This window comes from Silurus aristotelis (genome assembly GCF_946808225.1).
Source record: "Silurus aristotelis genome assembly, chromosome: 8".
NCBI lineage: Eukaryota > Metazoa > Chordata > Actinopteri > Siluriformes > Siluridae > Silurus > Silurus aristotelis.
The window spans coordinates 9,963,036-10,107,214 of record NC_139581.1 but is presented as its reverse complement, the minus strand read 5'-3'; the positions used below and the strand labels follow the sequence as shown (position 1 = coordinate 10,107,214).

The 144,179-nt window shown below is 36.7% G+C and overlaps 7 protein-coding genes and 1 long non-coding RNA gene across 15 annotated transcripts in view; 6 read left to right on the top strand and 2 right to left on the bottom strand.

The window, feature by feature from the left end:
• The window catches only part of bag6 (BCL2 associated athanogene 6), a 12,385-nt gene extending 3,447 nt beyond the window's left edge, over positions 1-8,938 (top strand). The window contains exons 5-25 of one of the 5 annotated variants that reach the window (XM_083548223.1): positions 1-14; positions 104-226; positions 400-581; positions 1,104-1,233; positions 2,058-2,261; positions 2,411-2,531; positions 2,758-2,817; positions 2,958-3,457; positions 3,598-3,682; positions 3,780-4,147; positions 4,337-4,619; positions 4,919-5,088; positions 5,179-5,232; positions 5,342-5,444; positions 6,115-6,239; positions 6,341-6,475; positions 6,578-6,625; positions 6,739-6,909; positions 7,006-7,113; positions 7,316-7,462; positions 7,641-8,938. The exon at positions 1-14 is cut by the window's left edge and continues 58 nt beyond it. In XM_083548223.1, coding sequence (XP_083404349.1) covers positions 1-14; positions 104-226; positions 400-581; positions 1,104-1,233; positions 2,058-2,261; positions 2,411-2,531; positions 2,758-2,817; positions 2,958-3,457; positions 3,598-3,682; positions 3,780-4,147; positions 4,337-4,619; positions 4,919-5,088; positions 5,179-5,232; positions 5,342-5,444; positions 6,115-6,239; positions 6,341-6,475; positions 6,578-6,625; positions 6,739-6,909; positions 7,006-7,113; positions 7,316-7,462; positions 7,641-7,736 — 3,227 coding nt within the window. In that variant the 3' untranslated portion in view covers positions 7,737-8,938. Of the gene's footprint in view, positions 15-103; positions 227-399; positions 582-1,103; positions 1,234-2,057; positions 2,262-2,410; positions 2,631-2,757; positions 2,818-2,957; positions 3,458-3,597; positions 3,683-3,779; positions 4,148-4,336; positions 4,620-4,918; positions 5,089-5,178; positions 5,233-5,341; positions 5,445-6,114; positions 6,240-6,340; positions 6,476-6,577; positions 6,626-6,738; positions 6,910-7,005; positions 7,114-7,312; positions 7,463-7,640 lie in introns of all 5 variants that reach the window. The other 4 variants (XM_083548222.1, XM_083548224.1, XM_083548221.1 and 1 more) reach the window with 4 other exon arrangements.
• Positions 8,939-9,583: 645 nt separating this feature from the next.
• On the bottom strand, positions 9,584-13,694 carry tspan13a (tetraspanin 13a). Of its 3 annotated transcripts, none has more exons than XM_083548295.1 (6): positions 13,539-13,694; positions 12,802-12,969; positions 12,559-12,639; positions 12,347-12,460; positions 11,089-11,199; positions 9,584-10,782 (listed from the first exon to the last, which is right to left on the bottom strand). In XM_083548295.1, exons 1-6 carry the CDS (start codon positions 13,599-13,601, stop codon positions 10,708-10,710), a joined length of 612 nt encoding a protein of 203 aa, XP_083404421.1. In that variant the 5' UTR covers positions 13,602-13,694; the 3' UTR covers positions 9,584-10,707. The 3 variants fall into 3 exon arrangements, with proteins under 3 accessions (XP_083404421.1, XP_083404423.1, XP_083404422.1); XM_083548297.1 differs by having other exon boundaries at positions 10,236-10,782; positions 12,374-12,460; XM_083548296.1 differs by having other exon boundaries at positions 10,236-10,782; positions 12,347-12,445.
• An 816-nt stretch (positions 13,695-14,510) lies between these two features.
• Positions 14,511-22,018, top strand: ankmy2a (ankyrin repeat and MYND domain containing 2a). Its single transcript, XM_083548274.1, has 10 exons — positions 14,511-14,736; positions 15,225-15,289; positions 16,237-16,375; positions 16,485-16,583; positions 17,798-17,958; positions 18,141-18,355; positions 18,772-18,907; positions 19,153-19,281; positions 20,047-20,176; positions 20,357-22,018. Exons 1-10 carry the CDS (start codon positions 14,670-14,672, stop codon positions 20,494-20,496), a joined length of 1,281 nt encoding a protein of 426 aa, XP_083404400.1. The 5' UTR covers positions 14,511-14,669; the 3' UTR covers positions 20,497-22,018.
• Positions 22,019-31,251: 9,233 nt separating this feature from the next.
• On the top strand, positions 31,252-34,658 carry sostdc1a (sclerostin domain containing 1a). Its single transcript, XM_083548292.1, has 2 exons — positions 31,252-31,755; positions 33,632-34,658. Exons 1-2 carry the CDS (start codon positions 31,548-31,550, stop codon positions 34,063-34,065), a joined length of 642 nt encoding a protein of 213 aa, XP_083404418.1. The 5' UTR covers positions 31,252-31,547; the 3' UTR covers positions 34,066-34,658.
• A 258-nt stretch (positions 34,659-34,916) lies between these two features.
• Positions 34,917-65,632, top strand: crppa (CDP-L-ribitol pyrophosphorylase A). Of its 2 annotated transcripts, none has more exons than XM_083548276.1 (10): positions 34,917-35,989; positions 38,261-38,537; positions 40,842-40,991; positions 44,791-44,895; positions 45,031-45,076; positions 45,983-46,080; positions 49,018-49,110; positions 49,263-49,355; positions 51,483-51,614; positions 65,136-65,632. In XM_083548276.1, exons 1-10 carry the CDS (start codon positions 35,844-35,846, stop codon positions 65,238-65,240), a joined length of 1,245 nt encoding a protein of 414 aa, XP_083404402.1. In that variant the 5' UTR covers positions 34,917-35,843; the 3' UTR covers positions 65,241-65,632. The 2 variants fall into 2 exon arrangements, with proteins under 2 accessions (XP_083404402.1, XP_083404403.1); XM_083548277.1 differs by having other exon boundaries at positions 34,925-35,989; positions 49,018-49,092.
• Positions 65,633-80,677: 15,045 nt separating this feature from the next.
• On the bottom strand, positions 80,678-86,760 carry LOC310729454. The gene is made up of 2 exons (XR_014534564.1): positions 86,633-86,760; positions 80,678-82,335 (listed from the first exon to the last, which is right to left on the bottom strand). It is a non-coding gene; the product is annotated as an uncharacterized lncRNA (long non-coding RNA).
• Positions 86,761-89,582: 2,822 nt separating this feature from the next.
• Positions 89,583-97,998, top strand: meox2a (mesenchyme homeobox 2a). Its single transcript, XM_083547680.1, has 3 exons — positions 89,583-90,416; positions 94,922-95,094; positions 97,050-97,998. Exons 1-3 carry the CDS (start codon positions 89,909-89,911, stop codon positions 97,266-97,268), a joined length of 900 nt encoding a protein of 299 aa, XP_083403806.1. The 5' UTR covers positions 89,583-89,908; the 3' UTR covers positions 97,269-97,998.
• Positions 97,999-99,775: 1,777 nt separating this feature from the next.
• agmo (alkylglycerol monooxygenase) lies at positions 99,776-137,482 on the top strand. Its single transcript, XM_083548273.1, has 13 exons — positions 99,776-99,995; positions 106,333-106,463; positions 106,901-107,052; positions 118,348-118,451; positions 119,229-119,324; positions 120,905-120,971; positions 121,117-121,182; positions 121,695-121,774; positions 123,094-123,228; positions 126,989-127,105; positions 129,110-129,192; positions 130,039-130,144; positions 137,199-137,482. Exons 1-13 carry the CDS (start codon positions 99,864-99,866, stop codon positions 137,274-137,276), a joined length of 1,347 nt encoding a protein of 448 aa, XP_083404399.1. The 5' UTR covers positions 99,776-99,863; the 3' UTR covers positions 137,277-137,482.
• Positions 137,483-144,179: the final 6,697 nt, after the last annotated feature.

The window sequence follows — 144,179 nt, the reverse complement described above, 5'->3', positions numbered from 1 at the left end:
GCAGCAGTAATGGGGTACAAGCGTCATTTTAGACATTTAAATTTTTTTTGAAGTCTCTGTTCAATATATTAGACATAATGGTATGTGTATATTTCATTACTAGAATAATGGCTCAGTCAATGTGAACATTGATATGGATCAGACCCTGCAGAGTGAGCCCAGGCTGCGGCTGCTCCTGGCTGAAAATTTGTTGCGAGACACCATTGCCCTGATTCAGAGACTGGAGGTAATGAGGATCTCTTAAGCATATTTTGCATCACACCTTCGGATAAAATAACTCATTTTGTATTATGGACTATTGATACATTAATGTTGTTGAACAAATCCTGAAGCTTTGCAAATTTGAGAATTGCTGATGTCTTGTTTCACACTCAGTATTCGACTTTTCTGTGTTCATAGGGTCAGCCCATGGATGGTTCCTCAGCTCAGGATTCTGCACCTCCTCCTGCCTCTTCCACCTCAACACCTTCACCTTCTGTCCAGCCCATGGACACATCCCCTCCTCCACCGAGATCACCTCCATCATCCTCTAGCTCATCTCAAACTAATAATGCACCCCCTCCTCCTCCTTCAGGACCCAAGTAAGGACACATAAAAACTGAAACTTAAACGGTCATAACTTGAAAAATGAAATGATTTCTTGGAAACTTGTTTCACTTACTCATGTCTGTTGCACAAATAGTCCTCTAAATCCTGGTAATAGTTCTTAGTGTTACTGTGAGTAAAAGGTAGTATATACATTATGCATTTCTTCCCAGTTGTATTGAATTTCTATGTTTATTATACATATTATTATTCCAAAGAAGATCTATAAAATCTCATCTAGAAACCTCCAGTGGTTGCTTCCATGATTTGACCAAAAATTATTAAAATAAGCTTTCACTGCTGATTAATATGTAGATGAAGGGGGAAAAAAAGCCAAACCTATTGAATTAAAGGTCTTTATGAACTTTAAAATTTAAGGATGTGCAATATGACACAAATATTATGATATTTGATGTTTATATGATTTAAAACCTTTTATTTACCTAAAGTCTATTACATTTATTTAATGATAGAAATGCATTTTTGTTATTTGAATTGTGGATTCATGTTCCTTTTAGCCACCCCAGCCCTGCAGAAATGGTCGAGATGTTAGGAGAGCTAAGAAGAGTAGAGGAAAGGCTCCAGCCATTCATCCAAAGAGCTCACTCTATCCTGGAGGCAGCTACCACTGCTGATTACAACAATAACGTATGCAAGGGACCCTCATGACTATCCCATTTACGACCATGTTGTCGGCCTGAAGTTTGAAGCTGTTGGTTTATGAACGAGGCTCCTCTGCTTCATCTGTCTTGTACAGTCTCCTCCAGAGCTGATTGTTAGACTGATTGTTAGAGTTCTCTCCAGGGATCGGAGGCTTAGTTTGATACCATGCGATCCTATTGATTGTAGCCAATTTCATTTTCAACGTGTTAAGCTTTCTGGCACTACACGGGGTGATTCTGCCCGATTGGGGGGAGAAAAAAAAAGAGTCAAATTTGCGAGGAAAAGAAATGCAGAATTAGGCAAACTTTATATTCAAAGTGGCGGAAATGGGCCTCCATATAAATCTTTTTCTCACTGTTTTCTCCCCGTTCCTCTATTTGTTATTCTGCAGCATCTTCTGTGTTCCCTGTCCAAAGCTCTCCAATGTTTAGTGTGTGGTGCGTGAGTAATAATGGTCCGTGGGAAACGCAGTGCTCTGTGTGTAGTTAAATGGACTTGAAGAATCGTTACAGCCCAAATATGATTAGATCGATAGTTCATATTAAGGCTCTTCACACTATAGGTATAGTTATGAAAACCCACAGTACATGCTGGTTGAGCAGTATTACAGCAGCATTAAAAGTTTGAGTCAAATTATACACATTCTTTATCGCTTTCTAATTATGGTTATAATTATTATTATTTTTATCAGGTTAGTGATGTGCTAAAGGAATATTTTTTTTTCTTTGTCAGTACCTATCAACATATACACATATAATAATACTGTTTATAAGTGTGATTTATTAGAAGAGAGAGACTGTTTTCTGCAGACACAAGAGAGAGAGGAGGACCAGCATGTCCTTAACCTGGTGGGAGAAGCACTTCGGCTCTTGGGAAATGCTCTGGTAGCCCTGAGTGATTTGCGCTGTAATTTGTCCAGTGCACCTCCCCGTCACCTGCATGTGATCCGGCCCATGTCTCACTACACGTCCTCCATTCTGCCACCAGGTGGACTGCATCAAATGCCCATACAGGTAAGGCCAAATGTGTGCACATATTTTGCAAACTAGAGCCAAAGCTTTTTAAGGATTCTAATAGTCCTTGGCTATTAACCTGTCTGTGTTTTACATGAAAGCATCTTATATATTTGATTATAATTTGCCATTTTATTGATTTTTTTTAGGTAAATTTGGGGACCACAGTGACAATGTCAACTAATGGCAGACCACCAGCTGAGAGTCACCCTCAACTTGCTGAACAATCAGGGCAGCAAGGGCAAGGACCAACGCCCACGCCACAGCCAGGTATGGCCAATCAGCAGACTGGACAGCCAGGGCCCAGAGTGATACGCATAAGCCATCAAACCATGGAGCCAGTGGTGATGATGCAGATTAACATTGATGGTGGGTTTTTGGTGTGAGTGGGCATGTAGGTCTACGTATGTACATGCACAAAACATGCCTGCACAGACATAAAAAAGACACGTATGCAAGTGCAAATTTAAAATATACATCTAATTTTGTGTTTCAGATAATGGAAGCAATGCCCAAGGGCCTGGACCACAGAATGCTGCTGGTACCGCACAGCCTGGTAAGAGAGAAACATTGTTCTCACCCCTGCACGTGTTTTTTATTTTTTTTAATTTTTTTATTAGCATTTAGTCACGATGAGGGTTTGTTTTCAAACAGCTTTACGATGTTTGTGTCCTAATTATGCATTTTATATCCCAGGAACCACTCCTATGCAGATACCTGGTTTACCTCCAGAATTCATGCAAGCTATTGTGAATCAAGTTACTCAACAAGCTATGGCCATGGCAACTGCTGCTGGCCAACATGGACAACAAGCTGCAAGCACTGCCACAGGCCCCACCCCTGCGGGTACAGGCCCCACCCCTGCGGGTACAGGCCCCACCCCTGCGGGTACAGGCCCCACCCCTGCGGGTACAGGCCCCACCCCTGCGGGTACAGGCCCCACCCCTGCGGGTACAGGCCCAATCCCTGCGGGTACAGGCCCAATCCCTGCGGGTACAGGCCCAATCCCTACGGGTACAGGCCCAATCCCTACGGGTACAGGCCCTATTCCCCCTCCCTTTTCCCCTCACCCACATCAAGCTAGGTTTGTATTTACCTTGCCACCCTTTACTCACCGCATGGCAAGTCCTTCCTTCACTACCAGAGGAGCCACCTTCAATCTGCGAAATCCTATGATGGGCCAGCATCCAGGCCAGGTTGGCACCTTAATTCAGTTTATAGTAGAGAACATCATCAAAGAGGCTCTAAAATATAGAATATTTCTAACTATTGTATGTTTATAGTTATTTTTAAGTTTAAGTTACCTTCTTTGTGCATATATATTTCTGTTTTGCAGGCTACACCCATGAATCCAGCTGCTATTAATCAGATGATTAGTGGAATGATGGGACAGCTCTTTACAGGTGTTTCAGGCCAGACAGGTATGCTAACCACATATACAGCTCCCAGCTTATAAAAATAAAATGAATATAGACAACTTGAATAAATCTATATATATATTTATTTTATTTTTTACAGCCGGTGAAGCAACTTCCTCCTCCTCTTCTTCCTCCTCATCCTCTCACACATTCACATTTTCCACCTCATCTTCCAACTCATCTTCCTCCTCATCCTCTTCTTCATCCTCAGCTTTCCCCCCAGCGTCTGCCACCAGTGCCTCAGGACCCACACACTCCACAAGCACCACTGCAAACACTGCTCCCCAGCCAGGACCACCCCCTGCACCTGCTCAGGGGCCTCCCATAATGGGCAACTTGGACCAGCTTCTAGGCTCTGTCTTTGGAGAGGGGGCTGCTGCTGGCCAAGCTCCAGGAGCAAATCCTTCTGTTACTGTGACAATGCCAGGAATACCTGCCTTTCTTCAGGGAGTCACTGACTTCATACAGGTCAGTTTAATAGTAAACATGGTTAAAATATAATATATAAATAAACCACTATATGATGTAACCTAGCGATCGAGCTCCCACAGTTTCTGTGAAACTTTATGCCATATTTTTTTTATTATGGACCAAATGATGAATGTGAATTAAAATGTGTATTCAGGCTTCTGTATAATTTGTGTACCTGTTTGTTAGGCCTCACAACAGAGCAATGCTCAGCCCCCCTCAGATCAACAGTCAGGCCCCACACCTACACCTACTCCTCCAACTGCTGAACCACAATCTGAACCGGTAGGAGGTGCCGCTGGTGAAGAAGTCCTAAATACAGAGCTCTTCACTGGGATAGTGCAGGGGGTCCTATCCACTATGATGGGCTCCCTAGGGGCTCCACACAACAACACTGAGAGTATTGCTCAATTTATTCAGAGACTCTCCCAGACCAGCAACATTTTCACCCCCAGCACAGGAGAAGCCATGGGTAAGTGTGTGTGTGTGAAGCAAACAGTCTCCCTCTCACAGTGCGCAGGTGTTAATGTAGTTGCTGTTATACCAAGATATGTACAGCTACATCATTTCCACATGAGCACAAAATCCTTCCCTCTATTTTTAAGCAGACGGATCTACAGATTTCAATCTTACTAATGACAAAAACTTTAAAGCATGCTATAAAAAAGTATTTTCATAAAATCCTTTACTGACTTCCTAACAGTTAAATATATTTTAAGTCAATATGTTTTACATTCACACAGTTCACCTCATTTATCCACCTGTGTGTAGGGTTTTTTGGCGACCTGTTGACTCTTGTGTGCCAGAATTTCTCCATGGTGGACATGGTGCTGCTGCTCCATGGTCAGTCTCAGCCACTAAGTCGTATCCAGCCCCAGCTAGCCCAGTTCTTCCAAGAACACTATCTGCAGGGCAGAGAGCCCACTGAGGCCAACATAGCAGTATGTCATTTCCTCAGTACACCTTTCATTTACACCTATCATAATGATTTCTGCCTGTACCCTTATTTCTTGTCTTTTTCTCAACCAAAGGCAGCTGCTGATAATCTAATTGGTGAACTAGATGAATATATCACAGAGAGTTTTGTAAGTGAATCAAGCCAGTTCTGAATTTTACTGCATGTTAAATGGAAAATTATATTTTTTTTATTGTGCATGCCTTTTGTTCTTATCTATCTATCACTCTATCTCTCAGTCATCAGTCACAGTACAGGATGGCGTGGACATCACTCAGACAAACCGGTCATTTTTAAGACAGCAGCTTACTGCCATTGCCACACACATTCTTCAATGCACAGGTATGTCCACAAACATTCATGTATATTGTTTATACTCCACTTCTGGACGCTTGGATGTCTGGAACATGACAATTCAAATAAAAGTCTTAAAACTGCAGGAAAAAAAAATCTTCAGCTGTCAAGGATTAAGTTAAAGCGTTTAAAGTTCTGCTTTCCTTCTACCCAAGTCATCCCAGAACTTCTGCATTGAAAACGAGCATTTGTTTTACATAGGATTTTTTATTTATTTATTTAATAAAAGCCTAAGATATGCTTTAGGATAAGTGAGAATGCAGAGAGATCTCAAAGACTGGAACACCGAGAATGGACTTTTAAAACTCCTATTTCCATTTATACAGAAAAATCAGGAATGCTGCTGCTTGATATCACTAAAGCCTGCGTCCACTACCATTATATTAAATGTATTAGTGTATTCATTGGGGATTCTCCTTTCGTACAAATTAATCTGTAAAGCAGAATATAATCTAACTGGAAAACAGAGCAGTCGAGGGTTAAGCATTCACTTGAGGCCTAACAAATACTCTATTTTGATTATTAAGTATAAAGAAAAAAATACACCAGCATAAAGTTCTAGATTCAACCATAACGGTTATAATCAGAAACATATTTTAAATACTTTACATTCAAAATGCATATCTTTGCTGTGATTGTATATTTACTTTCTTTTCAGATAATACGTTTGGACCACATTTGCTGCAGTTGTGTAACCGTGCTCTATTTGAGTGTTTGGCTCTCAATCTGTTCTGCCTGAGAGGAGAGCAGGCTGCCCTTACTGCAGTCATAAACAACCGTATCGTCAGTACTCTACCTATAAGTCTTTCACGAACAGTATATTTCCCTCAGTTTTATTACAAGCACATTTGTATTCAACTTTATCTAACTTTATTCCCCTCCAGAGGACCATGTCAGCAGAGGTAAACCCTAGTGTGGTAAACTGGTTGACCAGTATGATGACTATGAGACTCCAAGTCATTCTGGAGCACATACCAGTCACAGAGGAACAAATCTTGCACTATGTTGTCTACACTCAGGTTAGATTGTCTTATTACACTCACAGTTTTACTTGTACAATATCATGTTAAAGATTAATAATAAGTCTACAATTGATGTTTTATTTTGAAATTTCACATTAGGGTGAAGAAGCGAGAGAGGCACAGGAGTCCGAAAGTCATCCAATGGACGTAAGTATAATTATACAGTTGAATAAAATGTTTGTCTAGAATTACTTAGATGTGTCTATGCACAATACTGTACTTGTTCAAAATCTAAGCTGTAACCTCTGTGTCCTCATCAGATGGATGACACTCTGTCTCCTACTCCAGCTACCACAGCTGAGGAGGCCATGGTAAGCTCCCAGGAAGAAGGGGCAGTTGGAGGTTCAGGTGGAGAGACGGGGGAAGCAGCAGCAGCTGGAGGAGAGGAGCCTGGAGAAGAGGCTGAGGCTTGGGCAGCTGCTTTACCTCCTGTAAGCCCTCGGTTTTCCTCCTTATTCATAATGTAAAGAATCCAAAGTGATTTTGTGGTAAATTGCTTAAGAAAACACATCCTCGTTCTCTTGTAGGACTGGGTGCCTATCATCAGGCAGGATATAAACAGCCAGAGGAAGATTAAAACACAGCCTTCTCTATCTGATGCATATCTACAAGGCATGCCAGCAAAGCGCAGAAAGGTAAACTGTTTCTCCCCACTCTGATTTCACAACCAGACCAAGAAAAGCTTACTGATGTTTAAATAAACAAGGTCCTGATGATCTCACCCTTTTCACACCACGTTAGCAAAATTTTTTTTTTTATGTCCTTGCTTTAAAAAAATTATATTCAAAGGTTTTCAGTGATTCTCCCAAACGTAGTGCGTTTTTCTGTTTTCAGCAGACAGCACAGAGTGACAGTCCCCGACTCACACTCTCTGAGGCAGTGAGCCAAGCAGCGAGAACAGTCGGCGTCACACCAGTCACATCGCCCAGTGCCTTACAGGAAGACCTGGAGAGACCAGAACTGCAGGAGGCATACGCACAACAGGTACAGTGCACAGTAAGGCGGAGTAGCAGGGTCTTCCCTCTCAACTTACAGCACAAAATTATTTTGATAAAGAATTTCCCCTAATAACTGTTTTGTTTTTAGTGTTATTAGACCAATAGTGTAGCATTTTGACTGAAAGGGAATGAACTGTTTAATCACTTATTCTTTACGTTCTTAGATGAAAAATGACATCAAACAACGAGTAAGAGAGGACCCAAATTTCAGCTGTAGAAGGTTTCCCAACACGCACACGGTCTTCTCCCCAGACTCATAACCTGGGGTTTTTTTTTTTTTTCCCTGTCTGCTTCATGGTCCTCTTTCATCTGCTGCATGTGTATGCTCTTTCTTGTTTTTCTTTAACTGAGTTTAAACAAGATCCTTCATTTTGAAACTAGATTTTATGCCGTCTTATTGCTTATGACTCTAGTACTAAATTATTAGACAAGACTGCATTGTGGATTGTCCATGAGCAGGTCTATGACCGCTTTGCTCCTGTTCGTGAAAGCTGGAAGTTGAAAAGGAAACAAGGAAAAATAATGTCAAATGTGTAAAAAAGCACCATGTATATCCTGCCTTGCATCACGAGTCACAGCTGTCATGATCAGTGCATTTCATTTTATTCTGTCATGGCAAAGATCATTAAAATGACTACTTCTTTGTCCACACATTAACTGAACAAGTCCTTACCATCTGCTTCCGCCAAGATCATGATCACCATCACTTAATATACTAAGTATACATTTTGCGGATATTTAAGCGCACTATTCTTTCATTAAAGCGTTAAAAATGACATTGGTACAAAGATAATTCCATGCAAATGATCACCTTGGAGTTGAGCACACAAATTATATACAGCAGTAAGGTCTAAAATTACCAGTTCTGTTTAAAGGAATATGTCCATTAAAGAATGAAAAATAGAAAGCCTATTCAATATTTAACTTATTTTGTCTATTTAATATCCTAAATAAGGCTGAGGTTCAATTCAGGCTGAACAATATTTATATTCTTTATATTTCATATTCTTTTGTTTGATTCCGTTAATCTGCATCCATCATCAGATCTGTCAACTGTGAAAGGCTAAAGGAGGCCTGTCCCGTTTATAGCACATACTTTACTTTAGTCACATGTACAGTATATATCAGATAAACACAATAATTATAGCCTTAAAAATGTGTTAAAGTCTTTTTTAATATAAGAGCAGTTTTCCTGCAGGAGTCTTTAATATTGTGTTTGTTAAATGTATAGCATCAACAAAACTCGCCTTGAAAACTGCTTTATAGCTTTAAGACCAATATTCAGAAGTAGGATTTGCATTCACTGTTCACAACATGTACATTTTCACTGATATGGTCAATAGCAGTTCAGTATCAGTCAAATATGTAATGCTGAAATTGTTCTGAAATTGTCCGCTCTATTTTAGTTGTTGGCTTGCCTGCTGTGTAATTCAGAGAAAATAAAAGGGATTCATTTGGAAAATTTTATTTTGATATAATGAATGGAGAAAACCTAATCAGCTTTACATTTTTAAGTTAAAAGTAAAGCTGTTCTGTTTAATTTGTGGTTTCTAAAACTAATTACAAGAAAATTTGTGTAGGACACTCGGTTAGCACAACCATATATTCCTGTTAAAAATCACCAGATTTGGTCCCTCTGTTGCTGTTACAATAACCTCCACTCTTCTGGGAAGGCTTTCCAGTAAAACTTGGATTGTGGTTGTGGGAATTTCGGATCATTCAGCGAGGGGGGTTGGGCTCTGATTTTGCATTAGAAGGCCCTGGGGTTAAGATCAGAGCTCTGTAGGACACTCACATTCTTCTACATTAAACTTCTCAAATGATGTCTGTATAAACCTCACTTTGTGCTTCTTAGTTGCAGTAAAAGTAAAAATCTTCAATTCTACAGCATACAGATATGTTCAACACAATGGTGTAGGTTTTAGGCAACTGTTTGCATAAGAACGAGGTATGGGTGTGACTCAGGTGTCCAAATATTTTTGGCTAAACATTGTTAAATGATATACAGTAATTCAAGCAATTAATTATTTACCGAATGATATCTGGAGAGAAGAAACTTGTCACTAAAATTTAATTCAGGATATATACAAATAAACAGTCAGAAAAGTCTGTTTAGAATAAGTTTAATTCACAAGTGACAGATATACACAATGCAATTGAATACATTTTTATAACTTGTTAGGCTTTCTGTACAGAGTGGCCACTACATTCAGTAGAATACAAAGTCTTTAAAAACATTACTGTACAGAGCAACACTGCAGCAATGTGTGAAACCTGTTATTTATTACAGTAAGTTAATGTATTTTAAACAGCAGTGGTGACCAGATTCCAGTATTACAGCTCATTATAAACTGAGGGATTTTTTTTTTTCTCTCCCAACAACCTATTAAGCATATAGTTCTACCTACCCAAGTCCCTCCTTCATCATGGTTATAAACATTACTTCATATGAAGCACTGTAGACAGGTTCATTAATCATGTGTTCATGGTTGGGTAAGATCTCTGTGCTGTGGCTCATCCATATCCAAATAAATGATGCAGCAGTTCCTGCTTATGTCCTGTTCAGAGTGCAACCACGTGGCCAGTGATTGTATACCTCTAAGGTAAAGTCAAATACCTGTGTGCTAATGTGGCCAATGAAAACGTGAAGCTTGAAGGTGAGACGTTAATGAGCAGTTTCTACTTTCAGTTTATACAAAAGAAGAAATTCCCTGCACAAGAACTTTCCATTAGGGTTGAATTTACAAAACAAGGTGTTAAACTTTAAACTTTGCAAAGCCCAGGTATTTATTTATTAATATACATTCATTATTAGTTTATTTATATATATATATATATATATATATATATATATATATATATATATAAATAAATAATAGTTTGATGTTTCACTGGTTTGTCAAGTCACTTAAATTCACATCAACACCTCCCTTTACATTTCATGTTCTCTTCACAACACTGTTTGTTTAATTTTCTATTAACGCTGACAGTTCCAGCTTTGTATTTTGCATTGTTTTCAGCTCATTTAAAATGCGTAACGACTATTTAAAACAAAATTTTAACTAAACAAATGGGCTAACATTGCCAACACAATAATGAAACCATAGTTATGCAATTAATAAGGGGATTTACCATGTAAAAATACAACCATAGGAGTCATTCTCTATAAAATGATTTGCTCTGTGATGATAAATATTGAAATCTAAACTAAAACACAATCTGAAAAGTTTCTCAAAGGAACGCTCGAGGATTTAAACGAGAGTCTTTTAGATTCCTATATCTGTATGTTAGCCAAACACCCAGAATCTGAAACGAGAAAATTTGACATGGTAGAAATAAAGCACAAAATATAAATAGGTTAGAAGATTTTCATGAACAAAGAGGCAATATATGTGGGGTTTTTTTTTTTTTTTTTTTTGCAAATAATTTCCACTTACAATACAACAGTTCGATTAAATTTTTTTTTACGTTTCTTTCTATTTTAATATAGCTCTCCATTAAATTCACACATGACTGATCAAAAAGGGCTGTTTAGTATTATTAAGCATGTAAACTTAACCCTATTACTTGTAAAGCCACAACAAAGAATAGCTGAGAAATGCAGTGACTCACCTCGGTGAAACTGAAAAACAAACTCGTTCCTCCCACAAAGTGCAGCACATCATCAGCGTACTCCAGCATTTTATCTGAACAAGGTTGACAACTATGTGTTCCTACACATGACTGTAGGCAAAGGAAGGCAAATAACACTAAAGCACTATAATAAGAAAAGCATTTTGTGTGTGTGTGTGTGTGTGTGTGTGTGTGTGTTTTCTAATTAAGCAGCATACAAAAAATTATACAAAATTATTTATTTGCGTTATATATAAAGAGCAAATAAAAGGTATTACACCACAGTGCAGCTGAATCTTCAATAATGATTGGTAAGAAGGTTGATTCATTTTCTCCAACAATAGTTCCAGCTGCAGAGTCTAATACAGTATCATTTCCTTTGTAACAGATGTGTATGCCAGATGGGCAATAGATTTTTTAAATGTGTGTGATCGCTGATATAATCAGGTTTGTGTGTAAAATTTTAGGACAGCTTCCAGTATCAGCATTTTCGTACACTTACTGATTGAAATCAATTCAATTGTATTTATATAGTGCTTTAAACTATGGACATTGTCCCAAATCAGCTTTACAAAAACAAATAGATTACAAATATACATTTTTAATTCATGAAGCAGTCTGCAAGTTTATCCCTAATGAGCGAGCTGATAAATTGCAAGTGATGCATTTGACTTTCAGTTGCACTGGAGGTCTTCAAGGTCTTTTAGTAAAGTTTTTCTCATTACTTATGTTACTTTTTCTTTTTTCTCTTAGAGGGAGAAAAATAGAGATTGTAATGAGAATGCTGCTGTAATGTTAAGTGTAACATTCACAATATTGAACCTAACCAAACATACTGTTTTATCTGTTAATAATAAAAATATTGGCATACTGCTGTAGGATAAGAGGGGGAAAGTGAAAATACTTGTTAATGAAAATATTTTCACATTATTAACTATTTTCCTGTTTTATACCTTATTGAATCGTTTGATACGATGGGTGTTGATGTCAACGTATGGTCTACAACAGGGGTGCACACACTTTTTCAGCACTTAGAAAATGACCAAGTCAAAATGATCTACATACTATAAAAATGCATAAATAAATATTGATTTTTTTTATAGATCATGATCGACGTATTGGGCACCCCTGGTCTACGATAAGCAGATTAATTTAAATTAATGTTAGGTACAAATACCCAAAAATGTAAATATTTACAAACTGTAAAAGCAACTCGATGTTCATTAATTCAGGCTAACTGTGTAAATAAAACACTCACAGCCTTGCATGTTCCATTGAAGCTGACCTCTGAGAAATAACAGCAGTTCAGTGATCTCTCCAAATCGTACTGCAGGACCGCAGACTTATTCCAACCGATCTCCAGGAGCAATTTCTGGAGGAGAAGAAGTATAGACGGTAGATCGCTATTCCACTAGCCGAACAAAGAAACGTATAGTTACGAGACTGCTTCCAGTAGTGCCATCTGATTACCTGCTGTTCCTTATTGATCACCAGGCTTGCGCAGGACACAGAGAACTGCACGATGAACACCACGAGAAGGATGAGCATGTACTGTCAGGAAGTTAAAGTTATTCACACGTAGGAAAGCCAGACTAATGAAGGAAATACCAGACATTAAAGCAGCGAATGATTCGATATCGAGTTTATCGAAAGGTGTATATAGGAAAATATAGAATAAGGTTGAGTAGGAAATGAACAAACTCTGAAGGATACAAAGAACAAGAGGCCTTGGTGATGCTTCATTGCTGCACACAGACCCAACATCGCCACAAAGAAGAGAAAGATGCCCACGATGATGATGGCAGCGACCACACGAAAGCTGGAGACCAGATCCACCCATTTGCCCCAGGCTGCCCCTGTTATTAATAGCAAACTCACCAACTGTACAGGGTTACAGAGACACATAAACATTTTCTCTCCATCATCTTATTATTATTAATATTATTTTAGGTAATGGTCGGGTCAAGGTTGGGTCAAGGTTTATCATTTGTACATAAGGTCAAGAAAAATATACATAGAAATGCTTTTAGTGAGACTCAAGTTAATAACGTTACAGTATATGGCTATTAAATACTATTTAATTAAAAATAAAAGGAAATTAGATTTTAAAAGTATAAATTAATCAATTAAAAAATAGGAAATAAGGTGAAGTGTTGTCCTGTATTGAGGTATGACAGAAACCTACTTTAACCTTCTTAAACGTTCTTTTCACAAGCAATAACATTACTATTTATAAGCTATTTAACATCCATAAATTTACACGAATACATGTGCTAGTGTAAATAATATTATTAATGCATACAATAAACATATACTGGAAGGTTAAAGATCAATCACACACGTATGAAGTCTATTTTCAAGCACGTCATTTACACCTAGACAGCTTCCAAATTCAATAGAGAAACACACTTTATAAACAAACAACACTTTTTAGCTAATTTAATACTTACCATATAAAGAATGTTTAAGGCGCAGAGAGTATATCTCGAACAAACAAATCCTCCACACGCCATTTTAACAGTTTATTCCCGAGCTCGCGCTTCTCCCACAGGTAAAAGACTGAAGACTAAAGTGAAAGGTAAGTTCCCCGCCTTTTCCCAGTGGCGTACCTGCGCAGGAGCCTCGCTATGATTGGTCAGATCTTTAACGTTATGCAAATGAAGGATCAAAGTACAGAAGGTGCAGAACTGATAGGCGGGGCCTCCTGTCACTCAGTGTTAATGACGTCATTCATAAAACAGGTTCATTGTTTATATATTAGATTCAGATAATAAAATAATGCTGATATACGTCGATTATTTAACGTAGAAAAGACGTATATAAGCGGCTTACAATCAGCTTTAATAAATAACCCTAATCATTAAATATTTAATTGAAAATTATTTTTTACTAAAAAGTTAGTCTAGATTTCAACCAAGGTTGCCAGGTTGTGTCACACAAATTGTGATAGACATAATTGTATTGCTTAGGCAGTAAAAACAATTTGTAATCTTAATTTGTAAATGTTATGATGTTTGTAGTCTTGAAACACTCTTATCATAGCAGGCAACTTGATTTGCCTAGTTTTTATAAGAGGATGTACTAAACTTTTTTTATTTTCTAATTTCTGTGTAAATTTTCCACATGCAATTCATTTAAGCAGTGCCCTTATTCTCCCAATGATCAAATAATATGTTTATAAAGTTAAAAGCTTGTCTGGTGGTAAATCTGGAGTCTGGGATGAATCTTCTAGACTTCTGTGGCCTAAACCACTACAACACACCTATTTCAAACTATTTATAATTTCACTTTCTATAATTTATATGGAGCAACCGCGTTATATTACAAGTAACCATTTTATGTTAATGAACTTGTAAGCAAAATCTGACACCACATTTAGTAATTTATAGTATAACGTTTGATGGTACACCCCCATTAAGTGTACACATGGTACAATCTACTTGACAGCTTGGGGAGAAACTGCACGTTGCAGCTGCACTACATATCCACTGTTTGTGTCTGACTGTAGTCTGCTAACGCCACTGCAGTACACTTATTATTTTAGATTTTATTTATATTAAAAAGTCCTATTTAGCTTTATTATGTCAGTCATAAAGAAGGGAGATTTAACCGACTCTGAAAAGGATCTCCTTCTGGTTATTGCTGCAGGTATTAGCTAGCTAACGGTTAGCATGCTAGCCAGCTAACTTAGTTTTAATTGATTGGATGCTAGTAACATTGTAGGCCAGATATATTACACATGTATATGATGCTAGTTTGCTTTATTTGAGGCGAATTGTATTAAAACGTGCTCCGGTTTATAAGTATTGCTGTTTTATATTAAATGCTTTAATATTTAGCCAAATAACAAAGTCTGAGAAAATTAGCCAGTTTGGTGGCAACCTGTTGTTCACACGTTCAGATAAAATCCGTGATCTATTATTAGTTTAATGAATTAAAAGGATCCCCATTATTGAAATAATGGCGTGTTTAACTTGTCAGTTGTGGCGATATTGGATGTAAATTATTGATAGATAGATAGATAGATAGATAGATAGATAGATAGATAGATAGATAGATAGATAGATAGATAGATAGATAGATAGATAGATAGACCACTGTCATGTGAAGTAACAATCTGTCTGAACTGTGTGTAGGAAATGTACAGGAAGCTTCAAGGCTGCTTGGATCAAAAGATGTCCGAGTGAACTGCCTGGATGAGGTGAGTGCACTGAGTAAACTCTTTTACACGTGTTTTTGTGGTGTAATAATAACAATTAAGATCCAGATGAAACCAACTAGTATGGCATTGTCCTGATATATGATCAAACCTATGGGGTCAGTAGAAAACAGAGGTGGATCACTGCATTGTCCACTGGTGACCTGCCAAAATCAGATGCCACACACTTTTTACTTACCGGCTGTGCTTCTAAATAATTGCATGAATTGCTTTGTTTTTGTTTGTGGCAGTTCCTTGTTTAAAAGGTTTTTAGGCATTACACGATTTTACTTTAATTTCACATCTTTAATCATCCTATTAATACATTTTTTTGCATCTCTTCATGGTCAAAATTCAAGCAAAAGGAACCATTACTTCAGAAGAACAACATGCAGAAGAGACTTGCTAGATCACTGAAAAACTGTCCTTTGGTCTGATGAGTGCAAATTAAATAATTTTGGTTACAAGCGCTGTGTCTTTTTTTTTTTTTTTTTAGACGATAGTATACAGACGGCTCCTGAATCTGTGGTTCCCACTGTGAAGCATAGGGGAGGACATAATTACATCATAAGTACAAATCCCAGCCACACAAAGCTGCCACTCCTGGGCCAATGGACAAGGTCCTTAAGCCCATATCAGCTCAGTTGTATGAATGAGATAAATGTGAGTCGCTCTTGAAAAGGTCGTCTGCTAAATGCCTTAAATGTAAATGCGATTTAGTCAAAATCGAGGGCACTCTTGTCTAGCATGGCAACCACAGCATTTTGCAGTGACCTTCCATCACATCTGGTTTGCACACCATAAGTAGTACCTGTCTAGTTAGAGGGACCAGAGATACTTCAATACCTCTCCTGCATTTTTTTCTTTGATGAGTCCATATCTTTTGAAATCATTTAAATCAAACTTGCTCTTTTTCCCTTTTTTTTTTTTTTTGTGTAATTTGTCCTCAGTATGGCATGACTCCTCTCATGCATGCTGCATATAAGGGCAAGGCAGACATGTGTAAGCTGCTATTGCAACATGGTGCAGATGTCAACTGCAACGAGCACGAGCACGGCTACACTGCTCTCATGTTTGCAGGACTCTCAGGTATGTTTCAGGAAACATTGGGATATTCAGTAATTTGTGAACAGCATGTTAATCCATAAATCAAGGTTATATAATGAAGTCAGTCATTTTCTGCTTTATTGTGTTTCAGGGAAGACAGATATCACCTGGATGATGTTGGATGCTGGAGCAGAGACTGATGTGGTGAACTCGGTAGGCAGGACAGCAGCACAAATGGCTGCTTTTGTAGGTGAGCACACAAAGCCATAACACTGCTAACAGCTGATAGCTCAGTACTCAGAGACACCGCTGGAAAAGCTGGTGCTGCCTCGGGAGGTACTAAAAAAATAATTCGGCCGACTTAAGATTTAAATAATTTTCTTAATTTGCAGCAAAAAAAAACACTTCACACACATTTTGCAAATCCTTAAACACATAAGTAAGCCTTTAGCTAAATCTTACAGTATCTGTACAAGCACAGACATTTTCTGAGACAACAGCATGCAATTCTTTACTGTTTATAAATGTATCTTCACTTTGAGACTAATCATTATTACATAACTGTAATTTATTGGTGTTTAATTGGAACCTTGTCTGATTGGTCCTTAATTGAAACCTTGTCTGATGTTAGCGCTTGTATTCTGTAATGATCTGATATTTATATTCTATTTTGTAAGCTTTTAAACCGTATAATTTTGAGGTAGTATCTCTGGAAAGCTACACAATTCGGTCAGTTTCTCATGGAAAAAAAAAATACATGAATATTTACATGAAAACAAAAAACAATAAATGAATGGAAATTTTTTATTATCATAAATAAAATAAATTTATAATGATTGGTGTGGCATCATTCTTATTGCTATATATATAGTTATGAAGCATAATCGCACCCCCTCCCCCCTTCTAGTTTTGAATAATTTTGATGTAATTTTGACCAGAAGCTGTATCTTGGAAACTGGTGCCAATTAAAACTCAGGACTTAATTTTCCATTATTCGTAACCCAATTTTCTGGTAAAAATGTGGCTACTTTCATTTCTAAGGCTTTCTCCTTATAGACCAGTGTAGACCCATTCATTAAATTCATACTGGGTTGTTCTTTTTTTAATTCATTTAATAATAAGTATGTGATGTTTCACCTTCATTTAGGACACATTTGTTCCTTTTTACTCCAATGAAGTTTTTGGATATTTTCAACAGCTTTCTCAGTGTGTTTCTGTTTCTCTCCCTCTTTTCTTTAAGTAAGAGGTAATTCGATGTCTGATGTCTGCTCTGGCATCTTATCTGCAAAAATCCGTATTAAACTGCTTTTGTACAGAAACCCATATAACAAACGTATATACTGTTGAGTTATAAGGATAATGAAGAAATGCTCTTTTGCTGTGTACTCACTCACTCACTCACTCTCTCGCTCTCTCTCTCTCGCTCTCTCACTCTCTCTCTCTCTCTCTCTCTCTCTCTCTCAGGGCAGCATGACTGTGTGACTGTTATCAATAACTTCTTCTCCCGGAAGAGGCTTGATTATTATACAAAACCCCAAGGCTTAGAAAAGGAACCAAAACTACCTCTTAAACTGGCTGGACCTTTACACAAAATCATCATGAGCACAAATCTTAACCCTGTGAAGGTATCGGATTATAAAATCTACACTCTGATTTGCATGCCGTAAATTCTATATCTCTATTTGATCCTATTTAGAACATTTTATTTTTAATACTGGTCAACTATTATTGATAGAAAGTGCAGCTTTTTTATCGCTTATTTGTTCGGAGCGACTGACTCGGACTAAACCATGCTCTCCTGCTTCAGATGGTGATGCTGGTGAAGGAAAATCCTCTACTCATGGACGCAGAAGCTCTTGAGAAGTGCCGTAAAGTGATGGAGCTGATCAGCGAGAAGTGTGTAAAGCAGCAGGACATGAACGAGGTGCTGGCCATGAAGATGCACTACATCAGTTGTGTTCTGCAGAAATGTTGTTCCTTCCTCAAAGACCGGGAGGATAAACTAGACGGCCTCATCAAGAGGTACATTTTAGTTGCTTTAGCTTTAAAAATAAATCTTTGATCTCTGATCATTTCCTGGAAAACTCAGTTTCATGTTCAGAGTTCAGATCTGTAGCAGTTATTGTAGCTTAACAATGATTTGATACTCATTCTACATTTGGTGCAGGTTGCAGATGTTTTGCTGGTGCAACATTTACATCTTTCAGGATCAATTCACATTTTAAATATGGCTGCTATCCTTTTTTTTTTTGTTATTGTTTTTTTACAATAATTATAAAAACACACAGCAATGTTTAAACCTCTGATTCTCTAATGCGGGTCTTGTGTTGCTCGAGTTGCCTCGGTGACAAACTTGATGCTCACCAGAACCGAACTGCACCTTGCCAATGGAAAAGCTTTCATAAACCCCCCTTTTAAACAAATCCTTTTCGTTTCAGTCTACTAAAAGGACGAGACAGTGACTGTTTCCCAGTGTTCCAGGAAAAATTTATTCGAGAGTGCATCCGGAAATTTCCTTACTGCGATGCGACGCTACTCCAGCAGCTTGTTAGAAGTATAGCTCCTGTGGAAATAGTGAGTAATCCTCGAGTCTGCTTCTAAATATCAATTTGAGTTTAACTGTATATTTTTAATGCAGTCTGTTATTCCAGTTTAGCATTTTGTATGTTCCTTTATTAAGCAGGCAGAACTATGACAATGTTTGTGTGTATGAAATATCTTTCTGTGAAATAAAGTCCTTCCTTCAAAGGCCAGACAGTTAAAAGTGTATGCAACACTACATTTGTTTAAAAAAATAATTTTGTGTGTATTCCGACCAGGGTAATGACCCCACAGCTTTGTCAGTGCTCACCCAAGCCATCACAGGGCAAGTAGGCTTCATGGATGCCGAGTTCTGCACCACCTGTGGGGAGAAGGGTGCAGAGAAGAGGTGCTCTATCTGCAAAATGGTAACGTTTATTGTCCCTTTTTATGATCATTTTATATCTGGTATTTGTGCACTAAGCCAATAATGTAAAACAAATTAAATTCTCCAAGAAATACACCGATCAGGCATCTCTGCATCACGGCACCTGTTAGTGGGTGGGAGGGATATTATTAGGCAGCAAGTGAACATTTTGTTCTCAAAGTTGACGTGTTAAAAGCAGGAAAAATGGGCGAGCGTAAGCTTTGAGTGAGTTTGACAAGGGCCAAGTTGTGATCGGAGGTCGGAGCATCTCCAAAACTGCAGCTCTTGTTGGATGTTGCTGGTCTGCAGTGGTCAGTATCTATCAAAAGTGCTCCAAGGAAGGAACAGTGGTGAACCAGCGACAGGGTGACGGGCGGCTAAGGATTGTTGATGCACAGGGAGCAAAGGCTGGTCCGTGTGGTCCGATCCAACAGACGAGCTCCTGTAGCTCAAATTGCTGAAGAAGTAAATGCTGTAAATGCTCAATGGGTCAGGACTGGTTTGGCAGCAAAAGGGGGACCAGCATAATATTAGACAGGTGGTCATAATGTTGTGCCTGATCAGTGAATATTACTGTTATACTAGTCTATCAATAAGATGAACATTCACAAAGCATGTTAGTATTTGTTGGATTTAAAAAAAATAATTGAGTAATTACATTTAAAAATAAATAAATAAAGGATCTTGGTAGCCTAAATAATGATCAAACCACATGAAGTAAACAAGCTGTGGAAGTAACATTCTCATTTTATCATATTTTTTTCAGGTAATTTACTGTAACCAAGACTGCCAGAAGCTGCACTGGTTCACCCACAAGAAGATGTGCAAGAAACTCCAGGAGCAGAGGAAGAAGCATGAGGCTGAATCAGCCAAGCGACAAGAGAAACAGGCCAAAGGTATTCTCCGCCTGTGGCTTTTAATATGTTCCTTTGATTTGAACCACTTCACAACAGAGCTCTGCCAGTGCTTTCTTGTGCTGTCATGTTACACAAAAAAAAAATATATGAAAAGCACATGACTTCATTAAAAGCGCCAGCAATTATTATGATGTTGACCCGAGCTTCGATTCTCTCCAGAATCCGAGGAGAAGAAAGCGCTGGAAGAGGCGAGCAGCAGCATGGAAAATCTTTCTGTTGAGCAGAGTGAAGTTACCAGCATGTCAGATGTTCAAATAGAAACCGAGAGCACCGTCCCCATTCAGATAACTTCAGACTGAGTCATGCGGGTTAAACAGAGATGACGTTAGCCTGAGTCATTTCCCATAATCGCTGTCAAGCCCTGCCTCAGCCAGAACACTGATATCCATGTCGTCCAAAATCTGGAGACCTTCTGAAGGTTGCTGTCAGAGGAGAGTTTTTGGAAAATGAAATCTGAAGGAAAACTTAGAAAAGCTTTCAACACAGGCTTCCGATCAACACGAGACACATTTTACTGCACTGTTTGTTCTCTTATAGCTAGCGTTATGTATGTGATCGGAATATCAGAAATAGATTTAGTATAGAAGATATATTTATGACCGTAGGTCTTAAGTTAAAACTCATGTCGCTGTAATACTGGTACAGAGGATAAAGACGTTGAAGCATATGCCTTAAACCATGTTGGCAAGTCTGCAGTGGTGACTGGGGATGAAAATCATAATACGCTCTACAGAGGACTTATAAACACCACGTTAGGCAAGAATATTTTACAGGTTGAGCTGATGCAAGCTGATTTTTTGAGGATCTCATGAAATTTTTTTTGGAATGGAGTTGCATATTTGAATATAATAGTTAGGGTGACAGCGTCTCATAAGTAGGAGATTTTGATTATTATTATTATTATTATTATTATTATTATTATTATTATTATTATTATTATTTTGCACTTGATGTTAAAGAAAACTCTTCAACATTTCAAGTCGGCGTCTGACAGTAATGATTTTGCCTGCAGTTGAACCCTGCTCCTCCAGAGGGTGCTCCTGAGCTCCTCCCATGCTGTTCCATTCTATTGTAGAGAACTGTATGATGGATCTCAGCATGGCCCTGAGATCAATGAGGTTCTCAGTTTTATCAAATGGGCATCTGAAAATGGCGCACAATACACTATGTTTTTCATCACTTATTCGAAAACCCACCCTTATTAGCATGTGATATATATGCTGCATCTGTACATAAAGAAAGCGATGTTGCAGCGCTTTAGTACTTTATTTTGTTCAGCTCTATTGCCTCATTTGTCAACTCTACTCAAACAGAACATTTTCTAATGCTTCATTCTCACCATTTTGTAGATCATCAAATAGCCAAGATTAGCCTCTGCTGCAACTTACCTCGATTGAATTCTTCAACTTTTGTTACCTTTCCATTGGATTTTCCATTAATATGTTAATATCAATAATTATTATATAGTCATTAATAATGCTACTAAAATATAGTAAGCTCTACTGCTTCTCTTTTTAGAAGCCAACAACAAAATCTAACTTTTATCCATTATGCCTGAGAACAGTAAGAAAAAAAAAAAATCAACAATGTTCCCTTGTGACATCAGATCAGTGCTATGAACCTTTACCAGGAAGAATAAAAATACAGCAGCAACCAACAAATAAACACCAGTATTTCAACTTGTATCTCTCGTCACAGACAATCATACAGTATATAAAATAAATGTTTCATATCTGTAGAATTAGAATTTTCTCCATTATATTCCTATATGAGGCAGACACAATCTGTACTTTTTTACTATAATAAACATTTCAACAAAAACACATTTACAGTCTTGTTTATAATCTCAGGAACATGTTGAATTATGGGACTGGTGCGAGTTTATGGCAGTGTTTCAGCAACTAAGATGGCTTTCCCACTGATATAACACTTGTGCATTTAAATCTTAGGTATTTTTTAACACAGGTGGTGATTCCTATCATCTTTCACATCAATATATGTCCATATTTTATAAATAACTTAATTTTATTTTATTTAAAACTAAACTAAAACACCCCCCCCCCCCCCCCCCATTTCTATGCTAACAAATGCAACCCTGTTACTTATTTACCAGAAAAAAAAGTACTTGCATGTCCGGCATAACAGCACCCACCAACTATTCCTATTTTTTCTGAGTCAGTACTTGTGGTGAATCGTCCTGATCACATCCCACAATGATGCTACCAATGGGGTTCCAAAAAAACTGAACTTGACTACAGACATGCAAAGTCACAGTCACACTTTGTATACATATTGTAAGTGCTTTAGTACAGTTTTACAGTTTTTCTCAGATGCTTTGGAGCAATTTCCAGATCAGAAATAAAATTCTCAAAACTACTTGTTCAGCCTCCACATCATTTAGTCACTTGTGCACATCATTAAAGCATTTTTTGTTGCTTTGATCAAATTGCGAATGCTTTTGTACATTCATTTAATTGATTGTGTACAAGTGTCTGCTGTTTCCTACAGTATCGTTGTTTGTCATGTTGATCAAAATATATTATACTGGTTTCACCTGAATAGTCTAAACCCCCAAAACACCTGGGCATCAGTTTATTGCATAAGTCACGGAATGCAAAATGGTTAAACCAGTTGTCATCATCTGTCAAGCTTAAATTTTGATTAAACTTTTCTTTGTAAATGTGTCTTGAATCGCATGAACCTTCACTTGGCGACAGACAGAGCAAAACACAGAATTACAATTTCTGAAAATGGATGAACCACCAGAAAATGAACAGTACAGTAAAAGTGTGAATCCTATCTGGTCTCTTTACATCAGGGAATACTGAAACTGTTCCCTGCTATACTGATATAGTATAATTCTATACAATTCTATGCTTTGTTGCAACCAGTGGTGGTATGTCAGGGCCAGCAAAGCGTTCTCTGCTGGCCTAAACACTATCAGAAGCACTGACCTACATTTACGACCTAAATTCTGATATTTTTTTCCTGAAATTGTATTAATTTATTCCCAACAGTTTATTCTCTTCATTTCGTAGCATTTCTTTTGGCTGCACTGCTTCCAATACGTGTATGTGGATGTTAGATTTTTTTGTCCAATCAGATTTCAGCCTTTATGTGTTGCCATGTCAATCTAGTCTGCCCAGAGCCTTCAAAGTCAATACTGCTGGCCCTTTTACCATTGAGAATATCACCAACGGGTCTGTTTCTTTAACCAATCAAATATCATATTTGCCTCACAGGGCAGCTAGCTAGCCCAGAATACCGGCAGCAATTTTCAGTCTTCTGATTGGTTGGTTAGAGGGAAACCGGTACAGCCAAGTTCGACTGGCAAAACACGTCTGTAGCGCTGCACACATTATTACATCTAAGTTAGACTTTTTTATGCCTACTGAGGAAGAGAAATTGATTTGATCTTGTACATACTTAGAAAATCGATTTCCAAAGAAAAGCTAGACATTGTGAGGAGAGATCGACCAAACCCGGATCTAGCTAGGAAAGGGTTTGTTCACCACTTCCAGACCAGTGAATACAAGCGGTACCACTGGCTTAGAGCCTCTAAGGAGCGGTGCAAATTATGCATCTATGGTGAGTAGGTTGGATTTTATTTACATTTGTAATGTTTTTGTCATGTTAATAGACAAATATTGGTTCTGAACTGCTCCAGATGATGTAGGTGCACAGTTGTGGTTGTAGTGTAGAGGTTTGGAGTTTTCTTAACTGGGTTTCTTGCTTTAGTAAAATGTTTTTCACCCTCCATATGTAAAATGGCTCTCTCTCTCTCTGTGTACTGCACGTGTTGTTATATAGTATTTATGTATATTTTGTATAGTATGGATAGTTTCTATAATTACGACGTGATAGTGGTGGTATTAAGAGGTGGATTAAGTCGGGTAAATCCTCACTGAAGGCCCAGGTACCAAATGCACGGCCCGCCACTGGTTGCAACACTTAGAGAAGAAGCACAAATGCATGTGAGGGTCAGGTGTCCATATATTTTGGTCATATAGATAGCTCTACATTCACGACTGTTCAAAAGTCAATGCTCATTCACCTTTTCTGTCTAATAATTGAGCAGATGATAAGTTATGGACCATGTATTCCCATGTAAACATATATCTCAAGTGGTTGCATACATTATTTATATGTCAGATAGAGATCCATCCACAACACACACATTCTCACACTCATTTACAACTTAGGGCAATTTAGCCTATGCAATTCACATACTGCCCTGTTCTCAAGAGGAAAGCAAAGACCCCCAGACTAAACCCACACTGAGAATATTATGAGTTCAGGATTGAACCAGGGACCCTGGAGGTGTAAGGAAGTAATTTACCTGCTCCACCACTGTGCTGCCTCAAGGCTTTAGCCTACAATATTACCTTTCTGACAAGTATATAAATAAGTGACATGTTAACTTTCTGACAAGTCGCTACTTGGATCAGTTTTATGGGGAGTTAAAGGGAACTCACTGAGTGTTTGGAGGTTCTACATGTTTCTCAGCTCAGCTATGGTTTCATCCAGGCTCAGTAAGTGGTTATTGTGAAGCAGCAGCACTCGGAGACACCTCAGGTAACTTAGAGCTCCTGATTGATTGATAGAATTTTCTACATTTATGCTAGCTGCTAGTTCTTCAGGTACATTTTATATACTCAATAATCATGCTCAGTGACTCAAGCCAAAACTCATAGAATCTAGCCAGTGTCAATCCCTCTTTACTCATTCCTTAAGTAGATAAATAAGTCCCATTGAACCACCACTGACCAGATTATACTGTATATATGGGTGGTGATTCATTCTCATAACATCAGTAAACCAGACATTGCAAAATGTGAGGAAACACAAATATCTGGTTAGCAGAAGTGTGCTAGTGTTCAGAAATGAACAGATTAGATACCACAGGTTTTGGTGAGGGAATAATCAATAACAGTTCTGCTAAAACAGCAGTGAAATACAGAAAACATCAATGTACCTAATCTGGGAGGACAAAAATTTGATCTAAAATCCATGCAAGAAAAAAAAAAAAAACATTATACCAAAGAGTGTGTTGTGTGAACCTCACCCTGTTATTATTAGGCCAGATGCATCTCAGTTGCGTGAAACTGGACAAATCCGGAACATCTGTGAACAGTTTTAAGAGGAATACAATAATATTACTAAGTTTATCCTATTATTTCACTGGTGTTCAATGTAAAACCTGCTCATGACTTTAGAAATATGTGTTTCTCTCTGGCTGACATTTCTGCTTAGAGTCGTTTATACACGTAATTGTAATATTTACCACATGCTAGACTGCAAAACCATTTAAAAACACTGTATACAATCAAGGTTTTTGCAAAACACAAAAGTATCACTTTCTTGCAAAATAAAAATCCTGACACGGACACGTTTTAAGATGTGCAAAAGATCACGGTTTTACTGCAGAATATTACACAAAATGTGAAATTAAAATGAAATTGAAAACACTTTGACCAAATAAGAAAAGGTTTTTTAAAGAATCGAGAACTACTGTGCTGCATGACTTTATGTCTCACAACACTAACCTGTTGCCCAGACACACACCATGTGCCTGGTAATAAAGTTGATTGTGTTCACATTAAGACTTTCTGGAGTGAGGAACTTGAGTATTAAGGCTGAGACCAGATGTATTTAGGGTAAGTGGATGATTCAAATCAGAGTGGGACCTAAATAAGAACAAAGGTACTGTATTGTGACTAATTTTTTCAATCTGTAAGTGTCTCTGTATCTGCTTGAGATTCCCAGACCGTGTCTGTATTGGTCAGTGGTAAGCAGCAGTGTTCAAGTATAATATTAAGAAAATTTGACTTTTAACTAATGCGTATCACTACGTTTCAGAAAAATGTGCCGTTCCTTTCCATTCTGAACACATAAAACAGTGTTGTAACCTGTTGTAAGACCACAACTGTACCCCTGCGGTTCTTGTGAAGAGTTTGACTGAATGCCAGTTCTCTCAGTGGGTGCATGTAGTAATGGAAATTTAAAAGGTAAAAAAGGCAGAAAAATGAAAAAATAGAACATTATATAGCTTCAATTATTACAATAAAGTTCTCATAGATCAGTAATAGATTGGATTATTAGTCCACCTCTTTTTCATTGATTTATTTTTAAATGAATGAATTGATTTTAACATAAGGTGAGTGTAGTGTAGTCGAGAGAGAGAGAGAGAGAGAGAGAAAGAGAGAGAGAGAGAGAGAAAGAGAGAGAGAGAGAAGTGTTATATCCTCCAGGGAACACTGGAAAACACTGAGAAAAAGAAAACAGAAGCATCAACTTGGTGTGTGAATTCTGGTTCTAAGCCACAGGTCCTAAGCCTCAGCTGCATTACTTAAATCCATAATTGCTCTCAAGTAAAACTGTGTACAAAACTTATCCCCCCCCCCCCCATCCTATTTTCCCAGATTGCATTATTGTTCGCACCTGCCTGTGGTATTTTTGAACAAAATTAAGTTGGTTTTATTTTTAAATTATAGGCAAACTAGCAGCCAAATAATAAGCCACAGTAATTCATTACCAGAAAGAACAATGAATAAAAGCTCAATGTTCATGGTTATTAACTCACTGGCATCCACATCAGAGTAAAAACCTCCTGTTCACATAGTTCGTGTTGTTTGGTGAACCTTTTTGGTAAGCTTTCTAAATAAAGTGCATCTCCTATTGGTATACTTGTTTAGAACATATTATTTGTTAAATATAAATAATGCATTCCTTTTCAGTTCACAGAAAACTACTGCAGTTTCTTTTGGTAGTACTCAGGGGTTCATTCTCTTCTTCTTCTTCTTCTTCTTCTTCTTCTTCTTCTTCTTCTTCTTCTTTTTCTTCTTTCAGCTGCTCTCATTGGGGTCACCACAGCAGATCATCCGTCTCCATACCCCCCTGTCCTCTACATCTGCCTTTTTCAAACCAACTACCTGCATGTCTTCCCTCACCACATCCATAAACCTCCTCCTTGGTCTTTCTCTTTTCCTCCTTCCTGGCAGCTCCATCCTAAGTATTCTCCTACTGATATACACCATGTCCCTCCTCTGAACATGTCCAAACCATCTCAATCAGGCCTCTCACTTTGTCTCTAAAACGTCCTACATGCGCTGTTGTTCATTCCCAATGAAGTCTTATTGCCACCAGATGGCGCACATTTCCCTCAAATATCAATTAATGGTCCCCACACTTTACACGATGATATACAATGTGTGCTGGTATTTTGATAAATACAGATGCAGCAATGTTTCTGTATTCATTCCCTCCATCCTATTATACTCTAATAGCCAACTGTTTTAATATTAATGTGCTATTGTCTGCATTTCCCTGATTGTATAGTGAATCACTATTACACACAAAAAAAAAAAAAATGCACACAATCATACATCATATATTAAAATAATAAATTCAGCTAAATTTGACTCAGATGCACCCTTACTGTCAAATGGGTTTAACATGTTCTTGTGAGAAGTTCGCCCTGTAAAATGTTCTCCAAGGAAATAAATCCATGCTGGACCGCACACATTGTTTTTTTTTTTTTCACTCATTTTGTCCTTTGGGAAAATCAAAACAAATGCAAAGCAGTCACAGTGTGTTCTTCACGAGACGCCAACCAAGCCACACTGCACTGAATGTACACTCCTTGCTGATTTTATAAACCAATGATTGGGCTGCTAATACTATAGGATTATTAGATTGGTCATGCTGCGTGTACAGAGGAACACACAAACTGAAAGGGCATCTATTAAGCCTGTTTCTATTCACTTGTCCCTTTTTCCCCTGCAGAATGTCTCTGACAGCCCAGCTGTTAGTCATTCGTTGAAAATCTGGTCTCAAGGAAGTTTACCTCTTAATCTCAGACATCTTTCTGTTTTAGCCTCCTATTGCCATGGATTTTGTATTTTCTCCTTCTTTAAGTCAAAGTGGCTTTGGACACTGGAAAAGGCCTCGGCCTGTCTAAGATGTCAGACATTTATCAGTGGAATATTCGCCACTTTTGAGGAGCTCCAGGAAAGTTTTCAGCTTCCCTCTATCTTGTGTTACTTTTATATTAGACTATTAGACTTTATTGCTCAGACCTGAAGAGTATGTCTGAATTCCTCTTCTTGCTCTTGAAGTGTCTTGTTAAATGAAGCAATTACAAACTTTAGTAAAAACCAAGTTTTCTTCTGAGCCTTTACGGTCACTCTGGGAAAATTCTCTGAATATGGCATTACAAGAGAATGTACTGGACTCTGTTATAAGGTTGGGTATGAATCAAATTAGGAGTTCAAATGTTATCCGATTGATCTCCAATGTACATTGCAGATAGGCAAGTGGTTTCTAAACACCTGGAGATGGTTTCTAATGGAATGAGTTATAAATGAATACTTCCATTTTTTACATTTTAGGATATTGTGTAAATGCGTAGACAGTGCAAACCATTGTCTTTGTTCACTTGCAGCTGTTACTTTGCTTTTCTGATACAGAAGTTTAGATGTTGCCATGGATTGTTTTAACCGTAAATGCTAGAATTAAATTTTAAATCAAAATTAGCAGCGATTATTGCTTCACTTTTCAAGGCATCGCTTGTATTACTATGGTCGCATAGGGCAAAAAATATTAAACAAAACTTAAATCTTTGTGCTTTCAGGACATAATAACCTCTAGGATCCTATCGAGACTCCAAATATGTGCTCCATTAAAGGAATGGTAGATTCATTAATCTACTACTCCGATTTTATCAGACAGCATTTTACAGGAGCCTTTTTTATTTCAAGAAAATCATCATATTAGTATCAAAATATTTTTAGTATTGAATATTATATCGCTCCCCAATGTATCACATGTAGATTTGTGTTGTTTTTGATGGCTATCTAATCTTGTGCCTCTCTCAGTTCACCATACAAACTCAATCCAATGAAGATTCAGATCACATCATAAAAACACAGAGATTTTTCATGTTTATTAAATACAAAGGATTTCCACACTAGTGCACTGAGCAATGTAGCTTTCCTGCTTTTTATTCTCAGAACCCTACTAATCCTAAAGCACTTGTAGAACTACAGACTCCTTTAAAAGCATCTAGAGGACAACTGTAAATTGTCCTGGATACAGGTAACCGTGCTGTGCTGCTGCCTTTACAGGGCCCAGTTTTTAACAGTTTTCCTGAACTGTATAATGTACATATTTCCCCTAATCCCATAATAGTGCTTCCTGGTGCATCATAAGCTGACATTCTTTAAGTAATCCACCTAGATGTATTTGCTCTCAGGTCACATTTAGCCAGGAGGCTTGTTTTTTTGCACTGGAAGTCATACCGGCAGTGGGTGGGTGAGCTTCTGCATTCTCTTTCACTTGAAAAGGCAAAGTTCACACTGAGGGGAGCTTCTGAAAGTTTCAATAAGGTGTACAATTTGTTCAAAGTCTATTTAAAGAAGTTGGCGCAGTTCCACGATCTACAGCCTTTTTCTCCTGCATACCCACTTATTAAAAAAAAAAAAAAAAAAAAAAATGCTTCTCTTAGTATTATTATAGAATTGTGATGTACTGACAGCCCATGCTGGTTGTATTCCTGCCTCAGGCCCAATGTTTCCGGATGGGCTCCGGATACACCTCAACCCTGACCAGGATAAAGTACTTACTGATAATGGCTGAATGAATGAGTGAAGCTTTACACACATAATAATAATAATTGCTGTTTTCAAAAAAAAGGAAGGAAAATGCACTGAATAAATAAACTCAATTTTATACAAATTAAATGCAATCAACCTGCACACTGATCTACATGTTAAGACAAAAGTGCTTGCTTGTCACTAGGGATACTTTTTAGTAATTATCAGATCTTTTGAAAGCAAAGTTTTGCACCCCACCCACAAATATTTCACAAACCTTTCCACATTATACATACTGTATATTGCTGGAACCTGGAATTAAAATGGACTTAATTGACTTTTTTAGCCTTTGATTTTAAGAACAGTTGAGAATGCAAAATATTTCCATTCTGACATAACGATTACATATTAGAGGTTTAGGAAAAGTAACAGGTTGATTAGTAAGATGCTAACTTCTGATCAGAAGGTTGGGATTTTATTGCTCGCCCGTTGAGCAGCACACTTAACTGTCAATAGCTTAGTATAGTACAAATGCTAAGCTCCAGATAAGGGCATGCATGTAAATATATATATATATAATCAAGACAAGGTGCTAAAAAGGTCAGGACACACAGGGGTGTGTGTGTGTGTATATATATATATATATATATATATATATATATATATATATATATATATATATATATATATATATATATATATATATATACACACACACACACCCCTGTGTGTCCTGACCTTTTTAGCACCTTGTCTTTTCCAAGAAGTAACCAAACTAATCGATTGTATAAGGAAATAAAGAAAAGGGTTTTTTTACATGTACATTACAGCGAAATTATTTCTTTTCATACCCCGGCAATGTTAGGAAGATGTGGTCAGAGTGCAGGTTTAGCTATAGTGCAGCACCCCTGGATCACAAAGGGGTTAAGGGCCTAAGAGGGGCACCTTGGTGATACCAGGGCATGAACCCCTAACCTTCTGATCAGTAACCCAGAGCCTTAACCACTGAACCACCACTACCGGCATCTTGTGTCGTGGTTTTACCTATTCTTCAGCTGCAGTTCATTCGATAGTCTACTGGGATACAACTCTATTAGCTGTGCACATCTGGATCCTGATAATTACAAGGTACTTGTACACTACATCCACTTTCCCTGGGAAGAAAATGACAATAAAACACAAAAGAGGCCTTCAGGGTGCCACCCAGGAGACAAGCAGTAGGGTTCAGTAGTTTATTAGCTCAGTAGGTATAATAATACAGTACCATTTGGGAAGTGAGTTAGAATTACCCCTGGATATGCTGAATATCATGTTCATGCGAAGTGATTTAATTCTGCCTCACTATTTTCTGCTTCCAAAAAATGACCTGTCTTTTCTTTTTCTTTTTTTTTAAACAATGACATCAAATAACTCAAGTCACAGCAGGCCAGATGTTAGAGACGCGTCCCAAACCGCACACGGTATCCAGTGGTGGTGTTTTGTTTAGACGCTCTCGGGTATTTCGGATTTTAGGGCGTGGCCTGGATTCAACTCAAAGCATGGAGAAGTGGGCGTGGCCACGTGCGCAATACGTCGCAGCGTTATTCACCTGAGCCGCCGCGTATATAAAGTCCAAGACCTCACGAGGAAACGCTAAAGTCGAGTCGAGACTGCAGCCTCATCATCATCATCATCATCATCGTCATCCTTAATCAACTTCCTCATCGTCCTTATCATCATCATCATCATCATCTGGTCCGAGTCCTTCTCCCAGAGCCATGCGCGTGCACAAGGAGGAATCGCGCAGCCTGGTGTTTTTGGTGTGCTTTCTGATGAAGACCAGCGCTGCTATAAAGAACGACGCCACGGAGATTGTGTACCCGCGCATGGCGGAGGATCCCGCTGAAGAACCGGCGGATGAGTCGGACCTGAATCGTGCGCGTGGCGGAGGTACCTGGTCCGAGAGCGCGGCGCGGGATCGAGCCGGTGAGTGCGCGCGCGTGTCGTCGGTGCGCTCTTTACGCGCCCTTCAGGCTGGAATTTTTATATAGTATTGTTTTATTGTATAAAGAAATTCTATCTTACATAAAGTTCTTATATTTAGGGGTTTAAGCTCCAAAGTCAGCTCAGACCTAATGTCTTCTATCACCAAAGTCAGCTCAGACCTGATATCTTCTACCATCAAAGTCAGCTCAGACCTGATATCTTCTACCATCAAAGTCAGCTCAGACCTGATATCTTCTACCATCAAAGTCAGCTCAGACCTGATATCTTCTAGCACCAAAGTCAGTTTAAACCTGATATCTTCCATCACCACAGTCAGCTCAGACCTGATATCTTCTATCAGATGCATTTCAGTAATAGAAAGCTCTCTGATTCTAAAATATTCAAGAAACAAATCCATACTGAAGAAGTCACTAGAAGTATTTTACATTTAAATGGTTCCCTGATTAGGAAAAACTGTTTACAACCATGTGGTACACAGTAAAAAAAAAAAAGAGAAAAGATCTATAATGTATAATGTACAACTTGACCTTTACAGTGACAATTTATACTTCAACAAGTGCAACAATAAAAGAAAAACGTAAACAAGATTCATTTATATATGATATGATTTTGGAAACCACATTTTTGATGCAGTGTAACTGGGTTATGAGGGCTCCAATAAGTACATATAATCATCCATATTTGTTTGTGGGTCTGAACAGTTACATAATGGTAATAAAATAAATCTCTGCAGAGATTTTAATAAATCAAAACGGATCCAAAGACTGTTTTCTATTATATTTTTTGGAAGGCATCAATGGTTACAGAGTTTGTAAAGCTCTGCTGTAGAGTGCTGTAGAGTTGTGAAATATGGATACAGGTGGGAAGAACGTTGGAAGGAAAAAATGGAAGAAAAAGGATAGAATGAGAAAAAAAAATAGATTAATCTAATCAGGAAAACACGTTTCTAATACAGGTCCCTCTCAGACAGTAAGGAGAAAGAAGGAGTTTCTTTAAAAGAATTAATTTTAATACATATTTGCTTTATGTCAGTTATTAATACCAGTTATTATGAGCTAAAATATAAATCTCCAGCTTGAACACTTCACACATCCAACCACAAAAATCCATTTGTCCTAAAGTGTTTAGTTTGTCCATGTTGCCAGGTATAAAGTGTCTCAGTGAGGTTCTCAGAGCGAATAGGTGTTTAAGGATGACGCACTCGTTTGGCACGCAACAATGTTGACTGGCAAAGATGAGAGAAATCAGAGCACAATACTTGCTGACTGAATCCTGTCAGGCAGTGTGAATGGCGCCGCATCTCAGTTGCTCACACGGTCTCCGGTCAGCACCATGTGCGTCTTGAATCCCTGCTACCTGAAGCAGAGCGAAAGAAAGGCCTCTCCGGTCTCCATTCATCAAACGCTGTCATAGAGAAGGGGGCTCATTGTTGCTGAGGTGTGTGTGTGGTGAAAGCAGCTTGGCTTGGGTTTCACTGTCAGGTTGTGTAGCTTGAGGGTAGAGGAATGTTCATAGAATCAGACAGCAACGCTGATCCAACAATGGATTCGACTTTTAGACAACATACTTCTCTGTGTTAAACCATTTCCTCTTCTGCTATAGGTGGAACGTGGTGAAAAGGGTAATTGTATAGTACAGACTTAAAAGAAAAAAGAAAAAAAAAAGATGCATGATTCCTTTGCAATTTTGAATAGCTATTGGTGTCTCATCACTGGTTGGTCATTACCTATACATTAAATAAAAAAGCATATGTTTGGACCTGCTTGTTGTCAAATATATAATTACCTAGTATTGCATTACAATTAACACTTTATTTATCATACAAAATCTTCCTCTAAAACAATTCCTTCTCTAGTTCCAGATCCAGGTCCGATGGGCTGCCGAGAACTGCGCTCCACGAAGTACATCTCGGATGGCCAGTGCACCAGCATCAACCCCATTAAAGAACTGGTGTGTGCTGGAGAGTGCCTCGCTGCCCAGATGCTCCCTAACTGGATAGCGGGATATGGTAAAAAGCCGAGGAGCCGCCGGGGCAGCCAGGACTGGCGCTGTGTCAATGACAAGACCCGAACCGAACGCATTCAGCTGCAGTGCCAGGATGGCAGCACCAGGACCTACAAGATCACAGTGGTGACTGGCTGCAAGTGTAAGCGTTACCTGAAACAGCACAACGAATCAGCGAACAAGTCTGAGGGCATCACGCAACGCCAGCAGGTCCACAAGCCCAAAAGCAAGAGGAAGCACCGGAATAGCAAGGTGAACGGGAACTGGCACGAGTCGGAGTCCTGAGGCACCGAAAGTAATGTAAAAAAAAAAAAAAAAGACTTTGGACTACCTGTGAAAGAAGGACTACAGAGCTAAAGAGCTCAGAAGCAGTGTGCATTGAATATAAGGATAAAAAAGTTGAATGGAAATTGATGCCTATTTCAGATGAAGTGGCTTCAGGCTCTGCCTCCAGCAAAGTGCCACACAACCACTGCTCATGCTTCCTATACACTCCATAATGACTGTCAGTTTGGCATTTCACTATATTAAAATGATCACCTGACCATGATCCTGTCTCTCTGCGAGAAATCATATCGTATCACTGGCTGTAATATGCATTGAAAGTCAGAAAACCCTGAATATCTCATGTTTGAGAACAGCTGTGTAAATAAATAATGTCCCTGTGTGTAATGTGTGTAAATACAAAGCATTTTCATATGTAACTGCAAGATATTTACTTCTTGTTAGCAAGTATACGTTGATGTAATATATTCATGTGGTTCATCTAATCTTTCATATACGTGTTGTAATTTTATGCAGGCATTATATTGCACTATTTCATACGATGGCGATTTCGCTGTTTCGGCATAAAAAGTATTAAATGGTCATACATTTTATACGTCTCTTTTCCTTTAAATGTCTTAAGCAGCATCTATGCATTAACGGTGTCACAGTACATAGCCTAAATCATGATTATACACACTTTGCTTGTTGGACATTGGTATGGTGTACACCACGACTCATCAGCTCTGATACAAAACTGGACCACAATATGGCAAGTCACATTTTCTTTTCCAGCTTTTTGGAAAGGGGCAACAGGGGGGGGGGCACCATCTGATCATTATCCTTCTCATATGCTGGCTTCGTAGTTGCTCTATAATTCCTGATACTTCACAAGATTTCAGTTCAAATGAATTTTATTTGTGTAGTGCTTTTAGCAATGGACATTGTTTCTTTACAGAGACAAATAGTATAAAAGATATGAATTTCTAAATCTGCCTATAAATTGATCCCATATAAGTTCATCCCTAATAATCGAGCCTGTGGAAAATGTGGCAAAAAAAACCTCCCTGGTATGAGGAAGAAACTTTGAGAAGATCCAAGACTCAAAATAAAACCCATTCTCATCTGGGTGGCACCAAATGTCTATTCATTAGAGTTTCATCATGTCTGAGGTGTACTGTAGTGCTGTTCATAAAAATTGAGATCCTTCCTCATAGCTTTTGAGATTCTCATCACTACAATATCATTTATTTATATAATTTAACCGGAGTCCTGGATTTCTGGGGTGGCAAGATGCCAATCTGTGCCACCCACGTAGCCACGCCCCTATATAGTCTAAACAGGATCGACTTCTTGACTTGACATGGCACAAATTTTTCTATATAACACAAGGATTTGAGCAAGAATACAGGAAATTCGTAAAAATAATATATTTCACTGAGATGGAATGCTGAGGAGTTTTGCTCCCCGATGTGTGTATGTGCAGATACTCTGCTAAAGCGAAAGTACCGCAGGCTGAATCCCAAATAGCTTCCTATAATCTTTATAGTGCACTATGTAGGCTGAAGAAGCCACTATTTCCACCCCCTCTAAAGTGAACAAGTATAGAAAGGGATTTGGTATTTGGAAGTTAGTTTCTGAGGCATCAGTTCGGGTTTAGAGTCGTGATTGCAGGCGGTATTTGTTAGCTAGCGGACTGATTTGTTAGCTAGCGGACTAGCCTCGCAGCAAGGGAAGAGCACCGGCCTGGCGACCCGGGGCTTTTCCTGATATTTTAACCCCACCACGGCGAAGGCAGTATGGGGCGCGACGACGTTGATTTCCCGGTAGCTGTGGTTCTTCCGGCTGCTGGCACCGGGGAGAGGACAGGACTTCAGACCCCCAAGCAGTTCTGCACCTTCCTCAGCAGACCACTCATCAGCTTCACCATCGAAACCTTTGAAAGGTACAGTATCTGCACCGCGATCAGACTCTCTTAGAGAAAGCTGAAGACCTGCACATCTCCAGTAAACGTTCCGAGTGTGAAACCGGTGATTTATGCAGCTGGATGATAAATCACTACCGCCGTTGTATCCAATCAGCCTAAACGCGTGTGTCTACAAATCGCAAAGCTCCGGCGTGTGTTTATAAGTCGATATAAGCGCGCTGCATTGTGGGTCATGCAGTTTTTAAAGTCTAGAGGTCCATAAGAAGGAATCACTATCACTAAGCAACCCGATGATGGATGGATGGATAGATAGGCGGGTGGGTGGGTAGTTAGGTCGCTTGTTTGTTTGTCTGTTTGTCTGTTTGTTTGTTTGTTAAGGCACTGGACTTTAGATTGAGAGGTCATGAGTTCAAATCCCATCCCTCTGAGTGAGGCTCTTAATCCTACAGCAGATTACCTTTTTGGCATCTGCCGAATGCCAGAAATGTGATGTATATGTACATAAATAGATACATAAAGATTGATTGATTGATAGATGAGTTGATTATTGGTTGGCAGATAAATATATTGTGGATTTAGAGAAAGCGTACGACAGGGTGCCGAGAGAGGAGTTGTGGTACTGTATGAGAAAGTCAGGTGTGTCAGAGAAGTATGTGAGGGTGGTACAGGACAGTGTGACAGCAGTGAAGTGTGCAATAGGAACAATAGACTGGTTCAAGGTGGAGATTGAACTGCATCAAGATTCGGCTCTGAGCCCTTTCCTGTTTGCAGTGGTGATGGACAGGTTGACGGACGAGGTCAGACAGGAGTCTCCATGGACTATGATGTTTGCGGATAATATTGTTATTTGTGGTGAGAGTAGGGAGCAGGTTGAGAAGAGCCTGGAGAAGTGGAGGTACACACTGGAGGGAAGGGGAATAAAAGTCAGTAGGAGTAAGACAGAGTACATGTGTGTGAATGAGAGGGAGGGCAGTGGAGTGGTTCGGTTGCAGAGAGAAGAGGTGTAGAAGGTGGATGAGTTCAGGTACCTGGGGTCAACAGTTTAAAGTAATGGAAGTGTGTTAGAGAAGTGAAGAAAAGAGTGCAGGCAGGGTGGAGTGGGTGGAGAAGAGTGATAGCAGGAGTGATTTGTGGTTTGTAGAAGAGTATCTGCGAGAGTAAAAGAGAAGGTTTATAGGAGGTGAGACTGCGATGTTGTATGGTTTAGAGACAGTGGCATTGAGTAAAAAGCAGGAGGTGGAGCTGAGGGAGCAGAGGTAGCAGAGCTGAAGATGTTGAGGTTTTCGTTGGGAGTGACGACGATGGACAGGATTAGAAATGAGTTCATTAGAGGGACATCGCATGTAGGACGTTTTGGAGACAAGGTGAGGGAGGTGAGATTGAGATGGGTTGGACATGTGCAGAGGAGGGACATGGGGTATATCAGTAGGAGAATGCTGAGGATGCAGCCGCCAGGAAGGAGGAAAAGAGGAAGGCAAAAGAGGAGGTTTATGGATGTGGTGAGGGAAGACATGCATGTCGTTGGTTTGAAAGAGGCAGATGTAGAGAACAAGGGGGTATGGAGACGGATGATCCGCTGTAGCGACCACTAATGGGAGAAGCGGAAAGAAGAAGAAGATAAATAGATTGATTGATTTTCAAATGTTTTATGGTAGAATTGAAAGAAAGCCCAGGAGCACAGTAATGTTTATTAGAAAAATCGAATGGTATGAATACACAAAGCTGAGGCTGATCTCTTTCTAGCACAGATTGTAGATTCATATCTTTTTTTTTCACTTTATAATTTAGATTATTTTGTTGTATGATGTATATGACAGATTTCTGTACATATGACAATACATACATGTACTTATGACTCTCCTCAATCTCTAGACTCAGATGTCAGGTGACTGATTGAGTACCATGTCTCTTTATTACTGATTTTGTAATTTAAAAAATTCCTATTGGGATGAATAAAAAAAAATCTATCTATCTTTTTTTTAGCACTTAACAAAAGCACATAGGGGTGGTGATGCATACCTCTAAAAGCCCCCCCTTTTACAGTGAATATCATCATCATCTCTGCACTGCTACTAAACCGTCTATATATTTTCTATTTATCTGAATCGTAAAGTTTTTTGTTTCTGTATACTTCATGGTATTATTGTCGGCATATATAGTTTGTACTTGCTATTGTCTTTTGGTCTTTATCGCTTCCTTTTATACATTGAACAGTAGTTTCACGAAGAAACTGCGTTTTGTTTTTAAATCGCATTAAACATGACATTTTTACTTCTTCTCTTCTACCAGAATCTCATGGATCAACTGCATTGTTGTTGTAGTTGCTAAGGAGAGCCATGACCTGATGCTGCACATCGTACAACAGTTTCATCATACAAAGGTAAAAGTGGTTAAAGGGGGAACCACGAGACATAGATCCATCTTCAACGGTCTTCAGGTGTTCAGCGAGAGCGCAGAGGGTCCCGTGATTCCCAGACCAAAGGTGGTCATCATCCACGATGCCGTGCGTCCGTTTGTAGAGGAGGACTTTCTACTCAAGATCACCCTGGCAGCCAAAGAGCAAGGGGTCAGAGCATTCAGCATGCACAAATGTTCCACTGTGTGGCTCCTCATCTACTGTTACTCAGCTACTTTTATAGGAACATTCGAACTACTGTGTATTCAGGCACTCTTTCAATCTGCCAATCATTTGCATATGATTATGCAGAATCAGGGCACGTTATACATTAGTCTTTTCAGGCATGGTTGTTGGGATGAGATGGTTGGTATAAAAAGGGCATTGGGGATTTTCCGAGTTATTAAACAGAAGAAGACTTAGACTGCCAGCAGTTCTGTGGGCAGAAGCACATATCTGATATAAAAGGGCAGAAGAGAATTATCAGCCATGTTGAACAGAAAAGCATTTCACAACTGCTCAAATGAGCATATTTACAGGTGTCCTATTCAAAAAGGTCACTGAATGTAGGCAGCAAATCAGATTTAATATAACCAGCTCCTACCAGTGTTCATTCTTATGAATGGAAGTGCTCACTTCAGCATTATTAACCATAAACTCCATCTAATGACTCTATAGTTGATACGCAATTACCCAAATACATACAAGGCTTGGGGCATTTTTTGAGTTGTGTCAGTTAATGTAAAAAAAAAAACCATTTATATAAATAAATAAATACATAAAAATATATGTTATATATGGAATTATATTCAGAAATTGCCTTTCAAAAGGTGTTAAACTCTCCAAATATACTATTCTCTCACTCACCTGGTCATCAGTACACTAATCACATTAATGCTTCACTGTACTAATGGTTACGCATCACAGTCAATTGCAATTTTAACATTAATTGAATCTTATCAAAGGGATAAAACATATAGGAGCTCATTTATTCATGTAAAATTTATATCCTTATTCTATTTCTGTAAAGCTGGTTTGCGACGATGATTATAGTTAAAAGCGCTATCCAGAAAAATCTGTATTAAAGTCAAACAGTATTATACCTGAGACAAATCTTTTTTTGAATTTTGTCTAATCGTTTATCAGTTTTTAACAGTATAACCATAGAACATTTTGAAAATCAACAATTTGGCTTTTAAAGTGAGAAAAATTAGGATCAAACCCCCAAATAATGTCAAACACTGGAGTAGCTTTCCTGTGGTTTTAGGCTGAAAAAGTTTATGTTGCACTTCTTTTACCAATGAAAAAAAATTTAATTATGAAAGCATCCGATCTGCGTTTCACATAACAGTTTTTTGGCTGCCACAACAGCTGCCCACAGGCTTCCATTATAAACAGGTTTAATGTTCTTTTTTCTCAGATTAGAGAAGTGTGTCGAAATAATTGTCCATGGTAATCGCGTATACACTTCAGATGTGGCTGATGGTCATTAGGTCATAAAGCAATAGAGTATTTCTTTTCAGATTTTTTTTTCAGTTCTTTTGCGTCTTATGCTAAATCATTCAGAGACCACACGTGAAGTAAAAGAAAAAAAAAAGTTTGTCGTATTTGAGTAAGGAATGTATGTCTGGACTTCGAATGACATCTTCAAAACGATTGAAGAGAACTGGAAGTAATATGATCAACTATTTTTGCCATATTATGGACCCCAGTTTACAGCATAACGTTTCGAAAATGGTAAAAGCATGCTGGCCTTTTGGTCCTGGTTTCTCTCAAATCCAAAACAGTAATACATGAACACGCACATTGAGATTAATGTTTCGGCTGACTTTCTGAAACAAACCACGGCCCCATCGGTGTTGTGTCATTTTTATGAGGTGAGCGAGAACGGACCAAAACGATCTCAGAAAGAAGAGTAATTACTGCAGGTCACAACGCTATCTGAGGTGCTGAGTGTGTGCTTTATAGCATGAAGTGCTGGTAAGGCTGTCACTTGTCTGATTTAAGTTGTCTGTTTTTTCTTCCTTAGGCTGTTGCCAGATGGCCTTCATTATCTCTTCATTAGTCCTGATTATAAAGGAATGTCAGAATGAGTACATCCATGAAAGCCTGTGCCATCTTAAACAGCATTACATTACACAAAACATACTACTTACCCACTACTTAATGGTGATCATGTACAATGGGGCGAACTGTAAGGATGTAAGGCTGTAAGGCTCAGCATGCTTCCTTTTTGGCTTAGGGGTGCCATTATTTACAGACAGGCGATGTGCTTATGCTTAAACTTTTAATTGTACATTTCTAAATTGCCCCTCAAAAGCTGCTTCCTAAGAGAATCTCCTGTAAAAAGGAGCAAATGGTAATTCAAGTGCAGTTTCATGTTTAAATAGCCATTGTGATTTCTAGTGAGTTGTGTTTATTTTAATGGGTTAGTATTTGTATAATTAATATAAAGAAGTGCTGCTTTTCCAACAGGCTTCTGGAGCTATCCGTCCTTTGGTGTCCACGGTGATCGCCACCACTTCTAAAGGCTTTCTGGACCACTCACTGGAGCGAACGAAGTACAGGGCCAGTGAAATGCCCCAAGGATTTCTCTATGATATCATCTATCAGGCCTACCAGCGGGTAAGAAAACGTCTCTCTCAAATCACATTTTAGAACTTTTGTTGATATTTCAGCTTTCCCATAATGCACAAGTACCAGGAAGAGACCCGTATTATCATTACATCAGACACAAAACATTTGTTGTGTGATTTGTAGAGTTTACTGATAAATATATTTGTATAGAAAATCTAGGATAAACCAATGAAAAGTTGGCAAAAATGGCATCATAGACTAGACTACTCAGTGTCAACCTGTGATTAGGGCAATTGTAGTCCACTTTTTCACCCAACAGATGTTTAGATAAGAGTTTGCTGTCTCCATTCTGATATTTTACCATCTGTTCCAAATAATTCTGCAAGTATTCTTCACGATTTAGGTCCAGTATTTCTTGCAGTAAAGTCAGTGTTCTGGTGTTTCATCATTCCTGTTGAATTATTCGCTCTTATATTTGGCTTTACGCACTGTACTGTTGTCATCCTGGAGCATGGGAGTGTCAGAGTTGTGTTCGGCTTGGACATGACGTCAAGTTGGCCACTTTGGAGAACAGCCTATTGACAATGTAAATTACGACGCTGTTGTTGGTGCCTTACTCTTTCTCTAGTGGGCACATTTGAACACAGCTACTGATTTAATGCAGGGCTTGTATTATAGTTTACAAGATCAGTGCCATTTTACTTATATAACACACATTTCAGGAAAGTCTTGAGATGCCATGTTTGGTCAATTTCCTCTCATGATTCTTTTTTCCTTATGAAATATACAGTAAGCAGGAGATACGTGAACGCCACAATCATCTATGTCTCAAAAATATATTGACATGAGATGTTATTGAGAAGACAAATATACAATTTAAACAAATTTCTATTGTAACGACAAATAATACACTATATGGACAAATATTTGTGGACTCCCGATCATGAGTTTCACGTGTTGTTTTTTTTTTAAACATTCCATTCCACATTCCCATTTGTTGTTATAATAACCATTATTCTTCTGGGAAGATCTTTCACTAGACTTTGGAATGTAGTTGTGGAGATTTGTGCTAATTCAGCACTAGAATAATCAGGTACTGGTGTAGGGTAAGGAGGCCTGAAGAGCAGTCAGCATTCCAACTCATCCCAAATGTGTTTAATAGGGGTGAAGTCAAATCTCTATAGGAGGTGACTCAATATCTTCCACTCCAACCCATGTAAACTGTTCATGGAGCTTGCTTTGTGCACAGGAGCTTTGTTATGCAGGAAGATGTTTACGTGCAAATGGAAAAAAAAAATGTTATGCTACTGCACCCAAATGCATCCTATACAGTTGTGTGCCTCCAAGTAAAAACCTGCACGGGGCGGATTTTTCAGTCCTGCTCCCGCACTCACTGCTTCTTCTTGCTCTCTGCCATTTAGTTTTACTCGCTGCACTATTAAATATGAATGAAAAAGAAATGGAAAATTAACAAACATTTTGTTTTATTTGAGTTGAATTTTTTGTGTCAAACGACGAACATGGACATGAACAAGGAACTTTTCAACAGCTGAAACGATATTTAATATTTAAAAAAAAAAGGCCTCAGTTTTGTTGAGTTGTTTGTTTCTTAAATAATGAAATAATATCTGTAGCACTCGTAGTTACCGCACATGAACCACGTGAGATTTCGCTTCCGACCATGTGCCTGTACATCGTTTTATTTAATTTTAGTTGCTATTGTTGATTTTCTACGCAAGTGCATTGCATTCACAAAGAGCAAAAAAAAAAAAATCACAGAAATGATCTCATAATTATGACTTAGTATCTTATAATTATAACTTACTATCTCATAATTATGACTTAGTATCTCATAATTATGAGATCCTGTTCTCATAATTGACTTAGTATCTCATAATTGTGACTTAGTATCTCATAATTATGAGATAAGTCATAACTATGACTTAACTCATAATTATGAGATATGTCGTATTATGAGATCAAGTTATAATTATGAGATCCTTTCTGTGATTTTTTTTTTCTCTGTGAATGCAATGCGCTTCCATACTATTCTGCAGTAGATACACAAGTTTGTGTTTTTAGTAATTTATAAAAAAAAATTGAGACCATTTTGCGTTTGTTCCGCAAATTATTTTATTCTCTCGCAACCCGCACACATGAGTATTTTAAATCCCATTAAATCTTGTCCTATGCGTCAGGGGTCCGGCGGGAGTGCGGGTCTCTACCTTTAAATTTGTGCTAACAGTTTGAGGAAGAACCACCTATGCCTGCAAAAAAGCAGGTGTCCCAATGCTTTTTAGTGTAAAACCACTGCAGTATTGTATTGTAAGATGATTGTTGTAGAAACCGAAGTGTTTTGCTTAATTATTACGAACTAAGACTTATAAACGAGTTGTTAAACAAGTCCGTTTTGTTCGTAGGTCCAACAAAGTGAGGTTTATACGCCTTTGACAATAATATACACTAATGTAATGCAAAGAAAATTACTGTAAAAAAACAAATACTGTAAATAAAATCTTTAGAATGCTTTAGTACCTTATAATAGCAGTACAGTACAACTGCTGGCATACAGTAAGCATACAGTAAGTCGGGAACATTATACACTGGATGACTATGCTAAGAATCTGCTGTGAATTGTGTACAGTGTGAAAAATAAGATATCCACACGATTTAGTACAGAAAATTCTCAAAGGTTGTAGAATAAACAGCATCAAAGAGCAAGTCATGTCACCAGTTTTTCAATTGAAACATATTAGATTTTTTTATACGTTATATTGTTCATAAGAAACATGGAGGAAGTAGGTTTTTCTTGAGTACTGATTGTCATATTGCTTCATAAATGAGAATGAAAGTCCCAGGATGCCTTACATAGTGAAGAGGTATAGTCAGGCTATTGAGGTATGTACATGGCTGATATAATGCTGACATATGATCGCTGTTGGGACGTTTTTTTTTTTGCGCATTAATCCCCAACAGTGAAAGGTGAATGTATAGCTTTTTTCTTTTAAAACTAAAGGTTATATATCTTCATGCTCATGACATGAAGTAGTCCAGGCTTGCTTTTTTTTAAACTTAGTTTTCTGTATCTTTTGCTACTCAAGGTTACTGCAGTTTGTCTTTGAAATGAAAAAAAAAAAAGAGTCAGTGACAGATTTTTAAAATGTGGCCAAGGGCCATGTGTCAAAGCCCTTACAGTGCTCCTTTCTGCTTGAATGATGTATTCACTGTGTGACATCCTTTGAGAATGATGGAGCCATTATAGAGCCAAAAGAGACACCCAAGCCTCAGTATGTTATACTTATAGAAGCCCAAAATGCTATGGGTTAAATGACTGCAGGACCTGGTGGCTGTTTTGTGAGATCACTGATCTCTTTTTCTCTCTATACACACACACACACATGGACAAGGATAAAATATGGCCTTGCATATTGCCTTTTTAAGATCTCAGGTAGCCCTGATATATCTGTGATCTTAGAGCTGTGAACAAAATTTGTAGGAGTTTGTCTGGTGTCCCAGTTGGCCTTAAAAAAAAAAAAGAAAAGAAAAAAAGGCTTTGGGTGAGTTGATTTTAATAAAAATCCCATTACATGTGGTCAAAAGGCAGCAAAACAAAACTCTGTGATTGACACAGAATGGTTTAGCATGTTACATGTTTGTGGTAACTCTGGCCTTGAGTTTATCCTTCCATGTTTTCCATTTTGTTTTGAACAGATTCTTAATCCGAATGCATGTTTACCTTCTTTCTCTTCTGGGTCTTTCTCGGTCATCCGTGGTAAATAAGTAAATAATTTCACTATTTTCTAAACACAAACACATGGAGCTGTTGTTGCTTTGTCTCTCTTCTCAGTGCAGCGAGTCTGACTTTGAGTTTGGCACCGAGTGTCTGCATTTGGCCCTGCAGTACAGCGGCACCAGTGCCAAGCTTATTGAGGGACCACCGACACTGTGGAAAGTAAGAGACGAGGCCTTCAGTTTACTGGAATTTAATGCACATCACATTTATTCAGCCGGTCAACGTTTAGTGGATTTTGCGCATTCTTTTCATTTTTATAAATGTTTTTTGTAAATTGGTTTTGCTCCTTTTCAGGTGACGTACAAAAGAGATTTGGCTGCAGCAGAGTCAATTATTAAAGGTATTTGTTTTTTGTGATCGCTCCAACAATCAAGCCACGACCAAAATCAGTGTGTTTAGACTACTGTAGTTTATTTCTCAGCAAGCCAGAATCATGTCTCTGGAAAATGTCAGTAACACGTTCGACCTCAGGTTTAGAAGGTGCTGTGTTTTATCACTTTTCTGTGATAGTTTGATTTGTGTGCATATTTACGTGATGGCGTTGGATCAATGCTTTAAGGGAAATTTCCATGCTGTCAGCCTGCCCCTCTGGCTCTTCTGCTCAGGCATTACTCTGTGCTTGGAGGGCAGCCTTGTAACTTAATGCCAAAATAGGTTTAGAGTGGAAAAATAACAGAAAAATGCTTTAAGACCCTTCCCCAGAGAGCTTCACTTTCAGCTCTCAGTTTAACTGCTTTCTCAGGTCAGCCTTCATGATGTTGGATCTGAGACTGCATTTGAATTTTTTAAAGATTAAAAACGATTACGTTACGGCATATAAAATCTGCATGCGATTACATTACGTTTGCGTTGACGTGAAAGATTGAAATAGTCGGTGGCGCTTAAGTCCTTCCGAATCCTGTGTCTGATTATTTACAGACTAAACTCTGACCCTTTGATATGTGGGCGGTATTTCGACCACAAGTATTGCTTGCTGGCTTTTATTACTTGACCCTCTAAACGTTTATTTGCGGCATAATCCTTGATTGCTTGCTTTATACAGTTCAATCAATGCAGTTAATTCACTGGTATTTTTGAATAAAATGATTAAAGTATTTAACATTAGCAATGGTTCAATGGATTGACAAAACAGAAATAGACATTTCGGTAAAATTTCGCTTTTTCACAGGTGCATCAATTTTGAGTGAAGCACTTTTCTGTTTTGTATTATTCCAGCTTAACATTTGTGCCGTTTCCCGATTTCCAGAGACTCTCTCGCTGTCAGCATGCCTCATCTCAGGAGCCATGGCAGAAGCTGTCGAGCTTTCCAGCAGGCTCCAGAAAAGCCTGGAATTGCACCATATGGTAATGAGAATGATTTTGTAATACGTCAGGGTACAGTGATTTTGATCATAATGTCTATATGACCTCATCTCCCTGCTCAGCAAAAGTAGCATCTGCCTGGGTGGCCTTGGTGTGTCAGATGTTCCAAGGCTAATGTATAATGCATGGAATCCCCCTCCCCAAAACACCCACACACCCAAAACACACGTTCAGAACTCCGGTCTCATTCCCACAGTCTCGCTACAAATCCACACCGGTATACACAAAGCCGTAATTGCATCACCTGAAACGGATACACTGACATGTTAGTCAATCAACACCCCCTCCTATTTGTTGGGCTTTAATCCTGGAGCCATCCGAGGTGCTCAACATTGTACTACAAGCTGTGCTTTTCACAGACTTCCTGCGAAATCCATCTGCTCTAGGCGACCTGAAATTAAAACATTTTTTTCCCACCCTGTTTGTTCATAATGTACACCAGTCATTCAAAGCGATTGTATTTCCGTAATCTTCCATTCACCTGCAATTGAATCTGAGCATTTTTTTTCCACCATAGTGCGTGGTTATGTGGTGAAAAATCATGTGTCATTCTGACAGTCGGACTTCAATATCCAACAAAAATGTGCTAATTAACTTCACTAGTCTTGAAGCAAAGATCATTATGTAGATAAGCAGGTGATTTTATTTAAAGGTGGCTGGAGGCTATAAAGATAAAGGGCATAGTTTGCATGGTTGTACTTATTATTATTATTATTATTATTATTGTATTCTACATGCCTGGGCAGAAGAAATGGGCCAAGCCCAAAATGGTAAAGTATGAGATCATTTTTGCGTTGTTGCTTTTAATGTTGATGAGTTTCAGAAAGTCGATGAACTGTTGCAACAATTTTGGGAAGAATTATAGGAACATTGGGCATGTGTTCAACAAATATTAAGATGAATTGTTCATCAATCATTTAATTCATTATAAAGATTTGAGCATTTGTTTCATTTTTGTTCATTTCCTGACCAATGATTTGTTCTTCAGAGAGGGTAATTATTTTGGGTTACTGTTTGCCCAGGAAAGAATTATGTAAATAATGAAATTAGATGCAAATGTACTAAATGTTCAACAGTTGCCTTGATTGATTATACATTCACGCTAGAACACTGCTTTGCAAATAAGATATGATAGAATGATAAAAGATTATTTTTTACTTCAGGAAAGCTTGTAATTTTCAGATCTTCATGCAGAGGTGCTCTCAGGCTGCCACACAAATAATATTAACCAAATAATTCAAGGTTATTTTCACATCCTGAGTATAAACAATTCTCCTGTTTCACGGTCTGGGCAAAGAGTGTGTTATGATTTGTTTAACTTTGCCTTTAACAGCAGATGCTTACAAGGCAAGGAAAAATCTGGGCATCATCAGCATGGCTCCATACCTTCAAGTTATATGAAAGTCAATCCTCCTTTGGAATCATCCCAAGTTCGAAATCATTAGAACCTAGTGCACATCCTCCTTTTCGTGACAGTGCATACAGCACAGATCTTGGTGTCTAATAACGGCTTGGCAGCAGAACCGGGTCACTCCTCAGGTGGTGGTTTGGAGTTTCGTGTCCTCGGTGTCCCCGGGTTCCTTAATGTGGTCCACAGGACTCCAAGCAGATAAAAGCAGTGGCGGAAATGGTGGAAAAGGAAGTGGATTTCTCTTAAAAGCCAGCCGCAATTTTAATCCACATTACGTGATAGTGTTTGTTTAGAACAAAATGTTCATGAAAGGATCCGGTTCTCCAAGGGCAGGTGGTGCAGCTTGGCTCTGGGATTAATTTGCTTTGCCAATATGAGTTTTGCAATAAAGGACAGGAAAGAGATGCGGTCATAGTATCATATTAGCAAGCTATGTAAGGAATTACACAGGACAGGATATGCCAGTATAAGAGAACAATCAACAACGGACTGTTGTGGCACGATAGAAAAAGCCACGTAACTCTTAGCACACTGTATTTGATTAATTAATTATATATATATATATATATATATATATATATATATATATATATATATATATATATATATATATATATATATATATATATATATATAAATGATTCCTTTTATACTACAGCAATTTGCCAATGATGTCAACTTTCTATTATTTATCAGTGACACTTCTTACTAATAAACCATTTATAGATCCATCGCATGCTTAATTGCTTTTGGAAGAACATTATATAGAATTATTATTTTAAATGTTACCATCTGCTCTTAGACTTTTATTATAAGTGAGCTTCTCTGTCAGTGGGTCTTCTTTTCTTTTCCAAATACAGTGTAGTATGTCAAAATAATAGTCAATGAACGTCTGTGATATGGTACAGATGTGGTAGATGGTAGAGATTGAGTGATTAAACAGTGGCATATTCTTTTAAATTCATTTACAATCCAAGATTTTTTTTATCAGAGCTAGCAGATGTTTTCCCTAACATGCTATTGTATTCAGCCTTCAGTCAGAAACCAATCAGTCAGAAATGTATCCTGATAAGACTTCAATACTCTCAATGCATGCATTATCTAGGGAAGGTTAAATAGCATTCCTACCATACATTCTTCACATGTTTGTGGTGTAAGTGCTATGGTGTAACAGCCCGTGACCAATCCATAATTAAGGAGGATTGCATGTCTAACATGGTTTAGATCAAGTCAGCACATCGAAACACACGAGGCAGATCGAGATGCTTTTCTGCTTCAAACTGTAATTAGTTATATTTCAAGTGTGTATAAGTGCCCACATGTGTTTTTCATAAGCGTTTCATATCTAACATTTTTTCTCCTTGTCACCGTTACAACTTAGAGTTATTTATTTAATCTCTGTGTGTTTCTATTGAGATACAATGTAAGAAATGTGTTGTGTTCACGTGTTTGGGACATCCAGGTAAGGGTTAATGCTAATTGAATGCTTATCCTTTTGTGTTTTGCAGGCAGTGGATGTTATTTCATGCACAAAGAAAAATAATGAACTGCTGCGAAAGACCAGGAACTTCATCCAGATAGCTGTACTGAATTATTGCATTGTATTGTTCGGAAGACAAACTTTCATTATATATTTGACATACAGCAACTAAACCTGCTGTTTAAGTAAATTAATCATAATGGGGCTTATTTTAATATAAATTCATCTATTTTTCTTTTTTTTTTTTTTTTTTTTTTTTTTTTTTTTTCCCAGACCAGCAGTGCAAGTTTATCTGAAATTGAGGAGATGGTGACGGGTTTTGAGGAGACACAACATGCCCTTTTGTATCCTGTTGTTATTGTATGTGTAAGTATCTATAAACTCAGTCGGTGGTATTTAATAGATGCTGAAGGTTTTGAGGTATTTATTTATACCTCATATATTTTATTAATGTAGAATTAAGACATGCAGAATTATGACGTGTAGTATTTTGATTATTGGATTTAACTCCTTATAACTAAACCATATGGAAAAAGTATGTGGACACCTGACCATAACATTTGTCTGCTTTCAAAAATTAATTTTTTATTTGCTATTACCTTTACTCATCTCAGAAGATGTTCCACTAGATTTTGGAGTGTGCTTGTGGAGATTGTGCTCATTCAGCCACAAGGTTGTTGGTACAGTCAGATACTGATGAAAGGTGAGGTTCATTAGTTGTTCATTAGGGTTGAGGTCAGAGCTTTATAACAGGCCAGTCAAGATCTTCCACTATAACCCATGTGAACAATGTTTTCCTAGAACTGGCTTTGTGCACAGGGGCAGTGTCATTGGTTTGAAGGGAAAATTTAAAGCTACCACCTACACAGAGATCCTATACAATGGTGTGTCTCCAAGTTTGTGGTTATAATAGAACCACATATGGCTGGAAATGTCAGGTGTCCTAAAATGTTTGCCAACATAGTGTATGTACTAAAGTTATGGTGTGTCATTGTATTAAATGAAGTCGAATGGCATCAATTGAATTCTCAATGCTTTAAATCGTGTTCCAGATCGTTTGTTGGATTTTTTGCCAGAAGCATAATGTAGAAGAACAGGAGGTCAGGGTAACTTCTTCTCAAGTTATTTTTTTGTCACCTTTGTAGCCAGATGGCAGAAACAGGAGCTGGAAAAAAAACCCTGGCCAGTTTGCAGCCTGGTCCTTTTCCAGCACGTCTACCTCAAAACAAATCTGTCTCAATCTTTGGAAACGTCATCTCCTTGAAACGTAATTAAATCCCCGCTGTGATTTGTGAAAGGCCCGTTAAACGTGTCTTGAAAACACACCAACCATTTGAATGTGACTGTGAGGCACAATGCCAGTAGATCTAAGGTTTAGGGAATGTGTGTGTGTGTGTGTGTGTGTGTGTGTGTGTGTGTGTGTGTGTGTGTGTGTGTGTGTGTGTGTGTGTGTGTGTGTGTGTGTGTGTGTGTGTGTGTGTGTGTGTGTACAACAACTCTTTAGACTATTTGCACAGGGATCGCACCTGCTTGTCACGAGTAGAGCTTTTTAAAAGGTTTCATTTCAAACATAGGTCATATGACTGTTGGCAATTTGACCAGCCAATTGACCTTTGAAACCCTGACTGGAGGAAATGTATGACAGGACACTGGGAAAGTTTTTGTACCCTTTACTGTGACTTGTGGGATTGTAATATCCTGTTTTCTCAATATTTAATTTGAATTGCAATCCTAGTTCGTCTGTAATCCACCTAGAAGATAAATAGCTTTAGTCACGGTGGTGATCCAACATTGTTTGTGGATTGTTGCATAGCGATTGCTGTTAGGACATGATAACTTTTTTTTTTTTTTTGCAAAGCCAAAGGGCATGAATGTGAAATGGTTTCATGGTAGTTATAAAAAACTACTCTAGTAAACAACCATATTTCTTTGCCTGTAGTGTCATTCGGGGTTTCTCGGTTACTCATTGCTCATGAGATTGAATGCAGATGATTTCTAGTTCTTCATAAAATCTGACGTTTTACGAAGAGAATCCAGATTTTTTAAGAGACACGGCGAACAATGAAGCGAGACCATGGAAAATACAACAGAAGTTTAGTCCCAGTATGCAGAGTCCCGTGTCAACGGCGCACTTTTAGTTCGCAAATGGGTGCAGTGGAAACTTTACTGAGCATTTTAATTGCCGTCTTTGAAGTGGTTCTGCTGTTTACACGAGCACCCGGGTTTCTGAAAAGGAGGAGGATACTGCTGTACATGCTGAAATGGCTTCTCTTGGAAGATGGATTATGGTCTAGACACAGCAACCACGTATTTGTGTTCTGCGTTGGTGGCAATGCGCATTAACACATGTTTGTTTTCCATTTCGCATTGTTCAATCACGAGATACTGAGTGTGTTTAAATAATGTTGGTTTTGGTGCTTGTTATTCTAGAAAAATTAAATATGCGTGGCATCGTAACCCTGCTTTTAAGGCTTATCTGCTCTGTGTTTGTAGGTTAATTTATGTATGTCAAATAAGGCATCGGATATCCAAAAGAATGATGAAACGGTGCCCATCATGGATCTCTCGATGAATGCCAAAGAGAGGAATATTTTACTCTACTGTGTGCAAATTATTTACTCCAAGGTAGGCCGAATTTTATGAATTGCTTGTTGTTTAAAAATGTGCTCAAGTTATTCACAAGTAAAATAATCCCTTGATTATAAACATGAATAATGAATCATGGTGTTTAATCATTTAAACAGTGCTTTGGATTCTTGAATTTAAAGGTGTTTGTGCTGGCTGAAAGGCAAACCTCAGGTTATGTTAATGTATTGATTCTACCACATTATAGATTCCGTATTACATACAGAACAAAAACATGTTAAAACATGTTGATTTGCTGAAGTTTCTGAGGAGAATTTTTCAGAGGAAGTCTCCACTGTCAGTGCTTTGTAACAGCTGTAACATTACATTTTATGACAAACATTTTGATGACACGACAAAATGCATGTTTTGTAGCATGTATTTCCAGGGAAAAGAAAATTAGAGAGGCTGTTGAGGGACCTACTTTTTATAGCTGCTGTAATACAAGTGATGACCAGAACAAACTGTTTTGTGGGCATTCTGTGATATATTGTTGTTCTTTAATGCACAATAAAGTTGGGAAATTGCTGTGGTATAAGAGGAATGAGCTTTTTTGAAAGCAATTAACTTTGGATAACTGTAACTCAGGCAGCTGAAGTATTACAGCTGGAATGCTTCATTTCAGGCCACATAACTCCCCTTCATAGTTAAATACTTCTATGAACTGCTTTCTGTGTCACATTTATAGTCTCTGCACATGAAATCAGCTTAAGAATGAGCTCTAATGCTATCAGGATGTTTGTTGGGTATGATTCAATTGCCCTGTTGCGTATGGGGAAGGCCGTATCACTTCGCCCTGGCTCTGGAAGCAGTAAGGAGCTGTTCATGATTAGTTAGGTGTTAGGAAAGCGAGCTGACCAGGATGTAAGGCCGTGGAAGACGGAGTGCTCACTACATGTGACGTCAAGGTGTGGCGCAATTAAAAAAAAAAGCTCCACCCTCCATTTGTCATAGGGAGCCTTGAGCGATGTTCTTCCCAATGCGAGTACCTCTCCTTTGGAGCACTATCGCATTTTCCTGCATCCAGCTGCGATCTCGAATAAGGGAGTGGACAAAGATGACGTGCGCTCGGCCCGATGGAACACTCATCATCGCATGCTAACCGTGGAAGTGTAAATCCTTCATGCGGGGCCTGTAATAATGAGCGTGATGATTCCCAGATGCTTCTCAATCATAGTTTCGTGCCTCTCTATCCTGTTTGTATTTTTTTTGTGCCACTTTCTATTTGCAAACTGGTGTCTGCGTTTTATAAACCGTGCTACGAAGCGATCACTAGAAGGATGAGAAGTATAACATGGCATGCAGGGAAACAGTCGAGTAATATTTCTTGAGAACTGCTACAAAAGACTCTACAGTGTTCCCCCCCCCCCCCCCCCCCCCCCCAGAATGTTTACGTAGGATGCTCGCCAGTTTGCTAGATGCCCCTCTGTGTTTCATATATATGCATTTAATAAAAGTATTTACCAGAAATATTTGAACAATCTTTGTTTTATTAGTGACAGCTTTTTTATTGTTTTCTTGCTTCCTTGTTTTATTTTCTTAGTTCCGTATAATATATTCAAAGCTTTAGTCATCTATCATTTTTTCCTAGGTAGGTATTTGTTGTATTTTCTAAATGATGGAGTGTTTAATTATTTCCATGCTTCATTAACATGATTTCCTCAGCAAGGTTCATACAGATGCTTGAAAGTCCACAAGTAAAAATGCTTTAAAACATGCTGGATTATTGATAAATAAATAGATCGTCGCTTTATAATTGGATGTTTGGTAAAAAAAGAAAATCATTAATAGTTTGATATTTTTTGATGTAATTTATTGATGGTGTATGTTGACCTCAGTGTTTCAACCTTTAAATATTTTATATTGACTTAGCAGTGGATATGAAGCATGTCCTCAGATATTAGCTACAATTATGCTATTACAACTGGCTGGCAATTAAACTGGCTCCTGAAAAAAAAAAAAAAAAAAAAAGAAAAGAAAGAAAAAGAAAAGTACAGGTCATGTTCAGAGCAAGAGCACAAAAATATTTCCAGAAGCACATTGGAAGGCATCTTGACATTTACAGCTTAAAAATGTGTTATTTCATGTCTGAGTATTGAAAAGAAAATATGGTAACTTAGCTGTTTTTGCTTTCTTGAAATTTTCTCATGACTTGGGAGTCTGTTAAGCTTCGGCATTTATCTAAATTATATTGGAAAAAACTGCTGAATGTCTACCATAAAAGTGCTTGAGTTTCATGAGAAATTATTTACAAATCTTGTCTGTGACTTAGTTTGCTGGCAACTTCAATGTCAGATGTTTGATTCCTGTATATTTTTAGAACTTTATGCCTACACTAATATGCGTGTAGTGTTTAGCAAATCGCAGGACTGTCATGGAACTAGAAAAAAAGCTTTGAATGAAACTATTAACCCTCAATTATTTGGCTTCTGTTCTCTTTTTTTTGGTCTTTATCTTCAATCATTTACCCTCGATAAGCCAGTGCCTTCTGTAAATGTATTTAAGATCTATAAAATCTACTTACCACAAGCTATAGCCATTCATGCAGGCCACTATGCATCGTGCTATCGTGCATCCAACAAATGCACGATAGCACATCCAGTGCTACAAATTCACAGCACCTGATCAGAGAGTTTGATGATTTCTTTTTTTTTTCCCACCTAATCAATGATTCCAGTGGTGACAGAAAACGTCACCAGATCCTTATAGCTCTTATAGCTCAGGGTCCTGGTGACTCTTTACTCGCTGAAAAGGGTTGTCACGATGATATATGGGCACTCTAATCCCCTTACTGAGAGCTCTGGTGTTTACTCTGCCTCCTTCTCCTCAAAGGGCACAGTGGAGGAATCCTGAACCTGAGAGGAGATTAGCCACCAGTCCTTTAAAAAAAAAATGAGCGAGTGAATAAGGGGGGTAAGCAGGGGGGGGGGGGGGGTGACTTGAAAATGCCGTTCTTTTAGAGTTTCTGATTCACCAGTAAGTGGCAGGTTGTGAAATTGGACACTTGGAAAGTGGGGTGTTTTCTCAGGAATGTGATGTATTTTGTGTTTGCCAGTGTATTCTCACGGGTATGCTTACACAGTCTACTGTACACATATGTACATCTCTAAGACATCCGAAGTAGACACCATCTTGTCAGTCTATGGGACATTTTACAAATGCTTCAGATATATTAACTACAGTACAACATACAGTACATATAAAAAAAAAGGTATTGTCAGTTTTGTTCTATTTACAAAAACGTGACAAATTGAAGGAAAATCCACCTTGAACATTGTGCATAATTATCATCATAACATGGATTAAAAAAAAGATTTTTATTTATTAAAATGCTGTTATATTTCCCTTTTATAACCCCTTTCCTACATTACCCACAATTCCATTTAACTTCCTGTTCAAACATATATGGTTCCAAACCTTCAATGTTCTAGTCATTCTAGTCACTAATGTTACACTTATCAACTTGTAGATCACTAACTAGACAAACCCAATCTCTGCTCTAAGTCTGGAGATGTATCACAGAGCAGCATTGCATTCTGGAACCTTGAGTTCAACATTAGCTGTTCTGCTATATTAGTGTTGGATTTAGAGTTTTTTTTTTTTTTTTTTTATCACATTCAACATCGCTAGAAATGGGAGAGTGAAACAAAACTATTTTGCATTTTAGGAGCTGAGATCCAAACCTAACCATCATTCCTTTTGTCTGGTCAATCCTATTAAATCATACATGGTTATAACATTTATAAGGATCACTGAATTATTTGATGTAAATGGTATAAATCATATTGTATGTTTTATCTAAATCTCAGTGGAAGTAAACATCCGTAGAAGATTTTGGAGCGCTCTCCATCATCATCAAAACACTAATTGAGAGAATAACTTTCAGAAAGCTGCTCTGGTGGCTTCTGTTGGATCCACATATTACTAAAATGCTCTATGATGTCTACTGTATAAACACAAATAAAATAAAATTACATTGAACAAGTTTCCAGAACAAGTTTTGTAAAGGGAATGACAAATGAGGGAGAATACAGTCTAAGCAAAAAGCTAAATTCAAGTTATTAGCCAACAGTGACCATTCTCAAAAACTGTTTAATCAAAAACTTTCCATGTTTTTTTTTATTTTTTTTATATAATTTGAACAAAACATTATTCAGTAACTACAATGAAATTCAGAGTGGGGGTGTTGTGTAGTATTCCAGACCCACCAGTGAGCTTTGGGTTTAAATATAAATCCGTATTTTCTTTTAAAAAGAGAACCAAAATAAAGAACGGCTCATTTAGAAAACAATCAAAAGCATACAACAGGCTAATTTGTGTTTTTCTCTTTATAGTTTCAGATGAAGCATTGCCTCTAACTTTCAAATTTGCTGTAATATTTGGTTTAAGTCCCAGTGGATATCCTTTATTCCCCAGCATATTCCTACTTTTGTATTCGTGCCTACTTGTTGAACATTTGTTTTCCATCAGTTGGAAAAGCTAGATAAACCTCCTTGTTTGCCGTGTTTGAGGTTGATATATCCATGCTGACAGTCCCAAAATCAGCCTCCCATTCCCTGATGTGTTAACCTGGTGTTAAAGGAAAAAAAGCCACAGGAGGTCACAGAAATCCGTGGCAACTCATGCTGCATGTTGCGCGTGATCTTTTTTTTTTTTTTTTTTTTTATGCCTGCAGAGCTCCAGATGTGCACTGGCATGTGCAAATGTGAGTCTGTGGGGAAAAATGTTACTCACTGAGCTGCTGTTTACCCAGCTTTGATTTGAAAGATTACACAAAAACCATTGATGCTCATCAAGCAACTTTCATGAATACTTGTGCTGAGACTCAACATGAGACAAGATTCTGACAAACAAATGGTGTGTTATTATGGAAGACAGGTCCGGGTCCTCCCAATTGATTTGTAAACAGTAAATCGGTAAAAAGAACTGATTGTGATGTGTTTGGTCCATAAGCCTGTGCTCAGGGAACACTTGGTTTGAATTTGTAGGGACCACCCAGTCGGATGCTTTGCGTGTCCACTACTTGGTCAGCATTGAATTAAGAGTTTCAGCATTTTAATGCGACACGTACATTTAGATCTTCTGAAGGGATTTTTGCTTTCACTCCAGACTGACACTTAAATGACAAAAGGTCAGGAGAGAGCAGAGAGAGTCCGCAAATCCACCAGGATTCACATAAAGCCAAAAAGAGAAAGATATAATAAGGACATGTCCCAAAATATGTTATTTCCCTTATCAAATATGATATTTTTTTTATTTATTAAAGAATGACATTGATTTTTTTCTCAGTTAGTTGTTAGTGATCATCTATGATCACTTCCTATTTAGCAGTTTAAAATAATAATTTTTCTCTTCAGTTTTGTCAGGTTATAGAGAAATGGGACAGTTCTTGCAGAAAACTTCATATCACACCATTCACAACCCTCCATATATTATGTATCTTTTTTTGCAGTCACTGTGAATTAAACTTTACAGCAATAAATAAATTAAAGTTAATGCTTTCTGGTATAATGCTATGAAAAAACGAATATTAAAACATTCAGAGAAAACTCATTGAAAAAGTCTAGTGCTTGATGGCTCAGTTTTTTATAACAGTTTTTATTTTCAAAAACCTACATAGGGAGTTATTTAATGGACAGAATCTTTGGTAAATGTTTATTTAACATCTTTGGAAGGAGTCTACAGTGTTGGCACCGTTAAACAGTCTTTAACAGTCAGTCAGTAAAGCTTTACCAGCAAAGTGTCAATAATACGACAAGGTGCTTTGCTTCTGAACTTCAAGAAAGAGAAATAAACAAAGACTAACATGGTGAGCACATGACTGTAGCTGCTATGATGTAAGTGATAATTGTAACGAACATGATTTTCAGATGTTACATACAATTAAATGTAACTCCAACTATAAGTAAATAAAAAGTATATTGTTTTGGATGTTGGACTTCTAAAGTTGTGAGTTCTTTAATACTGAACAGCTTCTTAACATAATGAGTTCTTAGCCTATTAGTTCACCCTGTATGAAGAATTACATTGGCCACGTGTAACATATCTCTCTGTTTTTGACTCTCGCACATTACAGAAAGTAATTCCCATCGGACATCCTCTTTTTTTACCCTCTGACCTCTGCTTGTCTGTTCATCCCAGTTGTTGAGTCTGCATTGCAGGCTTGTTTTGACATCCATGTAAAAGCATGAACTGTATACTTTTCAGAGGTGTGGGTGCTCCTGTTTTGTTGTTACATGCCATACCGTACGAAATGGTCTTTTCGGCACTTACTGAAAAGTTTTGTCACTTATGGAAATGATATAGGTGACCCTGTTGACCCCTAATGTGATATTTATAGCCCGTGGCCCATTGAGATTCTGAGCTGCGGAAGTTTTGTATTTCTATGTGGGCTTGGGGATGTCATAACACATATTTCCTCCGTTCCTTCAGACCTGCGAATGTAAGAGAGCATTGTAGTCATTATTGTTTGCAGGTGTGTCTGTCGCCAAGCCACGTACAAACACAGTAATCACTCACTTGTTCAAATAGAAATGCATTCACTCGTAATGCAACCAAAGCTTCCTGTATTTTCTTTGCTCCGGTGCAATGCGTGTGTCCGATTATGAATATGGTGCTCTTTAGAAGAAAGAAGAGGATATAGACCCAGACAGCACAGACAGAGCTTTGTGGAATCGTGTTTAGTTAGACGGCGAAAAACTCTATAGATAACCAAGTTCTTTTCAAACTCAAAGCGGAAACTTGCTTTATCGTTGTTGTTTTTTATCTTAAACCTTAGTTTATCTGAGCTACTTTTAAATCAACATTGTGCAGCTCAGTGCTTCAATAGAAATGCTGGCAAGATTGAGGAGAAGCACTCAAAAGGAAGAAATGTGCAGTCAAACAAAACAGGATCCCTCTCTATGAGGTGAGTGGGATTAGGCATGACAGGGTCCCCATAAGTTATTTGGCGTAGGTCCATACATTTTCCTTTTTACAGAAAGGCAGAAAAAAAGGTTTTCGTAGGGAGGAAATTAAATATGTGCAAATTGAAGTGAGTAAAGTGTCGAGTGAGACAAGTTATTCAATCTTTAAGTTTCCTAAGCAGTGTCCCGAGGCTAGATTCTAACTTGGAAGGTGGTGTTAAAATAAAAAAATAAAAAAATATATAATTTATGAAGTTAGATTAATCAAAATCATTATGACAACGCAGCTTTTTTTTGTTCCATGGCAAAAGGCTCTAGTTTCAGTTTTATGACAAAAAATATATTCCCTAGCGGCTGGAATCGATCAAACACATTTTTGACAAAAAAACTTGATTTAAGATTCATTGCCATCTACCATTCACCAACACATCAGATATGACCTGCAACCGTGCGTGACCCTGCTGTGCGCCTGATTTGAGCTCATCCATAATGAAAACAGCCACCTTCACATGAGAGGACACTTCACCGAGGACGACGCCGGGATTTGGGCCCGTATCAAATCTCTAGAGCTGGAGATTTCTGTGATGGTCTTCCCCTCCAGCTACTGTCCACTGAATGGAGGCTGGAGATGGAAAGGGGGGTCAGTCTGGACCCAGAGCTATCATAATACTCGAAAAGAAATGCACTGTCAGAGCAAGAAACGCAATACTGCTCAGGCAACGACAGGACTGCTTTTAAGTCTTTTGTGTTCCCTTTCCTTCTCATGACATAGCTCAGGAGTATGAATCGGAATATGGCTTTACGATGAGTTTTTTTTTGCAGATCTCTTACTACTTGGAATGATCAAGCTTGCACATTTGTAATCATCTGTACAACTTAATTAGTATTTTGTAATACACTTTGTGACATACAATTTATTACTTGATTTCATTCACAATAGATTATGCTAATGCCAATTCCAAGCATTTCCACGCAAAGGAATGACTTTCAAATGTTTCCTTGTCTCTTTCAAGTTGGCACACGTTTTTTTTTTCTTTCATGAGCTCCAGTTTACTAGTGTTTTCATTCACTAACATTATCTGACTCCTGTGAAGTTCAGATTCAATTTTGCAATCTTGGAATTTCCCAAGACATTTGTTTGGAAATCATGAATCATCATCTGATCATTCTCAAATGTTCTTAAGTATTGAGTTTCCGAAATACAGCATACAAAAGATTTCAACAAGCATAAAGGATGTAATCATCTAAATAATAATTTGCTTTTAAGTCATCGGTTTTTGTACTTCCTTTGAGGTGGTGCCCTCTTGTGGTACTTCAGAAACGTTGCTTAAACACATTTGTAATCCAGTCATGAGTGATTTGGCCATTTGAATCAGCCAGGGCTCAAGTTATTAGGCAGTGTGTCTTTTTTGCTCATCCATAGAACTGCCATCTGCAATTGCTATTATATTTCTTTTCCATTTTTCCAGTAAAGGTGAAGTTTAAGACCTTACAAAGATGATGAATCTGGCCGAGGAGTGGTGCAAATTGTCAGTGTTCGGTTCCTAATTGCTACGGCTCCATCTTCAAAGTGTGCGCTGGTGTGAGGCAGTGGTGGGTCGCTTGCTGCTGATGGAAAGGTTGATTGCAGCTCTGGAATTTCCAAGGACAGTTGAGGCAATGACTTCTAACTGTGTGGTCTGGCTGGCATAAGGGCCATCCGTTTTTCTTCAGCAAATTTTCCTTTCTCAAGCAAAACCCAGTCTAATGTGCACCAATGTGTTTTCATTATTGATTGAAACAATGCCAGTGTGAGTTTTTCTTACTTTTCTTACTTTCAACTGCATTTAGAGACAATATATCCGGAATTACAGGTGTGGCACAGAATCAGAGTAGTGCTTCCTTTTAAACATGAGCAAATAGAGTAGATCAGTTCTCTAACTTAGAAGTTATGTTTATTAAAAGAGCGATATTGGGGAAAAAGGTTGAATGCGAAGATTCTATCAAACTACCAAATCTAAAATCCAATGACTGACAGACACATTTGCAGAAATCACATTTACATGAAAGAGATGTAATCAGAATCACTTTCATTGGCCAAGGAATTCGGTTTCAGCTGTTGTAATATGTATGATAATATGTAATAATAAAATATAACATATTCCTGTGGTACTGGACCAAATGAACAGGCATTAAATATTTAATTAATTCAGTCCGGACCTTCCTGTCTATCACCAAATTCCAGCCCACCCTGAGACATCTCCAGGCATTTCTAAGAAATCTGGTTCTGATTCTACGCAGGGGTCATTGTCAGCCAAGAACTAAAATTCCTGACACTTTTTGAATGATCTGTGTGTATCCTTATAAGGTGCCCACACCTTTAAGTCTGTTAAAATAGGACGAGCAGGGTCTCGGCAATGATGGTTCTCCTTCACTGTCAAACTCCACACAATGCCACAGAGATTAATCCCAACAACCCCATAGAGGAAATGTTTTTCTGCACACCTGTTTTCATGACCTGATTATTTTGGTCAGTACCCATGGCTCGTGAGCATAGGGGTGAGGATGTGGATGTAGGTTAACTAGCAAACTTAGTCTGAGCTCAATCTGCAAACTGAGCTTTTGCTGTTCCACCAACTGTAACACTGTAACCACTCACCTTTTTTTTTTTATGGAGATCTTTGGCACTGGCCAAGAATTTCTGGTTTTTGCAAAAATCTTGCAAACACCAGCGAGACCTTGTAAACATCAGAGATTTCTAATGGGGCAGGTCATGTGCATTGCTTTCAGGAGTTCTGCAAATTGCCTCTGCCAGATTGACCATCCCATTAGAGGTCAATACATTCCTATACTTTAAAACAATATGACCCTTATTAGGATAAAGTGGTTACTGAAGATCACTGATTTAATGAAGGAAATAATCTTTATTAATAGTTTTTTTCAGTTCTCACATGTAAATACATTGTTTACAGGAAGCCTCACCTCCCAGAATCTGTGGTAGAAAACTTATCAAAATGACCCTGTTTATTAACAGCAGGCTTTTAGATCTTGGAAAAACAGCTTCCAGGCTTTTTTTTTATTTGATTCCTCCAGCAGTAAATGTAATGTACCGAACAAGAACACGGGTATTTTTCTAAGCATTTTTTTTTAAGCATTTGCTTTGAACACCTGTTTTAGCAGTTAGATTTGATCACATGTTTAAGTGGAATCAAAATGTTGACCTTAAAGCCTGACTAATATAAATGATATTAAACCTTTTATAGCTTTGATTTTGGTTCCTGCAAGAGTTTGTTCTGCTCACTTACTAAAGTTATGAGTCTGAACTCCCAGTTGATTCAACCTGCACTATATGAGGACATGTGCCCAAGCTAAGAGCTGCTCGGAGCACGAGGGAATGTTTTATCCATTTTATATAAAGCTGGAAAAGACACCAGGCATCAGTGGAAAAGTTCTCTCATTACAAATGACAGGTTATTTCTGCTATATGGAGATTTTAAGGGGAATTAAGATCGTGCATATTGCATTCCCTTTTTTCTTGAAGTGTGAGCCATAACAATAGACAGAGTAGAGCTCGTTTAGCTGGGTTTTTACCGCTTCCCCTGGCCTGCTGTCAGTTCACAGTGGAAACGTAGTGAAGCGTGAGAGTATTGGGTGCTTTACACATCACTTCTTTTCCAACTCTGACTGATTTATTGGCCAATGAATTCTCAGTACTGGGTCGGAGTGTTTTTCGCCACTAGCACTCCTGTGGGGTTTAAGTTTTGTTTTCTAATGTACTAAGGCTTTATGAGAGACCTAGCGTACAAATCCCATTTTTGTTATTTACCAGAGAATAACATTGACAAGGATTAAATGATCCCATGTCATTCTCTGGTAAATAACAGAAATTAGATCATTTGATCAATGTGAAACATGCACCTTCAATTTGGCAGTTGTTAAACATGAAATATTGGCAGGACAGAAATTTTTTGGCTCACTCAGTAGCATTTTTATATTTTATGTACCTTTTTACTTAACTATGATGGCTTGGTAAGTTTAGAGCAGAATTATATTAATGCAGGTCATTTTAAAAGTCAAAATATTACTTTTTTGTTTCCATTTAATTAACAAATTGCCTTGGCCCTACCATTAAACCTATAATTGACAAATTTACTACAGAAACTAATGCAATATGGTGACGTTATTCAAAAAGTCAACATTGAATCAGAACCAGGAAATTGGTATTTAACTCTGACCTTTTCTCTTGATACATAATTCATATTCCACCATCAATATTCCTCAGTGGAAACTGTTCAATATAGGACCCTATGCAGGCGTTGAATCTTTGATCCCCCTTGGTGATCTTACTCTGGCTTTCATGAATTTACTTCTTAACTTTTTTTTTTTCCTTTAAAATTTTCATTTTGTCAGTGTTGATGTCAGCCCAATAACAAAACCAACCACATGAACAGTTTTGTGTTTAGCTGTGGTTAATTTTTGCAATATTATAGAAAGGACTGAAAAACAGTTGTGGGTGGGTGGGAAACATTGCCCTGTGCAGATATGACAGAAATTAGCAATGCCCTACTTAAAAAAAAAAAAAAAAAAAAAAAAAAAAAAAAAAAAGGGTCTGTGAATCAGATTTTCCTCCATACATATTTAATGTAAGGAAATGTCTTGAGTTGAACATTTCAAACAGTTCTCAGATATAGACTGTGTGGAGGTAAGATGGCTTGCAGTGTATTAAGGTTTTTTTTTTTTTTCTGTTGACTGCACACAGATGTGGTGGCTTCTAAGCCAATGCTTTTAAAAATAATTAAGTAAAAGAATATAGTGACTGTTACATTGTAAGAGAAAACAGGAAACCTTTTGGACATTTTTATGATATCAGTGCCAAAAATAAAATTTAAACAGTGTTGCATTGCATGAGACATGCTGGGATTAGATTTACGATTTTGGCTCATAATTTGACGTGCTTAAAGAAAGCAATACTTTAATCAATATGCGAAGAACTGTATGATGTACAAGCTCGACAAACAGACCCTCCTGTGGAAAGTCTGTGTCACAAGGCATGGCGTTTAGGTCATGGAGAGAATCTGCTGTATGTGCATTTGCTACTCATTTAGTTCCCATTGTTAGTTTGAGACACAGTGGAGATCAAATCCGAGAACCTGATGTGGTTAACTGAGTGACTAAACAACTTCAGCACCACAGTGTATGGGTAGCAGCCATGTGGCACAATGTCTGCATCTTACTTGCAAAGGGATGTGGAGATTACAGGTTTTCTACTTTTAAAGCTTCAGTGTGGCTTTGATCTATGTATCAAAGACAAATCAGGGCAGCGCTGTCCTCTGAAAAGAGTTTGAATGAAACGATTGAACAGCAAAATATTACAAAGAGATATTTAATTTGTTTAATTTAGCGTATTACGACACGATCGATATATATTATAGACACTTTGGTAAACTTACTGCATTTGAATGAAAATTGAAAGTAGTTGCCTGTGGTTAATTACAGTTAGTCAATCAGGATTTAGGAAAACATAACATGAGACTGGGAAACACATTAGAGCCTTCACTTGGCTAGTAGTATAATTAATACATTTATCATCTGTTCTATGCTCTGTGGCTGAGATTGTAGATCCTTTGCTCTAGAAGACTGTCTAAGAATATGTCATGCTTTCAAACTATAAATGGTGGAAATGTAACTATTTGTTATATTTCAAACATTAGATTTACTACGTGCTGTTTGCAATCAATACTTCGCCGTTCTTTGAAATCAAAACATTAGTGTCAGATGCGGGATTTGCAGCGAGACACACGAAACGTCACACAAGTGGAATTCATTAAAATAAACTACGGCAGGGTGATCTACTTTATTCCTGAGCGAGAGCGACTTAAAAGTACACGTTCCCTTTGAGTTCAGCCGAACAGAGATGTGGAAAACCCAGCGTTGTATCCAAATGGCATTTCCATTTGATTTCTGCATTTTCGTTTTTGATTTCATTTCCACACAGTAAAGCAATTCAGGTGACAAATTGGGAGCGGGCTTGGCGGTATTCGTCGCCAATTAGCAGCTGGTGCAGAGCATGTGAAGAGGGAAACGAGGTCTCATTTAAAACGCATATGTAACATGAAATAAGACCAAGGCAAGAGACAAACACAAACACCAAGAGAGCATAAGAGAAGGATTAAGCATTGAACTTGATTGAAAGAATAAAGCATTTTTGGTGTCTTTGATGTATGGCTGATTTGTTGCTGTGTAATATCACAGCAGGAATTCTGAGCCGCTATCGCATCGGACATCTCTTGGACAAAGGCGCCAGTGAAACTAAATACTAAACATGTGTGTTACAGCAATGAACCTGTCCAGATTATGTAGTAAAATACATTCTCTGTCATTTCAACTGTTTTCTTACAGTGATGGGGGTGGGTCCACTGACTCATTCAGGCTTTGTGTAGGTCTATGGTTATGTGTTTTGTTGCTGTTATTTTTTGTGTGTCTTTTATGTTCGTGAGTTTCTTTTCCTGAACCGAAGTGCAAAATGTGGTCTCTGTTTACACCCTGTTCATCCTTTGCTGAAGGGCTGCTGTGACACCTGTGTAACCTTTTGTAATAGGTGTGTGTGTGTGTGTGTGTGTTTGTGTGTGTTTTTCAGGTCCCTGAGCTGTGGGAGAGGTCTGTAGCAAGACTGACAGAGATCACAGAATACCTTATTAGAGACAGAAACCCGGTCCTTACTGGACAGATACTACGAGCCTGAGGCACTGGGGTCAAACACAAACACTTATTTGTAATTTGTGGTTTTTTCCAGTGACATACACGTTATTTTATCTAAACAATGAAACAATACTACCACCCACCTGCTGCCACCTACACACGACCTCCACCTTAACCTCAGTGACCCAAAAGAAACCTCGGCACATTTTGATAAAAATATATATATATATTCTCATTGGGGTGATCCAGATGTCCCTACCAGAGCAAACTTGTTTCGCCACATATGTGTTTGGTCCCAGTAAAAAAAAATATACAGCATTACTTTAGGACAAAATCCACTGTACCGTGAAAACATGATACATTATAAAACCCTAATGTTTAAACTGTTTTATTAAAAAAATTATAAAAAAATCATTAAAGATATGTTTGTTTAAACTGGTGTCTTGACTGTCTTATTTTGGACAGTTCATGATGGTTAAGCTTAAGTCTACAAATGAATTACATTAATGCATTGTTTACAGCTTTATGTGTACTGCCTGTAGATAAAATATCACTTTTGTGTAATATTTGTGACAGAAATGTGTGTGGATGTTGGATCATGTTACAACTGGAAATGTTTCTCCAGGCAACCCAAACAAACCCAACAACAGTGGAAGTAAAGTAAGAGGGATTACAAAGTTTGCCTCAAGCGTTTGTGTTCACACAAGTCCAAAACATCTCCAGGTGCATTTTGGTCTGCACCAGGTAGTTTAATATGCTCTCATGATTAGCAGATGAGTTTACTGATCGTGTCACTTCAGTGCAAAGGAAATATAAAGTAGCATCAGGAATCCACTAGCACTTACAGGAGTAGTAGTCACCAAGTACAGATCTGCCATTTAATATAATTTAGAGATTAATAGTATAATTAGTAATTCATTCATTCATTCATTTTCTCCCGCTTATCCGTAATTCGGGTAGCGGGGGCAGCAGTCTAAGCAGGCCCCCGCCTTCGACTGCTGCCCAATCCTCACAGCACCGTCCCTTACGGTCCCTCCTGCAGGTGGTGAGCCCACGGGAAGGCGGCCCCACGTCACTCCGACGTCACGGACCTTGATATTTCCCTCGTAAGGGACCCAATTAGTAATTATATATATATAAAATATCTATTAAGGCTGTCAAAATCAACCTATTACCGCAAATTCAGTTTGATGGCACTACATTTTTTAACACGCAATTAATGCAGCACGCATTTCTGTTTGACCATTTTTATTTAAAATATTCATATATTCATTAAAAAGAGAAGAAATTAATACCTCTAACATTTAGTCATGACATCCTTTCTTTACTCTTTCTTTATTTTGATTGATTAAAATTTTTGCATTACAAACGATAACTTGTGAACATTGAGCATCATGTAAACTAAGGTGATGGTTCTTTCTCTCTCACTGTGTAAAACAATGGGTTATATTATTTATTTATATTAAAGGTGTACTGGTCAACATTTTAATTAAACTAACATGTCTGGGGAACATGATCAAATGTAACTGTTAAAACAGTGTGATCAAAGCAAATGCATTGTACACTTGAGAGAAAAATCCTGTGTTCTTGTTCGGCACATTATATTTAATGCTGGAGGAATAATAATTTAAAAAGCCTGGAATTATTTTGATGCTTTTATAAATATAGCACAAGCAGCAGAGATGATGATGATGATGATGATGATGATGATGGTGATGATAAACTGGATGCAAAAATCTCTATTTATTGTTTGTAAAAAAGAAAAAAAAAGAAAAACTAAATTCCAATTATTTCAAATGGTATTTTTTTTTATCTAGTTTTGTTTTGTATTCTTGTCCCATGCAAGATGTGCATTGTGTTAAAATAGATAATTTCTAATAAATAGACTACAATGTTACTAAAAAATGTTTTACTGTTCATGCCTGGCTGCAAAACATTTTCACATTAGATACTAGTGGGGAAAAATGAAATATGTGCACTATATAGACTAAAGTATTGCTACACCTGCCTCTTCTAGCTATGAATGGTCCTACCCCAAACTGTTACCACAACGTTGGAAGCACACAGTTGTATACAATATCTTTAGATGTGCTAAAATTCATCTAATTGAACTTAAAGACTCAAACGTGTTCCAGCATGACAATGCCTCTGTGCACAAAGTGAGTTCCATGAAGATATGCTTTACAGGGGGTTGGAATGGAAGATTTTGAGTAGCCTGCTATCAGTGGTGAACAGTAAGGAAGTAAACAACGCGTTACTGTACGTAAGCTTCTTCACGCATCTGTACTTTCCCAAAGTATTTCTTCACTACATGTCAGAGTCAAATATCTACTTAACGCTAACATAAAGTTTAGCGTCAGTTCATCAGCAAGCAGAACATTTTAAGAGGAATAAATGATAAAAGAAACTTCTGACTCTTACTTGCCACAACACTCATAGCTTTATTAATGTGATTTTTTGGAAGTAGTTGTAAAGAAGGTTTTGGGCTCAAGTAGTACGTTCATTTGAAGGCAAACACTTGTACTTTAACTTAAGGTTTAAAGAGAGCACTTTTACTGGAGTAATATTTTACTGAGTGTATCTTTACTTTAACTCAACAACATGGTTTGTGTACTTTGTCCATCACTGCCCACTATAATATAGAGCTCTGTCCTCAAACCTATTACACACCTTTGGAATGTTCACCTTAACTATTGCCTTTGTGGCTGAATTAAATCTCCACAACCACACTCCAAAATCGTGTGGAACAAATAAATAGATACCACTAGATATTTTGTCTACATTTGCTATTAGAAAAACTGTCCATTTGAAATATTTTTTTGTTTAGTTTTTTCTCTGCTGTTTTTTTTTTTTTTTTTTTTACCTTTTGTTCACATATATACACATTTCTGTTTTCTTGGGTCGTAATGTTTTGTCCTTAAAAATGCCTTGGTCTCGAGTATGTCCTTTGCACATGCATGTAAAAATCGAGTGTATCTAACTTATCTAACATACATACAAACATACATACATACAAACATACATAAATACATACATACATACATAAATCATCTCTTATAGGGACTCTGATTCTTCATTCATAATCCTTAAGATGAGACAGCAGTATTTTTATGGTCATCTAGAAAAATGTGAGAGCAGAAGCCAAAAACATTTAAAATGTAATTGATGTGACCCTTTTTAAAGGTGTGGTATAACAAAATGAAACCATTTGGGATTTAACCACCAAGAATTATATCTACTAATATGTTAAATCAAAGGGAAAAGTATCTTCATTAAAACTCTTACAATTACGAGTACAATTTACTCCGAGTTGCTATACTTAAGCAAATATAACAGAATAAATGGAGCCTGGTATTACACACCTCAGGCCCCAATGTGTGTACTTTGTCAGGTAAAAGACAAACATAAGACTTATCATGGAAATGGAAATGAGTGAATATTTGCATAAGCTATATTTATAAAAATAATTTCTCATCAGTGATCTGGAATTACACTGGACAATAGATTGTGGACACACCTTTCCACATTTAGTCCCCATTTATTTATTATGAAGTCAAGAAGTTAAGAAACTTTTATTGTCCTTTTAACCATGTATAGCTGACGCAGTACACAGTGAAATGACCCACCCCCTTCCCCCCTCCCATCCGAGGGTTGTCCCCCCCATCCGAGGATTGTCCCCCCCCCCCAAAAGAATATTTAAAAAATATCGAACTCTCTATTGTGAAAAATATATGTATGTATATATACCTCAATAATTGTGTAAGTAGAAAAAAAAAAATAAATGCAAAAAATGCATTTAGAAACAGTTGAGTTCCCCCCCTCCCCTTCCTCACAGTGGTTTGACCCACTGCCTGCTTTCCCAGTTCATCTGACCTACTCTACACACTCGAGTCAGGTGTGCGGTTTATCTCACCTACTCTACACACTCGAGTCAGGTGTGCGGTTCATCTCACCTACTCTACACACTCTAGTCAGGTGTGCGGTTCATCTCACCTACTCTACACACTCGAGTCAGGTGTGCGGTTCATCTCACCTACTCTACACACCCGAGTCAGGTGTGCGGTTCATCTCACCTACTCTACACACTCGAGTCAGGTGTGCGGTTCATCTCACCTACTCTACACACTCTAGTCAGGTGTGCGGTTCATCTCACCTACTCTACACACTCGAGTCAGGTGTGCGGTTCATCTCACCTACTCTACACACTCGAGTCAGGTGTGCGGTTCATCTCACCTACTCTACACACTCGAGTCAGGTGTGCGGTTCATCTCACCTACTCTACACACCCGAGTCAGGTGTGCGGTTCATCTCACCTACTCTACACACTCGAGTCAGGTGTGCGGTTCATCTCACCTACTCTACACACACGAGTCAGGTGTGCGGTTCATCTCACCTACTCTACACACTCGAGTCAGGTGTGCGGTTCATCTCACCTACTCTACACACCCGAGTCAGGTGTGCGGTTCATCTCACCTACTCTACACACTCGAGTCAGGTGTGCGGTTCATCTCACCTACTCTACACACTCTAGTCAGGTGTGCGGTTCATCTCACCTACTCTACACACTCTAGTCAGGTGTGCGGTTCATCTCACCTACTCTACACACTCGAGTCAGGTGTGCGGTTCATCTCACCTACTCTACACACTTGAGTCAGGTGTGCGGTTCATCTCACCTACTCTACACACACGAGTCAGGTGTGCGGTTCATCTCACCTACTCTACACACACGAGTCAGGTGTGCGGTTCATCTCACCTACTCTACACACCCGAGTCAGGTGTGCGGTTCATCTCACCTACTCTACACACCCGAGTCAGGTGTGCGGTTCATCTCACCTACTCTACACACTCGAGTCAGGTGTGCGGTTCATCTCACCTACTCTACACACTCGAGTCAGGTGTGCGGTTCATCTCACCTTCTCTACACACACGAGTCAGGTGTGCGGTTCATCTCACCTACTCTACACACTCGAGTCAGGTGTGCGGTTCATCTCACCTTCTCTACACACACGAGTCAGGTGTGCGGTTCATCTCACCTACTCTACACACACACGAGTCAGGTGTGTGTCTGCGGCTCAATTAATGTTCAACTCCATTAACTAGGGTATTTTATTCACTTTAAATAAAGTGATTCTCTTTAATGTAGAATTAAAGAGAATCGTCCACGATGCAATTGACTTTGCGGATGCAAAGTGTGGTGTAAATGTCCGTGATAGAGGGGAGAGTGACTCTATTGATCTTCTTGGCTGTCCTCACTATCCTCTGTAGGGCCTTGTGATCCGAGACGCTGTAGTTTCCAAACCAGGCAGTATGGCAGCTGTTTAGGATGCTCTCGATAGTCCCTCTCTAGAACCTGGTCAGGTTGGGGGGAAGAAGATTGGCTTTTCTCAGGAATTCTAAGGAAGTACAGGCACTGCTGGGCTTTCTTGGTGATGGAGTTGGTGTTGTTTGACAGGTAAAGTTCTCCACCAGATGAACACCAAGGAATTTGGTCTTCTTGATGATCTCTATGGAGGATTTGTCAGTGATCAGTGGAGAATGGCCACACTGTGCTCTCTTAAAGTCAACAACAATCTCTTTAGTTTTGTCAATGTTTCGAGACAGGTTGTTGGCTCTACACCAGGCTGTTAACTGTTGAACCTCCTCTCTGTATGCTGACTCATTGTTCTTGCTGATTACACCCACCACGGTCGTGTCATCAGCGAACTTGATGATGTGGTTCGAACTGTGGGGCCCCAGGGCTCAGTTTGGTGGTGCTGGAGATGCTGTTCCTGATCTGGACTGACTGAGGTCTCCCAGTCAGGAGGTCCAGAATCAAGGTGCAGAGGGAGATGTTCAGGCCCAGTAGGCTCAACTTCTTAATCAGGTGCTGAGGGATGACTATGTTGAATGCTGAACTAAAGTCTATTAACAACATTTGTACGTATGTGTCCTTTTTGTCCAGGTGGGTGAGGGTGATATGGAAACTGCATGGGGTCCAGTGAGGGTGGTAGCTGGGTCTTGATGTGTCTTATGATGAGCCTCTCAAAGCACTTCATCAAGATGGGTTCCTCACTTCAGCTGTAGTTAGACAGAGAACTTGGTAATTTGGAAGGAGGGGGTTGGTCTTTCTTGCCACCATTGTTCTGTACCTCAAACCATATTACTGCACACACCTTTGCGGTCATCCACGGCCTCTAGTTGGAGTGTTTGGTGATGTTGTTGGAGATGCTCACGTTATCATGTGCACTTGCTGATATAGCTGGTCACTGACGATGTGTACTACTCCAAGTCGTTGCTGGTTGCAGCCCCCTAAACATGTCCCAGTCAGTGCATTTAAAGAAGTCCTGAAGAGCAGAGATGGCTCCTGCTGGCCAGGTTCCCATCTGCTTCCAAACTGGTCTTGAACACCTGTTGAGTGGTCTGTGTGCTGGAATTAACATAACAGAGATGTGGTCTGAGTAGCTAAGGTGGGGCCCAGGATGCTTGTGTAAACAACATACAGCATGTTTTCCCCTCTGGTTGCAAAGTCCACATTGTGATGAAATTTATGGAGCACAGTTCTGAAATTTGAAGGTATACATCTCACAACCATAAACTCAACCAGCGGCGAGCAATAGGTGGAAACAAGGACAGAGTTCCTACAATATTCTGTGTTGATTTAAACGCAAATTTCACCTCCGTGAGTCTGACCGCTCAGAGCTGCATTTCTGTTGCCACAAAATGCGGCTAGCCTGTCCAGCTGAATAAGAGCTTTCGGGAATCTAAATATTAGAATATTATAATATTAACTTCCACTCTTCTGGCAAGATGTTCCACAAGATTCTTGGAGTGTGGTTGTGGGGATTTGTGGTCATTCAGCCATGAAGTTGTTTGTAAAGTCAGGTACTGATGTAGGGTGAGGAGGCCTTGGGTGCAGTCAGCGTTTCATTTCATCCCAAAGGTGTTTAGTAGAGTTGAGGATCTTCCACACAAGATCTTCCACTTTAACCCATATAAACCATGTTTCAAGAAGAGGTAGGTCTTTAGATGTTGTTTGAAGACCAGTGACAAAGCTAGTGACTCCTACTAGCTGTTTGAGCATCAAGAAGAAGTTCGTTACACGGAGTGAAATAAGTGCTGAGAGGTAGGGTGAGTGCTTGTCCATTTTTGGCTTTGCAGGCGAGCATCAGCGTTTTAAATCTAATGCAGGCAACTACAGGAAGCCAGTGAAAGGGCCAATGGAGACAGTAGGGTGGTGTGAGAAAACCTGGGGAGGTTGAAAAGAATTCATGAGCACAACATTATCTTGTAATTTGTGCAGAAGAGCATTGTCATGCTGTTACAGGTTTTGGTGTCCTGGTTCAAATAAAGGGAAAATGTAATGTTACCATATGCAAAAACATCTTATACAATCCTCAACCTCCAACTTTGTGGTAACAGTTTGGAGAAGAACCAGATACGGCTGGAAACGTCAAGTGTCCTAATATGTTCAAAACTTTCAAAGCTGCGTTGGGGGAAGGATGAGAAAGTAATGAAATACTGACCTCTTGTGGAAGAGCATTAGGTATTCTTTTTTAAAAATGATTTACAGTATTACGACCACTAGGAGCAGTATTGTCATTTTTTTTAAAAGAAACCTTATGAAGGCAACTTTTTGAGAGAAAGTTAACGCAGTGTCCTCCACTGGATTATTAAACTTAAATGCACACTATTGTGTGTGCTCTTGATGTGAGCAACCTGTTACATTTACATATTTAGCATCAGATTTTTTTTTGCTGTCCAATACAAGAAAGAAATAGTGAAAAAAAAAGGCTAATTTTGGACAGGCTGGCCTTATTCCATTATTTGCAGGTGTTGCTCAATGGTTTTATTTCGGTCCAGATTGACCACGGTGTTTATTTTTCTCCCTCCTCAATTATAGACAATTACAGTCAAGATTACATCCTTTTTTGCTCTTGATTATTTTAATCCCATCCTGACAGACACCTGCGATTTTGCAGACAGATGCTTCCTCTTTTGGTATTAAAAAATGTTTTCGGCAGCTGATACACATGGTATTCATCGCCTGGTGCACATGTCCAATTTAATCCAATCCTCTTATGAAATCAGAAGCAATTCTGATGAAAAGAGCTATTATAATGACAGCTACAGGCATAAAACCTGTGGGAAATTCTCATAGAGCTACATCACACATTTTTTTAGCTTCCTAGAAATGTAGTATCGAGTTTTTGGTTTAGCAATAAATTAACATAATAGTAAAACTAATTTCTATCTTTCAGCACAACATATACTTTCAATCATGTTTGAACAAACCTTGGTTCAAAGACACTACTTGTCCTCACTCCAAAACAAAAAAGCTGTATTAGATTTAATATTTATATATAGTTAGAGTTTGGGTTAAATACCTTGAATCTTAATGTTAGAGCATAGATTTGATTTGACAATCATCAATTCTTGTGTCTTCATTAAATATTTTGTTATAAATTATTTTTATGCCACACTTTTTAAATGTGACTAGATTTAAATGCTAAAAATTATTAGTGTCAGAAATTGTGCATTGCCTCATGAGCCTGTGATACTTCACACAGTTGTCTATTTTTTTTTCTTCTAAACTTAGACTGCTCTGAAGACAGCAGGGTTCTGGACTAGCCCCTAAACTCGTGTCTGCACATTGGGGCCATGCAGGGACTCTCGGTCCTTCTGAGCCAACTGCTGATTGCTAATTGATTAAGGCTTTGGGTTTCCCGTCGGCCGAGCCAGAGTGTGAGGTAATTATGGATGGCGTGAGGCCAGGAGCTCTTATCCTTCCCCACCTCTTATCCCTTGTACACCCTTATCCTTTAGACTACCCAGTGGGAATAGCCATGAGAATAGAAAGAGTCTAGAAACAGACAGGCTTTAAGACCCAGACCACGCACCCTTTGGTGTACTGAGAGCATTTTAATGGCTATAATGTGGTCTCAGAAGTCACTTAAATGCCTTCTGTTTTATATCAGAGCCTCTAACCAGCGTTTACTTGGGGGAAAAAGCAGAATCTTCATTGCTCAATGTTAATGCCAGAACGTTCTTATGCTCTCGGGCAGCCTGTGGTCCCTCACTGACTCAGATGTCAGAATGGTCAGTTGTTCTGTGTGCACGGGTTTAATTTGTTCCACATTTCCATGTGACATGCATGTGTGAAGTAAGACTTTTCTTGCTGTGGTACTGGGAATCGATGAGGCTCGGTGAAAGAAGAGAAAGGATCTCGGTGTGAAGCCACAGCTCACGATTGAGATTGATTAGCCAGTTCCAAGAAGCCCTGCCTCATGAGCTGCTGAAGGTTCATGATTTCTGCCAATATTGGTTTCAATACTTAAATAGAATAACACCAGCATTCAAACAACTGACTGCAAGTGTAAAAGGGACGGCTTGCACTTTTGAAATACATACATTTAAAACAAAGCCTTGCTACATTTAAATAAATCATCCTGAATATTAGTGCAGTCACCTGCTGAGTAGAAATGTGTCAAACTCCTGTTAAGTCAATCTGAGTCCTATGTTCTCACATTCCGCAGCTGTGTAGGATTTTTTATTTTTATTTTTTGGTTGAAATTCAGTATGATAGCTGCTAATTGAGAACAGCTCTGAAGCGGTCGCTGAACCGCTCATGATAGTTATTCATGAGCTGCACGTCGGTCATTTTCTGACGTTCATGCTGTGCCATGGAAAATGCATAGGGGGCCATAGATGAACTTCAGCTGACTTTTACTCCATGTGCACCAGTGCGTTTCACCTTCAGCTGTTTAAATTCATTTGCATTTTGCAGGCCTACCTGTAAAAAAACGAATTTATAAGCACATTGTAACTAAAGTGAAAAATGAAGCGGTCTTTGACACCACAAGTTATTTAAATGCACAATATTATCATTAACTTTTAAGTGAGGGCTTACAGATTCAGGGTCCCGGCTTTTATCTTAAACTTAAGGTTACTGTTGTGTGGCGGTTCACTTGTGTGTCTGTGTGGGGTTTCTTCCATGTTCTGTGGTTTTCTTTCTCACATAACAGCATGCCTGGGATTTACGACGCTAAATTTGCACTAAATTGCCCTAGGTGTGAATGTGTGTGTGAATAATGATCAGGTAGTCTAGTATTATTGAACATGTGTTCTCCTGAATTTAGGTTTAGTAGTATTTATGAAAAGTATGTTGCTTCTGTATAGACATAGTTATTAGTAGTGATTTACTTCTTACATTGGGGCACCATTTGAAAGTAAACTCCAGTATCTAAAGCATGTACAAGAAATCACTTATTATATCTACCTATTGAGCTATATAATAACAACTACATACCATACTGTAAAATATAGGCATGTAAACACAGCCTTATGCTCTCCATCCTGACATATATCCATTGTCATAAATGAAGCTTTGTGGCACTCTTTTTTTTGTCTAAAATGTGGAGCGTGTGGAACGAGAGGCCGCATGTATGAGAGATAGTCTCTGTGCAGAACATGACCGTTTCTCCGTGCTTGGCAGCCTCCCACTATCCTGCTAGAATGATTTATGACTGAGAATCACTCACACTCACCACTTCCTCCGAGCAGAATCTGCAGAGACATCACTCACGGTATGCCATATTATCTGCATACACACACGCATATACACATGCACACAAACGCACACATAACCTTTTTTTTGTTGTTTTGGCCGGTATTTCAGCCCACTAGATTAGAAAATGTCTAGGTGAAAGTGCAGATTGTCAACTTTAATTTGAGGGTATGTACATCTGTATTAGGTGAAGCATGCAGGATTTGGATTATGGCTTCGTTCCATATACATTGCCTCACATCAGTAATCGATTACTGGCTGCTCAGCTCTTTGCCCACTTAAACTCACGAACCGGCGAGATAGCAGTATGGTTCATTCAGGATGAGATTTATATTTTTTTTTAAGTATGATGAGAAAAAAATAAGTTGTTTTTATTTAAAAGCCAAAATGATAAATTAAGCTGAAATTAAATCAAATTTAGTTTCAGCTACTCAGTTGTTTGTCTCACTCTATATATAAATAATGTTTATCATGGGGTAAGTTTGAAAAGATTTGTTCATAAATTTGATCATTCAACTTTAACTGTAAAGTGTTTTAATCCTCGTATACCACTGCAATTCACAACAATTACAAGTTTTTATTTGTAAGCCACTTGATACTCATCACATGTGCATTACAGCATCGTAAAATTCTTTCTTTGCATATCCCAGTGATAATAGGAAGCTGGGATATGCCAGATATGTGAGTCAGAGCACAGGGTCAGTCATTAAACAGCACCCCCTGGAGCACAGAGGGGTAAGGGCCTTGCTCAAGGGCACAGTCTAAATACTCAAATCATTGTGAGGTTTTGGTGCAGTGTTTGTGTTGAATTTGTTTAAATTTTTTGTCTCCCTCTTTGTTTTGTCTTTACTGTGTGTTGCTCGATATGATCCTTGGATGTTTTGAATAACATTTGGATTAAAAAAAAATAAATAAATAAAAATAAAAATGTGGAATGTGGAATGTGGAGTTGCACATTCACCCATGTCCTTCTGCTATGTGACAGTGTACAGCATCCACCTTACAGGTCCCTGTGAATGACTCTGGAAATGATAAAGTAATTTTACAACCACATACATATAATCCTGTGTCTTGTAGCCTGAGCTTTTGTAATGGCTGATATTCTAGAAAATAAATAGGAATTCCCTCTGACCGATTTAACATTTATGATTTAACGACCTCTAGATCTCGACCTCTAAATCTAATGACATACCTCAGAGTTAATAACCTAAAATACATTTAAATTATAAGTTATTTTTAAAATGATTGATGTGTCATTTGTGAAATCTCTTTAACTCCCTTTAAAACCTCAGACGTTTAAAATCATTTTACCCCTTACAGGTTCAACTATACGAAAAGGGCAATAGGGTAAACATTAAAATACTGTACATAACATAACCTTTACCGTCCATTCAAACATTAAATAACATGATGGGGTTGATGGGATACAGAAGGATACGGTAACTCAAATAACCACTCTTCACAACCGTGGTGAGCAAAAATTTTAGAATGCATAGCATGGTGAACTTTGAGATTGATGGCTACAACAACAGGAGAAGGTTCCATTCTAGTCAGTCAAAAACAAGAATTTGAGTCAGCAGTCAGCACAGGGTTACTGTTACTGAAGAATTGATATATCATGTGATCAACTCCAGAGGTTAATTCGGCTGTGTGTCATGACAAGATAATGTCTATTTGGGTTCAAAGAGCTAGCGCTGTTTCTTAGACTACATTAATTTAACTGTACGATTAGCACAGTGGTTGATTCTACTGTCTACCATTTGTCAGCAACTGAGCATCCTAATCGGCCTTGACCTGGCCATAAAAGCTCTGTCTCTCTCTACCATTACCAACCACCATGCTCCATAAATCCTAGTGGGGATTGGAGACTTTATAGAAGTGGTTGTGTCAGCACACTATTGGGTGTAACAGACTCCTTTCTGACCGCCATTTAATCATTTTCTTTTTTTAAGGCTCCATATTACAGCTCTGAGAAGGTCAGGCTTGCCCAGAGTGGAGCCCAGAGTGGAGCAGAGAATCTGGGTAATCTAATTAGAGGCTGAGTATGGACGGCCGTGAGGCCTCAGGCCTGGGTGAAGTGGGGAAATATAGGCTTTGAAAGTATGCACCGCAGCCTGGGATGTGGTAACGTCTGAGGGGCTAATTCTTCCGCAGGACAAAAAACAGGACCCTCGTGAGGTTGGAGAAGACGGCCCCTTTAACGCTCTATGATAATGCGCAGAGAGAGAGAGAGAGAGAGAGAGAAAAAACGAGAGCGGGAATAGTGATAATTGTGTGAGATGGAGCAAAAATGACAGACGGAGAAAGAGAAAGGACTGAGGGCAAAACAGTGCGAGACAGCTGTGATTTATGCCCTGTGATTGAGACACAAAAATAAATTTAGGCCCCTTGGAGAGGAAAGCACAGGCCATAAAACAAAGTACACACTCAGGCATTTTCTCTCGCTCAACCTCAAATGACTGCAATCTCTCTCCATGATGTCAAAGTCAATCATTTTGGCTTTTGTCACAGGGGCTTTTATGATAGTAAGGAGGGCATTTTTTCATCTTTATCTCAACTATGGTACAGAGTGAGTAATTACAGATTTGGGGAGCTTTGCAGAGCTTTATCAGAACTACTATAGTAGTAAAGGAAAGCTTATTGAAACTGGACCTACTTGCCATCATTCTTCATTAAATGATCTGGTTGCTTTTTTCCTCATTGTAAGCCTGTGCAGTGCAGAATTGTGTATCAGAATGATGCTGAGCTGTTGAATATTAGTGCTGCGTTTGAACGACGAGGTCTTTTCAGCTGTAGTAATCAGGGAGAAGGTCCATCAGTCTTTAGGTAAACATGCTGGATAGGAAGGATACAGCCCATTTAGCAGGAAACTAACACATCAAGGCTGTTTGATCAATGTTATTTATACGACTCACCACAAGTGTGGCATCGGGAGTTTTCCAGGCTTTCATGTGCTGGCAGACCTTAAACACACACATACATATGTAGTCAAACACACGCTCAGCATCCCGCGTTCTCACTTTTAAAGTGTTTATTTATCGCGGAAGGAAACACAGCAATGCCCTGATTACACAGTAACAGACCTGACACCATTTTTCTTTCTTTAGTGTCACGAAAGTGGAATTATGAAAGAATTCGTAAATGAATCCACGCCTGGAAACATGTGACAGTCCGCAAACACCTTGAAAGTGCATAAAATTGAATATGAAAAAAACTGTCAAGTAAATGTGCTTCATTTTGTAAACAGCTCAGTGTTAAAGGTTGCATAATCTTGGCACCGGGAAAAAAGAGACAAAAGAATGCACTTTACAGCAGTATTATATTGCGTGATTCACACATGTTTATTACAACAAGTTACAAAAAAGTGTCAAATGATTAATTGAGATGATATAAATGATTACATTTCTCTTTCTGACTGTGATTGAACTACTCTGCAAGTATTTGTAGGGTCAGATGTTGCCTTTATACCTGATTACAACCTCCTTTATAAAAGCTTTTGGATGCTTTTATAAAGATCTCAAATAAAAAAAAATTTGTATAACACATTTAACAATGGACATTGTACCAATGTATTTTACACAATTAAATAGATTACAAATCTAACCTATAAATCAGTCCACATAAGTGTATCCTTTATACATTTATCCCAATAAAAGAAATCCAGAGAAAACCATCAAACCACTGGACACCATCAGTTATACCATTAGAGTCCTTTTGAATCTTGACTTTATTTTTATTTTTGTTATACTTTTTTTTACCATATATTTTTAATTAGTCTTTTGTTGCACAATAAAATGTAAATTTTTTATTATATAATTGAGCAAGCCACTGGTGATATTTGCAGTAAAAAAATCTCTGAGATGGTATGAGGAAAAAAATGTTAAAAGAAACCAGACTCCACCTGATTGTTTAACTATTAATAAATTATTACTATTTTAAACCATTTTTAAACATTAAATCTCTGTTTTGATTTGTAGGAATGGATTAGAGGTCTTTTTTTATATCTCTAAATGCCTGAAAAATGCATCATGGTCTGTAGTTGTTGTTTGCATGCACCTCTTGTCATTCATAAAAACTTGCCCTTCATTTTATCCCTTTTCTAGCCTAAAAATTTGCAGGTGCTCAGGTACAGGTGAACAATTCTTCCCTCAGCAAAAGTTTACATTGTGCTTAAAACTTGGCAAGAAAACAAATTGAAGCCAGAATAAACAGTGCTAATGCTAACTTTATTTAACATGCTAATTCTAACCACCATAAGTTCTGATGGCAGAGATTTGTATATATTAGTAAGCATGAAAGCAGACTCAGGATTGGCAAAATTTATAAAAATCTTAATTTAATTCCACCTGTTAAACATTAGAGATCCAGTCTTGACTATTTTTTTCATAACTTGACTAAACCCAATTTGTTCTGTTTTATGTTTCAAGCAGCATTTTATATATTCTTTAATGATTGTAATGCTGCATTATGTTTTTTATGTTTTGGATTGTTGTCCTGTTGCAGGATTCGTCCACACTGTTTTTAAATACTCATATAAATACTGTTGGTTATATATTTGATGGAAACCACAAATCATTGAATCATTTACCCTCAATTCATAAAATACCATATAACGTTTCCTAAAGCATTGCAAGTGCAATGTCAATATCATGAAATCATAAATTTTGCATTTGATATGTTTTGTATCTCATGCGCTTTCTTTCTTTCTTTCTTTCTTTCTTTCTTTCTTTCTTTCTTTCTTTCTTTCTTTCTTTCTTTCTTTCTTTCTTTCTTTCTTTCTTTCTTTCTTTCTTTCTTTCTTTCTTTCTTTTTCAATCAGTGATAGCAATCAGTATAAGCATACACACGTCCATTGCTCCTGTTCCAGAAAACCATCAAACCACTAGACATCTGTTGAACCATTAGTTATTTAAAATTTTCCTTTAGTTTTTTTAAATATACATTCTTATATACATTTTTACACTATATATTTTAAATTACACTGTATTCTATCAAACTGTAAAATTATACTGTACTGTTGCATTTAATTAAAATTTTAATTTTGAACATATATATTTTATGACTATCTAAAAATAGAAGGTTTCAGTTTCCTCCTTTTTCATGGATTCATGAATTCTTTTTTTAACTCCATATACCACATTCTTGAAGGGACAATCTGAATAATAATACAAAAAAGATTATTGATATAACCAACATGACTCATTACATTTAGAGAAGTCTACAAGGAGTAGCTATTAAGCAGAGGAGTCTGTTTCAAACTGTAATAACAGGAGAATAATTACAGAGTCTTAAATAAGCCTGCTTTCTATCAGTTTAGATACTGTTTGATTCTAAAAGCAAAGTTAAATAGATTCAATTAGTCTCAATTATAGGCATTATAACAGAGCCTGGAAATAATCTAAAAGTGGCACAGAAGGGAATTGAAGGTGATTTGTTTTCACCAGTTGAACCGGTCAGGGTCCGTACAGCATAATGTTAACATTATCTCTGCTATTAGACTGTTAATGTACAGTATGTTTATCACCACACTATCACTGATAGCGGCTGCGCACTAATACTTTTGGGAAATCAAGATGAAAATCCGGTACATTATTTTGTACAGTAGAATGATTTGAATTGGAACAGGTTCCCTCTCATACACAAACTCCTTCTCTCTCTCTCTCTCTCTCTCTCTCTCTCTCTCTCTCTCTCTCTCTCTCTCTCTCTCTCTCTCTCTCTCTCTCTCTCTCTCTCACACTTCTGCAATTCAGCATACTGTAAAAATGATCCTGTGCTTTATATTTAGGACAAATGTTTTAATTACAAATTAAACATCAACAAAAACCTGAGTGAAATGTGGTATTCCATAACTATTTACAAACATTTCTGAACGTCCTTGTAACCAGGTTCATCTCTTACTGGTATCTTGTTAACAACGTGTACTCGAGTTGGCATGGAATCTATAAATTGTCCGATCAAATCAAATCCATCGGTGTGTGTGTGTGTGTGTCTGAACTCGTGCACAAATGAAAGGAATAAAACACAAGGGAATCACTGGGTTCCTTTTGTGCAAATACATGGTCAAAATGACTAGTGTGTGTATCTGTTCATAAAGAGCTATAATTAGGGCAGATTCCTGTTGATTGGGATCATGTCTCCCTTTTATTGTGACCCTCCTAAGCTGTTCAAAAAGACTGATGCAGGACATTTAAAAAACTTTTTTTCCTCTAAACATTTGTGAAGATTCATGACACATTAAATCCTATTTAAAAACCATTTCATGTTCTGGTTGTAAAACTACAAAAATAGGAAAAAGTTCTGGGGTGGGGTAAATACTTATGCAAGGCACTGTATGAACAACTGAAGCCAGCACACTCCACCTTTCCAGCATTCCGTATTCACCTCTCTACCAAAGCTGGCAGACAATTGTGGGGACTTTCGTGGAGACACCAACGCATTTCAATATCCTCCTATTGTCCTGTGGCTGCGTCATACCCTGAGCATGTGGATGGAGGAATGCTGAGGATGGAGCTGCTGTACTGGTCCAGACGTGATTAGGGCCTGATGGGATTGTTGTGAAGCCATGTAGGGAAATGCTCCAGAGTGTTGCTTCCCACTGTAAGAGAAGGAAAAAGCCAGTGTAAAACACTCCCTTGAGCAATGTAAGTGTGTGTGTGTGTGTGTGTGTGTGTGTGTGTGTGTGTGTGTGTGTGTGTGTGTGTGTGTGTGTGTGTGTGCCTATGTGACCCCAGCCTGTAAAAATGTGGGGGTCACCGAGTTCTGTTGGGTTGCATCTAAATTTGACTGACATAGCGCAGGGTGAAACTAACCATTTTAGCTTGGCTCATTGCTCACAAGCCATTACACTTTCATTCGATGGAGCTTATTTGTATTTCACATCCCAGATGCACACATAGTGCTACTGTATTACACTATAATCAGTTGACATGTATATTACATCTTATAGATGCTATCATCCAAATATTACCTTTGTAAAAACAGATTTAGACACAGTAACATGCATTTTACTGTTCATTCCAGATTACAAGTGACTGGAACTAATTTAATTGCAACTTTATTAAAATACACAAATGTGGCTCTTTTTTAAAGATGGTTCTTGCGTAGTCTTGAAACAAGCTCTAATGTGCACAGTCACTCAGCTAAATGCAGAGTAATCCGATCCGTTCTTTTCCACATTGACCAAATCTAACATCACCGCAGCGCTGATGATGACTGTATAATTATTTGGCATGCAAGCAAACACTTATAATACTTGAAGATTACGACTATAGTTTTATAAAGACAAGAACACTAGGGATGCAAACAAAACAAAAGCGTTCTAAGAAAATATAATAGGCAAATTGGACATATTCATTTTCATTTTTTTTTTTTTCAGAACTCATGCCAAAAGGGTTCACATGAAATCTGTCTTGGAATTGGGATGTGCATTGGGACTGGGATCCTCAGAGACATGCAACAAAATAATCACATGCACAGGAGGTTTTATTTTCTCACACAAAAGCAAGAGGTCAGTGTACCTACTATACACTAACAGCAAAGCATTAAGATTGTTTATTCATTCATCGTTTGTAAATGCCTGGTCAGTGTTGATGTAGCTTAAATTAAGGTTCCAGAATTGTTTATAACAAATCAATTTATTATAAAATGTACGAAAGAGAATTCTGTTGTATGTATATTCGGTTTTAGGTTCTATTATGTTTTATATATATTATAAGTGGTGTATATGACCAAAAATGTGAATATTTTGTGTTTGTATTGAAAATAAATGCAGATATGACATTTTCTAAACTTGTAGAAGGTTGCAAAGTATTGATTAATTGATTCTCCACTGTAATTAATTAAAAAATTGTTGGGTCCCAAGACTCTCATATTTCCCTGCAGTGTTAAAAAAGAAGTAATGTGATTTGTTTGCTATTTCATTATTCATGATTTATTAAACTGCTTATTAAACACCTGAAATGGTACACACACAAGTAGGATTCTGTGCATACTGCCTAATTATAATAATTTGTTTTGTGCATTATCAAAAATTATTTTATGTGGTCATTTCTTCATTTCCAGAGACAGATGAAGATGCTAATGATTATTAAAAAAAAAATCAAGTTCAGTCTCTTTAAATATAAAACTATCGGGGGAAATTTAATAGTTTTTAGGCACAATAATATCATATCGAATCTGTTTCATTTTATTTTTGCTCAAATCTGGCAGACACATGAATAAAGCACATGTTTAAAAGGGTGTCTACAGAAAGACAGACGTTCTGAGATTGGATTTTCTGATGAAGTTCTACCTCCACATTGAGAATCCATTAGTCTGCTATTGGAAGGAATGTCCCTTGCTCGACATCCAGGGGACTTACACTAAGGGACTATAGGCACCAAAAGAGAGAAGGAAGCCATTAAATCATAAAAAATGTTGACTCCACTTTTCAAATTGATTGGCCTTATTAAAGCAGTATGCTAGAGAACAAAAAAAAGGTTCTGGTGATGCAATTATGTATCACTGTATCATGAGTAATGGCTGCCTGTGGGCACTGGAGGCAACTGTACTGTTTGACAGACAGCATAAAAAACTAGACTATGAAGCTTCTGAATGCCAGCAGGGGCCGATATCTGAGCCTGGTAAAGCCTGGGCCTTATAATGGTACATTCAAATGGTTATTGATGATTCTGGGCTTAAAATATTTCCTCAACCTCATGCTCATTACAGTTGACTTTCATTAATCATCAATAATGGAATCTTAACTTTCTACCAATGATCAATCTTAATAAATTTGTAATGTTATATTTTTATTCTAAATATATGTTTAATAAAGAAGGTAATTTCCCTGTGGTATTATTATTATTATTATTATTATTATTATTATTGTAGTTAGACTCCTTAAAACTAGTTGTAGCAATTCAACACATTCCGCAAAACATTTACACGCGCTGTACATGTGCTTGATATTTTAACTTAACAATTGCAGACTGTAACGTATACTAACAATATTATTACTTCAAAAACTGAATAACTTCATTTAATTTGGTGTTTTATTATACTTTAACATACTCTTATATACATAATATATATCATTTTTATAATCTGTATAAATTTTAATTTATTTTGATTAAATACTGAAATAAATATTTAGATAGACAACATTTCTTTATATAGAAATAGTCTGATCAAATATGTTTATACAGAATTTAATATTTGAATCTCACATGCCTATTCCTCATTTATTATTCTGTTATATGGACTTTCACAGAAACAGAAAAAAACGGATTATTGAATATAAATATAATTTATCTTTTATTATTAATTTATTGGTATAAATTCTTTAGTTGATTGCAGTTGCATTTGATCTTCAAACAGAAATGACAAATGTACATACACAAATCCTCAACAGCTTCGTAAATATTAGCAACTTTCCGTTAAGTGCAAACATATAGTTATAGGACGACGTTTCAGACAGCACAGCTGAAGAACAGCTGAGAAATCAATAGAAAAAAAAAACACGTTAAATATAGGAAATTTTTATTCAAAGCACTTCAGTGTCTATAGCTTATTATCTTATTGAGCAACATCCACTCCGAGTGATGAATAACCCAAAGTGTCTTCTTTCCAAAGATACCTAAATTGTATATGTAGAACATTGTTGGGGTAATTGTGATTACAAAATCAATTACAAAGCCCTAATAGTGATTTAAAAAAGTAAAATGTACGAAATATTGAGATTTCATGCAACTTTATCAAGCGGGTGAGAATATCAGGTCCTGTGTCTGAGTTCGGCTGAGTTTCATATAACGATTACAGCTTCTTAGAATATATATATATACATATACATATACATATACATATACTTAGATATATACAACTACATTGAGATAGATGAGAAAAAACACGCTTCGCAGATTTCTCTCCTGCTATGAATCCCAACATCTGTAACACATTCAGACTTCGGCAAGAACCTAACACATACAGTAAATGTACAATATATGACATATTCATATTTAATAAAAAAAAAAAAAAATTCAAACAGAAAAAATAGGATCACAAAAAAATTCCCTTTCAGCAGTCGTTATTAAAAAATTTTCAGAATCACTTATATAGACCATTTTCTCAACATATTTATGTACTCAATTAAAAAAGTTAACAAATACATATATACACACTGCATGAATTCAGAGGTATATTTTTGTAAATGATCATTTACATAAGAATACTACATTATAAATGCAATATATATATGGTCATATTCTAAATAGTTAGCTATAAATATTAAAGAGTTTGACATTGAGCAATGAAATTATAAGAATTTTTATTATCGATATAAAGATACGGTGGCTTTTCTCAGTGTTTTTTTTTTATACATTTAATTTAATACAATGTCAGAAAACCCTCTCACAACTTTACGCAATTTCTTTTAACATTTCACTGTAGATCAGCAGACTTAGGTGTGATAGTTTCAGTGATCCACATAAAAGCGTAGTCATTTTAGTACAAAATATTCCAGAAAAGCAAAAATGTAATTTCTATGAAACTCATTTTGCTAAACACCTTGATGTTTAATCTACAGTTCGCTGTTTTACTCCTTAACAGCAGTTGGCTATAAATAAAATCAGACTACATCAGGATTATTGGATATCAGCGTATAAGTGTGTTTTACCGTTTTTGTGCCCTAAACTGCAAGTTGCACATCCCATTGCATGCTGGGAACATTAAGGTTAATGAGAATGAATGATGAATGAGAACAGGCCCACACACTGTATTCATTTAACACATAGGCCATGCCATGAGGGAGCAATACTACACATTAAACCAAAGCGTGTGTGTGTGCAAAGTGTCCACTATTCCACCTAATCACAATAATTAATAAAGAAATGAAGCAGAATTCTGTGTGTTCTTACCTCAAGCTTGTGTTTTCATTGCCGCATTGTAGCGAGGGTGCAACGTGAATGATAATCTTCTGTCCTTTGTTTTCTCTCCCCTCCTGAAGCCTGGGACTGTGTCTCTCTCCTTTAACGTCTGCTAAAACCATTTCCCCAAATACAGCATTTTATTTCCTCGTTCTCATGAACAGAAAAGAGGCTCAGTCTCTGTGCTGTAGTAGCCCACTCACCAGGATTACTATGGATAGGAATACGATGATCACTGTGTGTGCTATCAGAACAGACAGTGTTTATTATTTATGTGAGGATATTCTCATACCCAATTACAGCATTCGATTTAGAAGGGTAACATATTTATCATCAATAATCAATAAATAAATAGATACATGTGTGCATCATCAGCACTTCTGGTACAAAGCAGATCAACACCACTTGAATAAAATCACATTCACACGGATTATGTCATGTTTGATGTTTGATTGTTCGCAGGTGCTTTTCCATTTCAACACGTTTTTCACATGTACTTATATTAACATTGTAATAAGATTTTAAAATAGATGGGAGGTGCATTACACACACAACAATAATAATAATAATAATAATAATAATAAAACATGTTTTTTATAATACAGTATATCATATTCTACAATATATTATGTATATATTCATAATACATAAAATATAAAAGGACACACCTAATGTAATAACACAAAAATAGATCAATTATAATAGATAAATAAACAATTACATGAAGGCATCAATAAATAAATAAACCAACAACAAACAAACAAATTAATAAACACTTTGTGGAAAATACATTCACACAATTTGTGTTTAAAAACTTAAAAATGTAAAACGTATTGTAAAGTATGAGAAAGGTAAATTGAAAACACATACAGTTAATCGAACTGGTTAAAACAGATGATTAATGTGAAGAAAATCCCTTGCGTTAAAATCAACACACATGCACTACACATGAGTAAAAATGTGGAAAACTACAGGTACGAGTGTCTAAAACATTATTTACATCTGAAATTTTTGTGCAGTTTTGTGTGTTTGAACAGCAGGCTTTGATTTTGCACAAGAAGAAAAATCATTTTATAACCAAAAAAATGAGAGGATCACATAAACAATTAAAGCGCATGTAAAGAAAATTGCAAGTAAGATGTAATTTATTGTGTCTTAAATCAGTAAAAACCTTTAAACTGAAAACAGATGCTTCATTGATTTTTACACACGATTCATTTAATTCAATCCATGATTCCTGAAATGAAATAAATCATGTGTGAAAATAATTAGAAAATGTGAAACGCAAAAAACACATTAAGAACTTACTCTGCGGGGGCGTGGGGGGCTAACATGTGAAGTGTGTAAAAACAACCACGTGTAAATTTCATGCGATTATTCACATGTGACTTATGTAAGGTTAATGAAGCGAGGCTGGGTATCGTCACATTTTACTAATTAAGGGTTTAGCGCTTTCAGAAATAAAATGGGGGAAGGTTAGTGGATTCGGAGCTCTGGGGTACAGCAGGTACAGTAGCGCTGCTGTTACTGCTGTAGCCCCTAAGCGCCCTGTTTAAACCAAAGCTTGGGTTTCTGTCTGAGTAGATGACCTATGCATGTACTCTGTGTGTCTGGGCTACTTTCAGGTACTCTTTCCTCCCAATAAAACTTGCAGGATGTGAATGAACTAAGCTGTTAATTGTTAAGTTTTAAGATTGTTAAGTGTGTGTGTGTGTGTGTGTGTGTGTGTGTGTGTGTCTGTGTGTGTGTATACTGTATGTCCTGTAATGGCCTACCGTCCCATCCAGTGTGTATTCCCACCCCGTGACCCTGACTCTGAAAGACATATTGAATAATATTCAGCACTAAAATATGTTTTTGCAGCTGAGTCAGAGTTTCTGAACACCCACAGAATGCCTTTCTTATTACACACGAATTTATGCTGGGAAAAAAAGTTCTCTGGATGAATTGTGAGGAAACCGATCTTTTATTTGTTTGTTGTTGTAACTAGCTAGCTTTGTTGTGAATTTTAATTCAACAATGTATAATTTCTGGTCAATCCAAGAATGGCATGCATGGGAAAAAATGCCACTGTGTATTTCATACTGTCCCGTAAAACTGATGTCTAATTTTTTATTGATAATAAACACCTCCAAATAAACCTTTTTTAACTAATGATTAAAATGTTTGAATTGACGGATTCTATGTGCAATTTTTACATCTTAAAATTTTGACTTTTATTTATTTTATTTTTATTTGTTTACTTTTACTAATGCTTATAAATCTGATTATAAGTAGACTTTTTTTTTTTTGCAGCAGCAGATATTAATAGCCAGTTCAGCAATATAACAGAAATGTCTTTAATCCAACGTGTTCTGCTTAATTTTAGTGTTTAGTGTCGACATGTGGTGTACAATGTAGTGTGTAAATCCATTTCTGAATCCGTTTAAACACTAGACCTGAGGATCGGAGGTGTAGATTGCATGAATAATTGCCTCTTTATGGTGAATATTTACAGTCAGCAAGACTTCTGTAATACCCCCCCCCCCCCCCCCCCCCCTGCTGTGTAAATCATCCCTAGAGTGAGGAAAGAGGGTAGGAAATATTGGAGGAGTGAATGTTATCACTCATGTTTTACTCCTGGCTTCCATGTCCTCCTACTGCTCATCTGCTGTTCTTAAATCACAGCAAAAGAAAACAAGAACAAAGAGAGGGCACTACACTTCAAAATCACAAGGTTGGAGATGAGCTTTCTGAGTCGTGGCCATACATTAATCCCACTCTATATTATATTGGGTCTGTCATGTGGATGTGGTCAGTAGTGGCAGCGTGGGTTTTCTGACCCAGCCTCCCTCTCACATTACAACTCTATTTATAACACCCTCTCTCGCATGGGCTCCCCACCCAGCATGCATCTGGAAGCCCCATCCCATAGCCCAAAGCCCATAGCCCCAACTCTGAGCAATGGCAGGAAACTCCTACCACTCCCATCTCCTCTGCACTCTCCTCCAGGCCGTCATCTGAGCTCCTGCTCAGCTCAGCTGCTGCTCCTGTTTACCCAACGCCGCCTGGCAGCTCGCGCTCGCCGCACGCTCTGGATTAACACACACATGGGCGTGCTTAGATGCACACACACAGGCACACACATGTATATACAGCTCTTGATGTTTTTTCCCGGACAACTTTTATGAAGGAGTGGGAATTGGTTTATTAATTTTTGTCACCCCTTGTGTTTGTTGTTGCGGAATTAAATTTAGTAAAGGGGTCTTTCTTTTTTTTTTGCTTGCAATGGATCACACGCTGTTTGGCTGCCTGCGCAGCCCTCACGCTCCTCCTCAGGCCCTGCACCCAGCCTTTGCCCTGCACAGCCGGTCCGAGCACCTTTCAGCCTACCCTGACCTCTCGTCCTCTTCCTCGTCCTCCTCTCCCTCCTGTGTGGTCAGCTGTTATCCGGGTGAGGACGGGCTCTACGGAGGGCATGGGCACCAGCGTGGACCCCCGATTACCCAGCAACATCACCCTGTAACACCCCAACCACAACAAGGCAGCTGGCACATACCCCAAATGTCCAGTCTGTCAAATAACAATGTGCGCTTAGGCCTCGGAATGGCAGGGACAGACTCAGGCTCCTCAGATATGGTACCTAGTGGCCCAAGTCTCTGTGCCAGTACGCCCAGTCTGGGTGGAACTGTGCCTTCGGGGGTCTCCTGTCTGCCTGGTGGGGACTTTGGGCGTCAAACGCTGTCTCCAGCAGAGGCAGAAAAGAGAAACGGAAAACGAAGGAGTGATAGTTCAGGTAAGAGACTGTATATTCAGTAACATTTATTTTATAACTGTGAAATTTGCAGTATTTGTAATGCTCACATTGCAATGAGCAGCAGAAGCTAAAATTAATATTTTATATGTATATATTATATTCATATATATATGAATATAAAAAAATAACTTTTTACCTACTCAAATGTTCATCATAAAAATGAATCTCTGTTGATCCTGAGAACAGACTTTTGATTTGGTTCCTTTCCCTTCATGACTCACTGGCTATTAACACATTGTAGCTGGCTGTGGGATTATTCAGACGGGATTTTGTAGTAGCGTTTTTGGAAAATTAGTCTCCTGCTGCTCGGAAATGTGGAGCCGTATTTTTGCGAGAGAGACTTTTGTAGGTGTTGGCTGACACGCACAGAAGCAATTATTTTGACTAGAGCCAGGAGCAAAGGCCAGACTATAACTCTATGTGGGCATTCAACTGTTCGCATGTTTCACTTTACACACCATCTGTTTCGTCTCTGCACTTTTTAGAGAGCAGAAAATTAGGAATACTGTAAAAAAGAAAAAAAAAAACATTTCAAGGATTGTAAATGAGCAACACATATAGAAAGATGAGAGAGAGAGCAGATTCAGAGCATGGAAAGCACTATCTGCATTAAAGTATATGATTTTTATTTTGTGATGTCAGTATGGGTGAAATAGAAAATATCTTTAAAAAAAAATCAGTATTTAATAGGCTTTGATACACGTTTTAGGTTTCTCAAGCCTTATTTATTTATTCACTTATCAGATATTTATTTATATACTAATTCATGTATTTATTGATTCATTTATTTGTATTTGTTTATATTTTGCATTGAGGAGTTTGTTTATAAATTTTACCAATAAAAAGTTTCGCCTTTTTCCTTTTTTTTTCAGCTCATAAGTCACAATAAGTGAAATGCAATAGCAGGGGTTTTCAGAAATTGTGATTGCTTTTAACTCCAGTCTGAAATCTATAAAAAATAATCAATATACATGAACAACATTAGAAACAGTTCAAATATGCATTAGAAATACTGTATAGTCACAAATATTAACATTTAAACTAATATTTAATCATTGACCACCCAATGATTAATCTAAAATATGTAAAAAAAAAAAAAAAAAAAAAAATAGCATAAAATATTGGTACATATATTATATGAATTTCTATTTAATGTACAATATATAACAGATTCTTCAATTTTCCTACAATAATCATTTCATCAATGCTGGTCGTTTTCTCTATATCTATATCTATATCTATATCTATATCTATCTATCTATATATATTAACTCAGTATATAAACACGGTATACTAATTAAACTAACAGAGGTTCAGAAATCCTTTGTTTATTTGCATAAATCATAATAATTTCATGTAGAAATATCTAATGCTTTTGCAATTACCGTGCTTTTCTGAACCTCTGTAAGTTTAATTAGTCACACTGTACCTAAACTGGCTGTAGGTGGAATGACAGCATTTGAATACTGAGTGGGATTTCCCTTTCAAAATGACTGTTGTCTCCTGCAGTTCAACATGTAGCACAAAAAGTTACACCTTACAAAAACTTGCTCGCACAATTAACTCTGAGTTTCTGCTGGTTCTTAGAGGAATTCAGGGAGGAATTGAATGTACATTATTAGCAATACCCCCTAATATGACAGCAGCCTAATTAAGATCAGGTCTAATTTAAATGCTACGATAATTCAGGAATTGTGTAATGCTTCACTTTCAGTTTTGACAAAATGCTGTTGAAAGTCTTGTCGTGATAGCTGTAATGGTAAGATTTTACTTGGAGCGTTACAAGTTTAATGTGTATATTAATTAATTATTTGTGAATGTGCTTCTTCTGCTATATGTGACTTGATCATTAAAACAGTCCAAATGCAACAACAACAAAATCCAGTATTTTTTCCTGTGGAGTTGTAATGGTTGGCTTGTCGCTTTCATTCAGTAACATCACTGACCCCTCATTTTCTAAAACTGGGCCTTAACCTCGCTCTTTCTGTCTTTCACACACACACACACACACACACACACGCACACACACACACGCACACACACACACATGCGCGCATGCACACATACTCACGCACGCACACACACAATCACTCTCTACTTTTTAGTAAAGAATTTAGTAGAGGTTTAGTATAATATAATATACAATTTTGATTTTTATAATAAAGTGTTAAAAATAAATTTTCTGCAACATAAATTTAGATTTATTTATTTTGCTTTAAGCAACAGGAGCTAATTTGCAGGAATTTCATAGACATAGTTACAGCATTATAATAGTTTTACAAAATTATATTTTTTTCTTTATATTGTTTGCACTTCTATCTGCAGACACTCATTGGTTAACTATAGACAGGAATAAACTGGAGGAACTATAACGTGACTTGGATATAATATGTATAGCTTCCTACATGCTGAAAAGTAATTAGAATCTACAATGGCTGGGGAATAAATAAAAAATAAATGATTTAAAGCTTTTACAAGTGAGTTTTGTACTCAATGTCAGCATATTATTAGGCTGGGTAAACTATTTCCACATTGGGACATCTGGATGTGCACTACAGTGTCAGGTTTATTTTAATAAATCTTTACTTCTTCAAAACACAATTCAGTGCTGGGCAACTAAAACCATATGCAATTTAAAACTGACCTAAAATGCAAAAAATGACACATTTCTTTCAGTTTATGTCTTGTATTTGAAATCAATCTACTTAACGATGACATTCTGTAATGTAATTAATGACAACTAAATTATATAAATCATTTGTAACTAATGCAATGCAGAAAATCTTTAAAAAATCGTCCACAGACACGCAGACTGTCACAGCAAAAACACTGCGCCTTCTTTTTTTTACAGCGCTGCTTGTGTTTTTGAAGTGAGATGAAAGTTAAGGCGCAGGCCTAATTGCTGTGGCGTAGCCGCGGCATCGTAAAGCTGGGGAAAAGTTGCTTTAAGTTGTGGCACTGTTCGCAAACAACTTCACATGTTAGTCTTTCTTCTTCCACAATGGCTGTGTTTAGCCCACAGTAACTGGCTTTCCCGAGGCCTCAATCAGAGCCAAACGGAGCCCCGAGAAGGCCCGCTAAAATTACAGACCACTCCGAATCGCTTAAAGAGGTCAACATGAAATGTGACTGATGAAATGGGCCATGTAGAATGGAAATGGTCTAAGAAATCAGTAGTTCTGCACTGGAATGCACACAATATAATAAACTTTGCAGTAAGAATGCAAACTTTTGGGATTATTTTTCATAATCTCATGAGTAATTCATTGTCTAACTATATAGTTCAGACTAGAGGAAATCCAGAGTTATTTATTTACTTATTTATAAATATAAATTACAATGAACAAGCACAAGGTGGTTGAATCCCCTCTTGGACTTTTATATGTACACAAAAAAACCTAATTAATATTTGTACCTGTTTCTCCAAGATTGTATATTGGACAAAATCACACTTCCTCATGCCTTTTGGGAAGAAAACCAATGTTGAGCAGTTGCCCACTTTCACTATTTAGCTAAACACAATAGGAAGTGCTGCTCAATCCACAATAGTGTATTTTGAAAATACGTGTGTTTTGAAATAGCAAAGTTGTTCCCATGGCTTGTGGATGGGGCCTCGTTAAAGTGGGCTCTATTTACAGCTGGGTTTAGGATTGCCAGTTGGATTAGCACAGACCGGAGGTTTTGTTGCCTTGATGTGCAATTTGCCACTGAGGCATAGCCTGAAAAACATACCACAGGATCTAGTCATGAGAAGGGCAAACAGTTCTCTGTTTCTACCAACAAAACAAACACCAAGATCTGAACTTTCTTCATTGTGGTGTAAGAACAGCAGAGGTCAAATTTTCTTGGGACGTCGTCCGTGCTTAGTTTCCAGTTTAGTGTTTCTCATAAGTACTATCTCAATAGCCAAATAATAAGAAAGCTTCAGCCTTAAATAATAATTATACACATATACTGTACATATGGGAGCATATCATGCGATGCCAAGAAAACAAACAATTTTAATGCAACAAAGAAAAAAAAGAAAATAACACAACTCAAGTTTATTATTGCTTGTGAGTCATATAGGAAAGAAGCTTGTAAAATGTTGAGGTAAATAAACTAAAGAAACCATATTTTTACATGTTATACTGTGTTGTTTTATTTCATAGTAAAACTTTAAAGTTCCCCAAATCCATTAAAAAGTAAGACAAATTAACTCCACATTGGGAAAGGCTTTTAAGAGTGATCCTATTGTAAGAGGCTCACTAGTCTTAATATGAGACATCACCAATGAGAACGTCAGTGCTAATAAACACATCAGAATTTTATGTCCACCACAATCTCACAAGGCAGAAATCCCTTTCTTTGCACCAGTTTCTCAGAAGGTATTAATATCATATAATTTGAAAGTGGAAACTCTATGGTCATTCAGCATCATTTGGAAATTCTGCTTTTTATATATCAAGTGGAAACGTTTTTCCTTCAATTTTGCTTCCCACCAGAGTCCCAGGATGGAAATTACAAATCGGACACGAGTAGCAAGCCCCGGAAGGAGCGGACCGCCTTCACTAAAGAACAGATCCGGGAGCTTGAGGCGGAATTCGCCCATCATAACTATTTGACCCGACTGAGACGTTATGAAATAGCGGTAAACTTGGACCTGACGGAAAGGCAGGTATGACAAAACGCAACCTCCACCTGGAACATTAAGCAAAATATAAGGTGTCACATTTTGTATTTGGGTTATGTGCTTCTCAATGCTGCTGTGGCTATAGAAAAAAAAATATAATAGGGACTATAATATTCCAGATGTTTCAGCAAGGTCCCTTCATCAGACAATAGTCAAGAAATAGAGACAGGCAAAGGATATGTTCGTGCAGTTAGGCACTTCCTGCACAATCTCCCAAATTGTTCTGTGTAGGAGGACCATCTGTGTAGGCAAATAATTATCTTGAGACAGTCTGAATGGTGTGAGGGAATTGGAGAAAAGAGCTGATCAAACATCAGTGTTCTGAATCATATAGCCTTATTCTGCAAAATATTTAGAATTTAGATGCATTCCCAATATTTCTTTCTAATAAGATGTTTACAAATAAATTATAGCACAGCTCGTACTGAGGGTTTGACATTTTAAGACTCCGATTTGGGCACCTATATGGGCACCTTTTCAGGGGTCACATTCCCTCTGCATAACATTAACCTTGCCACACGACGGATTAAGCAAACCCCCTCTTGCTATGTGATACCTGTGTGAACCAGCAACTACTGAAGTAGGATATAAAATCTCAGGACAATTATCACTCTACTGCAGCCACAGAGGAATAAGCTTCAAAATTACATAACTGTAAAACTTGTAATAATACCATTCACTCGTTATAATGGCTGTAAATAAAATTGTGATAGCTAATGTCCTAGGTTACTCAGATTACATTCTTTGAAAAAATGACTGCCTGATGGGATACTAAGAAGACGTAATACGTACTCAAACTTGTCAGCAGTGATGTGGAGAACTCTCCATGCTGTGGGCAAAATCGCAAAGCTTGCAGATGTATTTTAAGAACAGTCGTCGTATGCGGCTGACAGCATGGGCCACAAGTGGCAAATCATATGGCAAGATGTATCACACAGAATACACGCCATTACCCCAATGTTACCCTGACTGGGGTTTTATTATATAAATATGCGATTTAAACAGCTTGGTTTGTTGTAGCTATTACTCCAGCATTTGCCTAATGGAGACCAAACAACTCTCAACAATTCAATCAATCAATAATGTATCCTTTCATTGGTTCTACTGTATTTGGTGAAATAATGAATCTATTGTTGATTTGTGCTGCACTTACTGCTAAGAGCAAACATCGACATGTGGGCAGTATGGTGACATCCACATCACATGACTCACTTCATTTGCATCATGACCAACCAAAAATAAATTTTAGCATGGTGTGATCCGGCCCCCAGGCACCAACACTCATCACCAGTGAGCTTCCATCACACAGCGGTAGCCATTTAAGAAACTGCTTAGTCATCATTCTGGGAAACGTAAATGATGGCTCCTGCTTGTCAAGAAAGGAAATAAGGAAAGCATTTGATACAACAGAACAGATGCACTCTGACAATTTATTATGGCTAATATGGATACAGTCCATTTTAGGTAATGTCTGTGTTTTAAAAAGTGAGCCTTGACTGACTACGGGTGTCCATGAATGTCTATTCTATGACGATTTTTGTTATGACATATCATGTTTTTGCTCTATATTTGCCAAAAATGTATAGAACCACACTAATTTCTGCTGAAATGTAAACGTTTGGCAAATAGTTCATTTTTAAGTTTTTATATAATACTCTCACTTCATTTTATTGAAATAGCTTTAACAGGCTACATTTTGCATATCAAGCTACAGAAATAAATAGCACATATTCATGCACCAGTGTTAAGTAGCCATCTGTTCACTGACTAAGTGTTGTTAGCTTATGTGTGCTTTGTGAGTCACGGATGTTGTGTAGTGACAAAGTCATAGTCAAAATGAAAACTCATCAGCAAACCATATGACGCAACAAATCAATTCACTGTTAGAATTCAGTGAATCTGTTGAGCATTTTCAGAGTTGTTTTTATCTTCCTTTCCAGGTGAAAGTGTGGTTTCAGAACAGACGGATGAAGTGGAAGAGAGTGAAGGGTGGACAACAAGGGGCGGTGGCGAGGGAGAAAGAACTGGTGCATGTGAAAAAGGGGACTTTGCTGCCTTCAGAGTTTTCAGGCATCGTCGGACTTCACCACAGAGCAGACTCACTGATTAATGACGACAGCCATGACAGCGATCAGAGCTCTGATCATGCTCAGTTATGATATGAAGATGTTGCCCCCGAGATGCAAAACTGGGGTCCGACCGTACCCTAGTGCTATCACAGTTGCTATTTATGAAGAGGAGCCACATATTGGGTCAGCAGTCCTGGGCTTTTAATCCACAGGGATGTATTACAAAACCACAACTGGAAGACCTAGAGGACTAGAAGGAATGTCCCTATAAGGATTTTTAGTAGATGAATGACAATGTTTAAAATACATGCACGCACTTACAAAGGACTGACTTATGATTATGTAAAATATGCCCATGTGCCTTACCATAAAAAAAAATATAATAAAATAAAAAACAAATGTAAATTAACAGTTAGATGCAGTTTACAAGTGGAATTTTGCAAGAGTTGGAAGTATAAATGTTATATGCTGACAGGGTTTTAATAAAAAAAAAAAATGTGAGTTTTTTAGTGTTAAAATGTTATTTCTAATTTTTCAAAAATGTTGAACATTCCATACAAAAAGTGCCTTGTGTTACAAAGTGGGTCTGTTCTCTGGTTTACACTGTAAACCATCATTCATTTCTTTTCTACTGTATATTCTAAAAGTCTCATTGTACACAAAATCATTATTTAACCCAGCTTGCAAGAGAAGCCCAAACTCCCCTTTTCCTTAAGTTTTTCTGTAAATTTCTGTAAATATCAGTATGACTATTTTCTCACCACCCACCTCACGTCTGCTACTTTCATCTTAAATAAAAATGTTTTTGGCTTTTCTTTCAGCCTGTAGTTTTGTCTTCAAACGAGGCATAAAACATAATCAACAGTGATCTGTTCTGACTCTTTGGCAAGTTAAAAGCAATTTTAACACTTGCTGCAGATGGATTTCGACTGCTATGTCTGATCCTGTCCATGCCTCATTATGGCTAATGTATGCTAGGACGAAGAGTGTGGCTAACATGAATAAATCATTGAGGAAGCAGCAGTGCACAAGCTCCAGAGAGAATGCTAAACTCGATGTCTCCTCTAGGCAGGGTCAGGACTTCTGCTGGAGGCCTGAAAGGAAGTGTACAAACGGATCATATTCCATTACAAAAGCGCATTTGAGATATTGCTATGGGATCCAACTGCCTCGCCAACTTGCCTCGTGTGTGAGCGTGCATTCTAAACGGTAGAGAAAATTATAGCATCCAAACACAGGTTCGCCCACCAGGATATGGGATCAAGTGATTTGGCCGCAAGAACCGCATGTATGTTTGATGGTTAGTTTTCAATTAGCAAGAAGCAGAAAAACTAAACAGTAAATGCACAGTGTGGAGGAATTTTCTGCACAGAGCGTTGCATAAATACAAACAGTGAAGATTAGAAATGCACACTGTATAACTACGTGTCAGCATATTGGTTAAATCTAAATATATCATTGAGGTTTGAGCTGTGGTACACTGTGTACTTTATGTGATGATTTTAGTTCCTTAACCCAGCCTATTTTTTTTTTTTACTTTAAGGAAACATTCCTTTAACAGGAGAAGTAATATTGTAAGATTGGCCAAAAAGAGGCCTACCCACCTAATGCTAGACTGTGCCAGAAATCTGCCTCCCACACGTTCCTACTCAAGTGAACAAGGTAGATTTACAGGATATGCATTCTTTTTGTGACCTTGAGGACCAGTGATGAGTTAATGACTCGAAATAACCTAATGCTGTACTTCTTGATTTTAATTCACAACACTGTATGTTTGAATAGCTATTTTTATTGGGTTCAATGGGTAAATAATTAACTTACTTTATCTAAATTAATCTAATTTCAGAACTTTGTTACAGTATTATTGATGTGTAAAATAACAAGTGTTGTGTCATATAAAATCTACGCACACTAATATGAACTGGATTAGTAGCGCAAACCTTCACATTAAGTCTGTCTGTTTTCATTAAATAACTTTCTTGACTCTCTTGTTCCTTAATTCCAGAATGTAAATGATCATTGTCAAGACCTCTGTTTGTGTCATACAAATCAGTTGAAACCAGAATACAAAAAGTAAAATAAAAATTCCAATATGAGATCAAATCAGCAACGATCAAACTGGACTCCTAAAGTTTGTTAATATTTATGATATAGCTTAAGGTTGTCTGTTTGCTCTAGGTCCCAGGACCATTAGAAATTATTCTAATTAGAGTTGTATAGTAATTAGTTATAATTATAGAAACAACAATTCTGCCACTCTCACTTATACATTTGTTTTGTTTAAGAAGTTCATTTTATATACAACAGTTTATATTTTATTTTTCAACATAATTGGAAAGGGTACTGAGTTGATACTGGGAAATTATTATTATTATTATTATTATTATTATTATTATTTATTTATTTATTTACATTTTTTTATTAGCCAATGATTAATAAACTTTTTTAATTCAATTTTTTTTTTTTTACTGTTATAAATAATGCAAATGCACTTTATGTAGGTCATATGGGGTTATGCAATTCTTATGCAGTTCAGTGTCAAAGTTACTGATAAATATCTGGATCTGAGCGTGTCCTATCTCTCAGTCACACTGCAAACATTCACCCAGAAGGACAAAAGTCACGTCTGTGTTTGTGATAATTCTGAAACACAGCAGCAGATCACACACACACTAAAAACACAGCATGGCTCAGGTGGAGGACACGGAGACCACTGCTATCTCCTTCTCACAGGGGACTCGCATGCTTTTCTACCTCATGTCCCCCAATGAGACGTCATTTGCGGAAGTAGAGCACGTTCCGCAATATGTTCAGCAGGTAGGCTCAGGGTTCACCCTGCAACATTAGCATGCATACACACATAATCTTTTATGCTGTCTGTGTTTCTCAGGCTTTTTATAACCAGTCAAACATTCACTGATTCAAACATTCACTGATTCAAACATTCACTGATTCAAACATTGCACTAATTATTTATGTGTGTAATTCTATCTGGTCTATTACTTATAAGAACCAGTGGAGAACTTCCCACTTTAACAACAATTGGTTGTGATTTCCACCAAAAAAATTATAAAATAAAAATAAATAAATCAATTCACAGGCACTGTATTTCATAGGCCCCTGTATTTCCCCAGTCCTATTTTAGAACCGCTGCAGTGAAAATGTAATTTGAGGTGAAACAAAATGAATAAAACACCTCAGAATTTGCTTTTATAGAAAAATAACCAACAATATTGTGGTGTAATGTGACTCACCACAAAGTGGAGTTACATTTACCTGCCCTAAAGTAGAATATTTTTCCACAACCACATGTTTATTACTTAATTTAGCTTAAATCTATAGTCACTGACCATTTTATCAGGTTCCCCATATATATATATATATATATATATATATATATATATATATATATATATATATATATATATATATATATATATAAAAATAAAAAAAAATATAAAGGTAGATTTCACCTTAGCTAAGCATTTAATATGTTAATTGCTGCAATGTGATACCAAGCTGACCTAAAAATTAATTTATTATCTTGTAGCATTGTTTTTTTTTTCATTAATGGAATTTAATAACTTCTAGAACTATTCATTCAGCAAGATAGACACGTATTATAGATGTCACAATCAGTTTGTTATAATTGTTTTAATGTTGTTTCTTGCATTTACTTTACAGTATGTTAAATTGTATTAGGTTATAAATGAAAACCAAAAAAATTTAAATTGTCAGGTTTTTCAGACAAGTGCTATTGAAATACCCTGCTTTGTTCTACTCACAAACAATCTGGCAACCTCAAAGGTGATAATTACACACAGGTGATTTGCATAATCTGTAAGGTGCAGCCAGAAAATCGACTTAAGCATCTGAGTAATTTGACACTGCACACACAAAATATTCCCAAAGCAAATATTTACATAACTTAACTTCGGTCTGCAACTCCAATACAGTCCATGTTGCTTAATAACATTTTAGCAAGGCTGTAATATCAGTGTCTCTGTTGTGCTAAACATGCTTCAAAAACTCAAATTATATCTGGTTTTATGGAGGTCTGTTGGATCACCTGAATTCAATTTTGTTAAAAAAGTGTCTAAACCAAAAACCAACACCTAATTGCACATTGCCATGAAAAATATGTTGCTTTGAATTAATGTATAATAATAGATCTAATTTCAGAAGTAATCCTGAAAGACCTAAGAGACCTAAGGGACCTAGAAGCAAAATACAGAGCTACATAAATGACTCCATGTCAAGTTTCACTTGGTTTTATATTCCCTGCAATTTCTGGTTGTTGAAATCATTTCAGGCTGAGTTTGTTTATAATTTGTAACTTCTATACAGGCTTATGCTTTAGGATTGAAAATTACAATTTCTGAATTGGGTGAGAAAATCAGTAACTCTCCTCACACCTGGGCGCTCCATAATTGCAGGTGTTTGAATAACGTCACCTGGGATTTTATAGTGTTAGTCCCTGTGTATTATGAAAAATGAATCTGTTGAAATTTCCAAGAATGAGGATCATAGGCCATTTTCAATTTTTATATACCATGCACAAGTTTTATAGTTCATGTTATCATGTAGTTTTTATATTTTTAATTTTATAAAAAATATAGCACCAGCAAACCATGATGAATTCCTTGTACGTGCAACTTGTGATACTTAAGCAATAAAGGTGATTCTGATTCAAGTCCCTCTAACCTTGAATCTAAACGTTGTGTAATGCTTTCTAGTAGATTTTTTTTACAGTCGAGTTGCACCTAATCATGATGTGATAACATGCTAATATAACACTGCACACAGTCTTTTCCAATTCATCCCAAAGGATTTCAGTAGGGTTAAGGTCAAAGCTATCAGGCCACTCAATATCTTCCACTCCCAACCATGTAAACCATATTTTTATGTAGCTTGCTTTGTGCACCTGGGCATTGCCATGCTGTTTGGGTCTTCTAACTCAAGTGAAGGGGAAAATTTAATGCCACTGCATCCAAAGACATTCTGTACAATTGTGTGCCTTCAACTTTGTGGTAAAAGTTTTGGGATAAACCACATATGGCTGAAAACCTGTGAATACTTGTGTTTATATAGTGTATAAAACTAATACTGTTGGCATTAGTAGTTTAAAAGTGCTACATCAAACAATGTAAGAAGACTTTCCTTGTACCAATTCGAGTCACTGTCTGTAGAAAGTAGTCAGTTAATGAATATATACTCTTTCTATTCATTGTTTTAGGGGTATATAATATATACTTTACAAATACATATACCTTTCAGGCTGCAACTAATAAAACAAAGCTTACAGCACATCTAAAGTTGATTAGAGTAAAGTGTGAGTGCTGATAATGTTTGTGCGTTCATAGCAATACTGGCTTGTCTATTTTTATCACTTTTAGATTTTTGTAACTATTTTTATCACCGATTTTTTTAACCTCGAGTTTACCTTTCTATCTTAAAGCAGCATACGAAAACAAAATAATTGAACATCAGAGTCAATCTCATCTTTGATAGCAATGAATCTGTATCTAAGCTATAATTGCTGCCTTTGTGGAGAAGTCATAAATCACAACACCACATCTACGCAATGCAAGTGTGGAGTTTGAAATTAAACTTCCCGAGCATCACAAGCACAAGCAGGGGATTCTCCCAGCAGTCCGAAAAGTATATGAGGTCTTCTGCAGTTGCTTCGAATACTATGACCATTTTTAGCCCTAAATTGTAATCTAATACTTTTGTTTTCAGACATTAGCACTTCTCATGTCTGGAACTGTAATTCGCCTGATGCCAGAGCAAGTGCAAAATCTTGTGTACTTTCTCACATTTAAAGCCCCCTCACATTTTAATTGTGGGTGTGTTTTGGGTTTGGCAGTAACCGAGTCAACACATGTTTATAATTTAAGGTAGTAAGGTTAATCTTTCAGTAGACCTATATAAACACTTGGGGACAGACAATTAACCACACAGCAGGGATCTGAAACGCTGTAATGTTGTAATCGTTGTAACGCAGTGATTAACTTTACTCACAATTGTTCTACTACTAGTTTATTTTAATGTCTGTCTGTATGAGTCTGTGTGTTCACATTTGTGCTCATGGAATGTCTTTTCAAAGACAGAAAGAGAAAAAAACAAACACATAAGTAAGTTATTGTTTATTGTATATCATTTTACTTGCTTTGATAGTCAGAATATATAAAATTATATGAAACTTCATGCTATTATAAAATATATTTGGATGGAAAATGTGGTCAGAGCTTAAAGAAATCCTTTTATAGCTATATTTTTTAATGCAAAAAATGACCCCAAAGCAAAGAGAAAGGTTACAAACACTGACATCTGCTTTGCAAATGTAATTTTCCTGACAAGATCAGCATCCACACACAAAGTTTTCTATAAAACCATAGAAGCCCAGAATATGTTACTGCCTGAACAAAAGCACTGAATAATAGAAACTAGCATACCAAGAAATGTAAGTGATCTGTGGGATAAAGCAATTTTATGAAGACGAAAAAAGTAAAAACTATTTTTTTAAATACTTTTCTTTATTACTGAAATTTTTGGGTCACTATAAATCTTTGGCTGTACTAATGCAATATAATATAGCATTAATAATGAAAATCCTGTTTATACCAAACTCCAGATTGATACAGACAGATTTGCAAGTTGTGCAGTGCTAACTTACAGTCGACAGCCAGATGTGTAATGTTGGGGGGGTCCCGAGTGGTGTATCCTGCCCTGGAGTGTTCTTATACACACATAAAGCCACACATTTGTAATACTATCTTTGTGGGGTATTTCGATTTATGTATATGTGAACCTAACCTTAAACTTAACAAATGAATGAAGCACATTTTTATTGTAGAAGAAGTTGTAGATTTCATGAGCCAAATTTTTTAAATCTCTCGCAAATTCCTATTATTATTATAGAAATTATTTATTTTCTTAACATAAGAAAACAATATAAGTTGTATATGCTGTGCCTTACAATTTGAGTGTGTCTCACATTCCACAAAGTGATGGGGGACCTGACACATTTTTCTGAGTTTAGCCAGTTCGCTCTGAGCACAGCTAACATTACAGCATTATGAAGGAAAATTCGGAACATGCTAACCATGCTGACAGCTGCCTTTAGAAATAGCAAACAATAATCATTATGTGAATTTATGAAACAATTGACATTCTACATCTAATGCGTTTAATGAATACGATAATATATATATATATATATATATATATATATATATATATATATATATATATATATATATATATATATATATATATATATTATTGTATTCATTAAACGTATATCTACATATCTAATATGCGTATCTAATGCGTTTAATGAATACAATAATATATATATATATATATATATATATATATATATATATATATATATATATATATATATATATATATATATATATATATATATTATTGTATTCATTAAACGCATTAGATGTAGAATGTCAATTGCTCTTTTACAATGAACAGCAGGTTAAATGAAGCCTTGGGAATGTAGAATGCCTAAAATACACATGTAAATTGTAGGGAATGACTTCACAATGACTGCACTATCTGCATATTTTTTTCACTTTTTATTTTCATACACTATGCTACTTCCCGTGGGCTCACCACCTGCAGGAGGGACCGTAAGGGACCGGTGCTGAGAGGATTGGGCAGCAGTCGAAGGCGGGGGCCTTGACAGCCCGATCCCTGGACACGGAGAAGTGTCTGGGGAATCTGCTTAGACTGCTGCCCCCGCAAACCCGAATTACGGATAAGCGGAAGAAGATGAAATGAAATGAACACTATGCCACTAGGAACATTGATATTTTGATTTCATGCTATATATTAATGTATATGGTAAAAAAAAAAAATATCAGAACTTTTCCAGATGCCTTGTTGTCAGCACAAACACCAGAGGTGTGATAACTGTATAAAATCTGCCTCTGATGTCATTTCAAGCGACTATTGGCCCCAATTGGCGTTACTGGATGTATATCAACATAAACATAAGAACAAAAACAGTGGTAAAAGGTTTATTTTTAAATATAGTACATTTAGATTTTCTTAAGGAATTTAAGCACTGCTTGTAGAGCAGGATACTTTGTTACTGTATTTAAGTAGATTGAGTACTTTACTTCACTATTCACTATATATTTCTTTCGGACAACTTTTTACTTTCAGTCATTAAATCTTTACACAAATATCTACACTTTCTACTTCTCACATTTTCAGAACAGACTTTACTTTAGTAATGTTAATCTTGTTATAGTTAATCTTGGTGAAATGTCAATATCTTAAACCATTTTCTGTCATTGCGCTGCTTTTTCATTCTATCACTGGTGTATCATTTCCTGGCTTTCACACACTACAGACATAGGCTAGACAACAAGTTTTAGGTTAACGTGGATGAGACAGAAGGAGTCAGTGATGTAAACATGATTCAGAACAGAGACAATTTTGGATCACCTGATCATCATCATTATCTTTTCTCTGCTTGTGTTCTATATGGTGGATAGTCAGCCTGAATACATTCATTAGGTAAAAACATTTTAAATTAGTTTTGAATTTATATATTAATTAGGGCTGTCAGCAAATTCATTTTAAAGACACAATTTATTTATTGATGCACGATTAATACAGTGCATATTTCTGTTTGACCAATATAAATAAATATATATATATATATATATATATATATATATATATATATATATATATATATATATATATATATATATATATATAAAAAATTTCAAGACGTCTTTGCTTTACTTAGATATAAAAAAAACTTTTTTTAATTAGTAAACATTTGTTTTACTGATGCGGCAAGTCTCAAATCAGCACCAAAATCCGTCACGACACGCACACAAATTATGAATTTCAATAAAGGCAGAAAGTTATTGTATAAATATGAAGCATGACTATTCGGTCAGCCTGTCCTTCATCATACCCTATAATCCTGTGAGATTTAAATACTGTACTTTACCCTAATTTGCAAAATATTATATAATATATTTATATAATACCTATTGCAGACTCTATACATTTACTGTTGGTTTGTGTTGAATACTGTTGGCCTGTCAGTAGAAAGGCATCACATTTTGTACAACATAAAATGACAATTTCTGGTGTTTGTTTCATGTAGGCCACTCCATTTTTTATTGGGATGATATTGCTGGAGGCATTTCTGGGTTGGCTGAAGACTGGATACCTTCTCATTAAAATTAATGATGGCACCACATCTCTGTCCGCAGGCATGATGTCCCGACTGCCCGAGTGAGTTAGCCACATTGCCTTACTCTACTGTATTTTTAGGTTACCTAGCTTAACTCTACTCTATTTATAGGTCACATGGCAATAGCTTGACATTATGCTCTGTATTGCATTATACTAAATATAGAGTGTGTGATTTTACTATTTAATGGTCAAATCATAATAAAAAGGGTTAACATTATCATTAATAAAATAAGAAGAAGAAGAAGAAGAAGAAGAAGAAGAAGAAAAAGAAACTTTATTTATAGACATCATTCCTGTGATTGCTCAAAACACTGAATAGCTGAGTGGCCAAATGAAATGATAAAAAATGATGAAAATTATGAAAACAATGCATGAGGCAATTAGTAAACAACTACAAAATAATATCAAATACATTTGCAAAATACTGTAAATAAAAGGGTACTTTGCCTTAACTTCATGTGTGGTTTATCTCTCAGGCTTCTTGTAAAAAGTTTGGAGATTTCCAGTTATATATATGTTTGGAATAACTTCCACATATTGGAGTTACCCTGGGACTCAGCTTGGACTTGGTGGCTAGCATTCCTAGGCGTGGATTTTGGATACTACTGGGTCCATCGATGCAGCCATGGTATGTCATGCAAATAAAAGGCCATACATTACAAACAAAGACATAATATTTTATTTCATTTATAATATTTGGACATATTTTTCTTTCTTTTTAAAAATGCAGAAATATTTAAGAATGCAGAAAATGCCTGATGTATTATTGCTCATATGGCAAATATTATATAACAGAGAGCCAAAATATCATCTATAAATTTCCTAGCAGCTGTTAATTTTACAGCAAGCTAACGGCTAATTATAATTACAATGTAATATATATATATATATATATATATATATATATATATATATATATATATATATATATATATATATATATATATATATATATATATTGCAAATGTTACTACAAAATATTCTTAAAGTGTTTCTGTTATATAGATTTATACGATTTTTTGAAGGATTGCCCAATCAATATCAAATTTAATTGTAAAGGATATATAATTTTTCAAATAATCGTTTATACAAATACAAAAAGAAAATTATTCACAGGATTGAATGCCAGTATTACATACTCAAACAACAACCTGTATGTTGAAATTAACAGCAAAAAATAAAAAAAATTTAAAATAATAATCCAATGCAACACTAGAGAACAATTAGAGGAACTAAGTTCAGGAAATTACTTCAGGAATGTAAAGGAATGCTAAGGGTTATTAGGTGTTTCAGATTCATTCAAACCATTGTCTATAAATCCGTCACTTCAAAACTCATGTATAGATCTATTTTTACCACTATGATGTTTGCTGAGCGTTTCCTTTAGGTGTATGTGATCTCGGCTCGATGGTATGTTTTAGCGGAAAACCCTCCTTTAAGTTGCCTTTAAAAACAGGCAGGCAGCTGCATTCCTGAGGCAATGCCACTGCCCATTACAACATTCCTGTTCACAATAAAGATAATCATCATGTGAAAAGCAAGTTACCCACTTAATTTCTTTGTGGTGTAGCTAATAGGGGTCATTGGTCTTTCTTGCCAGGGTTAAGTGCATGTATATGTAACCTCAATTTGGGCTAGTTCAGATTTAATTGTAAAAGCACTCCAGCACTCCAGTACATTATTAAAATCATGTCCCTCCAGACGTCACTGAGATGTAGTGGAGTGATGAGGTGCTTGTGGTTGTCATGTTATGTTTTCCATTGTCCAGAGTGCCTTTTGCTGAAGTTGGAAATGTCATTTATATCAGCGGTCTCCTGTCTCCAATTTGTACCTTTTTTTTTAAGTTGAAGGAAATTATTTGTCTAGTTTTCCTGTTCCATCATCATTCACAGGATTGGACAAAACTTCCACCAAAGACATAAAGGCCATGGCCTCTGCCTTTTATCTGTTTAAAATTTGTGCACTGGATTATTTATAGACTATAGACTATAGTGTACATGCATTAAAGCCACATGTGCACAATATTGCAGATGCGAATGGGAGGTTACTGTACATGATGAAGTACATGATAAACTCCACTTATTACGTGAATGCTTTCTCATTGAGAAAAATGTTGCTCTAATTGAGTTTATATACAGGAAATGGAAGCACCATTGGTGAATGGTCTTTATTGGCATGTTTTTAAGCCACCAATTCAACAGACACAAGCATATGCCAGGTTTTTTTAAAGATCTAATCCTGTGAGGGTAGATTTGCTATATTCTGACTTTGACACAAATGGCTTTAAACTGGTTTTCATTCTCAATTTAGCCTCCAGTGGAGCATAGAATATGTATCTAAAATCCTATTCTTTTTGCACATGCAAGCAATAAATCTTTATTTTGAGCAAAGTAACAGACAAAAGGCAGAAATATGACGATCATAAAACCATGCAGACCCCAATTAGTGCGTTGTGAAATACGAAGACGAGTTTTTATTTTTTTTATTTTTTATGGGAATTTCATTTTTCCCCATTTTTCATGTAAAACATTTAAAAATAACCCTTATTTGTTTGAAAATGGAAAAGAAAGAAGCAAGTGCTTTTAAGTGAAACCCTTTTCTTTTCCGATGCCACCAGTATTGAGAAGACATTACTATAATATGATCAGTAGTCTAGGTTTACAGCTAGGCTCAGTTTGTCATACATCCTTTCTACTAATTATATATACACTACAGTATATGGACTAAAGTATTGGGACATCTGACTTTTTCAGCAATGTATCCCTCGTCTCCAGATTTTTGTCTATATAGTGTAAGTTCATTAATGATAAACATGAGACGAGATATAGGTGAGAACTCCTTACTATTTAACATTATGAGTTCTACTTGCTGTATGTGAGTAATAAAAATGAAATTTGCAGGAGAGAAATTATAGGGAAGCAATTACAATGAAGCAGAGTTATAAAAAAGCTGACTGTATTTCAATAACAGCACAAATACTTTATTTTTTTATACACTACAACATGTAGGCAACTATTACTTTTTTATTAAAGCACATCATATTTTTTTCATTTAATGTTGTGAAATGTTAGCTTTTCATATTATTGAAAAATTGTCTAAAAAAGGTCTGAAATATTCATAGAGCTTTGCAATGCACTGAAATGTGACTCTTTCCAAATAATGCTACAAAAAAGCTTCACAATTACAATAATTACACAAATCTTTTTTGTATTGCATCAGCAATACTAGTTGTTGTGGAAAATATATTAGAATCCTTTACATATTAGAATAATGTAAACATCTATTATCAGTTGAAATGTCAGTACATTAAAAACATTTTCTATTTGTAGCTATGAAATCGTGGTGCATTATTTTCCATCGGATTCTTCGACTGCTCTAGTGTGTATATTTAAATGTTTGAATTATTGGTGCTTTTCTTGTCGTTTTCTTCTAGAGCATGTCTGGGTCATACACCACTGCAGTTGCATGTCTGACCCTTACACACTCTCTGGTCTGACCACACAATGCATCTGGTTGAATGCAAGCCTTGAGCAATACGCATGACAAACAAGGTTCATAGCTCTGCCTGAAATCTTGTCAATGCTTTGTTGCATTTCAGGGTTGATTTGTTGTTTTGCCAGTTTTTTCCCCATTTATCTACTGACAAAATCTGAACAAATTCAGAGAAAAATACAATGTATGCCATTTACTCTGGATTTGGTCAGGAGGAATTCAAACGGAGTTAAGTATGACTTGATCAGAGTTGTGCTGGTTCTGTTTGTTGTCTCTCTTATGTGACCTGACACAGAGTAGCTCTGCTTTCTGCCTACTTCTACTAAGTTCTGAACTACTAAGTTCTCCGGAGACCTCGGCACAACAACCTGTCCACAAGCAGCAGTTAAAAAGAAAACCATTGTAGACTATTTCATTTCAAAATGAAATAAAGAAGAAAATATAAAAAAGGAAAATAAGTGGGGAAAAAATAATGGAAACAAGTTTTAATTACTATGTTGACAAAGTCCCAAAGTCTTCTTTAAAGCGTCCCTTAAAATTGTTCTTTTGATGTTTGTGGAGACATCAAGAGGTTGTTTGCAGAACCAATTGAATTCTATTGGAGGCATACATACATTTTGTGTGATGTCAGTTTTGATCAGTTAAAGGTTCAGGGTGTTAGGATATGTCCCTTTTGACCACATTATGACTAGGTTAACCACTAATAAATTTATTTTGTACATTTATTTTAAGGCATTATTCTGTGGTTGACTCACAGTAGTTTCATCACTATGTCCAATGACCATTAACATAAAAATATAAGTCTCTATTGTTCTTTAACTGTCTGTACATTTTGTTATTTTACTTTACACTGTGTCATAAAATGTAACAGTTTGTCAATCTTAAAACAGATCCATGTTTCAAACATCATCTCATTGTTGTGAGTCTGGTTAAAAAAAAAGACACAGAACATGTCAAAGCTTTAAAAAAATTTTTTTTTATAAGATTTATAGCAGGAATAACATACATTTTCACCTTTTTCACACCTCATGTCAGGTACCTATCCACCATATAAGGCACAGTCTTTCCTTTCATATAGTCACCTGCCCTTAAAGGATTCATTTGTGTCTTTCTTTTGGAAAAATCTTGATCCCTAATAGAACCATTTAAGGAGCTAAAAGCCCACTGATCTACCCATTGAAATAAAATTATTCACATTAATTGTTTGGGATTTTGTCTTCTTAAAGCACAAATCCTACCTGTTCCATTTCACCTATGTCTTGTCATTTGTTAAATTAATTTATTTCTAGGCATTTTTCTGTTACACATGCAGGAAATGTTTGATTCAAATCTTGCTCTATATGATAACACTTTGTCTGATAAAATTTTGTATGTTGGAGTGTGTGGAGATTACCCTAGATAATAGCACGGCGATTCGTTAACGAATGCAGACAGCAACAATCACTAGGACAAACAAATCACGTCAGTGGCTCAGTGGGGCATCCTGAAGACCAGCAGGTCTGGATGTTATTGTTTTCAGAAGGAATCCTCATGGTAGTAGGTGGCGGGGGTTAACTCTGGGTGACAGAGGCTTCATAAATCTTCGACTGCCACTGGAAGTTCCCTTGCGCTCAGGTTGGAGGGCGTACAAAAGAACTGAGCTGGTCAGGATGTAGGACTGAGCTTTGGACAAGTAAGGTATACCTCTGGGACACTGAAATAATATCAACAATCAGCTACTCTTCAGCATGAATGTGTGTGTGTGTGTGTGTGTGTGTGTGTGTGTGTGTGTGTGTGTGTGTGTGTGTGAGACAACACAGTCAAAGAATGTATCTTGCTGTGTTGAAGGTTTACTGTTTTTATAGACACTGGAGATAAGTGTTCTGGTTGAATGAATTTGATTCCAGAAGTATTTTTAAAAACAGAAATTGTCCAGATCACTAGCTTAGTGCCTCTGTCATAGCCTAGACAAATAATTTGATCTAGAAGGTTTCTTAGAAGGTTTAATGTTTCCAGATATATGAATATTTCAAATACAAGATGCATCCCTAAGTGGCAGTCTGCAGTGTCAAAGCACCCTCTGCAAGTACTGCATCATCAATGCACATACACAGAACATTTCAGCATAATCAGACCCATGGTTTCAGAAAAAAACATTTACTCACACACAACTCTGCTATATCTACATATAATTATACTTTGCAGATGTGAACAGCTAATTGGCATGTGGTGGCAATTCTGTTTACCGTTAAATGCTTTATAGTTATTGTGACTCAGACTCTAGGGTAATTTGGGCAAACACGGGTACATATTGCCATGGATTGTTTGCAAATGAAGACTATTATATAGGTATACTATTACATCATCATATTTAGGTGGAGGAAACTTTTTGTCATTTAACATGAATTATGCATAATTTGAAAGAAAAGAAGAAGAATCCTGGTATAAAAATAGCTTTCCAGCATCTTTGGCTCTTGGTCGCTCAAATCAATATCAAAAATATTGAATATGAAAAAGATTTTCATTATTATTTTGCATCATAAAGCTGCAAAACTAAAAGTTATTAACACTATGCACAGACAAAAATGGACTGTTGCATATCTTAAAATCTGAGACTGAAATTCGAGATTTTTATCTTTTTTAAATATACAGTATATGTTATATAAATGTATATTTTAATAATGTAATTCTTGTGAGAAAATAGTGACAACAGCTATTTATTTTATATTCATTTGGAATATCTGCTTGTAGAAAAAAAAATCACTGCAAATCTCAACACACCTTTCAGTTTATGGCTTGGAAAATATTACATTTGAAAGATACTTGATCCTACTCCATAGTTAAAGTATGTGTAGGAAACATGATAACTAACTCCTTGTCCATTTCAGAACTGTATTTTTAGTCATAAGCAAGCTTTCAGCGATTTCACCAACAGCTCCCGCCCGGGCCACAGGATATCAGTGTAGTGCGCATAAAGCCTGCCGGCTACCAAGTGAAACTACTTAATAATAATCCCACAACACAAATCTCTGTAGGTAGGCCCTTTACCTTATTGTGTGTATGCTGGCAGTATAAAATTTATCACACCTTTAAAAACCGTCCTCAAACTCCAGTGCCTTCGGCTTGTAAGTGGAGACAGTGTGAAGTATTGCGGTGACAGGCGAGGGATTGGCTGGCCCAGATGCCTGTTTGTGTTGGCATTTCTTATTAGCACTCGGCCTGTCCTCTCCAGCTTGCCTTTCACAGCCCATTGGCAGTGTGAGTGACGTGGCATGCAGTCTCTTGCCACTCTTCAGCAAAGCACCTCATTTAGTGCACCGCTGCTGTGTATGGTGGCGCTGTGGCAGACATGCTGGTGGTTTCTCACTAAAATCTCACAGCGGGTGTTCTTTATGTGAAACAGGACAAATGGTGTTGGGGAAAATAGCAGGTTCTGGCTTTTGTTTGTGTACCCTAAATGATAGTCTTCTATAGACATGAAACAAGAGTAATAAACTTGAAGGAATGGTCTCTCTGAATTTATTATTTGAATGATATTTTACAAAACAATTCTGTACCTTGTACTATGGCTTACAATGAAGTGTTGTTTTCCCCTTATACCACAACAATTTAACAAAAGTAGCAATTTTTCTTTATAACTTTTTTGTTTAGCTATTTATAGCTATATTTAATGCTATGGAATGCTATAAACAATTTATTTACAGTGCTGAAAAACTTACTGAGAATAGAGACTTCCTTTATACATGTTAAATAAATGTCTCCTCATAGACAACTTTGCATGATGACAATTTCAATTAATATATTAACATGGAATATAACGTGTTTTAGACTCAATAATTTATTAGAACTAGTATATTATTATAGACTTATAATTTGTATTACAACTAGAACTACAGTCAGGGCTACTGTTATCGGAAATTAATCAACAGTCTTTGACCAGTTACAGTTGAACAAAATTGAACAAAACTGTGATATGAGTATATACAGCGCAGTATACTAAAGTTAGCTGCTTTGTATATTACCCATGTACTACATTTGTTTTATACTAAAATGGAACAAAGTGTATGTTTCTAAGTAAGCTGTCTCAGATAAACTCCATATACATGTTAATGATTGTACTTTACCCAAGCATTATCTATATAATAGCCTGATAGCTTTAAATTGATTGAAAAACATCTGAAATCTAGATAATTTTCTTTGCATCATGCAGTTTGGGAGGTCAATGGTGCTTCTTCCAAGAAACATACAGCAATCACTCCTTTTAAAAAATGAGACAGAAAAACTCTCCTTAATATAATTAATCTTGCACTAATAAATACCCTAACAATTAATTGTAATGTGAACATATGTAGTTATTTCACTTAACTGTGTTTCATTAAAAACACAAAATTACTGAACATTACTTCCTCCATTCTCCTAAGAGATTGTCACAACATATGTAAAATAATACAAATCTCAGCAATAGTCAATGAAAACTTGCATAAACCTGTTGAGTTTAACAATATTATAAATGAGATGAAAAGTGATAAAATGTAATAACCCCCCCAAAAAAAACCCAAAATGTTTTACTATTTAAAGCTCATCGAGTTAATAAAGAAACTACGTGCGACTTCATTTTGCTGAGCAATGAACATTAAAAATAATTTCGAAAAGCTTATTCAAAGTTGCCTACAATGTCTGACTTAAAGATTATATTATCTAGGAAAAATAGGATTCACAGGGAAGATCTGTCATCTTTAGAGTGTGGAAAGGGCAATCACACCACAACATTTTAGATGAGTTCATTGTAGGTGTCTATAAGTGCGTATAGAAAATGACAGACATTTTCTCCTGTTCTGTAATCTGACTTTCTCATGGGTCACAATAACAGGATTGAACAGATACAGTAGTTTATTATAGTGCATTCACCTTTGATCATTTGACTTTTAACATAAAAACATCAAGAGCACATGTTACATAAGCCTTAAATTAAGTGCAATTATGGCCTGACAATGCTCAGTCAGCACTTTCTCATCATTACACTATTACAGACTTGAAACTGAAATGGTGCTGCTTGCAGCTGGGTAGAAAAACAGTTTATGCTAAACAGTGCAGACCAACAGAAACAGAATTCCACAAACATAACAGACTTCAAATATTCAGCAACATTTACTAAACTATTTAATATGACACTGCTATAATGTTGGTGGGTAAGTACTCAACTCGGCTAGCTCTTTACACCAAAACAGAGTAACCACATTTTCATTAGCAGAGTAATAATCATGATTTATTTATATTTTAGCACATTTTCACTATGAGTGTTTTATACTTTTGCATATTGTACTATGGGTGCATTTAAAACACTGTATATTAATATATTAATGAATATCAATACCAATATATCAATATATTATATTGTGTAAACCTTTAACCATGTTCAAAATTATGCTGGTTAGCATAACAATATTGTGTATACCAGTAATCCACTTTATTAATTGCCAAGTTTGAAAGCAAGTTAAGCACCAAATTGCTCACCTGATAAATAATTAAAACTGAATGGCCAGGTAGAAATTGGTATTGACTACAATAGCTACAAATAATACGCCATTCCATTGTTAAACCAGCTGCAAATATCCTTTATCTTAATATAATAAGTGTAGCACTAAAGTGTAGATTTGAAGTAACAGTGTAAATTATAGCCAAAAGCACATTTCGTGTTACACAAGGACACTTTACAAAAACATAATTTAAAAAACTCTTGGGAATTATGTAGCTACAAAACCAAACATTTTCTGTTGCAAAATTCACTTTGCACTTTTCATGACTATTTTTTTTATTGGTCCATTTACTAATCCATGCAGTGCTATGCAGTTTACATGTTTGCCCTCACTGTCAGAGAAAAAAGGCAGTGTAATTGTGCAGGCCTTGGTGCTCAGATTCGGTGGGAAACGCTTTCCTGTGGCATGGGTTCTCATCATTAAAGCACTTCCCCTCTGAATACAGGCTGCCAAACTATGCAGTGTCCAGCTGAGCCCTGCTCACAAGGACATGGATTGCAATGAGGCCTAGCTGTACACACTTCCTACCAGTGACACTTGGCATCAATCTTCTTCTCTTCCACCCCGTGAGGGGAAAGCAAAGACTCATACACTATCAGACAATGGTTGGATTATTTGCCAGTGTGTATTTTTGTGATAGTATATTTATCTCACACATGACAGAAGCAGGAGGTGGAAAGTATAATGTAATGGCTTTTGATTAGTCTGTCACTTTGTTAATGACTTGGCGTTCTAGATGAGTGCAGCGCATATTCGTCAACATGACTAGGACCAGGTGTAGTGATCATTCTGCATTTTTTTCTGAGGAAATCAGTGCAATCAATCAAAACAGTCAACGCTGTAGACAGTGCCAACATTTTTACCAGCTTTCTTTAAATATACATTTCCGTTCCATATCATTTTAGTGAAGCACACAGACACAAACACATGATCTTAACTTAAAGCGCCACATGTAGCCTTAACTATGGGCCTGATGGCTAAGCATCAATGGCCTGATGAAATTTTCTGAATGGAAACTTTGCTGCTCTCCCCAGAGCTTGTGCACTCAGGCTGCTCGTCTTGGCTTCATCCAGGTGATTTTGACATCTTGGCCCTGTGCCGCTGGCTGCTGGAGGGCAGATGGAGAGGAGAGAGTTATTTTCACGCCCTCACAACTCTCTGTTTGTTCAGCTGGAGTGCAGAGAACTCTACCGGCTTACCTTTTCAATGGAGCTTACATTTAAGTAGAGCTTCTTAAGTCTTATTCTGACAGTGTTAATACTGAAGGTAATGTTTAAAAATGTGTTAGACATCACTAGTGTCACATATGCTTTTCCTGGGCCGGTGGGTTAATATTTTGTGCAGCAGAAGAACTTGTGCTGGAAAGGTTTGCCAGTAAATAAAGTATTGTTACTGTATCATGCTGGTAAAATTTAATGAATGGAATACAAATTTAATGAACACTAGGGTTTGTAAACCGAACTGTGGCCACATGTCATAATTGCAGCCATTACATGATTTTGTATCTGTCTAAATCATCAATAGGTGACTTCACATGATAAACAAACAACTGCAAAAAAAACCCATTGTTTGCATAAACAGTTTGCCCAGTGTTTAACTTAATTTAAAAGTATAGTAAGTGATTTTCGGTCATAGTTCATGTTTTGAAATCAAAACTCATGGTTATTCCTGTGAGGCCACACCCTTACAACACATAAGGTGGCAGTTTCTGAATTAACGACCAAGTCCAGACACCTCCCTCCACATCATTTCTCTAATTCATCTCCAATAACTGCTCTGACCTGCAGAATTACATTGGATCCAGAGCCTATCACAAAATATTAGGTGTGAGGTAAGAATACAGCCAAATAGGAAATAGGAATGCAGGGCATCTTATACACACATTCACACAGAGGCATTTTTACTCAAACTTATTAAACACTTGCATGTTTCTTCAAGATGGAAGGAAACCTGAAGAACTCGAATATAGGAAACCAATGTGGGCACACAGAACACACAGTATTCTATACATACTGTAACCTGAGCTCAGGATCGAGCAAAGGACCTTCAAGCTGTGTGGTGGAAAAGCTATTCACTTTGCCACTTTGACTATTTCTTGTGTCAGTAATTGTTTGATTTTATACAATAGTTTTCTTGAAAGTAATTAAATCAGACACTGTGACAGGTAGATAAATAATGTCCAGGTGTATACTAAACCGCATGCCAGGTTTCATTTAGCACCCATACGAATTCTTGCCTATGAAAATAGAAACCGTATACTGGATGCTGCATCATCACAGGGGTCAGAAATGATCCATTTTTGAATGCGATGAGATCAGTGGAATCTCTAACACATCTTCATTATTATAACTGTGTAAAACTTACTTGTATTATTAATAAATTGGAGTCTGCATTAAAAATCTTAACCAAAAATTTAGTTTTGTGTGATCTTTTTAGGTGTAGCACAGGAATAATTCAATTTCAGCTAAAAGTCTTTTCACAGCCCATTGTGCAGTGTTAAAGCATTACAGAGCCATCTGGGTGGTCTGGGGACAGCTTATAAGATCCTTTGAAATGTAGCAGGCGTGATTCTGTGGATCCAAGAATGAGGTCCAAATCAGAGAGATTAATGTTGCGGAAACCACTAAAAAAGGTAGAATATAAACTGGTGTTTTGCATCTGAGGATTTGCTTTTGTACCGTTCACCAAAGCTTATTACCTTGCAGTGGAAACACCAAGAAATGGCTCGTTTTCCTCCTTCAGCCATCAAGCAGTAAATACAGGTCATAGTTTTTAACCAAAGCAAACACAAAAGCCAAAGTGGCTATAGTTTGATTTAGAGTTTTCACTTCTCTGTCATTCACAGTTAGGTGTCCTGTCCTGACATGCGTTTGGTGAAAATGCATAAGTTGTGTGTTTGTGTGTGTGTTTTGCAGAGCTTAATTTCCTGTGGGCTGCTCATCAAGTTCATCACAGCTCGGAGTACTACAACCTGACCACAGCGCTTCGACAATCTGTAACACAGCAGTTTGCTTCATGGGTAACCATTCCCATCTGCTAAAGACTCTCCTTTGCAGCTTATTGCAGTGTCCAAATTTGTTCCCTGTTTATTGTTATGTGTACTGAATAGGGTTGAGTCATTTAATAGTTTTATATACCTCATTTTTCACCCATACTGCACTATATTATTAGTCGATCATAAGTCTATCATTAGTTTATCATAAATTCCCTGTATAAATGATGCTCACTAGTTCTGCACTACATTCAATGTTTAGCATTTTCATGTAGCTCAAAATGTTTGTCAGAAGGATATGTGTGCACCTGTGTTGTTTAATGACCTTTACTCTAACAGGTACTTGATCATACTGTATTTGATATACAGATTTAATATAGATTCCTATTCTTGGCTGTCAGGTGTGGAACATGAGGTAGTCTTTTACTGTTGTAACCCAACCACCTGAAGGTTTAAAACTTTTTAATAGTTTTTTTTTTTTTGCTCACTATGGCTAAAAAGTGTGGAAATTTGAGTTACTGTGCCTTTTGGTGAGTTTAAAACAAGTCTGGACATTCTTCACACATCGTAAATTAGCAAGATGCCTGCTGAACTGCTGCTCAGATGATGTTCTTAGTTTTTTGTTTGTGGAGAATCTTTGTTTGAATTTTTTTGTGATTATAGGGTTGGTTTGTAAATTTCTTTGAATAGAGGAATTAAATATGTGGGGGCGAAATGGCAAAGTGCATATAAATACAGTTTTCAATGTTAAAGTTATCTTTTATTATTATTTTGTAATAATGCATGCTGATTGTGTGTTCTTAGGTGTTCTACCTCCCCATGGCATTAATCGTTCCACCATCAATCTTTGCTGTACATATTCAGTTTAACTTGCTTTACCAGTTTTGGATCCACACTGAGGTAAAGTGTTAATCTGTTTATCAATTACATTTAAGACTGTAGCTTGGTGAATTTGCAAGAAGTAGCCCCAATATAATATGTATTGTAGGCCAAGTGTATTCAGTGTAAAAGGTATACAATAAAAAAATGAATTCTGACCATGCACTTCAAACACCTTAATGCTTTATACACCATAAAATACCTACTTTATGTATCTCTTTCCAGGTTTAAAACTCCAGAGTCTATGTTTAAAAGGGAATAATGAGCTTATTGAAATATTCCAAACAGAAGCATAATCATACCCTTGCCATTTGAGCGAACATTGGCCCATCGGTTTTACAGTTTTGGGGGAGTCATTTGGGGAGTCATTTAGCAGGAATGGATTTGGAATCATTTCCAACTTTCAGAGCACCATTAGTGAAAACAGTCTTCACATCCGCAAGTTCCTAAAGGATATAATTTATGCCTGTTTTATTAGCTTTTTTTGATGTTATGTAATTTATTGGCATGAAATTCCAGGCATAATCCAGCATTAAAGCCCTGGCTAAGCAGTGAGCAACCTTTTTCATTCAAGACGAAATTCAGCTGGAGCCAGACCAGTCATTATATAGAAATAATGACCCACTGAAAAAATCATGTTCACTCTCACAATCCCCAGCTAAATCTAGACCTCAGCAGGTTTGTATTTTTCCTTCAAAATCATTATTTCTTCAAACACCTGAGGGCAAACTAAACACCTGTGTAATGTATAACTTTAGTAACTTTAAAGATCGAGTTAAAATGGATTGGCATGGTGGGAGATTAAGGTACGTGTGTGATAGTTTGTACACGCACATGTGTGTATGTGTGGTGGGTATGTTTGCATGTGTGTCTGTGCATCTATTATATATATATATATATATATATATATATATATATATATATATATATATATATATATATATATATATATATATATATATATATATATATATATAGTCTGTCTGTTTGTGTGTGTGTGTGTGTGTGTGTGTGTGTGTGTGTGTGTGTGTGTGTGTGTATATGTATGCGTGTGTGTGTGTGTGTGTGTGTGTGTGTGTGTGTGTGTGTGTGTGTGTGTGTGTGTGTGTGGGTGGGTGGACATATCAGGTTTTTGGCTTCCTTTTAAAGACATTGTAATTCCTTCCAACATTGTGTTTGCTTTTACTTCTAATCTATATTGTTCTTTCCATGTGGAATTCTGGCTACTTCTCTCTTTCCCTACTTAGCAGAGCTTCGAGCAAGCTCATCAGACATGAAAACACATAATATTAATGATGTTTGGTGTCAGAATTCATTAGCAAACACGTGAACCATGCAAGCGTTTGGGTCCTGCACAATTCCTCCTCAGTATTGTTGGCCAAAACAAAGACAAGGCAATCAATAGGCGAGATTAATCACATGTGTGAGGTTAAAACTCAGTTTACATCTCTGTTTAGCAACAGCTGGCATGGCACGATACCCCCAGGCTGGATAGTTGTTTCTTTATTTCAGTCACTTGATTACATGACACTAAACAATCACTTTCCAGAGCCACTGTTTATTAATACAAAAATCATTTTAAAATTGCTTTATTTCATTAGTTTGTCAGCAATCTTGGTCCTCTGGAGTGGATCCTAAATACGCCGAGTCATCACCGAGTTCATCATGGTGAGTACTATACCCCTCCCACAGTCAAGCCTGTTTGATTTATAGTTTTGCTTGACTATTTTACAATTATATGCTAAATTTAAACCAAACAATGTCAATTTTTCGTGATTTGTTCCTTGTTTATTTTGTATGCATCCTGGTGCAGGGAGAAACCACTACTGTATTGATAAGAATTATGGAGGAACCCTCATTATTTGGGACCGAATGCTTGGTAAGAGTGTGTTTCTACAGTAGAGTAGGAGGCTTTATCAAGCACCACTTACATATTCTTCAGGAAATTTTGCAATTTATTTATTATTCTAACCCTGAATATGAGAATATAGTCGATTGAAACAGAACAATGCAAGGGCTTAGTGTAGAAATATTCTAGTCAGTAGTGTGGTACAAAATACAGTGCAAGTATATAATATACTAGACAATTAACCAACACAATGAGGAAGAACATACAGTCAATATCAACAAAGTGTGTATTTATGACATGACCAGACCTGAGCAGGCTGGCATTGTAATAATTCAATATGTATTATCTATTATTAATAGATATATAATTATTAGGTCACTGTAATGCACAAGTGAAAGTATCAGTGCATATATAGTGCAAAAGACTTTAATTATGAACATTCAAAACTAAATATATGTACAGTATATACATCTGTCTTTCATGTGTTGAAAGCAATTTACGCGAGTGAAGTATTTATCAGTTTATTATCAATGTTCTTGTAGGAACCTTTGCTCCAGAAGATGATAAAGTAATCTATGGTCTCACACACCCCATCAACACCTTTGACATTCTGTCTGTTGAGGTAAGTTAGCCACAAATATATCTTTATAGACATCATTTTTGAATCCATGCCCTGATTTTTGCAAGCCACATGAATTCTCGCCAAGCAAGTTTGAGCACAGAGTTTCAGAGTGCTATGTTAAATGTAAATATGAGCTGCAAGTTCTCCGCTGCTTTCACTCTCCTCACGTTTCCCCACCAGTGGAAAAGCCACACCATAACCATAACATTAGTAGTGCACTTTAAACAAGAGAGGCGAAAGTATCTGCAAGAAACCATGTGCATGTTGCCTTTGATTATTTTCTCTGCACTTTTCCTTGGAAGGAATGACAAACGCAATCTTATCTGTGACATAAAACACTTAGATAGTAGATTCAATGTCAAATGAAATAACAATAGAGTTTCACATACATTTTTTGTTTGAAGAACCTAATAACCCTCAGCTATAACTTACTCACTGACACAACATTTCACACATGGGGGCTTTGCAATTCTACCAAAACTAATACAACATTCTAATACAAGCCTCCACCCAAATGAAACATTTCTAAAAAAAAAAGGTATGCTGTTAACATACTTTAAACATGTGTGGGTTTTTATTTTATTTAATTTTTTATTTTGGGGAAGAATATATGTTTATACATATTATTAAAGTTTTTTTATATATAAATATCATATTCAGAAAAGCAATACATTTTTTTTTTTTTTAAGATTTAAGATCTTAAGATTTATTTTGTAGAATAAAAAAACTAAATGCAGAATGTAATAGTTACCTGTACTGAAAAAGCCTGCTCTAAAACCTGAACAGATTCCTGGGGAAAAAAAAGAATGCTTTTAATAAAGTCATGTTGAAAGAGACATTCAACACACTGCTCCAATTTCAAATCTGAGTTCTTATAGTTTTCTGGCCTTCACTGAGACTAAAATTCAACAGTAACAGTTTACATTAAGGATCTTTTAACTTTAATGTACTGCATTACTTATGTGAATACATAAACATTACATTAATTCTTTAGCTTCACTTTTTTGGTTTTGGACAATAAAAGATAACAAACACTATTTCTTTTTTTATCATTAACTATTCAATTATTTGTATTCTTTTTCAACTATACTTTGAGTCAATATTTTATGTCCCTTAACAAAGTTCACAAATAAATCCACTTCTGTTCAGTCCTAGTAGCAGCAATAAGCAGATTTCTGCCAAAATGTGATTTTTTTTACAGTTATGAGATTACTTGCTCATGTAAACAACTCACTGTGAACTTTTGTTACACATATGCCCATGTGAAATGAAGTTTCCAAATCATGAGGTTTTGTTTTTGCTCTGTTTTCTTTCCGAAGTTTGAGTACTATGTGTACTTGTTGCGGCAATTCCTCAGTGCTGATGGTATTACACACAAGTTTTCTGTCATATTTAATGGACCAGGCTGGACACCGGGCAAACCGAGGCTAGGAGACCCTGATGATCTACCTGAGGTTGAAACATTTTTTTTTTTTCACCTTGCTTACTTAGGTTTGTCATATGATGAACTCTTGATTTTAACAAAATGTTATTACTAGTGAATAATCCCAACAGGAGAAACTTTAGCTTGTATAATAGTACTGTTGAATTCTTTATTCTGGTCATCCAGAAGGTAATGATTTACTTTCTTTATCAGTGGCTCTAACAAAAATTCTGGCTACAAGGCAAAAGGGGATTATATCAAAAAGTTAACATTTAATTAACAAACATGTTTGACATAGTTAAGTATTGTCTAAGGAGGTATATGGAGAACTAACGAATTTCTTGAATGGTCCAATATTAAACATAACTATAATCAGATGAAAAAAATATTGTCATATTTTAATGAATAAAAAGGTCACTGTTTCAGTAAAACAATTTTGGGAAGTGCTGGAAAATAATCAATTTCAGGGTGGGAACAGTTTTAGCAGCTACGCAGCATGCTGGGCTGTAGTACACTATCCTGTTGTTGATGTTATTTTCCACCATTTTCTTCCAGATTTAATTGCTGTTGGAGTTTGCTGGTGAATCTGATCTTAAATTTGGGCGTAAAAATCCTGTTACTCTTAAATGTTTACATCTAGTTTGCCGTCTACTGCCTACAATTTTAGTGTGAAAAAAAAGCTTAACAATGACTCTAAATACAAAACGACACACTTTACAAGTCCAGCCCAGTGCCAAAAAAAGTCTCACATGCTTTTGAAGCAAAATAAGCTCAATTTTCACGTCTTTAAAAGTCAGGCCCACAGCACGGGATTGAAGTCTCTCCATCAGGAGCTGCGGCGGGTTTGCTTTGAAATAGTGATGTGTGTGTGGCATATTTTTAGCCACTCTTACTTCACACATAAAACAAAGCCTCTCCCCCCCACCCTGCAATTAAAGCAGCCCTAAAGAGAGCCTGGTGATGGAGAGCATGTGGCGAGTGCTGAAGTTTGACTTGAAATACCTTGAAAGGTGCTGGATTGGGAGAGCTGGTCCATGCCTGTTCATACTCCTGTGTGGGAGGGAGGGTTGTGCTGTAGGAGTTGAGTTTTGAGGTAAAACAGAACAGTGGAGTGTTGGAGCCAACAGGTCGAACCCACATGCAACTGCACTTGAGTCTTAAGCGTTTGTAAAAAATAAATTGAAGGTTATTATTTTTCACTATTTAGTCAAATTGGCAAGATTTATTCAAACCGAGTGATAGTATGTGAACGTTTTAAATTGCTACATTTGTTGTTTTATAAAAATATATAAAATTAATGTTTTAACACAATTTAACATAATGTGATACTTGATAAATATGCATATGTATTACATTTAGTAACAAAACATTTTCAATAGAATTTATAGACAAATTTAAAGAATGAATTACAACAGGGGTGTGCACTTATACAAAAAATCTATCATGACATGCGTGTGATTTGACACAAAGTCACTATAACCTCCTAAGAGTAGATTACTCAATTCAAATCAAGTTTGTGGTGACGTGGAAAAAAAAAAATGAGTAAGAAACCTAAGAGAACCTCATCTGGGTGACGGAATGTCTATTTAATGTAGTTCCCTCAGTGTTGAGGATATCAACTTTTCACTGATGGACACTTTAAAAACGGTTCATGGCAGTTGCAGCCCTAAGCCTTTGTAACAAATTGTTTATTTTAATTACAATGCTTCATGGTGATTGAGTTTAACCCAACAACTTAATGGATTTTTAGGTTGTTCTATATGTCCCAATAAATAGAATATTCCACAGCTGTTTGCTCATTATTAATTATAAGAATTTTTTTATTGAATTTGTATTTATTAATACAGCACCTTTCTAAGTTAACAATAATTACATTAGAAGTTATAAAATGTCTTTGGGAATAGTTAAAATATAGAAACTGTGAATAATCATTCCCCCATTAGAGGGAATGATTATTAAAAATAAGATAAAAAAAAAAAAAAAAAAAAAGCAGATCTTTGGGAAATAGACCAGTTTTACAGAGAACACAGTTAGCACAGTGTTTCCTGTCCTTACTATCTTATGATGAAAAAGTGCTATAAACTGCTATATAAACTGTTTCTTTAAATGTAATAAATATAGCAGAAAACATTTTCTTTGTTAAATAACAACACATTTTGTTTATCCTTTTTTATTAGATTTGGAGCATTTGTGTTGTATGTCCCTGTGTAGCAGCTGTTACTCAAGAATCCAAAATGTATTCAAATTAACATTTTAAATCTAGTTTTTAATTTTCACCTTTAAAAATAGCTACACCTATTGTTTACATGCTGTATATATAAAATTAAATAAATAATCAACAACTTCTAATCAATTAGGAATTTAGCAATTCTGTGGTACATCTAAAAAACGGACATACAGTAAAAACAAAAGTTTCATGTTTAACTTATAAAAAGTTATTTATTTGTTTGTTTTGTTTGTTTATTTGCCTTTTTTGCAATTGCTTTATGGTGGGGCAATATGCAACATGCATTAGGAGGTTCTTCAGCTGCAGCAGAGAAGTAAAGTAGATTAATTAGAAGAATTCTAAATCTTTATAAAAGAAGCACCAGTATGTGATATGGCTGTTCATAAGATATTACACAATAATCAACAAAACTGTGTTAAGTAATGCTGCTGTATTGGGAATAACTAAAGTCTGTGTCCAGATGTTGATGAGTCACATACAATACTGTAGTTAATAGGAATTTTGCCTCACTTGCTTATGTTTGAGGCGTTTCATTAAACCAGTCTGCTTTAGATCATGTGCAGCATTTTCTTAGGACAGCGTTCATAATTTTGACTTATACATTTTGGAATTTATAAATACAGATTTTTTTCTTTAAGCTACTGTGTAGTTCATTCATTCTTGCAGTTCACACCTGGACCTTGCTGCCCCTCAAGCCATTCCAAGGCACAATAAAATTCTTCAACAAAAAACAATTTAAAAACATCTGTGATATTTTCCAATGATTTTCCAAAATTATATTTGCATGCAAGTGTTTCATTTTCTCCAATGCAACACTTTGCACATTTACCAAAAACATAATCACAACTGTCCACATGGCATTTTTTCATGTATTGAAGTGGAACATCCAGGTGGTCTTCTGAGTTTTCTTAGAAAGCACTGGTTTCCTGTGTGGTTAAGTGCAAGCGATGCTTAAAGAGATTAATAAGGTTCTTGTTACTTGTTTAAGATTTCTACAGCATGTGCTTACAATGATCTTTAAGGTCACCTGTTCATGAAGAGAGAAATCAAAACTACTTGCTAAAGGTTCAAATATTATTTTGTGACCCGCTCTAAATTATTAAGCTTGAAGCGGATTGCACTTGCTGTGCAACAAAAATGAAGTGTTTTTTTTAATAGGGCTGTAGAGGTCAAACCCACACCTGAACTGACTGGAACATCTGGAGCCAATTAGACTTCTTTCTTTCAGCCTTATAGTTGAGCTTCACATGTACTTACATTAATAGTCGTGATTCTTTAAATCTTTTGTTCAGCAAGTAAAACGTTTTCTTTTATATGTACCATTGCCAGGACACAGCTCCACCGTACCAGGTTTGCTCTTGTGTTTGGGTTACTGTGGTGTTTAATTCCATCGTATTGCACAATAAAATGCATATGCATATAATTATGGAAATGCAATCAAAAACAAGTTTTCATCTTTATTTTTTTTATGCTGAGAACTCAAATATTATTCACTTAAAAAGTCTTAAATAAAAAGCATGTAATAAGCATTTCTCTAAAAACCCATCTGCACGCTGCTTTTCAGATCACAGGAAAGGAGATGCCGCACAATCCACAATGGTCATCTGCACTTCAGGTGTATGTGCATGTGCAGTTCCTTCTGGTTCTGGTCGTTTACAACAACTTATTTGCAACAGAACATGTAAGTAAAAGAAGGATACATGTTATTTCACAGAGATTTAAACTGTCTTGGTTTACCTTCCATGTTGATAGTAGAAAGACAAACATTTGCCTTCACTGAGGCTTTTATGCCCATGCAAATCTTTCATTGTCTTTCTAGGTTCATTGAAAGCTTTTAATTTGCTCAGTGCTTAATAATATCACACTGTTAAATCACATTTAAACTCTGGCTCTTCCTTTTAATTATCTCAATTATAAGGCATAGACAGATATCTTTTAACCTCTGCCTATTATTTTCTATCCTCCCTAACAAAACTGCAGACATTATGTTCCCTGTTGGTATCATTGAAAGTGTGTGTTCCCCAGGCATAGTTTTGGTTAGCCAAACTTTATGGACCCACCCTGCTTCCCCGCTGAAATGAAACAGCCATTCTTCCTGTGATTCCTACCTCAGTGGTGTTCTCTCAATAAGAGATTTCTAGATCCCTCTTTCCCCCTTCTTTCCCGCCCATCACCAACCAATAAAAAAGCCTCCGGTGGTCCAACAACCAATACAAACGTTCTGAGAGCCAAGTCAACCATTTCCCGTCGCCTGAAAAGCCTTCCTGTTGCATCCATCAGCCTTTCCAGAGAAAATAACTAAGTAATGCCCTTGGGCCAAGCAATAAATAATGTCAAAGTGTGTATTTATACCTCTATGTACCATGCACATTTATTTGCACTGACAAGTGATGCTACAGCACAGCTTAGTGGTACTTCAAAGCTAGAAAAACATTTATTTTTCAGACTTGGTCCGTTACCACCCAACCTCATCACTTACACATTGTTTGACTTGCTCTTAATTATTGAGGTTCAGAAACTGACCACCACCGACACGTTAACTGTTTAACTCGGCAGAACCAACATTGTAGATTAGCATGAACTTTGTTGTGCAGGGATTAATAGTAGTGAGGACAATGATGTTAGTAACTTAATCTTAAACTGCTTCGGGAGGAGTAGAAACACTAACACAGTTCGACTGTTACTGCAGCAACTAAGAAAACACCCAGGTGGTTTAATGTTTTCTACACTTTGGCTTGGTGTTATTGTTGAAATAGGATAGTGGGACAAATTAGAAATTAGCATGTTGAAAGGATTTGAAAAACATAAGCCAGACCTTAGAGAACTGACTCACAGTGTTTTCACAAAGTTCCCTCTGAGACCTGGGCAATGTCACACATTGGTAATTCAAGAAAAATCACAGTCCTCTCAATGATCTTTTGGAAGTTAACCATCATGGTGTGGTACATGTATGAGAAGCCACAAATCTGTTATGCTATTTTCAGTAAACTGTATGGTTGAATATAAACTTTAAATATAATTTAAAATTAAATTATAACATTTTCACCATAGTTTTTCCTTGGGAGAACTTGGCTAGCTAGTAATTATTAGAAGAAAAATAGTCTTAATAAGTGTTAATGAATGTGTAGAATATGACACTGCATTTTAAAACCCAGCTGAATTCCCACTAATGCTTATCTGTAATTATTAATGCAAATTTGATATTAAATGAATTAATAACTGATTAAACTGACTTCAAATGTTTCCCAAAACAATAAAGAAATGCACACTCCAGCAATGTGTATCACATACAGCATGAAGAGCTCAGCTGCACTGCATGTGGTTACTTCAAATGAGTCTAAACTTTGAGAACTTCTACTATACCCGGGAGATAAATATTTTCAGCTGCTTTGAATATATGGTTTTGAGAGCAAACATCCACCATATTCAATAACATTAGTCATATAGCAAATAGAGGGTTATGTACTATAAATTTAAAGGTCAGTCAGAAGTACAGTTGTCTGTGCACTCATGTTATGGGTCTTAATAATACCTACTCTAATGAGATTTCCTCAAGCTAGTTTACATTATAAGGGTCAAGAACATAAACATGAGGACATTGTGAGTGGGATTTGGAGGTGAAACTGACATCCACTAATGTTGCATTGAGAACACATTGTTCTTACATTCTCTTTTTGTTCTCTAGATGCAGTCTCAATCAAGTGTGCTGCTCATCACTGGATACATATTACTCACACTTACTACGCTTGGGTATATAATAAACCAAAGGTACTGAGACTTTATTATGTACAGTGTGTTGCTTGGTCATTAATAGAGCTTCTTGGGAATCACACATTTTGAAAAATGATGTGTGTATAATATAGTATTTTCATACTTGTACATTTTGATACCGTGAGTTATAGATCTGTCAGCTCTGCAGCCAACGAGAGCGACAAGGCCTTAGTAATACACAACACTTTTCCATATGGTCATTAAACACTGAGCATACTATTTCTTTTCTTTGGATGTTTTAACACTTGGCTCGAAATCTCATGTGTCCACTCAAAAATCGATTCTGGATCCATTTAGGATTTTATTTTTTACATCTGGACTCCTTACAAACCAAGGTTCTGTTGTACAGTCCTTTTCTTATTAAGGATCATGTAATTGTTTTTTAAATTAAATTTAGTTTTTTCGCAATGTAGCAAATAGATATTAAGCTTAAACCTAAACCTTTATCATTGATGTGTAGTGGTTTTGTGGTTAGTAACTTAGTCATGATAATTTAAAATAGGTTACTTGTTTTTTTATTTTATTTAATTTTTTACATGGCAGCAGGTAAAAACAAAGAATTACCTCACAAACCTCACAGTTTGAGCTGACAGTCAGCCAGAATTCATAGACCATACTGATATTTCTGGCATATGGAAAAGATGCAGATGCACATGATTTAGGTTATAGATGTCTTCCTATGATGTGAAAGGCAGAACAGTATTTTTACATGGACAGTAGTGGTTTGCACCCAAGCTCAGACTTAAACTTAATATTTATACTTTTTATGCAAATGCTCCAGAAAAAAAAGAGCAAAACCCACAGACTTAAGACGGTTTGTTGTTTTGTTTTTCTTTCTCGCAGTCCCAATGCTGCTGTATGGGAGGTGTCACGCTGCCTACTAATGTTGACCCTCTACAGGTTTGGTTATATCAGCAATATGGTGCCTCTACTGACTACTGCAACAGAGGTAAGTGTATTAAACTTTTGTCCAAAATAGATGAGACAAAATAATGCACATATTATGTAGCTAAACAGTGTTAAACATAAATTGTTGTCACACTAGATTGCCCAAATTAGTGTAACTGCCAGTGGCGGGAGGTGAATTAATGCTAAGTGTGGGTGTGTGGTGTGTGAGTGTGTGGTTCAGCTGTAAAGCAGTATAGATGAAGCATATCCACACACAGCATGTAACCATCTATTCTGTCTAAGAGTGTGTGCATCTGTGTGTGTGTGTGTGTGTGTGTGTGTGTGTGTGCGTGTGTGTGTGTGTGTGTGTGTGTGTGTGTGTGTGTGTGAGCTGACACCAGGACCCGCTATGAACCACAATGATGTATAACACCAGATGCATGGCCCAATTGACCATAAAATTGCCATGTGTTCCTGACTCTCGCAACAGGGCTATGGATTGCGACTGACCTCTCATTACTACTCCAACACCTCTAACCCTACATCGCTCTCTGCCTTAATTTCTCTTTCCCAATCTCGCCATTTTTTTTCTCCACCCCTGCTTAAAGTAGAGGCAAGACTTCTGGAATCAATTAGCTCTGTCTGTGGCTAACTCGAGAGAGAGCTGATGAGATTTACACATGAGAGTAAAATTGTTCTCTTTGTGTGTGTGTGTGTGTGTGTGTGTGTGTGTGTGTGTGTGTGTGTGTGTGTGTAAGTGTACATCTGTAGACGTAGGTGCTAATACGCCCACGATTTTTTCCCCTGAAGATCCGCAAGGAATAAAAGAGTTTGACTCTGAAAGAAGTTCCCACATACTGCATTTGGGTCCAGTCATGAGAAGAGAAATCACAAAACTGAATAACATAAAAAACACGTACTATATTCTGAGGAAGAAGTATGGTGAAATAACAGAATGTTGAATATGCATATATGTGGGAGATTTGAAAAGCTTTACAACAATAGTAGAATGTTACATTTGAATTGTGCAATGATACACTAGAAATTACCTTATTGGTACAGCTGATTCAATTGGAACAAATGGTAAAGAGTAATTAACTACATTGCTTTTTGAGGGCTGTGGTTGCAGCAAAGGACTTTGTTTATTCTGATTTCCTGAATACAATTCATTGATTCATTGTCTGCTTTGATTATAAGAAATATTTTGGCTAAATAGCTATACTGTGTTAACAATACAGAACCGCTTTATTGTGTGCAGAGTTGTTCAGCAATTTTTAGAAACGTTTTGACTAGATTCCGCATTTCTAGCAGCAAACCTTTAAGCTGGGCCTAATAGACAGACAGTAATGCTCCATTTATATTTACTGCATTTAGCAGATGCTCTTAAGCTTTGAAGTCTCTATCAATGAATAAATCAACACTGGTTCTCTAGGTTGCAAACTTGTGATACCATCAGCCTAAACTCTGTTGAGAGGAATTATGACACACTTTTTGTGTTAAGGTAAAGACAAAAAATCAAACAAGGAAAATAAATGCTAGTTTGAGTGTTTCAGGAAGAGGTAGGTCTTCGCCCGTCGTTTGAAAATAGGCAGTGACTCAGCTGTTCGGACATCTAGAGGAAGTTCATTTCACCACCTCAGTGCCAGAACAGAAAAGAGTCTAGATGCGCCATAGACTTTTAGGATTTAATTTAAAATATTTAAAATATCAAAACATTTTTCAGGAGCTAAATAAGGGATTTATGCCAATTGTTTCACCCCAAAATTTGTTTCACAGACAACATTTTTCTGCATACAATTGTGGTTATAAATGGAGCAGATGCAAGAGCAAGCTTAGAATGCCAGTATACTGGGGTCCCTCCTGGGGGTTGGATCTAAAATGTATAGATGTGAGGTCTATTGCACCATAGTAACATTTACCAGGGGGCACAGGTCTGGTCTGATGGTTAGTGAGCAACAGATTAACAGTCAGTTTCATTTATCGGTACAACCCTGTTTGTTTTGACGTGAATTGAGCCACAGACACATCAATTTAATAGTAGATGAAAAGCAGTGTCATCCATAGCAGTGGTATCACCTGAAAATCACTGTAGATTTTTGCCAAGTTGTGTGCCAATGCCTCTTGGATTACACCAGCCCGTGAACCACATTTATCAATTATAGGTTATTAAACATGTACAAGGCTTTGGTCTGGTTTGTATATTAAAATCAGTGTGACTTTTTAAAGATGATATTTTCTGACAACACTTAACCAGAAATCATTGTTCTGTAAATAGGCATAATATTTTAAACATTGCTTTATCATATTCTCATGTTCTCTGTACACATATTCTGCATGCAAGCTTAGGCTTAACATCTTAATCGGAATTCTTTTGAAGGTGAATTTCCGAATGGTAATGGTAACTGAGCTTTATTTGATCTAATCCTTGTATCTGGAATGGAAAAATCTGGATTTGTGTGAGTCTCAGTTTACATTATCTGGAACAAACCCCAGTTATGCCTGAACTTAGCTAAGTGTACAAAACTGTACAGGTCAGCGGGTTTACGGGGACTGGAGGTTTAAAAAAAAAATCCAGGCTATAAAATAAGAACGATTAAAGAATAATAATAATTGTGAAATAAAAGTGATTTTTTGATTTGGCTGTCAAGTATCAGGGGCAGTACAGTAGAAGTCTTTCTTGTGATATATAGTGGCTTTTAAACCACAGGCTGGTATTCATTATTGAAAGAACTTCTCATTAAAGCAGCAGGATTTGCCCATAAACTCAGGTGGCGAGGTCACACTCCTAGCACACAAGCACACTCATGTCTTACGCTGTTACATTTACGCCCACACACACTATTTCACACTTGTTTACACGTACACATTTGCATTTTGAAGAGCTATTCGGATTCGCCTGAATTGCGGCTAAGTGATGTCACACATGGCTGAGGGTTCGGGATGTGAGACATTCCAGACGTTGCATGCCTAGCAGTAATTAAAGGAGCTTCTCTCCCGACTGTAAGTGGTGAGCTCATAGCAATTCAAGAACAGCGCTAATAAAAATACACCTGTCTCTGAAATGAGTCTTAACTCCACATTGCTCTTCACAAGTGTACTTTCTACCCTCAATGCTGTCTCTTAAAGTATGGCATTTAGAAAACTGTATAACAGACACGGAATACTGTAGTTATTCTCAGATGGATTGGGAAGTTTACAGACTGACTTCTCCTACTATATATACTAATAAAAAAATCTCATGCTAAGGTGCATTGATGGAAATAACAGTACATGGAAAGCATCAAGGAGAGCTGGAAATCTTTAACTACAGAACTACTGGGTTCTTTCCATTATTTGTAACAAATTAAAGATAATATTTATGCCCCTTATTTCTCAGGGAAGGAACATAATTATGTTTTAAAGGAAGGGTCACTCCATGCAAAAAGCACCACACTCAGCACAGCATGGCCTTACCTTACCACAGCACCTGACCCAGTTTGTGCAAAAGTGGAATCTACAGGTTTTTAAAATGTTCCACTATTTGTCAGAATATGGAGTTAAAAATGACAAGCATTTTATTCCATAATAATCCAGAGGAAGTTCTGTGCAGAGGAAGTGTTATTGTAACATAAAACATAATACAGTAAGTTTCTATAAAATGGTTGTGCAAACCAAAACAGTTCTTCTAAAGCTCAAGAAAACAAAACGGATCATGATTCTAACCAGTAGATGTTTAGAACATTACTTATGTTCTTCTGTAAATGTGTGACTGGCATTAATGGTGTTATGAATGATAGATCAGAAGATAGCTGCAAAATTAGTCAACACATAAACATCAATATATTTGCTGCTTAATGACTTGATGCCTTATTGTCTTATTTGAGTGTAGCTGTTTTTTCATCAGACACCTTAAAGTGAATAAAATACATTGAACAATGGAGATGAAAACTTTTGAGCTTGCTAATAAAATATTTTGTTACTCTAGATGTCACAATTGTGTGCTGGGTTTTAATGTGCAGTATATTGCCTTTACATTGCACTAAAGGTTTCTAACAAAATACTTCAGCTATTTTTTTCCTGAACATTTTTCATTTAATTAATTTGATTACCAAAAAAAAAACAATAAACATAGAGCTAGAATGTTGAATTTTGTTTATTGAGTTTAAACATGGGCTAGATTTAGATGTATTAATTGTTGTGTCAATAGGCAGTCCACACAAGAAGATGCATATGTGTGTGTGTGTGTGTGTGTGTGTGTGTGTGTGTGTGTGTGTGTGTGTGTGTGTGTGTGTGTGTGTGTGTGTGTGTGTGTGAGAGCCAGCCTTAGGGAGCTCAGGCCACAGGTTTAGATCACTAAGCCGACCGCTGTAGGTCCCTTACAAGTCCCACAGGAACCATCCATCTTTGTCCTTCTCTCAGGAATCCCACTGAAGTGGTTTACATAGCGTCTAGAGAGACGTGTATGTCGTGGCCACGGCCTCCTTCATTACTGCATCAAAGTGCTGCAGGGCTAATTTGGCCCAGTGCAGCTCCTCTAGCCTTGATTCATCCTCTGCAAACACGGCTTCAGAGAGCTGCTGCTCATGTGGAGGACTTTGAGACCTTGATCCATATAATATAAAACTGAACATAGGAGTTCAAAATAGTTACCACTTTCTTCTTAACAACAGTCTATGGTCTGGGAGGCTATAACTAGCGTATGCTATAAAGCACTTGGGCCTTCTGTTCTTACCCAGATGATTGTGTGAGCGATTGTGTGAAAAATCGTTCAGGATATCATGCATGATGCTATGCTTGGCTTGATTGCATCTTTAATACAAGTGTGAGTCAGATTAGTTTATGGCTTGTAGGAGACTCAAATTCTGTGGAGGTTTTTTTATGTCTTATAAATGAACTTGCATTTGTACAATGATTCCTTAAAATATTGAGCCATTTTTCTGTAAAATTTAAGTTCTAAATCTGTATAATTCGTCTGCTCAGAAATGGAAATGCATTACAGAGGGTGTAATTTCTGGTTGTCTGTGGTGCATAGATACCACAAAACCTTCAGAAAAGTGTAATTAACCAGAATTAGTGTTTAGTGTTACTCCAAGTTTTATTTTAAAACAGTCTCCATCTTATGGCAAAGAGAAGTTGTTGAGGTTAAACAATTACAGTTTTTAATTTCTAGATTATCACAATAAGGTCTGAGTTTCATGTGAGCAGGCTTTTCATTATTTTATCAGTTTTTTTCAGAAAAAGTTGAGATATTCTTGTCCATTATAATCATACATGCACTACAGAAGTGGTGATTAAGAATTTGGTAGGATTTGATTTCTTCGATCCAACAGAGGAATCCACATTTGTGTGTGTGTGTGTGTGTGTGTGTGTGTGTGTGTGTGTGTGTGTGTGTGTGTGTGTGTGTGTGTGTGTGTAGGTGTGTGTCTGAAAACCCTGTGTATGTTGGCTGTCCATGTAGACACTATAGGATGGAAACTTCTATTATGAGCTGTATATCAGCGAGCTGACAGCAGTGCTTCAGTCTTGTTTTCCTTTCACTCAGCAGCTTCTCTAGAGACTTGGAACTGAACACAAAGTTCACCATCTACTCTACAAATCTTCCCTTGTCTTCTTTTTAATATGTGTGTGTTTTCCATGGATGTGCATGGCTATGAGTTTTGCATGCACATACACAATGTTCACAACTACAGCACTACTGAAGCAAATAAAAAAATTTTTTCTAGTATTTGTAACGCATATATGATCTGTAAAGGATTGGCATTTACAGCACTTTTTTACAGCAGGAGCAGAAAAATCCATTGTGCTTTGATGGTCTCAGTCTCCTAATCCATTTCCTTTGTCAATCAAAGTGACACTAGTCAATAGAGTGTATATGTGAGCTTTGTATTAAGAAGAGAGCAGATACAGTAGTTTACTTCCCAACAGTTTGAATAGATTTGATTGGTTGGCTCCACTTTTCTCAGAAGATGCACATGTTAATCTTTATCCTTACAGGTTGGTAGTTGTTGTGTGATCAAGCAGTCTGTGTGGTGGGTTGGAATTGGCAGATAAGAAAAAAGTGGGGGAAATATACAGGGAAAGTAAAGGAAAACAAAAACCAGGACGAATCTGTGTTTTTCTGGTTATAAATGGTAAGAAAATTCTTATTTAAATTCCAGTTTGTTGTATTCTTCTTTAATTTTCTCTACCATTTATTGTGGCTCAAATGTATTTTTTTTTTTTAAACAAATATTTAAATAATTAAATAATTGCTATATTTTATTCTGAATTTTAAAAAAACCATGTGGTTTTTTTTCTAGTTTTTGCACTTTTGTATTTTTGCAGAAATTTCTAACACATTTTTGTCCTGTCCATGCTTTTAATAGACCAGTAAAAAAAATAAAACAATAAAATAATATAATTTATCTATAACATAATTTTAGGTTTCAAATATTTCTGAACATCGCACTTGGACTGCTTTGATTACAGCATGTTTTTTTTTTTTTCACAAAATTTGGTGACTTTTTTTAACTCGCATGGCCGTGCTGGTAGGTTCAGGTAGTGAGAGGTCAGGAATCATGGGGACATTCCAAGCTCTGCATCTCTGTTTCTGATTCTCTCGGAGGGAAACAGCTGGGGAGCTTGGAGGAAACTCTAATTTTTTCCCATCAGAGGAGAGGAGTTGTGATGGACAGGATTCGCTTTTGGCCCGAGTTAAGAACGCGGATGCAGTTTATGGTGTAGAACACAGGGGAGGAGCTGTTCCACCCGGGACACTTTTTGGCAGAACCTCCTGTCTTCATTCCTCAGTGACCACCACCATTAACCTTGTGACACAGAGCTGTTGCATTATGGGAGGTTCTTTGGTCTTGATATTAACCTTTTGTTAGTCCTTTTTTCCTTAAATGGCCTACTTTTACATGCTGGCTGTTACAGAAACACAAGAGTACACGTTTTGGATGGAATACATGTGTAACGTTATACCTACAGTGTTCCTCATGACCGTGACCAAAGTAAAATGTTTTGCATGCTCTTCGCCTCATTTATACTGAATTAATTGTGTTCATCTGTTTACACTGCATTTATTCCTACAGCAAGGTTAAATATTTTATATAAATATTTTGCTAAGATTTTTACCTATTCATGATTTTATGCAGGTTTTTGCTTTACTTTCTGCAATCTACTGGGCCCTGCAGTGTTCCACCAAGCTAACTAACAAGGAGAAGAGTCACTGAGTGCCAGCTAAATGGACAAACAGTAAATGTATTGTGTTGTGCAAGATCCTGATTTCAACTACATAAAAATGAATAGATTCTGTGAACTGTGGAATGGGATTTCTGTATCTGTTTGACATTTAGGATATAAAGTATCAGTGCATGCATATATATGGATAAACAGATAACATAAATATGATATAATAAATATGATTAAATGTAGAATACCTTCCCAGAAGTTCATATAGATTTTTTTTTTTCATATGAGTGTTTTTCTTGAGTGAATAAATGATTATTAAAATATAATACGGAAAATTATGATGATAATTAATAATAATAATAATAATTATTATTATTATTATTATTATAATAATGTATGTTTTTTTTTAATTGACACTTTATTACCATTAATTTTCACAAATATATATTTATGATTCAGTAAATCTGTCCATATGTTACATCCCATCCTATCAGGTCATTTTGCTAAATATTAGATTTTTTGCTTTGCTTTATAAAACATTTTATCTTAAATAACATTGTTATGTACAGCACATTCATTCATTCATTTTCTCCCGCTTATCTGTAATCCGGGTCGCGGGGGCAGCAGTCTAAGCAGGCCCCCGCCTTCGACTGCTGCCCAATCCTCACAGCACCGTCCCTTACGGTCCCTCCTGCAGGTGGTGAGCCCACGGGAAGGCGGCCCCACGTCACTCCGACATTTCCCTCGTAAGGGACCCCCAGAGCATAGAGGGTTAAAGGCCTTGCCCAAGAGTGGCAGCTTGGCGATACCGGGGCTTGAACCCCAGACCTTTCGAACCCCAGACCTTAACCGCTGGAGCCACCACTCCCCCATGTACAGCACAGAGAGTCATAAACTAGTATTGTAAAAAAAATTTTATTCAATAATGAAACAATACAACACATTCATAAAACTTATCCTAAGTATGTGATAAACTAAAAGTTTACAAAAGAAGTCCCCAAAAAAATAAAGAAATAAAGAATATATATATTGATTTTCCCTATAGACGCAATTAACAACATTTTTAATGCAGTCATGTAGCAGACCACAAGGTGGCATCAAATCAGAAGTACTTTTACTTTAAGATTAAATTTTCACCCTTCAGATTGAAGGAGTATTTTCAGGTACAGATAGAAGAGCACATGACAAAAAAAAAGAACAACTGGGTGCAATTATGTGTAAGAGCATCATCTCTCGTCTCTATATCAATCCACTGAAATAAATTTGCAACCTTCTCCTGACTCTGTGCACTTCTGATTGAGTGTTATTTGAAACTAACTGAAAACATTCAGTGGAAGCAAGTTAAGAACACAGACAAACAATTATGTCACTGTCCCGCCCATTTTAATAGATTATCAAAATACTTTTAACATGTTTTTCTTTTTACCGAGTCCTTCGTGGCGATCACATTGTAAAATGATCTATCTGCCTAATAACTTTGGGAAATACGCCATCATTCGAATGGATGTTGAAAACTCCAGAGACAAAATTCTGCCAAAGTAAAACGTATTGTCCTCATTCTGCAGGAATTTTTATTCAAAGTGGCGTACATGAGAGGACCCAATCCAAAGTGTTGAGTTCCCAGTGAACTACTGCAAGGAGACGTTTCCACCAGTACAAAATACAGAAAGCTGGATTTTCTTATTTACCTTACTTCAGATTTATACAGTACACAATGTTTTTTGTCTTTTCTGATCATACATTTATACAAAAAAAATGTATACATAAGCTTTAAAAGATAGGATTAAAATGAAATGAACAAAAACATGTGTATGTAAATGATACACACTTTATGTGATTGCTAAATTTATGAGGGACAATATTACTGAACAACAAAATAAGAAAAAATACAAGACTATATCAAAGACCTTAAACATCCCTTTCAGTACAATTCTTTAAATAATATGCAGGGTGTTAGTGTGTGTGTGTGTGTGTGTGTGTGTGTGTGTGTGTGTGTGTGTGTGTGTGTGTGTGTGTGTGTGTGTGTGTGTGTGTGTGTGTGTGGTCGCATATAATAGATTGGTATTCCATTCAGAATGTATTCTCACCTCACTGTTTCCAAGATTGTTTCCATAAACCTGAGCAGCATTAACAAAACCCCACAAATGAGCATCGATATAATAAAGTTTTATATCTATAGACGATTATTGAAATAATTTAAGAAATGTTTGCAGGATACATTTAAATCAATCACTATAAAATAAATGAATCTGCTACACACAGACAATTATTACACACTGGGAATATTTCTTGTTGATAAAACAACAGAACTGAAATGCTATTTGGACTTACTAATTGTGTTTAGTTTTGTTTTTGGTTGTCACAATAGTTTTAAGGAAGAAAACAAGCCCTCCAAAGTTTTAATAGACCACTAGGTAATGGTTTTACACCGTTTTTATTCCATATTACTTAACAGATTGAAATCCCTGGAATGAGATTTAACAGCTCTAAAAGCATGTGTCTGTGCAGCCATAGGATGTTTTTCTGGTGTTACATTCATTTCTCTGCTCTCGTTTTGCTCATGACAGAAATAAGTGCTGCAGACAGAGAAAGCAGTTGTTCAAGCTGTGTAATTGTTATCAGTGTAGCAGATACAGTATGAATCGCAGACTGCTCTCTTTAGTTTAATTAGCCTCCTGATGTGGTTCCCATCTTCCACTCGGTTGCTTTTACAGGTGAAAATTATCCCTGCTTTTACCTCCATCTGTTTTTATATGCCTTTTGTCATCTAGAATACTGAGAATACACTGAGAATAAATTCAGAAGAGTGCTGCAGTGTTCATGTTCATGTGCTGTAATGTTCATGTTAACCCTTAACCCTCACTTTTTTTTACATTGGGCCTCCTGTTGTCTCAGAGCAACACAACTGTAACATCTATTTTAAAGATTGTACATTTAAAAAAAATCATTTTTATTATTAAAAATAATTCATAAACATTATTTCAGTTTTTTTTTTACAATCAAAAAACTGTGGATTATGTCCATATAATGTCATTGTTCCTGTTTAATAAAAAAAAAGAAGCAATGCAGTGTTATTTTCTGAACCTTTCTGAGATTTTTTTAAACATTTGACAATAAGGAGTGCAGTGTGGGTGCACTCCCACAAATCAAGCAAAATACATAAAGATTTAATGTACTGCATATTCACATATATAAATCAACACACTATTATATTAAATGTTATATAATACTTCTTTATATATTAAAAACTCAATGTATTGTGAGAGAGAATTCTGAATTCTGAATGAGTTTGCACGTATCTGAGCACACACTGAGGAGGACTCTCTCAGTAATGATCCTATTTGAACTTAGAAACAAAACCATTCACATTTAACTACATCACATCATTTTTTACTGCACTTTTCTCTAAAATTAAAACACTTGATAAAGCTATACTTTACTGTTCTGCAAATGATTAAGTGTTTCGCCACACTGGGGCAGTAGTGCTCTTCTTTTATTGAGCAACTAACAAAACCTGTATGTCCCCTAGATGGCATACAAGCTATGTAAAATATAAAGATCCATATCTTGTTTTAATACTATTTGTTTTAATACTAGATTTTTTTAAATAAATTATATATAAAATGAATTTTATATATACATCTACATTTATCCAATTGTTTTTTTTTATGTCAGGTTTCTGTGTGTAGTCTCATAAAAGTTGTGCATCTGTATAATTTTCCTAGAACACATTGTGTATATTTTGAACCCCAGAACAAATAGTCAGAAAAAGTGTTTAACCTTATATAATATATAATGAATACTGATAAATAAAATCAATAAAGAAAAGAACAGAAAATGAACATACAATCGTCCTACGTTATCCCTCTAAAGAGGTCTGGAATCAGGTGGATGTTGTATTTTATTTTTTACTGCTTCTGTGGTCAGTGAATCTTCAGCTTATGAATGAGTGTATTTATGGGTTCATCTATATATATAAAGTAAATATTTTAAAATGGTGTAATTTTCAGTTCTTTGCGTAGTTTATGCGTGCCTTTTGTTTTTGGACGCTAATATTTAATACATGTATTATTACACTTTTTTATATGTATATATTTTCACATATATTGCATGATCACACATTCATCACATAACGTCCTCTTGTTTGTGTGAAAGTAAATTGCAGATTTACACATTTTATGATTATTTTAATCAACAATATATAAAGAAAAAAAAAAATCAAACACTGAATGATTATTAAAAATAATGAATTATTAATAACAAAATATGTTCCGATAATATAGAAATAGATTTTTTTTATTTATACATTATTTGTTCTTGAAAGTAATCTATGTGAATCACCATCACTATATGTACAATACTGTGAGGCATGGTGACTGAGAGCTCCTTTACACTGAATCACATTACAAAGAAATTCTCTGTGTATGCATCGATACCTACCGGATACGCTAAAGTACACAACAATACAACTTAAATCAGCTCTATTTCTTTTTCGTTTCTTTAGGTTGTCTCATCAGCTTCGCTCCTTTTCCCCTATTTACATAATGCAGCATATTCAAACTGTACAAGTAAATACGATGTTTCTGATATCTCACAGGACATTACTGTTTCTGCGGTAAGATGACTGAAGGTGTCAGTGTTTTAGTTTATACACTTTTTTAGAAGACAATTCATAAACTATTGCAGTAGTTGCTGCAGACTAAAGCATGAAAAGCTCAGAATTCATACTCAGCAATGTTCTCAGCTAATAGACAGATTAAAGTTTTAATCAGGTGTAACAAACGGCAGGATTTAATTATTACAACATGAGATTTTTATATAAATATGAAATATGAAATACATTGTGCTTTCCATGCTAAATTCAGGAGCCCATGGTTGGGATTATTATTTTGATTTCAGCTTCTTTAAAGTTATAAAACTGTGATTTTGGCCCTTATTCAGATGTGTTGTCATTTATAAAGTGTATGAAAACAGTGTTTTTTTCTTGCATTGGTTAGTACCTTCATTTTTGCTTATGTGCTTGATGATTTTTGTCATTATTAATTCATTAATTAACTATGTGCTGTCATATTTGGTTAAAAAAAAGTTATTGATTTTTTTTTAAACATTCTTATCCTTTTTCTGTGTAGTACCACTGAAGGAACCCCAGGACATATGAGACCCCAGAATGATCACACACCATTCTATTAGATATAGGAAGTGAATTGATTTGAGATTTTTTTTTTCTACAGGAAGTTTTCACCATTTTGGGAAATCTTATATTTTCTCACATTTGCTCTCCATCAGATGTGAGGCAGAAACAATATTGACTCAGGAGTACAGTGTGGCAATATTGGGACCGGTTTTACAGTGATTATTCAAAAACATGTATAAATACATAAGTACTAGACATAAAGGTAAAAAAATTTATGTATGGATCAAATAACATCCGCTGCATAGTCTATGTCAAGGTATGCATAATATATTCTTCTGTAGGTTTGTTTGTAATAATTTATTAGTGAATACAGTAAGCATCAATAAGTCATAATGACGTCTTGCTGTGACAATGAAGCACCTACATCACAGGTTGTGTTATTTGGAGTTTACATCATGCTGACCTGCTGCTGATGCTGGACTCACTGGTTATCCATATGATATGTTGGGGATGAAAAAAAAAAAGATAAATCATGTCTTGGGCCATCCATCTCAGCTGGTGGCGGCTAACCAGTGTAATAATCAGGATTATTATTTATAATTAGAGGAAGTAATGGATCACTCCTCAGTGGATGGGGGGCTCATTAATTCACCTGGGCCTGCTGGGATTGTTTCGACGGCTCTCACTTTAAGCGCTTCATCTGTGTCATAGTCCACTGGAAGGTGTCATTCACTCAAAATTAGCTTTAGACACAGATGTCCAACTGCCTTTTCCTCCTCTTTCTGCTTTAAAGCTCTTTTCCTAAAGTGAATATTAGATTTCTTCATACTCTTCACCTTAGTTTTTCTACGTGTGCATGTAGCTTTGTTTTTCTCAAATAAATTTCACTATGAATCGTGTGACTGATTTTTTTTTCCCCTTTTTGTTGCACAAATCATTTTCTTCACATGAGGTTTTTGCATGATTTCTTTCCACCACATTTTTACACAATTTCTTTACATAATGTTTTCCATTATACTTTGTTTAGCACATTCTTTTTTGGTATTTTAATGCTTTTCTCCCCCTCACCAGATTCATTCATTTACATGTGACTTTCCTCACAGGATAAATTCATTTTCATGCATATTTTTGTAACGCAAAACATATGAATAATTTTTTTTTTTATCTTTTTACATGTTTTCTTCTACCCAAATATCACATATTGCTAACAATAGTCACTTGTTAAAGTAAATATTGAATAGGAATATAAAATGTATGTGATTTATACATAATAATATTATGTAATAGTGTAATTAGTTATGTAATGTAATGTATAGCTATTGGCAATAATGTATAATTCACAAGAAAAATACTTTGTGTTTTTTAATTGGTTGCTAACTTTTAATCTATTCTAGGTCAGCCATAAGCACATATTATAACAGTATTGTGCAGTACTGCAGAGTGTTTACATTAGTTGCCACTCAGTTAAACTATGGTAGAAATGAATGGGCAAATTTTTGATAGAATTTAAAACATGATAGTGCCTATGTAATTATATACAAAAAAAAATATATACAAGTTTTTATTCTTTTACATACCTAACAACTGATACCTCTTTGACAAATCCTATAAGTATTTAAGATTAATAAAGTTTATGGCTAGAAGTTTGACCATTTCTTATCACTTTATTTATACCAAATCCAACCACATCTAATTTGCTTAATTTAACTGAGATCAGATTCCACTAAATATACTGTCCTATGAATCTGATCATGTGTTAGTGCACTGGTTTTATTTAGTTTTCCCGAAGCCTCATTACCCAGAGTGTCAC

Coding starts and splice junctions, on each gene's coding strand:
- sostdc1a (XM_083548292.1), top strand. CDS start 31,548: ATGCGCGTGCACAAGGAGGAATCGCGCAGCCTGGTGTTTTTGGTGTGC. Junction 31,756..33,631: donor CGCGGCGCGGGATCGAGCCG/GTGAGTGCGCGC, acceptor TTCCTTCTCTAG/TTCCAGATCCAGGTCCGATG.
- tspan13a (XM_083548295.1), bottom strand. CDS start 13,601: ATGGCGTGTGGAGGATTTGTTTGTTCGAGATATACTCTCTGCGCCTTA. Junction 12,640..12,801: donor ACCAAGGCCTCTTGTTCTTT/GTATCCTTCAGA, acceptor ACTTCCTGACAG/TACATGCTCATCCTTCTCGT. Junction 11,200..12,346: donor TCAATGGAACATGCAAGGCT/GTGAGTGTTTTA, acceptor CTTTGCCTACAG/TCATGTGTAGGAACACATAG.
- agmo (XM_083548273.1), top strand. CDS start 99,864: ATGGCTCAGGTGGAGGACACGGAGACCACTGCTATCTCCTTCTCACAG. Junction 121,183..121,694: donor TATTTGGGACCGAATGCTTG/GTAAGAGTGTGT, acceptor ATGTTCTTGTAG/GAACCTTTGCTCCAGAAGAT. Junction 127,106..129,109: donor ACTTATTTGCAACAGAACAT/GTAAGTAAAAGA, acceptor TTTGTTCTCTAG/ATGCAGTCTCAATCAAGTGT.
- crppa (XM_083548276.1), top strand. CDS start 35,844: ATGGGGCGCGACGACGTTGATTTCCCGGTAGCTGTGGTTCTTCCGGCT. Junction 45,077..45,982: donor AGCAGAGTCAATTATTAAAG/GTATTTGTTTTT, acceptor CCCGATTTCCAG/AGACTCTCTCGCTGTCAGCA. Junction 51,615..65,135: donor TGCAAATTATTTACTCCAAG/GTAGGCCGAATT, acceptor TGTGTTTTTCAG/GTCCCTGAGCTGTGGGAGAG.
- meox2a (XM_083547680.1), top strand. CDS start 89,909: ATGGATCACACGCTGTTTGGCTGCCTGCGCAGCCCTCACGCTCCTCCT. Junction 90,417..94,921: donor ACGAAGGAGTGATAGTTCAG/GTAAGAGACTGT, acceptor GCTTCCCACCAG/AGTCCCAGGATGGAAATTAC. Junction 95,095..97,049: donor TGGACCTGACGGAAAGGCAG/GTATGACAAAAC, acceptor CTTCCTTTCCAG/GTGAAAGTGTGGTTTCAGAA.
- ankmy2a (XM_083548274.1), top strand. CDS start 14,670: ATGTCAGTCATAAAGAAGGGAGATTTAACCGACTCTGAAAAGGATCTC. Junction 18,908..19,152: donor GTATAGCTCCTGTGGAAATA/GTGAGTAATCCT, acceptor TATTCCGACCAG/GGTAATGACCCCACAGCTTT. Junction 19,282..20,046: donor GGTGCTCTATCTGCAAAATG/GTAACGTTTATT, acceptor TATTTTTTTCAG/GTAATTTACTGTAACCAAGA.